This window comes from Excalfactoria chinensis, chromosome 3, assembly GCF_039878825.1.
Source record: "Excalfactoria chinensis isolate bCotChi1 chromosome 3, bCotChi1.hap2, whole genome shotgun sequence".
In the NCBI taxonomy this organism is placed as follows: Eukaryota; Metazoa; Chordata; class Aves; order Galliformes; family Phasianidae; genus Excalfactoria; species Excalfactoria chinensis.
The window spans coordinates 14961613-15105791 of record NC_092827.1 but is presented as its reverse complement, the minus strand read 5'-3'; the positions used below and the strand labels follow the sequence as shown (position 1 = coordinate 15105791).

The window sequence follows — 144179 nt, the reverse complement described above, 5'->3', positions numbered from 1 at the left end:
AACAATGTTATAGTCATCTTGACAAACAGATACGCTTTGAAAGGCATTCAATAAATTCAAATTAAATAAGCAGAAGGTCAAAGTGTTTTCTTGGGAGAGAGAAATGTCAAATGACGAAGTAGACAAGAGACCGGACAAAATTCTTCACACTTTGAATTTAGAACCAAGCTAATCAACTAGTACTGTTAGGATAATTAAGTTATTCTTAGATGTACTGACTGGCATGTAGTATTTAAGAAACAGGAGCAAAACTCTTTTGTGCATCGTTTGTGGAGCCATGTCTAGGGAATTGTGTCATCATCTGAGCTTCCCACATTATGAAAGCCATAAAAAGTCAAAGATTATCTGGAAAACAAAAGAGAAGGAAGAAAAATCCAGTTAGTCCAGAAAATAAAATATCTGCCAATTTTCTACATGTTTTTTAGTGACAGAAGTGTTATCCCAAGTAAAATCCTTTGTTAACTCTCACCTGTACCTTCCTACCTTCCCACTGATTTTATCCTCTAATTTTTTATTTTTTATTTATTTATTTATTTTAGTTCTATCAACTTCTAGCCTGATTCTCAGTGCAGTCATATAAATAATGTTGAGCACTGAGCAGACAGGTAGGAGCAGCTAGTCACATTAGGAACACTGAAAGTAGACATTTTGCTGAAGCAAAACAGTACTATAAGGCTGCACAGAATAGCAGCCTTCCAAAACACATAAGGCTGCTGTAAAGATGACTGGCTGCACAAAGTCCCACCAGAAATGGCTATGATCAAAGTCAGTTAATATTTAATAAATAAGATACAGGATGATAGGCATACTTCTGACCATAATGACAGATTAGCACTGGAAGAAGGCATACAGAGTGGATGTGTAATCTTTATTCTCTGAAGGCTGGTTAGCCTATGTGCATTTGTACTACATGTGTAGTTTAATCACATGCAGTCCATATAGCTGACTGACGTATGTCTGAATCACCTTCAGGGCAGCATGTAATGTGGATGACACATGAGGGAAGTGTTACTAATCCCTGTCACAAGGTAGTACTGCACAAGGCTCAGTGCCTCTCAGAGAAAGGCACGGTACAGAACTCCATGTGGTTTTTGTTGTTGTTTTGTTTTGTTTTGTTGGTTTTTTTGGCTGAGTAAAACCATTATGAGCAGCAGCAAATTGTTGTGCTCCCAACAGGAGCCACATCACTTTCCAGCAGTCTGGGCAACCTTAACTTGAAAAGGCTCATAAATCACTAATGGTTCAGATAAAGTAACACCCTGTAATCTGGTCAGACAGAGCTGAGGTAACTGTCTGAGTCTCAAAAGGTGGTCAGAAACATTTAGAAACAAAAGGAACTGCTGATAAAGTATCTGGTATTGCTCCTTCAGGCAGCACACAGTCAATCACTTGTGGAAGATAACTGGAGCTTTGTGCTGCAGACAATATTGTCTTTTGGGTAAAGTATAAAAGTGAAGTCCTGTTCATTTGTCTGTCCTGGAAGAACTCTGAAGACAATGCACAAAATGGGAATAGAAAGTAACCCATCATTATATATTCTTCCTGTAAGAATAACTGCTTTTTAAAAGTTTCCAGTGGAGCATTTTTTAAACGATTTTTAAATGGGAAATGGTTTAATAGACAGTTAAACTTCTAAATTAAACTACTCTTGAGGTACTTAAGGAGTTCCACAATGTCATTATCACTGTATCATTGATGTTTAAAATTAGCTAATCTCTGAGAATCTGAGGGTCCTTCAAGTCTGTCCTGAAAAGAAATCTAGGAAGTTTTTAGATGTCTTGATGCCATTTTTCCAAATTAAGAGATGGTTTCAGTGGTGCAAACACTGTCTGGAGAAAGACTGTCTTGTTCATCAGCCTTACACACCTGCAAATGTAAAAATCGCTAAATCATAGAATCATAGAATTACCCAGGTTGGAAAAGACCTTGAAGATCATCAAGTCCAACCGCAGCCTAACCAGTACCCCATCTCTAAAAAACCTCTGCTAAATCATATCCCTGAGTACCACATCCAAATGGCTCTTAAACACATCCAGGGATGGAGATTCAACCACCTCCCTGGGGAGCCTATTCCAGTACCTAACCACCCTTTCTGTAAAGAAGTTCTTCCTAATATCCAACCTGAACTTGCCCTGGCGCAACTTAAGGCCATTTCCCCTTGTCCTGTCACTTGTCACTAGTGAGAAGAGACCTCTCTCGCTCACAAATGTAACTGGCTGAATCAGCTAAAGGAGCTGTGATTCTTCTGCATATAGAATGTACAAACAGTCATGCACTTTGGATAGCCTGAGTCCTAAGCACCGTCATTTTCAAGATTATCATTTGATGTTTCATCCGTTAGAAACTTAACACTTTTTGAAGCAATCTTCTGTTTCAGTTTTCAGTAGCTGCTTTGTTGGAAGGCTGACAACAGTAAACCCAGGGTTGCTGTAATTTTAGTATTTTATTTTAAGAGAGCAAAAAATTATTTCAGCTGTGACATATTTGTTGGCACAGGATCCTATATTGCTACATCCAACTTGTCTGCACTGGAATAAGTACCGTCTGCATTCACACAGGTACCTAAATAGATTACAAACAAAAAAGTTTTCTTTAGAACTCTGCAACCTCAGGCCATACTTTGGCAATCATTCTAAGAAAGCCTCCACATGTTGGGAGTATTCTTGGTCAGTTTTCCAACTGATAAAAGCACCAGCTTGGGTGACAAATGACTTTTCTATACTCTGTTATTTGACTCATTAATCTCAGATAAGTACTGATTGAATAAACCATATCATATCAGAGCTAGCTGTAGCGATGTACCTTCTTTGTGTATTAACTGTGATCAAATATGAATTTGATCTTTCAGACTACACAGTTTACTGATAAGTTTGTGTTTTAAGTTAAGACTGCAAATGGAACTTCTATAAATATAATCATGACAAAATACAGGTCACTGCTTGAACTACCAGAAGTGAATACATACACAAAAAGGTTCATTTACTTGCTTTAATCTCCCAGACACAGCAGGTGTCCAAAACACAGAAAAAAAAAAAATTAGCCCAAGGGGACTCCTTAGTGCCATAGTCAGACTTCTTCCTTTGTCTGAGCCAGCTGGTTTAATACAAGCTCAGCTCTTTCTACATTTTACTTTTAATCTACAGTTCTGTCAAGAAGTAAGCTGTCTTGAGGTGCAGAAAAATTAGTTACATAGAAGAGATGAAGATAAAATGATTTAGTCTGTTTTCCTCTTATTTCTTTCTCATGTTCTCCATTGCAGTTATTTCTAGATGATGGACTGGAGTATCCAGGAGATGACAGTGGAGTTGTGAGCAGTTACAGGGACCATAAGTAAGCACGGCACCCTGCATTTCAGCAGAGCAGCAGAAGAACAGGTTGTGTAAGAGGGGCATCAGAATAAGAGAAGATAGGAGAAAATGACTGCTATTTCCAGAGTGAATATGATGAAACTAGACAGCTCATAGGAGAAGAGCCATAATCTATAATCTGTAGCGTTGTCTGAGAAAAGAGTTTTTGTCTGTCTGCTTAAGAAATTATTGGGTAAGATCCCCAGGGAAATTGTTCTTAAGGACATATGTATGAAACAGATCTGGCAGTTCTTAAAGGACAACTTTCTGAGAGCATAAGAGCTCTCCATCACACAGAATAAGAAATCAAGCAGAGGAAACAGGAAACCAGAATGCCTGGACAAGGATCTGCTGGTCAAACTGAGGGGAAAAGGGCATGTACAGGCAGTGGAAGTAGAAATCAGCGGCCTGGGAAGAATACAAGGATGCTGCCCAGACATGCAGAGATGGGATCAGGAAATCTAAGGCTCAAATGGAACTGAACTTGACAAGGAATTTGGAAAATAGCAAGAACGGATTCAACATGTGTATCAGTCAGAAGAAACAGGTCTAGGAGAGCACAGCCCCTCTGAAGGGAGAACTAGCTGCAACAGACATGGAGAAAGCTGATGTACTCAATGGATTCTTTGCCTCAGTCTTTATTGGCAGTCAGGCTTCCCACGTCATTTTCACATCCCTATACCTCTTGGCAGGGGTTGGAGGAGTGAAATCCCTCCCACTCAGCAGGAGAGCAAGTAAGCAGAGCAAGTCCAAGACCACTTCAAGAGGCTGAATGTGTACCAGCCTATGAGTCCAATGACAGGCATTCCGGGGTAATGAATGAATGGATTGCCAAGTCATGCCCCACCATTTTTGAAAAGTCATGGCTGTCAGGTAAAGTCCTCAGTGACTGGGAAAAGGGAAGCATCACTCCCATTTTTAAGGAAGATCCAGGGAACTACAGTCCAGGGAGAACCACCTTTGCCTGGGAAGATCATGGAGCAGGTCCTCTTGGAAGAGATGGTAAAGTATATGAGAGATGAGCAGGTGATATGAGACAGCCAACACAGCTTCAGTGAGGTCAGATAATGCCTGGCCAATCCAGTAGCCTTCTGTGACAGAATGATGGCATCAGTGAACAACGAGAAGGCAGCTAATTTAGTCTCTTTGGACTTGTGCATGGTCTTACTTTATATCCTTATTTCTAAATTGGAGAGATATGGATTTGAAGAGTGCACCATCCAGCAGATAATGAGTCAGATATTTGCAGCTAGTGCTACAATTAACAGATCTGCATCCAAGCGGAGGTGGGTGATGAGCTGTATCTTAAGGAAGTACCTGAGAAACTGTGAGCCATTTCCTAATGAACTTGTTATCTAAAATATAATAATAATAATAATAATAATAATAATAATAATAATAATAATAATAATAATATAACAATCTGTCATGATGGAAATGTTTATCTAGATATTTTGGAAGTTTGCCGCTCTCTGTCTCACTGTTGGTGAATGGACACAAACACAAATCATACTCAGTGAAACTTCGTTCAATTTACATACATTCTATTGCTCCTTGAAGTCACGTTTGCCATATTTTGTAAAACACGGGTTTATACAAAAACTCTAAGATTGTGTGATAGTCAGCTGGTTTTTGCAGCCATCTTAACACCAAATTAGCAGGTATTTTAAGGAAGAACACTTCTTTAAGATGAAGTAAAGGAGAGAATCTGTTTCCTGTCAAGGTCAACTACTGACCTGTCAGTAGTAAAAAGATCATTATGAAAGTCCCATTAGACCCCAGAACTTGCCTTCCTTACATTGCTTTCCTTCACACATCCCAGGTATTATCAGTGTAACACTGAGGCTCTTCCAACCTCAAGATTTATTGTTGATCTCTGATCACAATTTAATTTGGGATCTCTGAGCAGCAAAGAGGATAAAATTGCACTGTCTACAACTGTAGACTGGAAGCTCAAAGATAGTCCTTTGCTTTGAAACATGCCTTCTCCTACCTCATATGGCTGCCATGAAGCAATCAAATGTCTCAACATGTGTAGATTCCTCTACTCCAAATCACTGCAGTTGCCTTGAATATTGGGTACTTATTTTTGTTCTGAACTTGAGGTCTCTCCTAGCAAATTGACTCCTGTGGCAAAAGAAACACTTTTTCCTCTCTCCATCATATTTATAAGGTGATGTGATCACAAGTAACAAAAAGTGATAGCATTGTAAATTCATCACTAGTTATTCTCAAAAATGTCATATGTTTAACTGCTCTCTATATCTTTATGATAGACTCATAATGGAATTTATTGATATGGCAAGTTTCCAGACCCTGCCCCTCACAGGTATTCTCTTTAAGATTCTGCTTGATATCTGCCTTGCTGAAAGCCCTTCAAAATATAGAAGCTGTCTACCTGCAGGCAAATATCTCTATCTTTCAAATAATGGATGATTTATATTGAAAATTAATGTAGATTTCAGCAAAAACTTACCTCAACTTAAATGTGGAGCAGTATTTGTCCTACAGTAATACAGATCTCTCAGTCTACAACTTCGTATACAATATCATTTTGATTTCCTAATATTGATCACTGAAATGAAACCATTTTATAAACACTTTGGCTTACAACTTATCACAATGCACTGCCAGGATCTTCTTGGTCCTGTGTCTGTATTTTCTAATAATCCTTTCCTCAATGTTCTCTCTTGAGATGGAAGAAGGATTGTTAGTTTTCAGGTACTTACCATGTGGTTTCAAAGGGTATCTAAAAATAGGTCACACTGGGAAGAGTCTTTGACAAATGTCAGGCTCTTCTAATACTTTCCTTTGTGAAAGAAAGGGCAAGGCAACATTTTCATGGCTGTCAAATAACACTCTGCACTGAAACGCAGAAGAGCAAAATCTGACAGTGAGCCATTTCTGCATCTAAGTCCTGTTACATAAGGTAGTATAGGAAAATGAATGTTTTTCATACTAGTTTTAATGTCAAGACTTGTAGTATGAATGTAATTATGGCTGATATTTTTCTGCTGCACTATGACAGATAGTTAGCAATAGACTCATCACTTTGTGCAGAAAATGAGCAGACTTTCAATAAAGGGAAAGGGAGAGTGCCAAGTACTTGCACGACTTTCATGAAGTTGATTTCTCTTGATTTTTATTATCCCCTTCAAAATGCTCCAGATCATTATTTAGATTCTCAACTTCATCTCTCCTTTCAGATCTTTACAGGAAGATTCTTTTGGCGTCTGTCTTTCAGCTGAGAAAGTGAGACGTAATCTTCAGGACAAAAAGAATTAATGAATCATGAAAAAGGAGGTGAGACTGAAGTGGTGTGTCTACTACCCACACTGCTAAACAGCAAAGTCAGCTGGGCCTCTTCAAAGAATTGGCACAAATAATTAATCTCCTAAGGCAAAGTACAGGATATGGATACCAGTTGAGCAAACTGGAGGTTAAAGACAGGAGTGAATGTCAGTAACCCAGACCACAGGATGAGAATCACTCCCCCCTTTTGTTGTCTCCTCACCAAAGGAGCAAAAGTCATGCTGATAGAGGGGAAGTACACAAGGCTGTAAATTCTAACCAATTGCCGGCATTTTTGCAGCATTCTATATAATCTCATACAATCTCTCTAAAAACTACAGAAAGACTCTTTCCCCCATAATTATCCATCTTTGTCTTTCCATCAAGCACAGGTTGGAACTTTTCAGCTTCACGAGTAAACTGACTGCAATTGTTTGGAGGAAATAATAATAATAATAATAAAAAGCATTACGAGTAACAAAACAAGAGAATCCAATACCACCACAGCCTTCCCAGCCTTTGGACTGTGCACATTTATGTATGTACCTCTTCCAGGAGGTGAATTTATATTTTAACTGCTACTCTTCGATCAGTACTCAGTTCAAAGATGTTTTTCATCAAGTGGCCAACAACAACAACAATAAAGCATGACTTAAGTCTTAAATAAAAAAGAATCTGCTTTCATTCTCTGGTTCAATAGCAATCTGTACTAGATTAATATTTATCAATAACATTGCTGGATGCTAGCAGCCAGTAATTCCACCAAAAAAAAATTATTGGTCATTATTTTCTGGAAAATATCATCCAGTTAGAAGATATTATAGTCACCTTCCAAGAGATGTGGACAGTCAAAAATATCAGTGTATATTGTAATTTTATAAAATCTATTTATTTAGATGAGCTACTGCCTTCTAGATACTTCTAAGTGTTCAGGTTTCAACAAGAAGTAACAACTATCATGTAACATGTTCACCAAGTTTCAGAACTGCTGACAATACACTTCAGGGCTTCATATTTAAAAAACACAGAATAGTGGTTCTCACTTCTGCATGAACAGAGGCATAGAAATGAGGAATAATAAAATAATATTGTGGTATTATATTGCTGGTGATTACTATAAAATAGGAGAAATAAAACATTTTAAGGATCTAGTCTGCAGTGCCATCTTCTGAGCTTTAATGCAACACAGCTTTTGATTTGCATTTCCCTCCTTTAATAAATTATTACTACCTGGAATAAGTCACATTCTCTGAGTGTTAACACTGGTTTGGGGTCTTTGTTTCAGATTTTGTCTTTCAATCTTTCTGTTGCAAGTAGCAACAAGTATGTTGCAAGCAGACTACAACTCTAAAATTATTTGCATTACATAATGTATTTTAAGAAAGTCATCTGATTTCATCTGTTAAGAAAGTTTCTACTCATTTCAGAGTAAAGAGTACAGCAACCTACTCTGCACCTGCAGTTCATCCTATCAGAGTTCCTGTATAAAGATTTAGATGTTGAACTTAATTTCCATTCTAAAATGCAGAACTTAGATGTGCAATGTTTCATAGCAGTATTCATCAACAAAATGAGTCAGAAACTATACAAACTAGAATTATGATAGTGCATTCTATATCTGCCTGCGTGGGCCTAATTTTGTTTCTTAGCCACTCCTATGAAAGTGAAAATACACTGGAAACATACACACACACAGGGAAAATATGGAGCATGTGATATAGATCTTGTTTTGGAGGCAAATTCTTAAGTTCTGAAGAAGCAAAAGATATAGAAATTTCTTTAATCTTGGCTCCAAATACAATTTAAAATATAGGTGATGGGGAAACTCCACCTGGTTTTGGAAGTTTCTGGCACTGAGACAAGGATGATCATAATGGAGAACAGAGGATATGACACAAATGCTTAATTATCAGCACTGTGCAGCATGAAAATAAGTATGTATATGACAGCTCTGTTTGGAAGTCATTAGGATAGATTGTATTTACAAAATCATACATATAAAGGGAAAAGAGCAAAGTGTGCAGGATTGTAGAATCACAATCATAGAAACACCAAGGTTGGAAAAAATCTCCAAGATCATCCAGTCCAGTTGACCTACCACCAGTATTTCCCAACTAAACCATGTCCCTTAGTACATCTTTCCACCTGACATTTTTGACTTATTATTGAATTCCTGGTGAATCAGTTGCAAAGTATATCTCTATGTAAGAAAGAAACCAAAAGCAGTAGCTAGTGGCTCTTTCTGGACTATGGCAAAGGAGACACCAAAAAGGGTCAAAAGAGAAAACAAGTTCATTATCAGTGAACTATAGACAAAAAATTCCATAATTTGAAAATGATCACATATGGCAGACTTTAGAACTGTGGAACTAGGTGACATTTCCAGAGCTTCACACAGCTAAGGAATGTGCTGAAGGTTAGATGGTAGGTACCCTTCTGGCTTTGGATAGTATCCAGTCAGCTCTAGTGGAAGAGAGAGTTGTAACATTAATTCAGAAATGAAATAGAAAATGCAAGAACTGGTCACCACAAAAAAAAAAAAAAAAAAAAAAAAAAAAAAAAAAGAATTGTTATATGAATTACACAATTAGTATGTGAAGATCAGTTTTTACAATGTGTTTTGTAATGGCAGAACAGGGAGGGAGGGAGGGAGGGAGGGAGGGAGGGAGGGAGGGAGGGAGGAAGGAAGGAAGGAAGGAAGGAAGGAAGGAAGGAAGGAAGGAAGGAAGGAAGGAAGGAAGGAAGGAAGGAAGGAAGGAAGGAAGGAAGGAAGGAAGGAAGGAAGGAAGGAAGGAAGGAAGGAAGGAAGGAAGGAAGGAAGGAAGGAAGGAAGGAAGGAAGGAAGGAAGGAAGGAAGGAAGGAAGGAAGGAAGGAAGGAAGGAAGGAAGGAAGGAAGGAAGGAAGGAAGGAAGGAAGGAAGGAAGGAAGGAAGGAAGGAAATCAGAGATCCTAATTAAAGTACTGTTATCTCTTCAATCTTTATTGGTAATTGAGAACCTAAGGATCGTGCAAGTATGTAGATCAATGTGCTAGTTAACATAGCTCAGTAGACAGAACCAGTCATTACCTGTAACAGTTTTCTAAATTATGAGAATGATTTTCTTCCTGAGTTTCTGTTGATTGTGTGCAAGAAGTGAAATCATGCTTTTAAAGAGATTTGAATTTGAGCAATGCATATTGGCAGTCTTAACCACCTAGTAATGAAACTTCTTCAGAATCCCTAGAATTATAGATTTTATAAAGTAAAAGGAATTATAGAAAAAAGAGGTAGCTCCATTTTGGACATCATTGTGCTAGATAAAGCTAAATAACCATGGTACTGGAAGTCAGTGGTTGCCTAGAAACAGGGGATCTTGACCTTATATTCATTAAGAACAGACACAGCCACAAACACTAAAGTAGAAAAGAACATGCATAATACTTCAAACCAATTTATAGTACAAATTTGAAGAAATGAAGGAAGAATAATCTTAGGAAAAATGCTGACAAGTAAAAAAAAAACCAAAAACACACACACACAAAAAAAAACCAAAAAACACAAAAAAACAACAACTCAAGAAGAATTTAAGTGTCCAGCTAGTCCAGTTGCACACAATTATTATTCACACAACTCCAGTCTAAAAATTTGTTTTGGTTCAGTGGTAAAGGAAAGAATAAAAAGTTGTAAGTGAAGTGAAACTGGCAAAGAAAAAATAAAAGAGTGAAGAGTTAACTGTAAAAAAGAGCTATGTATTACCAAAAGTAGCACAGGACTACTATGGAATATTCAGGCTAGCAAAGCTAAAAACATTTTAAATACTTTTTGAAAGTGGATAAAGAACTAAATAAATTCTAAAAAGGCCCATTCCCAAATGAAGATTGTGAAATTGTCAGTGATGATGCAAGAAGAACAGAAGTTTTTAATAAATATTGTGTCTCTATATATGGGAAGAAACAAAGTATTGCATTCATACCATATGAGGGCAGGGAAGCAATTTGTAAGCTATTAATAAGCTTTAGGAATAAATTAGACAACATCTACTTAGGATGAACATTTTAAAATCATGAGACTTAAAAATAACTTATAGGAATTTATAATAAAGATTGCATGTAAATGTAAATGTACATACATTCATAAAATGCTAGGAGATTGAAAAAAAGACTTGAGAAAGTTTCCTTTGAGGACTGCAGTTATGAATGCTATTGGATTCTTCAGTGAGAGAGAAGGAGTCATAAAAGATCAGTGTTACAAAGTTAAAGCTAGGCAAATTTAAATTTGAAGCGTAGATGTTAAAACTGGAGATGGTTCCCTATAGGAACAAGCTGACTGTTGTGATGGGCTTTCTAATATTTTTTTCCTAATAATGTTTTCAAAATAATATCAGATGCCATTCTAAAAGAATATGTTATTTGGGGAAAATTATCAATAGCAGCTCAAAATACTCTATCAATCTGACTTTAAATATATGAAAGCATATCAAACTATTAACTGTTGCTTAGAACTTATATAACATCAACATCCAATGAAGTTTTCTTTCCAGATAGCTAAATGACTGTTTCCTGGAAGGCAATTACCTGGCTTCAGTTATTCATCAGTTATTCATGCATCTGTCATTTCTAATTCAGACTGCAGTGATTCATCATTCAGTTTGAATTGTCACAGTGTTTCGGTGCTTACAGAAATTCATTTACTAATGAATGTTATATCTCATTTCAACAGTGCAGACACTGGCATATATCAGATACATTCCCCAGACTTTTACTTACCATTCCATGGACTACCTAAAGAAGTTCAAGGTCTTGATTCCTTTCTTTAGAGTAGACCACAGCTGAGGGTCAGGAATAAAATAACCTGCAGGTTTCATGTTGAAAAACAAATTCTATAACTTGTTAGCAGTTTGCTCTGATATAATTGACTCCATACTCCTTGCTCATAATTATATGTCAGTGACATTTTATGGGCTGGATAAAGCTGGTTCCACACATGCTCCAGTTCTGAAAAGACTTCAGCAATTACATTTGGACACTTCTGTATTTAGAATCATAGAATGGTTTAAACTGGAGGGGACCTCAGGAAGTGATCTAGCCCAACAGCAAGTCAAAGATGATCCATTTCTGATGTTAGGTCTGTTGTTCAGCTCTTCTCTAGTTGAGTTTTCCACATCTCTAAAAGATTTAAAAACCTTCCTGAGAGACACAAATGATTGTTTGACCACCTTCACTGTTTTGGTTTTTTGTTTGTTTGTTTATTTTGGTTTGTTGTTTGTTTGTTTGTTTTTTCCTTAATGAAAGATATTTTCCTTGATTTTTTATTTTATTTTTTTTCTTTTTACCACTGAGTCTCTTTCTCTCTGTAACAATATCTTTAACTGCTTACTTGATTTCTAAACACAGCAATTAAGTTAGCACAGCAATAAAGTTCTCCCCATTGTGTTGCCTTCTCTGGGTGAGTCAAACACAGCTTCCTCAGCCTTTTTCTTCTTCAGTGTCTTTGTAACAACAGGTAGTCCCAGACTACCTCTGATTTAGTGTTTACAAGTGATACATAGAGAACCTAGAATAATAAACATCTGGACTGGCTTGCTCTGCACTTTCTAATACACTCCCATTCACATTTAGCTTTCAGATCCACAAGGGTACACTGCTGACTCATGTTCAGTTTCTTGTTCATAGGTTCTTTATAGCAAAGTTTTTTGATCGAATATGTCCCACCTGTCCTTGTGTTTCCTTCTCATCATGCCTGGTTACAATTTATTGTACAGGCAATCTTGATGCAGAGTCTAATTTTCTTGGAAAGGGAGTAATCCAAGATGGTGGAATTTACACCTCAAAACTAATCTTTTATAAATGCAGTTCTTCTCTTTAGCAAATGCAACATAAGCCTCAGATTAAGCAAACTGAATGCTAAAACAGAATTAAAAAGATCTATCTAACTGGAAAACATGCAAATGCATTAGCGGTGATTCTAATGTAATTAAAAACAAGAGAAAGGCAATAAATTTATTGCTGTTTATCATTTTGTTTGTTTAGCAACTGGAATTACATCATCATGAAACTATAGAAGTATGACAATCTTTATGTCAAATGGTCTAAATATGACTAAAGTTATCCAGATTATGGAAATTTTTTATTCCCAGAGTGCAAAAAGCACAACAGAATCTGCCATTCATATAAAATCCCATAAATAAATCTTTCAGTAATTTCCATGTCCAGTGCCAGTTATTTGCAGCTTGAATTAACATGCATGTTTGGACATGCTCCATTTTACTTGACAACAAAAAGGAAGAAAAAAAATCTACATGTCCATCACCAGTGTGCCCTGATGGTTAAACACATTTTTATTTTAAAATATGCACATTATTTTCATTCAAAAGTGTTCTACCTCTCATCTATTGAGAGCGAATTTATGGACAGTTTCTGCAAAGTCTAAGAGTTTTCTAATAACAGTTACCCTGTCTTTGTGCAAGCATTTACTATTTGTGATTAAGTTACCTCTAAACAAGATAAACATATGGAGCTTTTTTTAAAGACTAGCAGTGTAAGATACATTTTCCTGATACTCAAACCATTTTTGCTAATCAGTATTTTTCTTTTCCAAATAATTCTCTTTTCAGCAACAAAAGGAATGCAGAATATGGTAGCAAGATACAAGACTCATCAATACTTCACACAGCTCCTGACACTTTACCATGTCTTGAAACTTAGTAAAACTTTCCTCTTAATATATCCAAGAACAATAGTATTCTTACAATGAAAAACAGACCAGCTGTTAGAAGCTGTCACTTTCTCCAAGCCCACAGAAAAGCATTAACAAACACCACCCCTTTGGGAACCTACAGAGTACTTTCACTCACAAGCTGAAGCTGAACTTCATGATGATTTAGTAGTGGCCAAGACTAATGTCCTGTCTGTAGCCTTTTTATTTTTGAGTCAATTGGGAAATTGAGATATTCTTCAGAACTTTATTATGTTGTCTGTATCACTTGGACTAAGATCCTTTCTGACACTGATGAAAAATTTCAACATATTTTTCATTTTGCTTAAGCTTCAATATCAACAAATAAGGTAAGTCTGTGGATGGTGCCATAGACCATGTCACATATCAGCTACTAAAGACATCATGAAGTTAAGCAGTAACCCAGCAGACATAAAAACTATGGAGCCACATTTAGCTGGATCAGATAGATATAGTATCTCTTGATATTACTGGGACCCTTTCCATTGGCTTCACTGAATGCAGAATTGCCAAAAAAACAATAGATTTTTGTGGTTGTTCTTGCATTTCAAGAAACTGGATTTAAACTCATTAACATTCCAAATGAGATCAATAATGAATAGTTCAGTAATAATTACCAGGACTCTACAGAAAACTCTATAAATTATGTCATGAGCTATAGAATGTATGTGCCAATTTTCCATAAACAAGAGATTCATTCACTCTCTGTTTTCTAACAATGAGCACGTTTGCTAATTGTGACTAGAGCTACACATTCATTCTAATTTTAAACTGTTCTTTTTTATTTCTTTGCTAAATTTGTCCTTCCATTACAATGACAGGTCTGTATGCAACAGATTCAACTTTCCTCCTGGGCAAAGAGGTCTCTTGAATCTCGTGACCTAAATCTGAATTTGAGCTGAAAATTCATCTGTTCTAAGAAAATTACCAAGGCTAAATGTGATCAACCAATAGCTAATTCAGATGACTTTGTGACAACAGTGCTGCCTGCCATAACAATTTTATTGCACATCTCATAGTTGTAGCATTTATTCTAAGGTTCAAGTTCTTAGACAAATGAGAGTAAAACTTTATTAATTTAAGCATAAATAAATAACTGTATTTCCTGGTCATGGAAAGCATTTTAAAACCTGAGGGTAGAGAATGCTATAGGAAAGACTTCTAATTTCAAACTTACTTTTAATTCAAATTCATTGACTTCCTCCATGCAGAAGAAATTCCACTCACTAGCATTCATCAACACCTGCTGAACATTCATGCAGACCAAACTGTGGATGTGAGCACCGTGAGGTGGTGGATGGTGCATTTCAGCAGTGCCAACAGCAATTGTACATCAGCTTCATTGGTGCAAATTTTAATGATTGACGCATGAATGTTCTTGTTCATTTGCAAAAAATGTTTACTTGATGTAGGTGGCTGTGTTGAAAAATATTGTTTTGTAGATGAGAATTTGCTTTATCAAAGTAGTGTTATTGTGCTCTATGTATCTGTTGTATTTTCCATGATAATAAGTTGGAGGCATTACCTTCAGAACCTACGTATTTTTAGTCAAACTTTCTGTGAATTTAGGCAAGCCAGAGTCTTCTAATTACTTTGAAAATTAATTCTCAAATTTTGTGGTTATCATAGTATTTTTCTTTTTTTCCTGTGGGTTTCCTCAGTACCTATTTCCTGACTGTTGATGACTGGAAACAATGAAAATTAATGAATTAATTTCATTGAGATGGCCACACAAGTATTGGTAAATACATTATATGCAAAGGAGGTCTGTTGACCTGGAAGAACACACCCACACACAGGTGAAAGCACTTATTCCCCTGCTTTATAGCACTTTTTTTTGCTAATGGTTCCCAGCCCACCTTAGGCCATAAACTATACCCAGGCACTACCTGGGAAAGTGTTTATTGGCCAGAGCCTGAACCCAGCAATTTAAAGTACAGATGACCACACATTAGTGACTTGTCTATGTTTTAATGTGTTTATTTCATTCACATCATTCACATTAATTTATTTACATGTAGCCCATGATGAATTTTACAGTGCTATAAGTACTCCTTAGCTTCCTCTTGAAATACATTTCACAGTGTATCCTAGATTTGAATTTTCCTCCTCTTTCCCGCATTGTGTTCATAGCTTGTAGCTATCTTGGAGTCAGATGCTGCACTTCATCTTTCTCCACCCATCTGCCATAATCTTCCATCTATTTATTTATTTATTTATTTATTTACTGAGACAAGCCATTTTGGGTGCTGTTACTGTGACATTTAGAATCTTGTTCAGTTCTTCAAGAACTGAGTTTTCAAGATCAAAATAATTACATCTCTACACTGCAAGCTATTAAAACTGACCTGCAAAACATAATGTATTCATGTTCTATATGGAGAATATAAAGAAATGGGTAATAACACAATTGTCAAAGAGTTTTATATATACAGAAATGATCATGTAGACTACCACATTTATTTGCTACTAGAGTTACCAGATTTCACATGAAAATTGTTCTTCTTTTCAAGTACTGATTCACCCCTACTCACAGACCAGTAACTTTGTCCATTTCCTTAATTTCATTCAAGGTTACATCTGTAAATAGAACGCTCTGCAAAACTTCATGTGAATCTGTTAAAATAATACTCAGAGAAATTTCATGTGCATTAAAATCTCAGTCTATGTGTGTTTGTCAAGCTTTCATTCAGATACCACATGTGAACCTTCATATTTTTAATCACCAGGAAATACATAGCCAAATCAGCTTTAGTGCTCCATTCACTTCAATCTTTGATTAAAAACCCCAAAGCATTCTGGTCAAATTTGAATGCAAAATAAATAAAAGCATCTGTGATGTTGACTCTTTATTCCTTAAATATCTTATCTCATAGCCACCAGAGTAAGCTTACTGAGGCTGACTAGTTGGAATAAGTGATTGATAATGAAGAGGCAGAAAAAGTTAATTAAAGATTTCAAATGAGGATTTTGATATCCTATGTGTTCAAACAAAATGCCTTTCTTAGATCGTACAAAGCCTTACACATATGCTAATTTCATGGAAATAAGGTTTATTATACCCTCTGTTTTTTCATTAAACAAACAAAGATATAACCATATAAAATCTTCTCTCGCTACCCTGAGCTCTCACACATCCTGTGAAAGGTGTGATAGCCACTTGCTTTTTACCCAGTTTCATTCCTTTTTAACTGATCTTTCTTGAATCAGTACAAAAGAGAGTATGCTGTACTAGGCAGATCACCAGTCCAAGTGAACTCAGCATTTCTTATCTATCCCAGCACTGTCCTATCTGTTAGTCTCTCAAATGCAAACACTCTAGATGCAAATGATTTAATGGTAATGGTCACTGGTTCACCCTAACTACCAAACCATACCAGGGATGGACTAATATATTTACATAGTACTCAGAATTCAGTCCCATTTCTTGGAAATATTCCCTGCTACTTTAAAATTTGTTATTTTGCCAACATCTTCATCCTGCCAGCTTTTTGGACAGTTTTCCTCGAATGATTACCTCCTCATCCCACTCTCAGAGGGTTACACCTGGCTCAAAGTACAGTTGCCAGGACAGGAATATGCAGGCTTTTTGTGCTCCTGGCCACAATTCTTAATGGAGTATACCATATGTATTTATACATATAATCCTTTTACTAAGGAGAAAAATGAGCCTGCTCAGTTTTTAGAGTTCAGCAACAAATGCTACCTTAAATCTATTGAGAGAAGTAAGAAAATCAGACCAAATTCCACAGAAAATTCTTTCACATTTTATGGTGAAGCAACTATTTAGAGAGTACCTACTTACTATTTTCTGTAGCAGCCTTCTGTTCATAGTTTTTCATATTATCATCTTTCTGCACGCACTTCACAACTAAGTGGAAGCAAAAGTCACTTGAATTCTTTAGTCTTCTTAAGCCACTGCATCTGTTCTCTCTGCTCTTTGCCTAAAAGATTCAGAGCTGAGTTGTCTTTACTTTCTTGGTCATCCAACATACAACAATCATATCACAGAGAAAGCTGAATGCTGAATATCAAGCCTCAATCTTAACATACAAGAGGAAGAGAAAGAGAAAGAGAAAGGGAAAGGGAAAGAGGAAGGGGAGGGGGAAGGGAAAGGGAAAGGGAAAGGGAAAGGGAAAGGGAAAGGGAAAGGGAAAAGGAAAGGGAAGGGGAAGGGGAAGGAGAAGGGGAAAGGGAAAGGGAATAGTGTCTATTAAGAGCTGTTTAAGGTATCTCACATAACATCTAACTGCCGGTTCAGAAAGGTTTCCTCGAGTTTTCTAGTATGTTTACAGTATCCATAGAAAATCCTGAGGTTTCTCAAGAAGCCTAGGCATTTATTTTTAGGAATCTTTGTCAAGGCTGAAGTGTTGTAATATGTGAATAAAATACTTCTGGATAATGTTTGTCTAAAAATAATCATTAAACAACAGCATGCCTATTTTTTATGTTTTGGTGTTTGTTTGTTTGTTTCCATCAACTTCAGATTCTCCATAAAAATGGGTTGAAGGTTGTAAAATTCAGGAATTATCCTTTTTTTCTCCTTTTTTTTTTTCTCCTTTTTTTTTTTTTTTTTTTTTTTTTTTTTTTTTTTTTTTTTTTTTCCTCAAGTGCATTACAGTTATTTTGATCTTTCCATTTAGGTAATAAGAGTTCTGTAGTCTCAACATCTCTTAAACATCCTGTTCAACTGTTCCCAGTGGATGTCTTGATTTTTCTAACCAAGATATTTTGTATGCTACTATACATGTGCACTTGGTGAAGTATGTGGCTCTTTCCAGGGCTATTCTTGTCATACAGATTTTGTTCTTCCACTAAAAAAATCTCTGCTAGCTTTTTTCTTTTCATAAGAATCAAAGATATAAAAACCAATGTTGTTTAGTTTTGATTGCTTTAAAGCTTAAAAGATTGTCCCTGCATTCATCTTGAGGTATGGAAGCTGTAAGCTGTACCACTGCAAGCAAAGATGAAATGTCAACAGTAAGAATTAAACCTGGGACCTCTGGATCCAAACACATATTTCTACTGACAGAGCAAAGGGGCCCTACTGCACAGCAAGGGGCTTTGGCAAGGTCATCAGCTTTGCTCTGCACAAAAGAGGGATACAATACTGCCTTCAAAGGGTGAAAAAAGAGGTTCACTGTTTTCTGCTAAGTGCACTTATTTTGATCTCATTTCATAGAAATGAACAAATTATGTGACTATTTTAAGAGTGTTACAGTGAATGCTTTATGTGACTGAACAGTGAAGTTGTACTGAGTTCAGGAATTTTCTTTGTAAGTGTATTGATTTAAATTACAGTGGGATGCATAGAAAACTAATTAGGAAGCAATACTTGGCTTCCCAGAACAAATACGTAGGCAAACTCTTCACAGATAATGGGCAAAATTATTAACCTCAAGGACATGGCATCCTGTCTGCTAGTAAGATGTATGTTTATTTTTCCAAGCCCATAACTTGGAAATGTAAAGGCTAATGAGTAGTTAAAAGTCTCCTGAGAAGAAAGGATAGGATGCTTCTCAGAAAATGGCTAGGGAAACAGATTGAATGGCTAAGAGGGGGAGACAGAAAGAAACAGATTCTGCAGAAAGCCAGAGATACTGCTGCCTTTCCAGAACAAGCCATAGGGAAAACGCTTAATATGAATATATGCTGCTTTTATTTAAAACATGCTCTCTTTGATTATTTCTTTCTAAGTAATACATACTTTTAAAAGTCTGTCAATCATATATTACCTTGGCATGGCTGCAGGGAAGTGGTCCAGCCCTATTTCAGACACAGCCTTCAAGTGAGAGAACTGAACATCAGGGGGCAGCCAAAGACTCCAAAGGATCTGCATTCATTTGGACTACAGGAGCCACAGGACACTGGGGTCATATTTTGATAAATCATCACACTTTATCAAAATAGAGGGAAAAGAGCAAAGAGGTCAATTTCATCATAGTTTATACATACTAAGATCCCACGCCCATATTTTTCCTCATCCCACTGAGCTACCAAGAGAGGATATTTTTCATTTCAGTGAGAAAACTCTTCCTTTTTGTAGGACCTACCAGCTACTCCTCCTCTTGTGAACCATCTTAAACCTGTGCTTTGACTTATATTTGTCTGAGTAGAAACTGTGTTACATGTGGTAAGTCAGGATGTGACAGCTTTGTAACTTGGGTGATAGTACAGCAAACATGCACATTGCAAAAGGGCAATTACTGTAGGTTTTGTGATGTTATTTACAGTACTTACTTTGCTAACATGAACAGCACTGTAAAAATGCTAGTTGTTAGTACTGCTAAAACATAATGCCAGCGTTTTCTACAAAACAAGTGGCTGGTGTTCTGATAAATAGCATTGCATGAAATGGTGGCCATGAAAAGCAAATTCACAGTGAATCACCCTCTACACCAGATTGGAATAAGAGTACCACAAAGCTGATTTGTAGGCTGATATTGCCATTTAATGTGGTTTCCATCAAACTGTTCATAAGATTCATAGCTACAGCTAACCTCCATTACTGTGTCCTTGTACATTCTTCTTGAAAATAACTTGCTTATGAAGCTTCAGCAGCATAGGATTCTGTATGATCTAAAGGAAATGGAAGAGCTTCATGTAAATATCACCTCCAAGCAGTGACCAAAAGTCACAATCCCTCTACAGGCTTTAATTACTTGCATGTTGTGATTACGTGCAACAGTCTTTGTAATCATCTCTGCCCTACGTTCAGAGACTTGCCTACAGATATGTTCATGTTCATAGATATTGATGCAGATATCCAAAACAGCTGTTTGGAAGGGTGGATAGTGGATAGTGATAGGACAATGGTCTTAAACTGAGGCAAGGGAGGTTTAGATTAGATACTGGGAGGAAGTTTTTTCACTCAGAGGACTGATGGCACACTGGAACAGGTTGCCCATGGAGGTTGTGGATGCCCCATCCCTGGAGACATTCAAAGCTAGGCTGGATGTGGCTCTGAGCAGCCTGGTCTATGGTTGATGACCCTACACATAGCTGGGGGTTGAAACTGGATGATCATTGTGGTCATTTTCAACCCAGGCCTTTCTATGATTTGATGATTCTATGATCCAGTTCAGGAATATTAATCTGGATTGAACTCCTTGTGATCACTCAGTTATGTCTCCAGTATCCTTGAAGACTAATGGTGTGATCCTCAGGAGACACGAACAACCTTCCATGGAGGGGCCTGGCAGATTTTAGCCTTCAGCTTCTTGAAGAATACCTGATTTTGACACCAGTACCGATTTACTCCATAGCAGAGTGAACAGTAAAAACATTCTGATGAAGCAGTATTTATTTTCAAAGTGATCATTTCATGTAAAGTTTATCATTCTCATTGCCAACATCATGTAATTAAAATGTTTCACATCTCCAGCCCTTTTACATGGCTTAAATTCATGACAAGAGAATATCAATGTCATATCTATAGAAAGTATGACAATAAAACAGAAAAACATAGTAAGTTCTGAGAGGGAATTTTTACCTTGTTTCTTTACAGTAATTCCTTTCTTCTTTCCTAAAGTTCTTTAACTTCATCTTCTCTGTCTCACTTTTATTTTTTGCTTTGGAACATATATAATTTATATAGAAAAAAAAACAAAACAAAACAGTTTTTTCTTACATTGAGGGGGGAAAAAAGAAGATCCACATTTATTTTTAAAATATTACTAGAGAGAAGTTAAGGCACATGTTCATGAATGCCAGAGTCAGAAAAATATTTGTAAAAGAGCATATTGCTGAGGTGTGTGTTTCACAAAGTTTTTAACTCATGCTCCAAGTACACATTTAAGGCATAAGTTTAGTCTATGAGAAAACGTTTTTTAACTGTCCAGTAATATCTTAACTCTTCCTCTATTTTTTCATAGAAAAAGGACTCCAAAACTTTTTCAGATCAGACTGCATGAGTTGTCTAAAACAGAATGAGCTGAAAAGTTTAATTACCTCTAAGGTGAGTATGATTTTAATGAAGCAAGAAGTCCTTAAAAAATAGTGTGTCCACCGTATCTTTGACCATACATTATGGAGTCAGTAGAGGCATCCTTGAAATACTGTAGGATGAAGCAAATTTCACTTTGAGCTCCATAAAAGGTGAAATCTGATAATTTCAGTCTTTTTTCCAGATTAGGTAAAAGCAAAAATTAAATACTATCATTTGGAAATGTATTGTTCAATACCAAAAATATATCATAATACTGGAACTAACAGATATATTTATAAATATTCCAGACTCAATAGGAAAGGAAAGTAATTGAAATGCTTTAATGAGATCCAAGCTTGCATTTCCCTGGATAAGCTGCTCAGTCTACTAGCTTGAAAAGGGAAAATACAAAGGGCAAGATTTTCACAACTGATTATGGAACTGAGAGACTTGCTTTGCATTTCCTTACAAGGGGCCTGATTTTCATGAAATACAGGGAAGCCTTGAACTGTTGCATGCTGAGCACACCAAGCTAAAGTGACTCAATTTATAAGCTTTTTTTTTTCTGTTGGTTTCCCCCCTCCCCTCTTTCCCCCTGACTCTGTGGTAGATTTAAATTCAGTTCCATAAAAAAGAAAATAAAAATCAAAGAGACAAATCCAATTTAATTGTGAAAATCAGGTTCTACCACCTTTAATTATTGATAAAATAGATCAAACCCATGAGGGATGCAACTGCTGCTGACATTTTTTCTTTCATTCCTTGTTTGGGCTACCAAGGAAACAGTCTGAACTAGCTTGCAGCATCATGTTGCTTCTGCAGTTCAAAACAAACAACAGCCTCTGCTCTGCTAAGTCCTCACCCACAGTCAGAATGACAATAGTTAATTGGATTAAGAAATGGATTATGACACCCAGCATAGTCTGAATCAGTTAATTGGATTAAAATAGATTGAACTGGCCATTTGGATTAAGGCATAATCAAACTTCTCAGCAGACAAAAGATCTGAATAGCATGTTAAAAAATTAAAATAAAAAAAAGGGGTTGGGTGGGGGGTGGGGGGAGGAGTGGGGGCAGAGGGAGGGAAAGTAGAAAAAGAAAGCTAAGAGACCAGAGATGTTTGTTAAGGGTAGGATAGGGAGGGCTATGTTACTCTCCTTTTCCTAACCATTTTTAATGAAGGTTACATTATCTCTTTGCCTAGCAGCTGAAATAACATTGTGTAATGGAAATGATCTCCGCAAAAGGGATGTAATCATTATACAAGATAAAAATCCCTAGAAATCTGTTTAAATGTTAATAAATAAATAAATAAATAAATGAACATAAAAGACGAAAACAAGCATTGCTCTACAATGTTACCCACTACAGAAAACTTCCCAGCCTGCATTCCCTCCCCTCCACATTATTGATTTTTAAATTACATTGTCTTTTTATTACTTTTCTCTAAATCTGTCACTGTAAGAACTGACACAAAATCTAATCAAACCATAAGGAAACCATCAATTTTATCTAGTTATTCAAATGGTTGGTGAATAACATCACAGCCCCTGGTCCTGTTCATGGTAATGAAATCAAGCCCTGGCCTGTGCTTTCTGATTTTAAAGGTTTTCCTTTGGAAGAGCTGCACATCTAAAGATAACACCAGTTTGAGACACTGAGGAGGAGATAAGAATACAGACTGTCACAAACTGTTGACCAAAACCGATCAATATTTTTCATCGAAAGATCTACACAGAGAACTGCTTTTGAATACTCCTTTTCTTCCAGAAAACAGCCTTGCAAGTGTGTTACCTTTCAGAGGTTTATTGAGCAGTAGATGCCACTCCTATCAGTGTCACTTCACTGAGCATCCTAGAGCATCCACACTGAGCATGCATAAGATATTTATCCTTAGGCCCTTGTCATTAATATGGTCCTAAATCCAAGTGCTGCTATCGATTCCCACTCAGAGACTGCAGAAAGCCAACAGTGCAGGGACCTTCTGTGGAACTTCTGGGCTCTCTAGGAGGGTCGGGGACTCACAGCAGCTCCTGCAGTGGTTGAAAATCTATTTTATCAACCAACTTCCTGTTACAGAGAAGGTGGTGGATTGGGCTGGTGGGGTGAGGAGCTAGAGAAAGATGTAGAGGAGATGAACAAAGAAGGCCTTCATGTTGGCCACAATGGTAGTTAGTCTCCTTGTAGTTCCTGTGGCCCATGTTAACTGGCCAAGCTTGAGAGAGCAGTTGTTCAGTCACTCTGGATTTGCCCAGGAACACTGAATACAACACTCTATAAACAAAAGTAGTGACAGTCTTGAAAACAGATGACACAAGGTCAAAGATATATTAAGTGTCACAGAAGCTCAGGACTACTTAAGCAATATACTCAGTAGCATAATTTGCCAAAAAAAAAAAGTCTGTACTTAATAGTGATGTGATGTGTTTTTATTTAGTGTTAAAATTCTACTTCCAACCACAACCTTCACAGAAGATCCATCATAACCCAGGTGACAATGCTAATTCATATCTGATCTAAATTAACGGATTAATGAAGACAAGATATAATCACAGACTATAGCCAGAAGTCATTGCCTACTGTGCTTTCCAACTGTGATGTCTAAATCAGCTTTGTTCTGTCTAAATATTCTTTTTTTATAAATGAATAAATGGGGCTGTTCAACAGGAAATTATAAAATCCCACTTAGTTATTAACATAAGAATAAAAGTTAAGGAAGGGATGATATACACTCATACTCTCATTTCCTTCTGCAGTTCAGAAATTACACTTGTTGTGTTTGGTTTCCTTTGGTTTGATTTCAATCAGAGACTATGCTATGGATATTTGCAAAATTACTAAAAGAATCCCACTTTAATTTTAAATAGAAGACACCTGCACTAACCTTTAAAGGATATAGGAATATATCTTTTTCTAGTGTTACAAAATTATAAACAAAGCAATGCTACATTCTGCACACTGGAGGAGCTCAGAGGTTGCCTTTTAATGCTATTTTTGTATGCAACTGTCTTCCTCGTATTTGTTTGACCATCCGGTCTTGTTCTTCCCTAATAACACAGGCATCATGTAGAGGAACACAGACCCTTTTCAGAGAGCAGTGAAAGCTCTGTTTTTCATAACAAGGCAAAACCAAGAAGTTTCAGGGCTTTAGGATCATCCATTAGTCTCATCTGCTGCTTAGCATCACCTACAGGATTCTCTGTTTCCAGATAGAAATCCCAGTGATTCATCTACACTAAGGCTTGTAGTATGCTTAAGTGTCCAGCTGTTTTGCTGCCACATTTTGGGACTTACCAAAGACCAATGGAATCTAAACTTCTCCCCTAGCTTTGTTGGTGCAGCTGAAAACAGACAGCACAGCAGGCATACTGGGAAACAAAGGATTCTGATTCAGAATTCTGAAACTGGGAAACGGAATCCATTCTGTGATTCCACGATTCATCTAGCATGATTACCAGGCCAGCACTGTCAGAAGTAATTCATAAAGCAATATTGGCTTTGACCCACCCTCTCCTCCCTTCTCTCCCCCTGAGTGAACCTGCCTGTCAATCTGTAGCTTCAAGGTGTCAGAAATAAACTTCTCCATGCTGAAGTAACCAATTAAGTTTTATTACTTTATTGATGCTGCAGATATAAAATGACTATGTAGAGCATCTGTCATAAAATGCTTGCTCAAGAATCCGTTGTTGGAGACATCAGTACTCCAGTAGAAAGATGAAAGGAAGATTTAAAACGCATGATGTGGATATGTGTTAGAAGCTAATTACATGCAGTGGGAACAGACACAAGGATGGCTTGCCATCAGCTGTGGATTGAATGTAAGATGTGGTTATCAGTGCTAAAATGTTTTCATAAAACAATCTTATGTGCTGTCAAGCTAGTCATTTTTCTATCATGAATTGTTCCTTCTAGTGATTTTTTTTTTATTTTTTATTTTTTTAAAGAAAACTCTGTATTGGTTTGAGCTCATATATTGTATAGAGTGGAGTTACTTTATGGGGAATTCACCAGTACGCACAAAACATTAAATGCTGCTTCTGAACAGGGAAGCCTATTGTCAGGAACCATCTCTGATAGGAACAGCATTAATTTACAGAAATACAAAGAATAAATTCAGCAAGAAGTATCTATGACCATATAAATCTCTCATGGATCGGTTCAAATACACAGTGTTGAAAGGAACTGGACTGACAGTATATTCATGTAACTGCCCGTGACAGAGAAAGTTTACAAAGGAAAAAAAAAGTGCTAGCAATAAAAATGGAAAGGTGCCTTTTTTCGACCAGACCCTTTCATCTTGATATATGCCCTGCTTCTGCATTTTTCATATGAAAGCTTAAGAGAGTATTGAAATGCTTTAAAAAAAAAAAAGAGAGAGCCAAAGGAGAGAAAGTGTGCACTGCCTATCAGATACAGTCACAGAGGCAGTAGGCTCAGATATAGAGATTAGGAAATCTTTTATGCTTGGACTATATCACGCCTTGCATTGTTCTGCATAGACCAGAGCGGTATTATCTTCTTAATTTGTAATTGTATAAACACTTTGAGCTCTGAAAGCCCTAAGAAAGCCCTGGAATAAAATAAAGAAGCTAAACAGCACCACTGTTATTGGTTTTAAAATAACAAACTTGGATTCCTAGCAGGTTCTTTGGAAAAAAAAAAAAAAAAAAAAAAAAAAAAAAAGAAAAAAATTGTGTATGAGGATCATGTGCATAGGGACACGTTATCAATTCTGAATGATTTTCAGGATGTAGTCTGGCTGGCTGCAAACACATTATACAGTGCTGCAAATCGGATGTACCCTTAAGAAAGGTCAGAAGAAAGATATTTTAAATATCATGGGATTCTTCTTCTTTTCATACAAAAGGCCATGCTTTATTGAAGAGGTTAGGAAATCCAGTATTGTAAAATCTTCAGTGCAGAACAATTTTATGGCACTGAAATAGGAGGTCGGTTATTTACTACATGTGTAAATATTAAAGAACTGAAAACCTGCTCCAACTTAACATTAAAACACATTTTTCAGAGACCCAGCCATGTACCTAATAAATTCACCCTTTTATTCAGGAAAACAAGGAGCTAGAACTAAGTATTAAAAACCTCTACCAGACCTGCCGAGAGAAATATATACCGATGTTTTTCATTTCTTACTCCTTTTTCTTTCCTCATTTCCTTTCTGCCCCCTCTCACTTCTTGTATCTCTATAAAATATGTTCAGGGTCAGGAAGGATGTTTAGTGACAAGAAGAGGAAAGACTCCTCTCTTTTGTTTCATTATTTTACCATTTGTTTTGTTCACATACCAAGGCAAAAAGAATTAGTTTAAAAATACTCTCCAAGTACTGAAATTCTGGAGGATTAGAAAATTGCAACCATTTTGCCCTGATTTATTATGATGTGATCAGGATTCACTTCAGCCTTTCTAAAGCATTCAGTACTTCATCCTATCAAGATCATAGCTAGAAAATTGATGAGAAAATATTATTTTGCTTCTTGTTATTTTAATAATAAAATCTTCTTTTTTATTGTTATGTTTGATCATGACCTACAATACATTGTGAGATTAATAATTATTGGATCTGACACAAAACCTGCCTTTACTGACACAGTGATCTTTGTTATAATCCCTCACCTTCTAAAATGAGAAGGAAACAAGAGGAGCTGCTACTTTACAGAATTAACTCAATTTATCAATAGTTTCAAGATAGTCAACTGCAGATGCTAATGTTCTGAAGTTTATGTGGCTCTCTCCTATCTACTCATTGTGGAAATGAATGTAGTTAAAATCAACTGGTGACTGGTCACGAGTACTGTTCCCCTGGGGTAGGTACTGGGGCTTGCCCTGTGTAATATCTTCACTGATGATCTGAACAAGGGGATTTAGTGCACCCTCAGTAAGTTTGCAGGTGACAGCAAGCTGGGAGGAAGTGTCAATCCACCTGATAGTTGGAAGGCTCTACACAGGGATCTGCACAGGCAGGAAAGCTGGGCTGAAGCCAGTGGGATGAAATTCAACAAGACCAAGCACTGTGTCCTACACTTTCACCACAGTAACCCCAGGCAATGCTACAGACTTGGGGCAGAGTGGCTGGAAGACTTTGTAGAAGAAATGAACTTGGGATTGTTGAAACTAGAGCATAGGAAGTTCCACATGAATGTGCACAAGAGCTTCTTCATGGTGAGAGTGACGGAACAGGTTGCCCAGGGGGGTTGTGGAGTCTCCTTCTCTGGAGATACTCAAGACCCACCTGGACGCCTATCTGTGCGACCTGGTGTAGGGAACCTGCTTTGGCAGGGGGGTTGGACTCGATAATCTCTGGAGGTCTCTTCTAACCCCTATGATTCTGTGACTCTGTGATTGTTGATCAACACTCAGCTAAATGAGGCAGCAGTGTGTCCAAGTAGCCAAGAAGGTCAATGGCATCCTGGCTTGTATCAGAAAGAGCATTGCTAGTAGGAGCAGGGAGGTAATCGTCCTCCTGTACAAAACACTGCTGAGGCCACACCTCAAGTATCGTTTTCAGTTTTGGGCCTTTCACTACAAGAAAGACATCAAGACCCTAGAGTGTTTCTAGAGAAGGGCAACAAAGCTGGTGAGGGATCTGGAGCACAAGCCTTAAGAGAAGTGGATGAGAAAATCAGGAGAAGAAAGGGCTCAGGGTAGACCTTATCACTCTCTACAGTTACCTGAATGGAGGTTGTAGCATGATGGGGGGTCAGCCTCTTCACCCACATAATTAGTGATAAGACTAGAGAGAATGACCTTAAGTTGAACCAGGAGAGGGTCAGGTTGGATAGTTAGAAAAAATTCTTCTCCAAAAGAGCAGTCAGCACTGGAATAGGCTGCCCAGGGAGGCGGTGGTGTAACCATCCATGGAGGTGTTAAGGGAATGTTTGTATGTTGTACTGAAGGGGCATTGTTTAGCGAGGGAATACTGGTGGTGGGTGGGTTTTTTCCAACCTGGGTGATTCAATGAATCTATGATTCAGATAAGATCAAAAAGAATCTGAAGATTTTAATGTCCCAGGACCAGTCTTGCAGCAACACTGAGAGAAAAATAACTTTTTTGAAAGTATACACAAAGGCTACAATGCAACTCTTCCCACCGGGATATCTCCAGTCACAACTGAGAGACTAGAATCTGTGTTTACTCTCTCCCTGATTTAATTTATTTGGTGAGCAAAATCTAATTATATATGCTTCTGCTTGAAAACTCCTCTGTATTGAAATATCCAATTGTCTTGAAAGTTATTAAACAAACTGCAATTATGAACTCATGAATAGTTGCAGCTATAGCAGTGTGTCTGTAAAATGGATATTATTTGAATTAAAATGATTCATACAAATACAGAGTCTTCAAATACAGAGTCTTCTTTCAATAGAGCTTTACACTCTATAAATCATAAAATTAGATTCACAACAAAGCACTACAGTGCATAATATAAACACTACCACAACAAAATCTCAATTCCTGCAATAACTTCTGTCCAGACGGGACCAAATAGGGACTTATTTCGCCATTAAAGCACTATGGGCACGTTACATGTAGGTAGGCTGAATTTGAGACTCAGTCAAAGAAGTCACTAGAAATATAAATTATTACACCTGGTGCCATAGTTCCTTATCTTGAAAACATGACAAATTATTGCCTCTTTAAAAAGGGTATTGGGAATGGAAATATATTAATGGTTGTGGAAACTTTGATAGTACAGAATTGAGGTACATAGCAAGAGCTCTTTGTATCTTCGTATTTTCTCAATATCCTTCCGTGATTTCTTAAAGTAATTCTTAGTGCCAGCACACTCTTGGAATTCCTACAAATACTGTTACACCTCATCTTGCCTCTTTGCCTGCATGAGTACATCAGTTAATTGTACGTTCCTGGGCAGAGGTATATTCAGCCACTGCATATTCTGGGGCCAGGCTGTAAAACTGCAAAACTAGGAGCATGATCAAATAGCTTTAATGAAGATCAACCTCCCCAACACTTCCTGTAATGGCAGTTCATCTTAAGATATGCATTAGTGTGGAAAATCTTTCAAATTACAAACACATCATGAACTACTGCTCAACAGCCCAGTCAGGGTTCCTGACTATGTTTACCATGATTCAAAAATAAGCCATAAAGGATAACACTGAAGAGTAGGTTTTGCTGAAACTCAGACTTCTCCACTGGGCAAACTGGAAGTCACAAACTACAGCTGATAGCCTTTGGTATCTCCCTTCAGTAGTTAAGATTTAACCTTCTCCTTCTGTTCTTTCTCTCCTTAAACTACATGCCTTAAACTACACTTGAGTAGGAAAACCTTTGAAGAATATTTTAAGAAAGGAAGCAAATCATTGAAGCATGGTTAGTTAAGCATAAAGGCTCAGGCAAATGTTCATTTAATTGCAGTTAAGCTACATAGCATCATTCTCAAATCATGAAAAACTGGCTTTGCACTGGTTTCAAGTCTTTGCTTTCAGTTTGAACACTCTTTTTAACACTAAGGTGTCCAGTGCGTCTAAGGCCTCAAGTACTAAGAATCCTGTGATCATGCAGTTGCCAGTAGCTCATATTACAAAGTCAGCAGTAAGTGTCTTGCATGGCTCTGCACAGGAAATGGCCATAAATGGCCTGGACTAAATTTCCCCATTTCCCTCAGAAGGAGTTGCAAGGTCTGAGTTGAGGTCATTAACAGGACAGTGTGGGGAAACTCACACTGCAGCTATCTCTCATGTTTGCAGCTCGCGAGTAAACATTAGACTTCACTCTAAAATGTTTCAGTTCATTAATCTTCATAAACACAAATATTTATAGTGCAGAAAGAATGTATTAACCCTGCACACACTGACTCCTTGATTTGCTTCTCTGCAGTTCATTAACTGTTTTAATACAAGCTCAAGTTACAAGGTGCATCGTGCCTACTCTTCACCCATCTCTTCCTGTAAATCTACACACAATATCTGAGAATGCAGAAGTCATCTTCCTGTCTGTGGATTTTGCCATGGCATTCAGGAGGACTTAATGCTTCCAACTGTATCCTCTCCGTCAGAGGATGATAAGGCCATGAAACAGAAGGCACTTTCTCCAATTGCTATGCAAATCCTGGGAACATCTCCACAGAGTACAAAAAAAGCAATCAAATTGTGCCAAGAGCTCTTCAAAACCAGATGCTGGTCCAGGAGAACTGTATTTTCAGAATGGGCTTTCCTCTGGTTATTTTCACTTGAATAATAATTTTAAAAGTGTTTAATTATGCTCTACCAATACAAATGTATGCCAACATAACACTCTACTCACCACTCCCTGAGATACACATTTCATCCACTGTGCTTACCTTTCATGTATAGATTAAGCACTCACAGCTGCAAGGAATGATTTTTCATAACACAGAGCAGTAATAACGATGCTGTTTTCCTTGTAGAGCTACTATAACCGACATAATATCATATCTAATGGGCCACTGTCAACGATGAACCATCCATGAAAGAGCACATTCAGCGCTGTCACTTTCTAGGCAATTAGTTTCACCATTTAAATTAATACATTTCCAGTAACATTACGGCAGTGACATATGCACATCAAGGAAAAACTCCATTCTAGCAATTCTTCACCCATGCTAATTGCTTGCAGAGCTGTGGCAAAGGTGAAAGAAGGAAAAAGAAAAGAGATGGGGAGAAGGCAAAACAACCCTGTCAAGTTATGAGTCCCTGGTGGAAGTGACTTAACATTAGCAGTGCATTATTTGTTCAGTAGTTTGTAGATATATCAATGTTGCTTTTTTTATTTCTTCAAATATTTCCTTAGATTACTGTTTTCATATCATTAACAAATGGATCAAAATAATCTATTACACCTTTTCTTCTTTTGAAAGACATAGAAAAATTGTCCTATTTCCTTGTTCAACTAGCCTCTCCTCTATTCATAATTAAGCTTTTGCCTTTCACTGTGTACAGTCAGCAGTGCAGATCAGCAGCACCACACAGTTTACCCTTTAGTGCAGGATTTTCTAATAAAAGGCAAGGTTTTTGATCTAACCACATGTGAACTGGGTGAATCAGAAGTGTACTCTGGCACCATCTAGTAAAACTACAGAGCAATGCTTCTTCCTCTTGTATCAGGGGAATGAGACTATCACGAGGACATGGAAAAACCAAGATGAGGGAGAATTCAAAATATTGGCATATATTTGAACACATTGGGCCTATTTATTTTTATTTATTTATTTTTACACAGGTGAAAAAGTATTTCAAGATTTATTTACATGCTCACTGCTCAGGCACAGTTTTGTACTGTAGTGGCAGAAACTGACTGTTTCTATTTCAGCACCAGCAGAAGAGAATATAAAATGTACAACAATGATTTATGCCTTGCAAAATGTAATTCTCTAACTGTAGGCTTCTGCTTTCATCCTACATGAAGCCACCAAGCAAGGCAAACACAGACTGTCTCCTGTGAACAGTGGTTCACTCACTGGCCATGGGAGAATCACCTGACTCAGCTTTGCAGTGTCTCCACTACATACAGTGGAAAAATAAGATTTATTTTACATGACTGCAGTGGAAATAAATTCTTGTACTTTTGCTAGTTGTTCTGAAAGCATAAATGGCATTACCAGATTTCAAGCAACTCTTTTCCTTTCTATTAATGCTCATATCAAACAGCTTTCACTCAGAAGCTTAAACATTTAAAAGGGAAATGTGTAGCCACAGCCTACAGATGAGAAAACAAAACAAAACAAAACAACAACAACAAAACATGTTGCTGTATTGGAAAAAGCAGCACTGCTGTTCTTTGCATCAGACACAGAGAGTGAGGTCCTCAGCTGGTATAGATTGCACTCCTCCAGCTGGCCTAAAATGATACCAGTTTACATCCAATGAAGGTCTGGTCAGTGTTTTCTAGCAACTCTGACCTTAGAAATCCCTTTGTTTGAAGACATTTTATGGAAACTTGCTTTAAAAGCATTTCTTTTTGAAAGGCAAAGACAGTCAGAGAAGGCTTTTTTCATCAAATAACAAATAATTGCTAACTTTCCTAAATAGGGCTTTGTAAATTTAAACACAATCAGTTTGGTTTCATAAACCCTATTGTTCAGGCTTATGTTTTAATTTCTTCTCACCAGATGCCTTGTTCCATAAATATTTCCTTTTCTTTCATCTCAGTACCGCCACTTTTTCTTGCCATGTTGAATAGGTTTTGGGGACAGTTTGTACAGAGCTGGAGTTTCTTAGCACTGACAACTTATCAAGACATGTTCAAATATCTGTAATATTTTGTGAAAATTGGGGAAAAGTTGCTTTGCTATAGGTTTGAATTTGAATGTGGTAAACAGTGTAAGTCATTTTGGATGTTAGTCAGTGAAATGCATAGGTATTTATAAGCATGAAGTTTATTTTACATGGATTTATTCTTGTTACATTAGAGACTAATTAAAACTTTCTCATCCCATTCTATTTTTTTCACCTATTGTTTTATTCCATCAAATCCTCTATGAAAAAAGAAAATAATCCAACACTTAGATCTACTCTGAAACTTGCATGCATTCAAATTTGTGAGAAATAAATAAATAAATAATCGTTCATTTATACATTATTATATAAAATATAAGAAAAATGGACAAGAAAAGGAACATTTCTGATTTTCCTGCTTTTCTAAAGGGATGCAAGTAGTTCCCAGGTCTGAGGGATTTTCTCTTCCTGGCTTCACTTAGTCCCTGTGGTGCACATTCAGGCTACAAAGAGCTAACTGCTTCCATCTGTGGGGTATAACCTCAAGATATGTTATATACCTCTCAGCTGTTTTCTGGGCCAACGCAGAGCTTGATAGAGACATATGCGAGCATGCTGGGTTATCAGAGAGGAATACACATCGGTACACTGGCTCCCACAGAACCTGTATTGGCCCCTGACAAACAGGCTCAGCAGGGCTCCTTTCAACATGAGTCTGTTATCATGGATGGTGTGTCCCCATGGTCTCAGAGCCTCTCCCAGGTGCCCTGACTGCTAGTTCTTGGTCACACTGCAGCACTGAAGGTACCATATGAAGACTGATATGATGGCCAATGATCACACTAACAAATTGCAGTGGAAGGGGACCAGAACATCACATAGGCCTGTCTGTACTCCTGTTGCCATTTCATGAACAGATGGGAGGACTTAGCCCAGAATCCGACAGAGAGGCCTAGTCCACAAAATCAGCTGATTATAGGTGCAAAACGTTTACCCAAAGTCATTTTTCAGAACAACATTTGGAAACATTTTTAAATCTGAACATGCATATTATTTAGCCACCTGCATTGGCTATTCTGTATGAAAAGTCAAATTTTGTTGGCTTCTTGACATGAGCTTAAAATCTGTTTGTGAATGTAGCTGTGTGGGAAATGATTTGAAGCTGGACCTTCCTCCTTTCTGCTGGAACTATCCCTATAGCTTCAAGGTAAACCAAATGGAAGGCATTTTATTTAAGTTTTGGCATGTCTCCATGCTCCAATTTTTCACAAAGTCATGACATACATATGGTGAAAAAATTGACATATCTGAAATCTTTATGCAGTACAAATGTCATAGTTATAAAAAAAATAAATGGTCTATGGCTTAGACCTGTTTGTTTTTGTTTTTGTTTGTTTTTGTTTTTTTTAATAATGCCAAATTCCTCTATAGAATGAACATCAAAGAAATTATCTCTGGACAAACAGTTTGATTACACTTACTTCCATTAATAAGCTGTTGGTGTCTCCCTCTAAAACATCCACATATGCAAATAGTGGCCTTCATAGATTTAGATTTTTTTCCATCACCTCAAGACTGTCCTAGATTGCTGCAGCTGTGTCCTCTCCAGTCTGTCAGACTTACATATTAACTGATATTTCATCAATTTGGCCTGAGCTGCATTTGTAACTGAGCCCCAGGGGGAAAAACTAATGCATTAAACACAGAACATTAGCCTCCTGGAAGTCATATTTCCTTCAGAATGAACGAACCTTCCTCAGTTGAGCCATACATACCAGAAGTACCAAGATGGCGCAGAGAAACTCATATCATTCCTCGTTAATTTTTCATGAGTGTTTCTGCCTGTGAATCTTTAACATCCAGATATGCTTTACTGACCTTTTGCTTATCCCCACAGTAAGAATGGGAAAGATAAAAATGATCTGCTTCTCCGCATTTTGGAAGGTATTTTATATATAAGGAGAACAAAGACACTTGTTTTCTCTTTTAGAGGAGCCAAGGATATCACATAGAGGATTTAGAATTGGGAGTGGGAATCAGGATGGATGGATGGACGTTAGTTTGCTAGTCCACAGCCCTATGTCTACAGAATCATGCAGTGCCAGAGGTAGTTAGTTTGTAGTTGCACAGATGGTCATGGATGATAAGATTTGCCTCAGGCAGGAGAGCTGTTCTTGCTTATTCTACTGAAATGCAGACTTAGATATCTGTAGCTAAATTGCTTTGATTTTTTTTTTTATTGTAAACTCTTCAAGTTAAAAGGGTAAAGCTCAATTTAAGAACAAGATGTCACAACGCGAAGTATAAAATGCAAGCATCCCTTAACCTAGCTTAAATACAAATTTCAGAAACAATTTCATTTGAAATACATTTAACTTGCAAGCTTACCAATCGCATCATTTCCCATACAGTTCAAATCAAAACTCGGCAGAACTTTCTCATTAATGCATCAAATAATGCAGATGTCCTTTTTTTGCCCCCTTTGAAGTGACATATGCTTCAATTTATTTTTAATCTTCTAAGTGATGTTGTAAGTAAAGCCGCCCTGTGTGACATATGAAGTTACTATTTTCTTCATTGCTATGAATCTGGAGAACCCAGGCAGTAGTGGCTAAACCCAGATTGGATCAGGCTGTTGAACCTAAACGTCAAGGAATGAAAGCCAGTATTTAATTGTGAGGACATACACAAAGGCAAATGCAACGAATTTGCCCCTTGCACTAAGACACAGAATACACTAAACACTTAAAACCTCACATCTGCACTTCTCTTTTACAAGGCACATTTTCACTGCCAGATGAAGCCTTTCAGCTGTAGCTGTATGGAACAACAGTGTCATCCAGTGGTTAGCTAGCTAACCACATTACTTTTATTCCCTCTAGATTTTCCATTGCACATCCCAAACTTACTGCACTGCTTGAGAGATGACAGCCTTAAAATTAGCTGGCATGAAGAACTAGCCCTCTTCATTACATCTTTAAGCAATATTTCACATCGGAGAATTGTGTTCTGCAGATTCAGCACTGGGAGACTGAGAAAGGATTCCACAGGGACTTTGATTGTTGGCCTTCTGGGGATGATGTGCACCAGGCAACAAGTTTCTTCTGTCTGACACAAACAAGAATTTTCAGCTCTTAAAAATTGTTTCTGAAAGGTTTTGATGCAATTTCAATGGATAGATTCAGGATTTGACTCTGGAAAACCCTTTAAAAAGATTGCATAAAGTGATCCAAAGGTATCCAACACAAACATTGGGCTCTGCTGTCCTTAACTCAGTTTAGGGACCCTATGTCTTCTCCTAGGAGAAGAAAAAGAAAAGGGAAGCTGGGCTGTCTCATAGCAGAAGTCCAGATAGCAAAAGGGAGGTCCAGGAAAGTTAAGATAAAAGGAGCAATACTTTAAGCTGAAAGGAGACTGATTTAGGTTGAATATAGGAAAGAAATCTTTCATGGTGCAGATGGTGAGGCACTGGAACTATTGCCCAAAGAACTTGTGGATAAAGTTTCATTAGGAGTTTTCAAGGCCAGGTTGATGAGGCTTTGGGCAACTGGGTTTAGTGGAAAATGTCCCTGCCTATGGGACCGTGAGTTTGTACTGCTGGATCTTTAAGGTCCTTTCCAACCTAAGGCATTCTGTGATTATATGACAAAACTTTGATCCTTATGCATTCTGCTTCATGGCTTGTATGTGCCTGTTTAGAAAACCAGCTCTTCTCATCTGTTTTTATTCCATCACTGGTCCTTCCTTATCTTGCTAAGAAAGAAAACGAATAATTTGTCCCTATGTACTTCCTACAGTCCATCATGGTGCTAGGTCTGCCCTCATCCACTTCTTCCCAGCCAACACATTTGCTTTTGATCCCAGCAGGCACTCCACACATTTGAGCTCCTTTGACCTTCCCTGGGCTGTCACCAGTTGTACAATATCCTTCTGGAGACAAAGAGACACAAGTACAGATGATATTCAAGATTAAATATGGCATTCTTGGCAAAGCTAGAACTTTCACTTTCAATAAAAGCAAGTCAAAATTAATAATAGAGCATTGTTTCATTTAAATAACATAAAGATGTTTACTAGTATTAAAATAAATTGATTTGGCTCTATAGTTTTCATGCATTTTCCTCTGACCTAAAGATTAAATATTAATGTTACTCTCTATATAATATATCTAGTGTATTTAATATTTTATACTGTGATTTGCCATAGTGTAAAAGAAATTCTTTAATATTACTGAGCAGATACTTTCTGGTATTCTCAAAATGTAATAAATGTTCTGACATTTCCAAATTTAGGGACATAATAAAATAAAGAACCCAGTCTTTCATAAAATCCAAGATTTCCATTTTAACTTGCAATAAGATGGCTTAAGAAAAAAAATCATGGGAAAACACTCCTATCTTCTCAAGAATAGTTACAAGAGTTTTCCAGATGGGAAATGATGCAGCTCCCCCTGGGAATATAATGCTTTCCATATATTTTGTGAAAGGAGTGCTTATGATTACTCTGGAAAAGATGTATTAATCTGAAGATTTATGCTTTGTTTGCAAGAAAAAGATGATGCCAGGGTAAAATAAAACCTAAAGGACAACCTATGGGAAGACAGATCTTTTCCCTGATCTCTCCACCCTGCCCAGGACAATTCAATGACTAATTTTTTTATTTTTTTTTTCTTTTCTTTTTTTTATTTGTGAGAGATGGTAAAATTGTTTTTTCAAAGGTTAATTACTCTTTCCCTCTGAGTCCTTAAAAGAAATTCAACAGTCTCAGGGTCCAGGACTCCATTCTCTCTTGAATTTTACTGCAGGAGAGCATTGGAGATAAGGAATTTTATAAAAGAACATAAGTGATTTAGGCACAATTAGATATGTGCTCTTAAATCCGCTAGGTGCATTTAAAAGTCTCCCCAGACTGGTTATGACCATTTATGTCCTCATTTATACGGCCTGCCAGGACTACTTCTTTAAATTAGCTTGAAGCAGCCCAGATAAAACTATAAGGAAGTCAGTTGTTTTTGTGTTGGCTTTTTTTTTTTTCTTTTTCTTTTTTTCTTTTGGCTTATAGATAACCACTGCTTCTGCTTTCAAGGCTAACAACAAACAAGATGAGGGTAGAGATAAAGAGGACAAAGACTAAGCTATCTCTTTCCTTAAGAGCTCACCATGCAAGCAGCAAAATGTCAAGATGAATTGGATGAAATAGTAGAGTAAACTCCAACAGGAACAATGCATCTTTTGAAAAGAAAGGCTGCCAGATAGCCTGAAAATACTCCTTGGCTAGATTACCTCTTCCCCAGCAAAGCTCATGAAATCATCACACTAAGCAATCACAGATAAAATGATGGGGCTAATTATGAAGATTTGAGCCATAATACATAAATTTGGCAATTAAAAAAAAAAGCAAGATAAAAGTTCTCTGCTAATTGGCATTATTAGGTTTCAGTTGGTGCTGGAAATCTACAGTATTTTAAGTAGCCTGGAAGCATAACTCAGAGTTATTTCTGAAGAAGCATACAGTGACCTAACAGGAGAGTGTGTGAGATAGCATCTCTTGCCAGTCTAACTGGAACTGGGTGCTGGAGGCGGGAGGAGGCCAGAAGAGGTATTAAAATGCTTCTCAGCTTTGACGAGAAAATTTGGGGTAATGTGTGCTGAGAATCTAGAGAAAGAAGGAAGCTTTTATATCACAACGGCCTTCAGAAATACATAGACAGAGTATTCTCAGTGACCTCTGCCTACAGCAGCAAGAGAGAGCCATGATCCTGGGGGAAGAGAGTGGGGTCACAGCTACAGGCCCAGGTGCTGCCCACATGTCTTTGTGTTCTGATTTTAGTGAAACTGTATAACACTGATGTCTTTTTTTTAACAAACTTTTTTTTTGTTTTGTTTTATTTTTTCACCTTGTTAAAGTTTCTTGTTGTGGTTTGGTTTGGTTTGTTACATTTTTGCAGGAGCTTGCACAGGTGCGCACAGCTGCAGCTGTCACCCAGCAGAGCATATGATCACACACATATGTTATGGCTTCATGTGAAATAAGTTTTCCAGTCTCCAAGGGGATAGAAGCAGGAGCAGGGTGACTTCATGTAGTAAAATCTTTAGTCATCTGAACAGTAGTGTGCTGAAAGCTTTATGTTACAAGGGGAGAGGAAAAGAAGGGGAGTTTGAAACAGGCAAAAAGAAGCCTCAGATGCAAGATACCTTTAAATGCATTGGCAATACATGGGTAATATTAATGTAGGCATATATGGGGTTAAACCTAACACTCAGGACAATACAGTAAACACAACCTTTTGTTCCTAAAGCAAAGGGCCTCCAAGCAATCCTCCCTCTGTGGTTTTGGGAATCCAGTCCTTCAAAGCAGAACAGCTTGTAGGCTGGTGGGGTGGGTTTACAAAACCCTAGAAGACATCTCCACTGGTACCCAGGGGTAACAGACACATCTTCCTACTAATCTCTCCACCCTTCTCAGGACAATTCAATAAAACTGTGCCTTAGAGAGGCAGCAGGATGATAATATTCCAGCCCCATACTGCAGCGAGTGAAATACTCCAGACTCTCCCAATTGAGGCTGTAATTCCATTGAGGGTTTCTGGTGACATTAGCCAACTCCTCAAGTCTTTCTCTTGATGGAATTAGAGACCTGCTATGATCTGTGAGATAGACATCAACGATGATGTCATTAGCATCAGCTCTGGTTCTGTCAGAAAAGGCTGAAGCACTGAAAAGCAGCCTTTAAAACTAAAAGATAATTGAAATATTTAATGGAAAGCCAAAAAACTTGCATGGAGTGTCTGAAAGGCAGTTTACAAAGCAGCAGTTGCAAAAAAATACAACAGCATACCAAGAAAATAGTTGTATCATTTATCTTGTATATTACAACCTGCAGCCTCCTTGCTTTTCACCTTGTTTGCACCAATAACTAAAATAACCTCACTGAAGGCTGTGTATCCATGTTGTGTAAAACAATCTGATCAAGATTAAGCTTTACATACAAACATATCACTAATTTCAGAGCAGCTACTGGACAGCGATGGAAGCAACCATTTGCTACAGGGCAGCACTGTGCTGGGAGCTGCACTCACAGAGGCTTCACCCTCCCCAGAAGGCTGCCTGCTTGGTTTCTGCACTTTGTCATCCAAAGTGGCCTAAAAATGTGCTGACAATAAAAGCTTTTTTGTTGTTGCTGCTGTTTTTGACAGTTGTGTAGAGGACTCTAGTGAGAAGATAAACAGAGGGTGGAGGCTGTCCACCCCTCTGCTCCCTCACCCACTGCACACTCCACCCAGGCCAGCAAAGCCAAAAATGTGTCCACTGCAGAAGCTTTCCCTTATTTCTGAAAGTTAATCTCTGCCAGAACTGGATTACCACCAGCTAATCCCTTTAACTACAAGCACATAGTGCTGGAAATGGATAACTTGCTTAGAAACCTACTCTGAGCACACACATTGAAGACCTACCCATGACCTTTTGGCTGCTGGGCATCATGCCTGTTGGAGCCAGTGTTGCCTGCTGGTTTGCTGGCTTCTGCCTCACCTAGCAGACCTCTCACACCCTTCCTAAATGAATTATAGAGGCCTTCTGACTGAGCTGTTGTACTCTACCCTCCACATCATACCAGAGCTGTGCTATTCCACCTTCTACCTCCTTTGAATATGCTTGATATTTTAGTTAGAGGGCTATGGGAAAGGCTTTTAATGTGTGGTTTCTGCTCATTACACAGGCCTGAGCCCTATTAAACAGATAGATGTCGCATTTCTCATTGCATGGGTGTCCTCTGCAGCAGTTTGAGTGCTGCATCCCACATTACACTGCCTTTTATTTACATTTCAAAACACCTGTCTGATGCTGTGAATGCTGCACAGGAATTAGAATTATGGCCCAACACCTGAATATTTCTGCCTCATTGATGTTTCATTGGAGTGAGGGTGAAGGAGAGGGGGGGAAAAATCTTTATTATTTCACTTAGGAAGAAAACAGAGCTTTGTGATTAACACCATGAAGCACAAAGGTGAGTAATGGGACAGCAGTAACAACGCATCTCAGCTGCTGAGTCAGCACCGAGCAGGGTGGCACCTGAAGTGCTTCTTATTCTGAGCATCACTGTTGTTCATTCTACACTCAGACAGTACCTGGGGTACAGATGAAGTATAAGCAGCAATACTAGTCACAGTCTAATCATGGAGCTGGAAGACAGTGTTGGAACATATAATTGCTTACACAGAAAATCATCCAGGGAGTCTAATGAATTATCGGATAAAAAGGAATATTATTAACATTCTGTAACAGCACAGAGGCCAGGGTGATGATGAAATAGTACACCCTCAGCCTCATGCTAAATCGTAATCCCGCACTGAACTGTGATTCAGAGGTTGAAGTCAGAGGCAGTGAAATACAATCCTACCCACCTTATAACCCTGGAAACTGAAATCTGCTTGATGGAGGGGGCCCTTTAATCTTTCAGCATAAGTTAACCTCAAATTTACAGATTCTTCTTTTGGAACAGCTGTTGCACATGTCTGCACAGTACCAGTTTCCCTATGAATATGTATTTTCAGTGTGTAGAATGCCTAGAAAGTCATTCCGAATTATCTACTATGACTATAATGTTTGGAGCTTGTACGCAGAGCTTTACTGTCATAACAGGGAATCAGGCCGTGTCTAAAAATCACTACTAATGAAGAGCAAAGGCATATTTCTTTTTGTTAATTTAATATTGACCAGAGCTAGCTTAATCAATTAGGAAGAGCTGTTATATTCACAGCTTTCTGCAAAGATGGAAATACAGCAGTGACAGTATGCCAGTATGCCATATGTGCATCACTTCTGTCTCGAAGGCATAACAGGGAAACAATTTATCACTGTAGTGCACCCAACATGTCCCCATCTATCAGCCAGCCCCTTTATCATATGTTTGTGCCTCCGTTTCAACAGCAGGTACCAAATGTCACACTTGTATTTATTACTATTATTTATTATTAGTTTTACAGTGAGAGTGATAAGGCGCTGGAACAGAGTTGGTAGGAGCTCTGTGCCTGGAGACACTCAAGGTCAGGCTGGACAGAGCTCTGAGCACACTGATCTAGCTGTAAGTGACCCTATTCATTGCAGGGGAGTTGGACTAGATGGCCTTTAAGGGTCCCTTCCAACTCTTAACAAATTCTACTGCACGGTTCTGCTGAGGCAGTGTCTCAAAAACCTTTGTATTACAAAACCCAATCTTTCACCAGAGAGGACTTAGAGAAAGCACAGAGGCTGAGCCAAAGCTGCTGTTGGCAGGAAGCCAAGCTCTAGGTAAACTGTTTTGGAAGCAGTTCAGGTGCCTGAACAATGTCTAGCCTGCAAACAGCAAGTGAGCTTCACCTGCTGCCACTGGCTTTCCTAGGGGACAGCTGGAGAGGGAGGGAGCCCACAGTCCACAGAGGCTTGGAAGTGTTAGCGCTGCCCCCAGCACCCCCAGGCTGGTTTTCATCTCAGGCCAGCCACCTGCATGTAACAGTAAAGTTGTTTCAGTCCTGTCAGACAGAGAAGTATTCTCCAAGCTGAAGACATGCTGTTTTATTTATGTTACTGTGATGGCTGACTGTCATGAAATGGGTTGCAGTCTTACTGAAGCAGAGAGCAGAAGTTATCTTCATCTATTAACATAAAGGCCTGAAGTATTGATAATTTATTAACAACAGATGTGAAAGAATATACAAGTGCAAGAGCAGCAGGATGCAAACATGTACTTTGTCTATCCCAGGGCTTCCAGAATACTCACACACCTGAGAGTATCAGGGTCTTTGTTACTGTGATCTTAAAACTGCTTCAGTGAGTTTGTAATGAAGGGATGTTTCAGCTTTCAGGCCAGTTCAGTGATTTTTTTTCCTCAGAATATTTGAATTTCCTTCAGTGGTGATACATCTTCTGTATCCACATAAGGGAACATCAGGACTCAGACATCCCATAAAAATGATACCAGTAGCAGCTAGAGCAGGGCATTTGGTGTCTCATGGACAAGCATGAATAAAGTGCAAGTTCAGAATACAGCAACAGGATCTTTACAACTGTAAACAGCCTTTCAAGCTGTTCCCAGGGGGCCACATGGCAAAATTCAGTGTTTCTCCTTGTGGCTGAGCGGTGGCATATCTTGGGTGTAGTTGAGGGAAGAAGAACTGGAAAAGGGGACATGAAGGATGAAGGGGAAAGTCTCAATGGAGCTTAGTTAAGAGAGTACTGAAGGAAAAAGGGTGTAAAAAAAGGAAAGGGAGCAGAAAGCTGGAAGTGGAAATGCTTTCTTTTCCTGATACTGCTGGGATGGGAATAGGGGCAGCAAGTTCAAGAAGCACTTGGACAACGCATTCAGTCACATGGTCTGATTTTTGTGTGGTCCTGTGTGTAGCCAGCAGTTGGACTCCTTGTGGATCCCTTCCAACTCGGGTTATTCTATGATACTATGATTGTATTTGGCTGGAAGCAGCATGTGCCTTGAAGTAATAACTTTCAGATCACACATCCATTGCAAGATCTACATCTTGCTTAACGGCCATACTCACCTCTTCACTGCATTTTCTCCATGCATGAATCTGTGAAGCTGTAAATCATTCCAGCAGGATCAAGGAAGGGTTAACAGCCTGGCTGGGGGTGTGCGCAGCTGCAAGTTCAGATCAGCCCTTGCAGACATTGTATTCCTGTGTTTGCACAGGATTCATTTTCCCCTGCACTTATACCCCACTCACACATGCACAAGCACACATCTACGCACACAAGGACTCCTCTAAGAAGATTACAGTAACCAGCAGTTATAATTTTACTTAAGCCTTTATGACGTTTTTAATTAAAAAGGCTTTAGTGCTTTTCTAGCATGACATTTGATTGCACTCCAGATAATGCACCCTTGCCGATTCTGGCAGGAGAAAGCATTTAGAAAATATATGAAATATTTTTATAAGGAGTTTTACCCAATCTGTCTTCAATGAAAGATATAATGATTTCAAACTACGTGTATTCTTTTGAATAAAACAACAACATATGCCAGAGCAAGATAGCTGAAGAAAATCACCCCATCCAAGCCACTGTCCATTTAAAACTGTTTTTATTCACACTGCCTGGGTTCAGGCTTAGGTTTCCTATGGGAATTTACTCAAATATGTGGCACAATTTTAATGTACAGACTGAAATGAAACCTGCTACAAGCTGCTTCTTGACTGTCTGGATAAACCTGGGTCTGATGTCCTTGTCATCTGTACCATTCTAATTTCTTTGACTTCATCGTGATTTTCACCTCAAGCAGATCCTCACTCCAAAGGAGCTGCCAGAATTATGCTTTATTATTACATTTACCAAAATTAATATGTATATTCCTTTGACTTATTTGCATGTAATCCTTTATCCAGTTTGGTCGACAATAATCATACTTCTCTTAAACATGGTACCTTGGTATTCAGTTACACTGAGTTCGCTTGCTACATTTCTTCCTGAACTTATGCAATTCTGGAAGTAGAAATGCAGTTACTAAAGACCACACACACTTTGATACCATGGATGCATTTTAGCCCCACAAAATGTCAGCCTCACTGAAGTCATTTGGAGATAGCCACTGTCAACAGCATCTCCCACATCATAGTATCATAGTATCATAGTATCGTGCGAGTTGGAAGGGACCTTAGAGATCATCGAGTCCAACTCCCGGGTTTCGAGCCCTCTGTGTAGCGAAGTGGCACTTCTACCCCTGCGCCACAGGGGGGACTCGAACCCGGGCCCTCCAGTGCCGCAGGCAGCAGCTTAAACCACTGCGCCACTGGGGGCACACGCACATCTTCCTCAAAATAATAAATATCTTAGAGAATTACTTGAGTTTTTTCCCAATTAGTCAGTTTCTGACATTTCAAAATGTTTCCACCCCAACCAAAGCTCTTGTTTTCTGGGGGTTGTTTTGTTTTGTTTTTAAGTCTAAGGGAAAATATTACATCAAGCCATACTGCCCCTTTTGAATAAATGAAAACAATTTTTTTCTCTCTGCAGCAAAATAAATGAACAAATGTCTGTATGTTTTGCGCTGAAATGAATTGAGAAATCTTTGCTTTTATTGTCTTTTTCAAAATAAAGCATCAACAGAATAACTCTGCAGAAACTTTCAGTCATGGGAAACAAATCAGTCATTTCATAATGCATTTGTCTGTGGTTCCACCAGGATAGCACACAAATGCTTTCAATATGGATTTGTCCTGATAGTATCCTTATGACATGAATCTTATGACATCTTCAGTCTTCTCCTTCTATGGATGAGGACACAAATATTCATATCAGTGCTTTCTCCTCGTTTCTTAAACCCTGACTTGAAATGACAGGCTTCAGCTTTTAATATACAGTGTTGTTTTATGGCACTTTACTCACCACAGGACACTTTCTTTATTCTGAGCGTAATTCTCATTGACTCCAGTTGCCACCCTGAAAGCCCAGTGCTGCTGCAGACATCAGAAGTCTCCTGGTAGGCTCTACAAGGAGAAGCACACTTGCTTAATTGACACCTGTGAAAAAGAAGTTATTTAATGTAATATAAAATTTAATAATAGTAATAATAATAATAATAATAATGTGTGATTGCCCGGGAATGGAGTTTGACCTGACCCTACAAGAGCCCTGGTGCTCAGCTGGATCTGCCTCCGGCCTTGACCCATCTGTCTGTGTGAAGGAAATGGTGGAGAAGATAATTGAAACGCTGATCTTCGATGGATGCAGAAGAAAGTAAGGATGAAGAATGAAGAAAGTAGATACAGAGGTGCCAGGGAAGAAGTGAGAAGAATCTGGGGAATGGGAGATTTCCCTTTAGTCAGGGAAGAGGTGGTCCGTGAGTGCTTAGGAAACATTAATGTCCATAAATCCATGGGACCTGATGGGGTGCACCCGCGGGTGCTGAGAGAGCTGGCGGAGGTTATTGCTAAGCCGCTCTCTGTAATTTTTCAAAGGTCTTGGAGAACTGGGGAGGTGCCTGAAGACTGGAGGATGGCCAATGTCACCCCAGTCTTCAAAAAGGGCAAGAAGGATGACCCGGGTAATTATAGGCCAGTCAGCCTCACCTCTGTCCCAGGGAAGGTGATGGAACAGCTTGTGCTGGATGCCATCTCCAGACAACTGGGAGAAAAGGAGGTTATCAGGAGTACTCAGCATGGGTTCACCAAGGGGAGGTCGTGCTCGACCAACCTGGTGGCCTTTTATGAAGATATCACTAGCTGGGTGGACGGGGGGAGAGCGGTAGATGTAGTCTACCTTGATTTCAGTAAGGCTTTTGATACGGTCCCCCATGACATCCTTATAACAAAGCTGAGGAAGTATGGGATAGATGAGTGGACGGTGAAGTGGATCGAGAATTGGCTGACTGGCAGAGTGCAGAGGGTTGTCGTTGGCGGTGCGGTGTCTGGCTGGAGGCCTGTGACTAGTGGTGTCCCCCAGGGGTCTGTGCTGGGTCCAGTCTTGTTCAACATCTTCATCAACGACCTTGATGAGGGGATAGTGGCCACCCTCAGCAAGTTTGCTGATGACACGAAGCTGGGAGGATTGGCTGACACGCCTGAAGGCTGTGCGGCCATTCAGAGAGACCTGGACAGGCTGGAGAGCTGGGCACTAAGAAACCGGATGAGGTTTAACATAAGCAAGTGTAGAGTCTTGCATCTCGGTAGAAATAATTGCATACACCAGTACAGGTTGGGGGAAGACCTGCTGGAAAGGAGCTCTGCTGAGAGGGACCTGGGCGTCCTGGTGGACGACAGGTTGGCCATGAGCCAGCAGTGTGCCCTTGTAGCCAAAAAGGCCAATGGCATTCTGGGGTGCATTAAAAAGAGCGTAGCCAGCAGGTCAAGGGAGGTGATCCTCCCCCTCTTCTCTGCCCTGGTGAGGCCTCATCTGGAATACTGTGTCCAGTTCTGGGCTCCCCAGTACAAAAAAGACAGGGATCTCTTGGAAAGAGTCCAGCGGAGGGCCACAAAGATGGTGAAGGGCCTGGACCATCTCCCCTACGAGGAGAGACTTAGGGAACTGGGTCTGTTTAGCCTTGAGAAAAGAAGGCTGAGAGGGGACTTGATCCAGGTTTATAAATACCTGGGGTGTGGGAGCTATAGTGGCGAGGCTGGTCTCTTTTCAGTAGTGCGTGGGGACAGGACTAGGGGCAACGGGCTGAAACTCCAGCATAGGAAGTTCCGCACGAATGTGCGCAAGAACTTCTTTACGGTGAGGGTGACGGAGCACTGGAACAGGCTGCCCAGGGAGGTGGTGGAGTCTCCTTCTCTGGAGATATTCAAGACACGCCTGGACGCCTACCTGTGCGACGTGGTGTAGGCAGCCTGCTTTGGCAGGGGGGTTGGACTCGATGATCTCTAGAGGTCCCTTCCAACCCCTATAATTCTGTGATTCTGTGATTCTGTGAAGTGATATGACACAGGATAGAGGTGGCTCCTCAAGGAGCACCTCTGGGGTCCAAAATAGTCACATGTTGCATCTTTGGAAGAGCTGGGGAGAAAATTTTTACTCCCCATTTAAGATTCATAGCCAGAGGTCAGCACTGCGCATTGTTTTCCCCCTTTAGCAACCCAACCAACATTCCCACGACTGCAAGCCCTTCACAGCTTTAATTTTTATAATGAGACAAGGGTTCTCATTAATGATGTTTCACTAAAACCCCATCTTGGTCCATTTTCTCAATGCCATTATTTTCTGTCATGTGTGAGACAAAGATACAGAGAAATGTCCCCTTGGTCTGAACCTTGTGCGTCATATCTCATTGACCAACAACTTGGGCCTCCAATAATGATGTGCTCTTCCCCTTGGGATACATACAGAGACTAACAGAAGCAGAATGCAGTCCTCCACTGTGAGCATTTGGTTACTTGCTTATGGCCCAAAGCCAATTTTTGATCCTTGCCCTGGTGTCATGGAGCTATATTTCTAAATAGACAGTGACATCGATGCTGAGTTCTGCTCAGCCTCATCAGTCTGCACTTATAATGGGGCCACTAGGTACTCTTAGCCAATGTCCTCTGAGATGCAATGAATGGGAAGACCCTAGAGGTCTGTGCCCTTGCCAGATGTTGATAGGTTTTGTGTGGTAGAAGCTAAAGGCATATTTCTGGCATTCAAGCCAGAAAATCCTGGCAAAGTTATAAGAAACTAAAAAACTGAGACTTAAAAGGACAGATCTGAGGCAAGTTTTGCCACAAGTACTGCTGCTTACACTGTTTAGAAGATGTATGAACTAAAAAAGTACATTCAGCTGTTGAGGTACCACAACAAATTCTTGGACAGAAATTTTTCCCCCTTCTTTAAGACAGAGATTCAATGTGTGGAGCTAACATGTTCTCTACACAATACAATTTTGTAATTTCTTTAACACCATTAATTCCTATGGATCGTTCCATTACTTGTGGCCTGAAAGATATCAGAAGGAGGGGGTTGAATTCCTACTGACTTGAAAGAGATTTTTAGAAGCAGCATATTATGGAGTGCAGTCCCCCTATTCTTAATGGCCCAATTTTGTTCAAAGAATGCTTCAAGGCATTCAAAAACACTTTAAAAGCAGCAGGTTCTCAACTACATACGTCAAGTTGCAGCCAAGAGTGAAATTTTATAGCCCATTGAAAAATAAGATTGTATTATGGAAAAATCTGGCACGCCCTTAATTATTGCGGCCTGAATGAACTTATAACAATAAAGCAAACTGATAAAACTCAGGAAGCACAAAAGACACTTTGGTAATAGGACAAAGGATCGATGTAGTGCACGCATCGCTGCAGAGCTCTGGGAATCCAGAGTTTTTAATCAAAATCACTGTTTTTTAACCCTATGGCACCTCTTCTGTACAGTTGAATGGAAAACCAGAGCAGGATGCACTTGTTAAAGAAACAGTATCATTAAAAAATCCAGTTACTTTATGCTAGTTATGACAATCAAAGACAGTGCAGCCTAGGTGCCTGCAACTTAGAAGCCTTTTACTCTCTTTAGTGGATTAACATCTTTGGTTTCTCAGGCAGGGGAAAAAGTTAGAATGCATTTACTTCAGATTCATAAAGCAAATGAGGCATGAGGGGAATGGGAACATGGTATTATTTAGATACTTCATTTATGCAGTTCTTGTGCATCTTGTCAATTTTAGTTAAATGATTATCTCAGAGGATCTGGTTCGAGAGAGAACAATGATAGAAAAGGAAAACCTTGCTTTAGCAGTGATCTTGTAAGAATAAAGTATTGTTTTTGAATCCTGAGCAACAGAGGACCATATGAATCATCTTATTTAATACACCTTTTCCCCTTTCTCTTAGAGGGACAGCAGAATGGCTTATGTGAAAGCCACATCTTTGTGTCATTTGGTAGCTTAGGCAGTTTAGGCAGCTCTCTCAGAAAGAAATCAAGAACTGGGAAAAAGAAGGAAAAAAAGAGAGAGAAAGAGAGAAAGAAAAAGAGAGAGAGAAATAGAGAAATAGAGAAAGAAAAAGAGAGAGAGAAATAGAGAAAGAGAAAGAGAGAGAAATAGAGAAAGAGAAAGAAAAAGAGAGAGAGAAATAGAGAAAGAGAAAGAAAAAGAAAACGAGAGGAATAGAGAAAGAGAAAGAAAAAGAAAACGAGAGAAATAGAGAAAGAAAAAGAAAAAGAGAGAGAGAAATAGAGAAAGAGAAAAAGAAAGAAATAGAGAAAGAGAAAAAGAAAGAAAGAAAGAAAGAAAGAAAGAAAGAAAGAAAGAAAGAAAGAAAGAAAGAAAGAAAGAAAGAAAGAAAGAAAGAAAGAAAGAAAGAAAGAAAGAAAGAAAGAAAGAAAGAAAGAAAGAGAAAGAGAGAGAAAGAAAGAGAGAAAGAGAGAAAGAGAGAAAGAGAGAGAAAGAAAGAAAGAAAGAAAGAAAGAAAGAAAGAAAGAAAGAAAGAAAGAAAGAAAGAAAGAAAGAAAGAAAGAAAGAAAGAAAGAAAGAAAGAAAGAAAGAAAGAAAGAAAGAAAGCTTATCACATGTATCAAAATGGCTTTAAGCTGACTTTTGCTTTCCTCAATTAGATAAGACCACATACCTTCTGAGCTAAATCTCTCTGTTCTTCCTCTTTATATTTTATGTGTTTATATCACCTGAATGCTGTTGTGTTTATCTGGAAATGTAACTGCTGCTTAAATCCAAAATCGTTTTATTTGGTGCTCTTACTCCCTCTCGTGGCTGCATATCATCTGTACACAGTCTTTAAAGGATGGGCTGTGGGGCAGCGGAAAAAAACGTCAGAAGAGCATTCCTCTAATGCGCTGCAGACTTCCCTGCATACATGAGAGTGTCTGATACACTGGATTAATAAAAACACTGCAAGAAAAGAAACTTGAAAGAAAAAGAGCTGGCATCTTAGCAGCTGCAGGCACGTGAGTGGAGGGAAACTGGTGTGTCAAAGCTAGCTGTCTGTTGTGCAGTGCTTTGATGGAATTTATGGCATGGAGCATTCTGAAATCAGTGTTCACATCCCATGTTCCAGATCCACTCCCTATGAGGAACAGTCTGGGCGAGCATCACAAAGCTCTGTGAGGTTCCCTCCAGGAGGCCTCCAGCCGATTGTTTTGTCAGATGTTGGCCACCCTGTCCCAGGGCCTCCAGACCTCCGAGGGAAGCTTTCAAAAACTGGGGTCACCTCCCCTGAGCTGTGGACCTCTGCTTTGCCTTTCCACTCCTGAGCCACCTCAGGGACAGCTGGCTCCTGCATCTCCCTTTGGGCCCCAAAGGGAGGATTTCATGGTACAGGAGGTAGAATACTTTTTGCAGAGATCAAAATAAGAGGAACTTAACATCTAGAGACAGCAGTCCTTTCTGAACCGGACAGCACAGTGCATCAGGGACATCAGTAGGTCATGTGGGCCAGCAGACAGCCCTTGGTGCAAATAACAAAATAGCATGCAACTGAAGATTCCTGCTTCTGTCTGGGATGAAAAGAAACAAGACATTTATGTCAGAGAAATTCTGCCCCTTTGATGCCCTTTTATGCTCTAAAACAGATTATGAGGACAGAGTAGTCTACTGAGGTTTCATCAAACAATTCACATACATTGTTTCAAATATTTGATTCTTCTTGTTGAAGCACATGAAAATAATTACATCTGGAGGCTGTAAACTTCTGTCTTCTACTTCCTGAGACAGAGTGAGATACTAACAACCTCTAACCAATGTGCAGGACCTGCTGATCTGTGCCTCAGAATGCACATAGCTCCTGTGAAAGACTTGAGGTTCAACATAAAGACTCTTCACACCTGGAGTTTAGATTCCAAATCCATCATGTGGAATCCATCAATCCCATACTGAGAAAAAAAAAATCAGAGCTCAGAGTGATAATATGTAGTGGACCAAAACCAAAAATCCAAACCAAAACTGATCTGAAAGCAGCTAGATGCACCTCCAGGCTTCTGTGGTTTACCCCAGCTCTGGAGACAATGCATTCAGCACCAACAATGTCTGCATCCCAGAGGACAAAAGCAAGCAATAATGATCATAGAATCATAGGGTTGGAAAAGACCACTAAGATCATCTAGTCCAACCACCCACTCATCCCCAGCATACCAACTAGCCACATCTCTCAGTGCCACATCCACAAGTCTTTTGAGCATCTCCCTGTGCAGCCTGTGCCACTGCCTCAACACTCTGAGAAGAAATGTTTCCTAATATCCAACCTGAAACTTCCCTGGTACAATGTAAGCCTATTATTTCTCATCTTATCTGTTGATGCCCCAACCATTCTGGATGTTCTGAGGATGGATTCAGGGCATTCTGTCTCACAGTCAGCCATAGCAATGTCGTGGTTGAATGCAACAATCATTGCTGTTTTCTCTTCTGCTGTGTATGTTTCTGCCCATTTTCTCGCCAGTACTGCAAATCAAAGCAAAGAAAGGTCTGATATTAGTAGGAAACTGTTTCTCTGTAGGGTGTAAACTAAAACTAAGATCTAGATGGCAAAAATCTTTCAATCCTTCCTCTCCACTTTTAGCCATCACTTTAATCCCTTTTGTGTCAGCAGAGATTCCACTCCTTAACCTGGCAGTGGGAAATGCTCGAATCATTCATCTCTTTATTTTCCCTGCAGGATATGAACCAACACCATCTACAATATTCTCTTTTTTTTTTTTTTTTTTTTTCCAGAAAGTGCAGCTGCTGAGGAAAAGAACAAAACAAAAGCAAACCCTCAAATAGAGAGGTGAAACAATGGTGAGAACAATCCTCCCAGCAGGCCCTCAAGCCTGTTGTAGTTTTATTGATACAGACCCCTCTGAGAGTGGGATTTCACATCACTTTACCATTTGTAGTCCTAGGTGAAGGCAGAAAGAAGTATATGAACAGAAGCAAGGTTCAGAAGCTTCCTGGGTAGCTTCTTCTGTGGCTAGAATCATAGAATCATGGAATCACTCAGGTTGGAAAACAACTTAAGATCATCAAGTCCAACCATGACCTAACCATAATACCCTAACAACCCTTCGCTAAATCATGTCTCTGAGCACCACATCCAAATGGTTTATAAACACATCCAGGGATGGTGACTCAACCACCTCCCTGGGGAGCCTATTCCTGTGCTTAACAACCCTTTCCATAAAGAAGGTTTTCCTGATACCCAAACTAAACTTTCCCTGACACAACTTGAGGCCATTTCCCCTCGTCCTGTCACCTGTCACCACTGAGAAGAGATCAACCCCACTCTCTCTGTGAGCACCTTTGCTAGGTATGGTTTGCGTATTTTAATCACGTACAAAACACTTTCCCCATCCCTACTATTGATGGTTCCTGAAAGCTGGTCAACACAGCACATTGTGATATCTGTCTGTCAAAGACAAGAGTCAGAACTCTAAATTTAGAGTTGCTTGCATAGTCTTGACTTTGATCAAGAAACTCAGTGCAGCAATTATGCACTGCTTAAAGGCCTCCAAAAGCATGAAAATAAAAAATCTGAGCAGAAGATCTGTGTTTAAATCCTTTTATGTATCAGTGCAAAGACTGCCAGGGCTCACGCACTGACCTTGAAAGTACAGGGATGGAAAAGCTCTCCCTTTGTACAGGAGATTGACAGAATGCAATCTGGGAAGACATAACCATGGTTCAGAGCTTTACTCTACCTTAAAAAATTGAATCTCTTTCTCTCCAGGTAAGAGTCAGGCTAAAATTGCTTTGGGAATAAGAGTGTTTCTGTTCTTGTAGCCCTGTGGGGAAAAGATTAAGAAATCAGCACATTTCTCTCCCCTGTGTGAGAGAAGTCATGCTCTACTAAGGAATCACAGTGAAGACATATGCAGTTGTTTCAGAAGTGTGCTAAGTGGCATTCAGATCTGGGAAGGAACATACACATGCGGAGTATTACACCCAATGGAATTTCCCTTGCACAGATCAGGTTAGGCGTGTTCATCCATTTTTATTCATCAGGGAGCCACACAGGCATCTTGGGGAGCGTCTGGGATCTGCTGACCCACAGTTGCCATCCCTTAGGGATGCACATGAAATTCCCATGCAGGAGGCATTTGAAAAACATTCCTGTCATTCATCTAAGCTATGGATTCAGAGGCAGATTTAAATCCCTACACCATCTCCCAACAAGTACACACACACATACAGGCACAGACACAAACATCTTTCTCTCAGGATGTTGTGCATCCAGTCCTACTCCCTTGCAGCACTGCATCCTTGTAATCCTACATCTTTGTGACTCTGTAATAGATGATCAGTGTTTGGAACAGGAATATCTCTACTTTTTGCATTTATACATATATACATTTTAATTAAATGCACTATTTACAGTGCTTTTTGTGCCCTTGATGGTATGACCTTCAGGAGAGAAATGCATGTTCATATTTGTATGAATATCCCCTGTTTTTTTCTGTCTTATTCTCTGTTATGGCTCCTGCTGAGCACAGCCTTCACCAATCCCTCTCTGGCTCAAACCTCCCTACTGCCTGGTGGGCTGTAAATCTGTAGCAGCTCCCAGGTTTGTCCGATTGAATTGAAAGACTTCTACTGTTCTCCTCTGCCCTCTCTGAGGGTCTTCCTGCAGATACTGGCATCAAGTTTCTGAGGTATGTGCAGCATCCCAGGGACTAAGTTGGGACGAACATGCAGGACTGCTAGTAAATCTGCAGATATGAGAGGTTGTGTTCTGTTCCCTTTCTCCAGGACAGTGATTCAGCTGCTCTTTTGATCAGATCCAGTTTCTCTGCAGGGTTGTGTGAGCAACAGGTTTTGACCCAACAGGTTCACATTTTTAGGAAAACCTTTGTGAAATGCCAAGTAATTTCTCATTAAGATCAAACACTTTGAGAAAGTGAGTCTATTTGAGGTGGTCACTGGCAATGCAATATAGAGGTGCTTCCTCTGTGTTGCAGCTGCAAATAAATGAGTATCTATTTCCTATGCAGAGCCCACACTCTGATCATTTCCTATCTGCCTGCTCAGTGGAACTCCCACATGTGTAAAGGAGAGGCTATTTACAGCACCTTGAGAGCAGTTTGTTGCCCAGATGATGCATCCTCTGAGGGAGGCAGCTGTGGTTGTAAAGCAGATGAATTCTGGAGCTGCACTCTTCACTGTACTAAAAGCATCATATGGCAGTGCTGGTGATAGCTGCAGAGCTGCACTGCTGTGGGGAAGCTGAGTCACACTCAGCTACAGGCTTCTGATCCCAAACATCACAGTTAAATCCAGTGCCATTTCCAATGCTGAAAACTGAAAGTTAAAGCTAACTGCAATGGCTTTCCCTTCACTAAAATTAACTGTAATTCATTTACCAAGTAAATTAACTGTAGTTAATGTAAAAGTAGAGCAAAACCTCAATTATTTGGAAAATGAATAAATAAATGAATAAACATAACAAAAGACATAAACTGCATTATTTAGGGATGTCTATATTACTCTCAAGAGAAAAACTCCAGTAAAATAATATTGTAGAGTGAGAAAGCTCAGATGACAGTATTTTTCAGCAACTTGTAACAAAAACATTGTACTCTATTTCTTTGTCATGAGGGTGCTCACACTGGCTGCTTAGAGAGCTGTGGATGCCCTATCCCCAGAGGTACTCAGGGCCAAGTTGGGTGGGCCCTGGGCAGCCTGAGCTGGTGGGAGGCAGCCAGCCCATGGCAGGGGTTGGTTGGATGGGCTGTGAGATTCCATCCAACCCAACGATCACATGATTCTGATTATGTGGTTCTGTGGTTCTGTGATTCTATGATTCTAGAGAGAAAATTCTATGATTTTAGAGTGAAAATAAAAAATATCGTTAAGATAGCTGAGATTCATTAGCACAGTATATCATTCATTATCATCACTCCAGCCTAATGAAAGTCTGACCAATACCACTAAAACCAGGCAAGACTTGTATTTGGAACTGCTTGTCTAGGAAATTATTCACATAAATGACAAAAGGTTTAGAATCGTTGGCCCAGAAGACTTCTAGCTGTGGGAGATGGTCTGGAGTCTCTGAAAACTTCTTCCTTTAGTCTTCTTGAGATATGCCTGCTTGCTCACATTATCTTTCATGAAAAAAATCCACCTCCAAGATGAAGCAGCTGTGCAGACTGCACTATTTCTGCACTGCGCATCTGGCATTGACAGGGGTGGGCAGCAGGAGCAGAAAATGACCCTGCTGAAACTCCTCCTGTGCTTGCTGCGGACTTAAATAAGGGTTTTATCTGTCTGCCTCCTTGCATAAGCAATGAATTTGCAGACATAGGTAATTTCATATTTCTCCTGTTTGGGAACATGCACTGTTTCTATGGCTGAATGAAAGGTCATGACTGACCAGCTGGCAACACAGAATGCAGCCTTATACTAATGACAGGGCTTTCAAGTTTTGTTTCATATTACAATGACTGCATATTTACATAAATCCTATAGTTGTTTTTTTGGGTTTTTTTTTTTTTTTTTTGGCTACATTAAGCCAGAGGGTGATGATTTTTGTCTTTACAAAGGAGTTGATTTAATTTTATTGAACACAGTTTTCCATTTAAAACATCAAAGTTGGTGCAGCTCCCTGCAGCAACAATTCCATCTTATGCACTTCTTCAAATATTCAAATTAAGAAAATGGGGGAGCTGGGTCTGAAAAAGCTAATGAATTCTAACAGACAGCTGGCAATGACTCATTGTTCATTTCTTTCTTTCTTTCTTTCTTTCTTTCTTTCTTTCTTTCTTTCTTTCTTTCTTTCTTTCTTTCTTTCTTTCTTTCTTTCTTTCTTTCTCTCTTTCTTTCTTTCTCTCTTTCTTTCTTTCTCTCTTTCTCTCTTTCTCTCTTTCTCTCTTTCTCTCTTTCTTTCTCTTTTTCTTTCTTTCTTTCTTTCTTTAAGAGTATTTGAGGCCTTTGTTCATCCTGCCCTTGGAAAGACATTTTTCCTTCCATCAAAGTCCCCTGGAGTAGGTCCTGACTTTCCTTCCTTCACAGATGTCAGGAGCTGATAGCAGAGGCAGCGTGCACATTTTGGGGCAGATTTCTAGAAGCTGGTAATGATATGGAGAGAGCACAACAAATACAGAACAAAAAAAAACTATAACCCATTCTCCCCTGCTCCCGTCTAATGGGAACCACTACAAGAAACAGAAGAGCATGGACCATGCTGTAGCATGTTCAGGGTTAGCCCCGAGTCTGGAGGCTAAGGGTACAGGACTCAAACTCTATCTAGGTTCCTAGGAAACCTTTCTGCCCCACTTGCAACATGCAAAAGATGCACATTGCATATACATAATGCATCTATGTTAGCAACCTAGCCTGAATCAAGAACATGGATTCAAAGTCTATTCCTGACCACCACTTCTTTGCTTTGCACTGTGTGCAAGTCCTGGTGAACTGAGTTCCATCCAAAGCTCCAAGCAGCAGATCTGGTGCAGGAACATATAACAGTTGCTAATGCAAGACCAGCCCAAGTGACAAGATTAGATGATCTCATCTGAAACGAATCTTCAAAATACTTCTAAGGCACACACTGGGAGCTGCACTAGCTCCTCTCCTCATTCCATGCCACCTGCTAATACAAGCACAGACAAACAGGCTATGTCACTGTTTTCTAACCTCTCACTGCTTAAAAGTGTGAGCAGTGCCATTTTAGGCACCATATGGTATCCCTGCAGGCCTCCAGCTGCCACTCTGCAGATGAACAGCTCACCCAAATGTCTTGTGTCACGGCTGGCAGCTCTGCACAGACATCTCAGCTACCTCAGGGAGATGAACAGGCCCTCAATGTCTGTGTTAAAGAAACTGAATACCACTTTATGTAAACTTTTGATCCTCTCTTAACCATCAAGTAAATAAATAAACACACAAAAAAAGGCAGTACATTGCATGAAAATGGGAAAAAAGTGCTTAAAATAATGTGGTGATGCAAAATAATGCAGTGCAACACAATGTCAAGCAAAAGTCTCTCACGTAAAACTCTGAGATGTTTTTAACAACTAAAATAAACCCACAAAAATTTTAACTTGGGCCAGTGCAAGTATTATTTTATACCTCAGGAAACACTTGAACTTTACAGATACGTTTGCTTTTCAGTAAGAGCTGGATTCACTGACTTTTAGGCAGTGCTAAGAATCTCAAAGATAAGTTTCAGTGTGTGTACTTTCCTGCTCCAACACCCCAAATGCTCTGAGGACTATAGCAGCAGGATCTCTATAATACCACGTCCTAAAGCCAGTTCTACATTAGTAAATCAGTAAATTAACAAATTGCTATATTTACTGGAGTACTAATAAAGCAAGCATTCTTTGGTGTGCCTTTTGCCCTCGGGCTGACAGCCTTCATCTGTGCACAGAAACATCTGGCCTCAAGAACGGGTTGGCTAGCAGTAAATAAATGAAGATGCTGAAGGATTACCATGCTTGGGACTGCCTGGAGAGGGCTCATGGTCATGGGCCAGCATTATGACATGGGCCCATCCCCAGTCTTCCTTGGATCATGTTCCAAAGATGCAAAAAGCCAATCTGATCCACTAAGATTTAGCCTAAATTCCTCAATCTGCATAATATTGTTTGGTGCTTTGCATCAAGTACTGAAACCAAAATCCTGACCTCTTCTGGCCATTAAACTTTCCAGCAAAACAGTTAACAACTCAGTAAGTAGACAAAATTCTTGCTCGGCATGAAATGTTCAGTGTTCTTCAGTCCAGGTGCTCTCTCACCTGGAAAAGCTACTTAGGCCAGGTGTATTATTTATTGGTAACCTATCGATCCATGAGCAGTGATGTCTTCCATATGTGAAATTCCTCTATCTGAGGATAACTGAATACCTGGATGTTTCATAAGTGTATCACCCGCAAGGATGTATTTCCAGACTACATGCATGGCAGATCCCAAGTCTACTTTTATTCAGAATGACACACCAAACAGCAGCATACATTATCAGTATGTATAAATATACTACATTAACTGCATATACTCACAAAGATAAAAGAGTGCATGAATAAAACTTATTTACATTAAAATCATTGGGTTTGGAAGTTATTCCTCCAAGTTTGTAAGTTCCACCTTCAATATAAGATTGGATATAACCAAGCAATATTACTCATTTTAATTTAGAAGATGTATTTGTTCATAATTATACTCATGTAACAGAGGAAAGTAAGCATAGTGTTTTAAATCAAATTGCATTTTACCAGTGTTTATTTTCTGAAACTGCAGTTCACTTATGATACCCCCAAAGGCTTATCCATATATTTTGTTTTAGAGTTATGAGTAATGGTGAAAAAAAAGTACATAAAAATAAGCCTTTGCAGAGCTGAAGCCTTGCTGGTAGCCTTCTTTTGTATTCAACATGAAGGAAAAAACAAACATACAAGTAAAACTGGAGTACCATCATCCTCATTGCTCTAATTCTCTGCATTTTGTCACTTCACATTCTCTCAAAAAGAATAAAAAACTTACTTTGGCGAACCTATAGGGTAAAGAAAATACTTTGTAGAAAGATATTTTAACAATCATTTAACCAGTGTTTTTAATCTCGTGTTCTTCTCAGGTCTCCACTTCTAACATGTCAGTGTTCTCTTTTTTTCCCCCTGAAATGAACTGACATTTCACTTGCATAGGTTAACAGACATGGCCTGTATTCCTTAGAGTCCCAGGTACTTACTAGCCTGTATTTATGAGACATTTCTTACAGGATGCTCATCCCAGCAGCTCATCCTCTATTCCAGAAAGAAACACTTGGCTGTTCCTAAACGTTATGAACATCTCATTGCTTTACTGATGGATTACATTTTATCCTCTCCTTGCACATCTCATGTTCCTGCTGCAATCAGTGAATTCTTGTACATAGTGAAGGCAGGAACAAGTTCTCATCACGATGATGATACAACCTAACAGCATCTTGAAATGTCACAGTGTCAGAGAGCACTCTCATGTACTTTGTGTGAGACTGTGGTAGGCTTGTGGCTTTACCAGTAATGCTGAACAATGAGTACTATCTTGCTTCATACATAAAAGTGCAATAGACATCAGTGAAACTGATAACCTGGCCAGATTGCTGTTGGCAGAAGTAATAAAAGGTTCTTTTAGGAAACAAAACACCTCATAGGGCATTTTGAGCTAGCAGAAATAAAGGGACAATAAACAGTATATGTAAAGTGTTGATAAAAAGAAGTTGCTTTCACAAGGCACAGTGTTTTTTAATTAGTTGCAGGACTGTCTTGAAAACCTCTTCCTTGGAGGGACTGGCATCAACCTCTTGGCACGCGGGATTCACCATTCTTCTGTACGACTCTTCGATTCTATTTTAAAACAAAACAGGAGTAATAAAACAAATTGCAGGGATGTGAAATGGCATTAGTAATCGGTCTCAGAAGAAAGTGCTGGCACTGAAGAAACATTGGAAGAAAACCTAATATGAAGCTGAGTATGAAATATACTGCAAAGGGCAATGAACCTTTAGGAAAACTTCAGAATGCATAGTTTCCTTGACAGTGATTGCCAGACCCATATCAATATTCACATGGCATGACAATGATGTATTTTTTTATTTACGGTTTAGCTCTAGAAAACTATCCAGAACAGCCATACAGTGTGCATCCTGCTTCTAACACCTGAGTTAATTTGTCTGGAGCCCATCAATGTGCCTATGAACTGTATGGCAGGCTAATGGTGTGCTCACTGATAGATATCAGCTTGGAGTCACTGGAGAACTGGAGAAAGATTACAGAGTTCACACATCATTTAACTCTTTCCTCTGATTAACTCTGCTAACTAGATGAATACTGGCATGAAACACAGGGTGAAAACCTCCATGCTTAGGCAGAATAGAAGCCTTCTCATAACTCGGAACTCTTCCTCGTTTATTCTCTGAGGATGTAACTATCATTTTCTCAGTTCCCACAAGAATTAATAATGTCTAACATTTAGGCCGCAAGTCACAAGACAAATCAAATAACTGCAAATGTTCTCAGATCCTGGCTGAAATAATTAGCAAAAAGAATAACCAAAGGCTTTCAAAGAAGCAACAGAATTAAAACATGGAAGACTGAGCAACTGAAGGAACTGGGGCTGTTTAGTCTGGGGAAGAGGAGGCTGAGGGGAGACCTTATTGCTCTCTTCAAATACCTGAAAGGTGAATGCAGTGAGAGTGGGGTTGGTCTCTTCTCACTGGTGACAGGTGACAGGATGAGGTGAAATGGCCTCAAGTTGAGCTAAGGGAAGTTTAGGTTGGTTATCAGGAAAAACTTCTTCACTGAAAGGTTTGTTAAGCACTGGAATAGGCTCCCCAGGGAGGTGGCTGAGTCACCATCCCTGAATGCATTTAAAAACCATTTTAATGTAGTGCTCAGGGACGTGATTTAGTGGAGAGTTGTTAGTTAGGGTAGTATGGTTAGGTCATGGTTGAACTTGATGATTTTGAAGGTGTTTTTCAACGTAAGCAATTCCATGATTCTATGAGTCTGTGATCTTTAAATGGCATAATTTTCTCTCAGTGCACACATCTTTGCACAGGCCCCGCTGTGTGATCTGCGTCTGCACAGAGCTTCTGTCAAAATTAAGCAATGCATTTTTTAAAACGTGCCATTGATATAAACGCTAAAACTCTAGAGGTAAGTTTCAGTTTTGTGATTTGTGTGTATGGACACCTACATCCAGGTGTTGATGTGGATGTATTTACAAGAGCACTAGTTATTCGAGCTTCCACTGCAGAAAATGACAACATCATCAATACCTTTGGTGGTGTCTAGACAACAATCCAGCTCACCCTGAAGTTGGATATCCAGGGTGCAATTCAGATGCCTAAACATGTATATCAAGTGCTGCTTGAGACAACATATTCTAATCTTATTAAGCTTCCAGCTGCTGACCCAGAAAGGGTCCACAAGTTGTATGTCATATCTGTCAGCCTCTTGAAGATGCCCTAAAACACCTCAGATGACTCTAGATACTTATGCTTGGATCACTGATCTCCTAGCATCTGCTCTGCTGAATCACACTGAAGGCCGCACTGACTCTATTGACTATATGGAAGCCTGAAATTATTCACCTGTAGGCTTTCAAACATGTTTAATTAGAAATGGCAGAATTTACTTTTCTCGTGTTTTCCAAAAACAAACGACAACAAAAAAACCTCCACAAAATGTAGAGATATGGGAATCCTTGTCCCAGTAAGATAAGCAGGACATTTTGTTTGTGATTCCACAGGAACCAAGATTGCCTCCAACCTCTTACCCTTCATTAAAGTATACCTTTGGCGAAACAAGCTGTTAGCTTCCAGCTCAGCCTCTTCCTTTGTTCTCTCCAGCCCTCGACCCTCAAGCCTTCGGGCTCTCTCCTCAGGGCTGACAGTTAGGAGAAGAACAAGATCAGGCTTGAGCAGGTCTTCAGGCCACTTATACACAGCATCATCATCTGGTGGAAGATTCTGGATGTTCCCATCTGTTTCAGTGGCTATTGTATAAGCAGCTGTGCTATGCCAATATCTGCCAGGAAAATACAGAATGAACAGAAAGACATTTTAGATTACAAATTTAGATTTACAAATTCTTCTATAACATAGGAGGCAAGTGTCAACATAACAGGTTGCCATGAGAGGTGGTAGATGCCTCATCCAGGTCAGGACGGACAGGGCTCTGAGCAACTTGATCTAGCTATAGGTGTCCCTGTTGATTGCAAGGGAATTGGATGAGATGACCTTTAAGAGTCCCATCCAACTCAAGTGATTTTATTCTGATGATTCTATGACAACCACAAGTAAAAGAATGGCTAGGTAGTTGACACTGGAAGTTTGAAGGCAACTATAAAGAACAATTCTGAGCCATCCATCCATAATAGTCACAATCACTCTGAATTAAGATTTAAAAGGTATGGCAGAAGCTACACATTAGGTAAAATGTTCCAGATGCTATCAAAATAAAGTCTTCTCATATGATGAGAGGTACCAAAAGGAGAGTGTTACGTAATATTTTCAAATCCAATAACCAGTTGTTTTGTGTGTGTGTGTGATTTCTATGCCTCTATATGCAGCAAATTTGGTAGCAAACGTGATCTTCAACCACATGTTAAAGAAGATGATCGTTATAATTGGTTACCCATTTAACTTGTGATTAACATTCCCACCACTATGAGGTAATACACCATACACATTTCCTTGTTTTTAAGGCTGGTTAATAATACTACTCACAGATACACAAACAAATTCTGGGCAATGGGAGGAGGTCATAGTACATCTATTGAAATATGTGTGGGGTTTCAAAGTACATACAGACTTTCTTTATTAAGAGAGGTGGTTGATGCTTCATGCCTGCCAGTGTTCAAAATGCTTTTGGACAATGCTCTCAGTAATGTGCTTTAACATTTAGTAGGCACTGTCTTGAAGTGGCAGCTGCACTCAATGATCCCTTAAGGTCCCTTGCAACTTCTCTTTTCTCTTTTTCCTTTCATTTCCTTCCCTTCCCTTTCCCGCCCTCCCTCGCCTTCCCCTCACTCTTTCTTTTCCTTTCTTTTCTTTCTTTCCGCTGAGCAACTGGATGATGGTACTGATGTAAGAGGACTTCTGAAATATACAAACCTGTCTACAATCACAGGTGCCTGAGTGGATGCTTTCGCTATTTCTGATGCAAGGATGTAGTTGCCCGCAGCATAAAAGGCTCTTCTAATGGGTGTTGGCTCTTCATCAAATATTGTCCTCCACTGGCTGATGCAGGCTGGCGGAGACCTTAAGAGAACGGCACCCAGGGCATCTTTAACTGACTGTGTTACTGTGGTTTTGCCTGCATTTCATTTACAAAAGGAAACATTTGTTATATATCACTTCAGATACATTTGAATTTTAATAACTGAAAAGTGCTTTTATTTTTTTTTACTTTACATGTTCTGACACTGGTGAGTACCTTGTGATAAGGCTTTTGGTGGAAAGTGCTTTTGAACTTAACTCAAAAATCATTAATTACTCCACTTTCAGCTCTCTGGACCTGCTCTGCCCTTCAGCAGTTCTCTAGATTCACTCCTTTAAATGCATTATGAATACCAATTTCTCTGTATATCCACTTACAGTATTTTTCTATGTGCCAATCTGTGTGGATACTATCAACCAATACTTGCTTTTTAGAAGCAATTTTCAGTTCTATTTGACCAAAGAATACAGAAAACAAAGTTATTCAGAAGTAACTTATACTTCTCTCTGTGACAGACCGTTGCCAGTTTCCCAGCCCACCACTACTTTAGCTCAAGTAGTTGAGTTCACTTATCAACAAAAATATGCTTCGTAATCTGCACAAGAAGTGCAATTTCCAGCATGCCACACTTTGTGTTTCTTCATCTACACAGATGTAGAATTCAACCACAGAATGAAAATCAGCAGATGAGAGAAGGTAGAGTAATATTTATGATGGCTATCTATTCATGTCATAAGTCTACAGGACTTTCTGAATTTTTGAGCTTTTGAATTTTTGTGTACAATTTGTTTCTCATTACATTTTAAGCCTTAGGTGTGTCTCAAAACCATAGCGGTGATTTTTCCCAACAGCCCCTACTGCTCTTCACCTACACCACTCTCCTACCTGTGGCATCCAGACCCTCAAACACCACGACGGGAAACTCTCCTTTCCGCTGACTCTCGGGGCACTTCTCCAGGATGTCCAACACCGCTCCGGCCTCTGGGATCCGCGCCGCGCACTGTGGGAGAGAATTAAACCTTCGTAACTACCTGCCAACCCCACGGAACGGAGCGCCCCGCGGTCCCCCGGGCGCTCACCTCCCGCAGGCGGCGGCGGACGACGGGAGCGGCGGCGGGCAGGGCGCGGCGGAGGGAGCCCGGCGGTCCCGCTGTGCAGCTCCGTAGCATCGCCGCCCGCTGCCGCTGCCGCACCGGAGCGGGAGAGGAAAGGGGAGGGCGGTGGCGGAGCCGGCGAGAAACGAAACTAACTCGTGCCCGTGAGGAAAAGACAGAGATGCGTCTCTGGGGGAAGGGTTTTCTGCTCCGCCTCTTCTCGTTTGGTGGATCATAGAGGGAAAGCGCTCCGGTGCAGGATGGGCGTGGCTGGGGTGGAAGTGAAAGTGAAAAGAAGATATAGACAGATGTTTTTTTGTTTACGTTTCTGATCTCCTCTTTCTGATGATCAGTGATAGAACCCGAGGGATAGTACAGAACTGTGTCAGGGGAGGGTCAAGGTAGGGCTTAGGGACAGGCTCTGCACCAGAGGGTGGTGGCCATGGAACAGGCTGTCCAGGGCAGCAGGCACGGCCCCGAGGAGTGCCAGAGTTCAAAGAGGGTTTGGACTCTGCCCTCAGGCATACAGTTGGATTTTGGGTGCTCCGCTGTGGAGCCAGGAGTCAGACTTAATGATCCTTGTGGGTCCCTTCCAACTCAGGGCATTATATGATTATGTGATTCTTGACAGCTGCCCAAACATGGATTTTGTGTTTTGTGAAATATTTGTCTTGTAAAATAGGAGAACCTGGCAGCAGTCCTGCAATTGCCCTTTAAATAGCTGGAAAACTGCACCTTGGAGATATCCAAGTTGACTTCTGAATGCTAGAATCCTAGAATAGAATGATTAAGATTGGAAAAGATGTCTAAGATGATCTAATTCCGCTGTCAACTCAGCTCCATCATGCCCACTAACCATGTCTCTCAGTGCCACATCTCCACATTTCTTCAGCACCTACAGGGACGGTAATAACTCCACTGCTTCCCTGGGCAGCCTGTGCCAGTGCCTCACCACTCTTTCTGAGAAGAAATGTTCCCTAGTATCTAAACTGGACCTTCCCTGATACAACTTGAGGCAATTCTCTCTCATCCCATCACTAGCATGCGGGAGAAGAGGCTGACCCCCACCACACCACAGCCTCCTTTCAGGCAGTTGTGAGAGTGATAAGGCCTCCTCTGAGCCTCCTCTTCTCCATTCTGAACAGCCACTTCAGCCACTCTCCGTAAGACTTGTGCTCCAGACCCCTCACAGTTTTGCTGCCCTTCTCTGGACATGCTTCAGGGCCTCAGTGGCTTGAATATAAAGAGGTTCCTTGGGAACCTGAACTTTAAATCAAACTCATTTCCTACTTCTTTCAGTAAGTGTCCTCCACTTATAAGATAGCTGGCTTTGGCAAATAAACATTCAACACTCAGCTTATTTACCGCCTTCATGATTTTGTTAAGCTGACTCATATTTCCTCTCTCAGGTCTGTCATATAGAAATGAGCCCTGCCTGCTGCTCAGTCCCCTTGATCATTTCGTTCCAAGGTCAGCTTTAATACCATGAGGTCTTGCTAAGCTAACCATGAGGTACAGCTAAGAACTGTATCACTTCTCAAGGTATAGCTCTATGTGCCCAGTTTGCACAGAACAGCGAATTAATGCCATCTCTCTTATTCTCAGTGCTTGGTATTAAGTTTTTTATGTCTTTGTTTGGTTGCTGCCTCCTACAGGGACAATGGTTTCAGGAGGGTAACTGTACTCTGAGGTGTCTTTCCTGAGATTGAAGTGCAACTACTGAGCTCACCACTATACAGATAAGGTTTTTGATTATTTTTTCATATGTGCACCGTGTTACATTTCCCTACACTGAAGCTTATCTGCTACATTTTTTGTTTGTTCATCTCTTTGACTCACAGCCAAGTTTTGCTTGAAAACCTGACTTGGTTCCTCATTGACTTCTCTGGTTCTTTGCTTGTCTGTTTTCCTTGTTTTCCAATGGCACTGCTGCCTTTCCCTGATGACTGAATGTTTACTTTCATTTTCCATTTTCCATTTTCCCCTCCTACCACACTGATCTGAACCTGTTTACAAGCATTCCAGAGCCAAGCAGTCAGCGCTTCTTTTTCTTTTAATAGTATGTTTAAGAGATCACTTTTGTGTGTGACTTTCTATTCTCCTGGCTAACTACTTAAAACTATCTTTGTGCAATATTTCAGGTGCTTCACAACAAATTATAGAGAAATAGCCAGGTAAAAACAGAGGAGAATGGAGCTAACTATTTTTCTCCAAGGCAGATCTTTGTGTCTGGAAAACTGTACATTTATCATTTTGTCTTTTGTACAACAGGAAATGATGCTGAAGAGCAAATGTGCTAACTATGTGAAAAGCACATTATTTTCAAGTTCTGCTTTTCTAGCAAAAATATTAGCACAGCAGTATGAGCCACATACATGCTGCTGGGTTCTTCTACGCCAGTCATGTGTCTGTGTGACATCCAGTTTGGCATTAATAGCAGCATTCAAACATTTCTGAAAAAAAAAATATGTGTATGTTGAAAATATTTTCGATGCATATCTGATGAACTGAAACACACTAAGTTCTGGGTTGCCGTTCTCTCACTGCAAGAGTGCTATCAGGAACAGAGGGAGGGAGCCAGATCTCCTGCCACTTATAGAGACCACCGTGCTTTTCTGAACCTCTTCTTGAAGACTATAGGCCAGAAAATCAGTCATTGTTTGCAACATCTACTGTAGACTGATAGTATTTGTACATCCTCAGAGGGAACATCCAGGTCTGGTTATACACTGCATATTGAAATGGCCCCTGTTGATAAACTCTGAAACAGTCTTGGGCTCCATCAGAAGAGGGGTAGCCAGCAGGAACAGGGAGGTGACTATCCCTCTCTACTCTGCCCTTGTGAGGCCCCATCTGAAGTACTGTGCCCAGGCCTGGGGCCCCAGTATGAGAAAGAGAGAGCTGTTGGGGATGGTCCAGAGTAGGGTGACAAAGATGATCAGAGGGCTGGAGCACCTCTCCTATGAAGACAGGCTGAGGGAACTAGGCTCGTTCAGCCTGGAGAAAAGAAGGTTGTGGGGTGACATCATTGTAGCCTTCCAGTAGCTAAAGGGAGTCTATAAACAGGAGTGGAGTCAACTCTTTACAAGCATAGATAATTGCAGGACAAAGGGAAATGGTTTTAAGTTGAAGGAGGGAAGATTTAATTTGGATATCAGGGGGAAGTTCTTTACTATGAGAGTGGTGAGGTGCTGAAACAGGATGCCCATTAAGGTTGTGGATGCTCCATCCTTGGAGGGGCATCAAGGTTAGGCTGGATGAGGCCCTGGGCAGCCTGGTCTAGTGTTAAATGTGGAAACTGTTGGATCTGCCTGTGGTAGGGGGGTTGGAGCTACATGATCCTTGAGGTTCCTTCCAACCTGGGCCATTCTGTGATTCTGTGATTCTGCAAGTGAATCATAGAATCTTAGACTCATAGAATCATAGAATGGTTTGAGTCAGAAAGGACCTTAAGATCATTTAGTTCCAATCCCTTGCAATGGGCAGAGTTGCCCACCACAAAATGGATGGCCCCATCCAACCTGGCCTCGAACACCTCCAGGGATGGGGTATCCATAGCTGCTCTGTGCCATGGCCTCACCAAGCTTGGTAGAACACAAGCTCAGCTGTCACCTTGCCTCACCCTTTTCCACTGCAAAGAGCCGAAGCCACGGAACCCACACCCAGTAGGAATCCACAGGTGCTGGAAGTGCCTGACCCTGAGGAAGTGACAAGAGCCACACCGCGGCCTCGAGAGGTGCGGGCTCGGTGCCAGATTTCTTCTCATCGAGAAGGGAAAGCGAAACTCGGCGCTTCCCCGTGCCGTGCTGTGCCGCGGCGGGCGGGGCAGGCTGCGCCGCCGCGCTTTTAAAAGCAGAGAGCCGGGCTCCTCGCTGCGGTGTGAGATCCGAGCCGGACGGAGCCGAGCATCATAAAGCTAAGCCGAGCCGAGCCGAGCCGAGCCTGGGCTAGACTAGACTAGACTAGACTAAACTGATCAAGCTGAGTTGAGCCGTGCCAATTCGAACCCAGCAGAGACAAGTCCATCCAAATCGAGCCGGTCCAGCTGAACCTCAGTGCGTCTCTTCGGGTCGAACCTAGGAGAGCCATGCTTCTGGGCGGGCTGAGTCACCTGCCGCTGGCTCTGGCGCGGGCGGTGCTGGCATCGCTGCGCGGGCGGCTGAGTGCGCTGTGCTGGGGGCTGACGCCCCTCGTTCTGCCCCTGCTCTCCTGGAGGCGGCGGTCGGGCTGCAGCCCCGACACCCCCACGGCACCCCGGAAAGACAAGGACGAGACGGTCCCGACGCCCACCAGCGTTAATTACCACTTCACCAGACAGTGCAACTACAAGTGCGGTTTCTGCTTCCACACGGCCAAGACCTCCTTCGTGCTGCCCCTGGAGGAAGCCAAGCGGGGGCTGGCGATGCTAAAGGAGGCAGGTGAGTCTGGAGAGGCAGGGTGAGGGATGCATGGGAGCCACAAGCAGAACCAAATGGAATTGAAGAAGTCAGACTCTTTAGCAGGGTCTGTTCTGATAGGACAAGAAGAAATGGTCTCAAAATAAAAGAGGGGAGATTTAAACTGGATATAAGGAAAAAGTTTTTTTACTATAAGTAGTGTGTGCACTGGGATGGGTTGGCCAGAGACATGGTGGATGCCCATGCCTGGAGACGTTCAAGGTCAGGCTGAATGGGGATCTAAGCAACCTGATCGAGCTGTAGGTGTCCTCATTCGTTGCCGGGGTGTTGGTCGAGGTGGCCTTTGAAGGTCCTTTCCAACTCACATGACTATGATTCTAAGTCATTCTGTAATTACCATGGTCAGGTTCATTGGAGTGGGGTGTTGGGAAGTGGTGGTCAGTAGGCAGACAGGCTCATAACATCATTCTTTGGTCCTTTTCTAGGGATGGAGAAAATAAATTTCTCAGGAGGAGAACCATTTCTTCCGGACAGAGGTGAATTTGTAGGCCAGCTGGTCCGGTTCTGCAAAGAGGAGCTGAAGCTGCCAAGTGTCAGCATTGTGAGCAATGGCAGCCTGATCAGAGAACGGTGGTTCAAGAAGTATGGTAAGAAAAGCTCACTGTACAAAACAAGGGCTGTTGGGGTTTCAGAAACATACTGGGGTAGACTTCTAGGAGGATGCTAGGAAGTGACTTCTTAGTAGTTCATTTTCAGGTTGGATAGTAGGAAAGATTTATTCTCAGACAGAGTGGTGAAGTACTGGAACGGGCTGCCCAGGGAGGTGATGAAATCACTGTTCCTGGAGGTGCTCAAGAAGTGTGAAGATGTGGCACTGAGGGACATGGCTAGTGGGTATGGTGGGAATGGGTTGATGGCTGGACCAAGTGATCTTAATGGTCATTTCCAACCCTAATGATTCTATGATTACAGTACCTGTGAACCAAGAGTAACTTACAGTGAAATACTGTTAATTATACATTCTGAACATATGCAGTCAGTTCTGTTGCTTCTCCTGTACAATAGCACAATAAAAAAATAACACGTCTTCATAATGCTAGAAGGGTGGCGCGCCTTTTGAAGATGGCACTGCTGTGGTTTTTGTGGTTGATGCAATGATTTCACAGAACTGTAGCTGGATGACACTTGGCAATAGATCGTGAGGAAGTGAAACTGAGCTACAACAATTTCCAAATGAAAAAACAAACAAACACATACTGCCTATTAATTTTTGAAACTTGTTTTCAGGTGAATATTTAGACATTCTGGCAATTTCGTGTGATAGTTTTAATGAGGAAGTCAATGTTTTAATTGGCCGCGGGCAAGGAAAGAAGAACCATGTGGAAAATCTGCATAAACTGAGGCAGTGGTGCCGAGATTACGCTGTTGCTTTCAAAATAAACTCCGTGATCAACAGATTTAATGTTGAGGAAGATATGAATGAGCAGATCAAGGCACTCAACCCTGTGCGCTGGAAGGTAAGAAAGTAGTGTGCATTATGGGGCACCCTTTAGAGAAAACTGATGGTGAAATGAAGTTCTATAACTCTCTGAAAGTCTAATGGCCTCAGTCAGCTCCAGCTCCGCCTGGGGTGGATAGTAGGGGAGCGCTACACATTGTTGGGATGGGTTGTCTTTCATTCTGCACCTAATGGAGCTCAATATGTCAGTCTTCTCTGTTGTGTCGTTATTTACAGGAAATTGCTATTTCACCATATGTAGATCTATTTTTGTATGATTTTAAAAATAAGACAGAAGGCTAATATTTGAAAATGCATCATGCTGTAGAGAAAATGAGGAGAAGGTAGTGTACAATGATATATAACTAGCAGCACAGAGCTTTATACATTAATGTTCTGTAACAGAGTATTAGTGGACAGTGTGTATATGATATAACATAGTCTAGGAACACTGTATTAATTGATACATTACATGATCAGTTTAAATATGGGTAGAGATAATGTGACTTAGGAGACAACTTGTCTAATAGTTTCTCATTATTCTGTGATACTGTAATTCTATTTCCTCTTGTGGTCATCTGAAGCTAGCTAAATTTGCTGTTTCCAAACAAGTTAAAATAGTAAAGAATACACATTGACTTGACAGCCTGCATGCCACATAGCACTTACAAGCATTTGTAATATAACTATCATAATCAAGTTTCAATCACAGAGTCACAGAATCACAGAATCGTAGGGGTTGAAAGGGACCTCCAGATATCATCAAGTCCAAACCCGCTGCCTAAGCAGGTTCCCTACACCAGGTCACACAGGAGGGTCTTGAATATCTCCAGAGAAAGAGACTCCACAACCCCCCTGGGCAGCCTGTTCCAGTGCTACATGACTGTAAAGAAGTTCTTGCACACATTTGTGCAGAACTTCCTATGCTCCAGTTTCTGGCTGTTTCCCATTGTCCTGTCTCCACAATTTACTGAAAAGAGCCTGGTCTCACCACTTTGCCCCCTCTCACCTCAGATATTTATAGATCTGGATCAGGTCCCCTCTCAGTCTTCTTTTCTCAAGGCTAAACAGACCCAGTTCACTTAGCATTTCTTCACAGGCTCCAGGCCCTTCACTATCTCTGTGGCCCTCTGCTGGACTCTTTCCAAGAGATCCCTGTCTTTTCTGTGCCGGGGAACCCAGAACTGGACACAGTACCCTAGATGAGGCCTTACCAGGGCAGAGTAGATGGGGAGATTCACCTCCCTTGACCTGCTGGCCACACTCAGCACCCCAGAATGCCTTTTTGGTCATGAGGGCACACTGCTGGCTTGTGGCCAATAAGAAGTTTGTTCTTGACTTTGATTATCAGAGCCGTCATTAAGACTACAGCAGTTAAGATTTATGTGGAAATCTGGTCAAGAACAATGATTATGTAATTGCATATAGAACTATGCAATGTTAATTTGCTAAATCTTCTGTATAGTATTCAGCTAATCACAGTTTCTACCAGAGTAGCTCCACCGACAGAAAAACATTAAAGATATTGCTGCCAAGGCTACTGAAGGTTTTTGTATTGTACTGAAGGTATTTTGAGGCTTGTAAAGTCATAAAATCATACCATGGTGTGTTTTGTTTTCAGGTGTTCCAGTGCCTCATCATTGAAGGGGAGAACAGTGGGGAAGATGCTCTGAGAGAAGCAAGCAAATTTGTTATCGGCGATGAAGAATTTGAGCAATTCCTGGAACGCCACAAAGATGTCCCCTGTTTGGTGCCTGAATCTAATCAGAAGGTAAATCTGAGACTGTCTTTTCATAACTTTATTTTGTGTCTAGCTGGAAAGGTAGTTGATAACTAGTAGGTGCTATGGTAATCAGCACTTTCTCTATTAGTATTGGGTTAGAAGAGCAACAGTGAAACTTAGCAAAAAAACCTGGTTTTGTTATGATGGAAACCAAAGTATTTATTTTCTCTATAGCTTCTTAATAAGGACAAAGTAATTAATTAAAGAGTAAAAACTCATTGATCTCAGTCCTATGGAAGCTGGTGGGATTCCTGTCACAGTGTTGCATGGTACTCTGAAATATGTGGATATAAAAAGTAAGAGCACAAAAAGAGTAGAAACTGAAATTTCCATAGTTGAGTTATGAACACTGAATACCTGTGGAACTAGATATGCTTTCCCTAGGAGTCTGATAATGTTCACTATCAAAGTAAAGACAATTTGTATTCTTGGTTTTCCTTTCGCTTATGAAGGTAATTTTTTTGGGGGGACAGTGGACAGACAAATATGAGATACCCAGGAAATGTCCATTTAGCTCATCATGTGTGCCTTATTTCTACTCTTGGCTTATTTCCTTATGCGGACCTGAGATCTTTTTGATCTGGGAGATTACAACTGACATCTCTGTCTGCTGAGGTGATAATTAAACAGCCCTGCTTAAATAGTCATGTCATTTGTTTGGCAAATGACTTAATCATTCTAGAATGCAAAACTGTTATTTTTGGTGATGTTGAAGTTATCAGCAACCCTGAACATTATTTAGAGCACCTGAATACAGCTGGAAACCCACATTTAAATTTGACGTTTCAGATGTCATATTCAAATGATTTCTAGTTTGTTCATGTGATAAGTCATCATAGTAATCCTGTTACTTACTGTAAATTTGATCCAGATTCACTGAAGTCCATGCGAAGCCATTACTCTCATTCAAAGACTTGAATCAGGCTTTTAAGGAATCATTTATTTGTCTTGTCCTTGACTTTCATGAGAGTCGAATTTTCATTTGTGTACTAATATTTTATTTTGATCTATTATAGATGAGGGATTCATACCTCATTTTGGATGAATACGTAAGTCTTTGTTTTATTAATATTTGCATGCTAATATATGCCTATAACAATGATGCCAATTTAATTCTTTTCTATGCATTCCATAAAATAATTTTTACTGTACAGTACAAGTGTAATTTCTTCCTCTCAATCATGTAGAGAACTTAATATAAGTGTGACCTAAGGAGGAACTGCCATTGGCTTGCATGCATAATCTTGCAAATCTTTAAGTATATGTATATGAAATTGCTGCTTTCCTGTAATTTAAATATATAGAGCTTGTCCTGAAAGCTAAGTTTCAAAGAATACACTTATTTTATGTATAGTTGAAGGAAAACACTAAATCTTCAGAATTTGGGGTATGGCTTTGTTCCTGCTAATGTATGTCATTGTGTCTAACTGTGAGTCCCTGAGCCATCCAAGGACTACAGTGATACTCTTCATATGCTTATGCAGGCTGATGTGGGATTGCACTGCAAGTTCATTCTGCTTAACTCTGTAGAAAAATTAAGCTTTTACAAGTTAGCGTTCTAACTCATTTCATACTGATTTTCCAGATGCGTTTTCTAAACTGCAGAAATGGACGGAAAGAGCCTTCCAAGTCTATCCTGGACATTGGTGTAGAAGCAGCAATAAAATTCAGTGGATTTGATGAAAAGATGTTCCTAAAACGAGGAGGAAAGTATGTGTGGAGTAAAGCAGACATGATTCTGGACTGGTAACTCAGTACACTGAGTTGTGACGTGCATTTTGTAAAGAAAATTGTGTGTATATGTGTACATTTATGTAGGTGTATATATATGTTGAAAGCTGTTAATTACAATATGGTATGCTGTAGAGACTGATGTATGACTCAATACATGAGCGATTCTACGAACATGTTAAATGTTTTTAGGATGCAGATTGTGTTCTTATTCACTGGTTGAATGTTACTGAGCAGCTACAGAACTTTCATAGAAGTATAAAGGACTCAATGGAAAACCATTAGGAGGCCGTAAAACAGTATTTTACACAGTGTTAAGATAATAGATAAATGTGCTTGCAGGAAAACAAACAAACTCAATATATAGAGTTGCAGTGGTTGATAAATGCAAACTCATACAAGGAAGTATTCTTACGGAAAGGTTTTTGCAGTTCCTTACCAGCTCACAAGAGGGCCCACATCTTTGTCAGGACTAATGGAAGGTCAGAATGTTGTTATCATTATATGTACTCAACAGGAGATTGGAATTAAAAAGAAGCAATTTTCATTTTTCAAATGTTAAAAGCATCTGTTGTTTTCCTCCCTCCCCTCCATATTCACATATGGCTTTTGCAAAAATGTTGGGAGATATAATTTTCTCTGAAAATATTGTTTTTAGTCATGTGAGAGTATTGCATTTCTCCTACAACATGAAAATGAATTTTACCCAATGGCAAAGAACTTCTTGGTTCACGTTGGCAATGACCTCATTTCTGACAAAAATTTGCAGTGGAAACAGTCCTTGCATTTTATTCATAACTTTGCCCATTCTCCCTTTATCTGCAAAAAATGATTTATTATTTTTAATAGCCACTTGCACACAGATTTACTGAAGATCCTTTCTGAGAAATGAGTGAATAATATGTAAGGCATTTCACGCGTGTCTTCTCTTGAATTACAGGCAGTGCTTCTTCCCATGCATTTTGCTTTGCTAAGGCATGGATGCGCGAACAACAAGGCTCGCGTATCACGTACCCTTCTTTTAAAGGTTGCTGGTTCTTACCTGCTGGTTGCTAGCTGGCAGATATTGAGTGAAGTTCATGAGGTTTTGTGAAGGCTGTTTGTGATTTGAAGAGCTGGCAGCATCAATATATAATAGAAAATAGACAAACAAAAACACTCAATAATTAAATAAGCTGCCTGCTTGCTTGGTTTTTTGATAACTTTATAGTTTTCTAATTACAGTTTTTCAAAGCTAATGGTCCCATCCTCCTCAGAGCTCTACATGAGGGCCTGGGGTAACCTTTGCACAAGAAGCAGTGAGCAGGCACTGTTTGTTCTCACTGCCCATTGCACTTGCTGCTCAGTCTGCCTCAAATGTCTAAATACTTTTAGACACCCAGCATGCATTAAATGTATTATGTAGAGTACACCTTCCCCTTTTCTGGGTTTGCCCATTTTTTTCAAGACTTCTCAAATAGAGATGTCTTGCATTCACCCACTGCACCCTCAGAACTGAAGCTGCTTCTTCTGACTAACAGAAAGGTGCACTTCTGAAAGCTAAAAATGTTTCAGTTTACAGTTCTTTCTGTTTCTGTTTTTCTTGCCCTAACTGCAAATGCACTGTCTCAATGGTGCTCTTTTGTCTTTTCACATCTTGCCCTCACTTCCGATGCATTTCTGTATTTTTTTCCCTCGTTATTAATACTCAGTGACATTTTAAATGTGGCCCACACGCATTAACCCCACAGTCTTTTGGCAGCTGTTCCGCTGACCTCTGTTGGAGTTTTGCCCGAGTGCCAACTACAGGCAGCGCAAATCCATGTGACTGCAGTGCTTGACTTCCCCTGTGCTCCCATTGCTCAGGCGTGAAGTCTGGCTTCTTCCTCAACACTGACGCTGCATGATAGAAAAGGAGCATTTTTTTCTTTAGCTGCTGGCTCAGCCCCAGCCCGAGGAAAGATTTAGTGCATCACTGTGCCGCTAAATCCACCCGCTTGCTGCTGCTGCAGAAAACGCCAGCTGTATCGCGGCGCGCAGATGTGCAGTGCACAAAACCCCATTCAGAGCCAGGAATCCTGCCATGCTTCCCTGAGTGTTCTGCCCTGTAAATGGCCATTGTTGTGCTGCAAGAGATCAGTGCGCTGCAGGAGGAAGCTGCAAGATAAACAAAAGGGGCTGAGAATGTGAAAATGCTGTGGATAGTTTGAACACTAAGGCATGGAGGATGGTTTTAATCACAGGGTTCTAAGTTATTTCTTAAAATGTTCAGGACTCCGCATTGCCTCTTGCTGCTGTACGTAGCTGAGCAAATGGTTCTGCTCTGTGCAGCTCTCTCCTCCAAAGAAAACGCCATGTTGTTGAGTACATTGTAAATGAGGAATTTGCCTAATGCAGTTTGACAGGCAAACTAGAAAGTTAATAAATAGCTATTGGGGTTTTTAGATGCAAAATTTGGCTTTGGTATGAAATTAATAATAATAATAATAATAATAAAAAGAAGTTGGCTGCTTCTTGATTAACCTAGAATATGATGATGATGATGATGATTATGATTCATGTTGGATCACAGGTGGATTTGTGACTTTAATTCTGAGTTCAGGTCCAGAGGAGTAATACTGAGGTCAACAGGGCCACTCCCAGGCTGCAGGATTGCACATGCGCACCTGAGAGTCAGGGTGTAAATTTGTGTCCTACAAACACAGATAGGCCTAATTGCATTTTCAGGTGTAATCCCATAGCAGCGTAGCCACTGCAACGCTGGGTCAGGCAGCATCTTGCACTGCAGCTTACTGGCACTGTGCAGCTCTCCCTATACTTAAAATTTGTTGAGATGAAAGCTGGGGGGAAATGGTTCATTTTAAATTAGCAGGATTATAACTTGAGTAATGGCTAAGATTGTCATGCATGATGCATTTTAAGATACGCTCTTTTTTAATGTGAAAGAAGCTCAATGCGTTTGAACGCCAAGAAGAATTTGTGAATGATACGGCCACATGATTTGTGCTGAATATTCTACATGAGCATGTTACACATTGCAATAAAATTTTCTACTTTCCTAAGTTTGCCTGTCATTTCTTTTTCTTTATTTATTTTCATTTAATAAATATAACCCAGACCCACAATAGCTGAATAATGACTGCCTACATGGGAGCTGTTAGTGTGGACAAAGGCCTGTGTGTAGCATCGGTCTCTGCCTGCACATTACCAATGGCAGTGTTGGATGGAGAACAATGGTGGGGACCTCTGCAACTCGGTGTTTTTCGTGCTTCCCATTTGCTGCACGGGAAAGCCAACAACAGGAAAGTAGCTGTTGGGATTTGTTGTTGCTGCAGGCTTTTTTTGGTTGTTGTTGATGTTGTTTTTGTTTCGTGGTGATGGTTTTGTCTTTTTTGCTAAACAATTCTTGCGAAAGAGCACCTGCAAAACAGCCTCCTGGTTTCCTTATGTTTCTCCTCTTCCTTTCCTGGCAACAAGGTTGGAACCTTTCTGCATTGCTTTGTAAAACCCCCATTGTTTCTTTCCCTACCGCCGAACAACCTGTTTTGCCGCCGGGCCCGCAGCCACTGCCAAGGCAGGACAAAAGGAAGGAGAGCGGCGCGGCGCGGCACGCCCGGCCGCTGCTTGGAGCAACGCGGTTGCCAAGCGGGAAAGCCCGGCATCCCCGCACTGCGTTCGGCCACAAGGGGGCGCCACAACGCCTGGCGCGGCGCAGCGCGGCGCGGCCGCTTCAAAGCGAGCGGCGGCGGCACCGCGGCGGTTAATGGCGCTCGCGTAGCTGTGGGCGCTCCCGCCTCCGTGCGCCCTCACCCCACCCTCCGCCGCCGGCCCTGGGGAAAAGCCCGCGAGCGGCGCCGGCCGCGCGTACTTCGCTCGGTGGCTGCCGGCGGGGGGAGACCATGCGCAGGGCGGCGGCGCTCGGCCGCGGTTCCACCGGGTAGAGCTGCGCACCTTCGCAACCTTCCCGGCGGGGCTGGAGAGAAACGGTAAGGCGGCGGCGGCGGGAGGGGTGCTGCCGGGAGGTTCTGCTGAGGATCTCGGGGGGGTGACAGTGTGTCTTCTCAGCGGGTGGCCGCGGAGTGCCCGGAATCCTTTACATAAGGGCCCTGCGGCTCCTCCGGTGCCGGTTGACAGCTGCCGGTCTCGGCCTCGCCTGGAGCGCGGTGCTGCGGTCCCGTTGCTGTGTGCCGTTCGGTGGCGAGGGGGGGTGCACCGAACGCTGCGCTGCTGGGGCCGGAGCCGCCGGTGGGGCGGGTGGGAGCGCATCGGTGGAGCCGTTGCCCTCGGTGCAGCCTCCAGCGGGCGTCTCGGAGCGGGGAGGAGAGCGGTTCGTGGGAGTTGTGTGCCCGCTGTCCTGCAGTTTACACCGAGGAGCTCGCCCTCCATCTAACAGACCGTTCTCGGCAACACACGGTGTGTTTTCGGGAGAGAAATGGTTTTGTTCGGGTCACGGGGCGGAGGACTAGGAGATGGAGATGTTTTCTCCCTGATTTTAGCTTCATTCGCTGCAATTAAGAGATGCTGCCATTGTCGATTTTCTTTCTTTCTTCCTTTTGAAGTGTCAAAAGCCACGTGCGTGATAACAAGGTTGCTCTCCCCTTGAAACCAAGGGTATCTTCTTGAAGTAGCAGCTCTGTCACTTTGTTTCTATGGCTTCTAAACAAGGAGCATCGATGGGGCAGGCTGCTGGAGAAAGATGTAAGCTGCCCAAGTTTCTTTCTGTTCTTGGAAATACTGTTATTTCTACCCTGGAACAAGTCATGCTGTGTTCTGCAATAAGTAGAAAGAATGGTTTATAAATGGATCCGTATGTTTATATCGTTCACAGTGCGGTCAAACAACTGTTTATGTTGTGAAATGGGATTGCTTCATTTCACATCAGCTTATCAGTGCTGACCTAGAAGAAGCTACAGCTGAAGAGGCATCGTTCTTGGGCAGAATGCTACTGGAAATGACATCAGTTCCAGTTGCTTGGCATTAAAGCTAGTGGTTGCTGGCCTTGCTCACTGCCTCTGTGTGTTTTGCTTGTGGACCTGAGATCCAGTGGGGTGGGGGTGGGGGTGGTGGTGGAGGAAGGAGGCTGCATGAGGATGTTTGGGGCAGATTGGTGCCTTAAAGTGTTCATACTTAAAGGGATCCTTGTGGTGAAGGAGGATAACTTGTATGACTGTAGGAGATATTGGACCACTGTCTCGTGGTAAGGTAAAATGGTCCAAATTGAAGTTTGTTACTTACCTAAAATAAGATTAAATGAGGAGAATTAGGAGGCTGGGTGGGGGGTGGAATCTTTAGTTTTTGCTTTGTTTTGAGTTGCTTGTAAAAGGTTATTTTTTTTTTATTTATTTATTTCTTTTTTTTCCTTGGAATCAAGTTTTATTCCTTCTCCCCTCCTTTCCCTGGACTTCAAGTTTAATTACGCTCTTGTGCAATTGGAATAGTGCTCGTGACAGGGAGAAGCCATCTGTGCTTGAAATAAAAGCACAGTGTTTCAATGTGATGCAACTCCTTTGATTGAGACATTCTTTGGGTAAAACCAAGGGTTAATTTTTGTCTTTTCCAAATGTTCTTTGTTCCTGTTCTAGGAACTGCTAGACCAAATCATGTGTTTATCATCTACAAGCTGTTATTGTGGAGTTTTGTCCTTGAAGCTTAGCATTGCAAGTTACCTTCAAACAGTATTGAGTTATCTTCACTTACAATCTGGATTCTGCATAGTTTGGTATTTTAAGGCAATAATTTGCAGAAAAATATATCATAATGAACTGTTTTTGTTCCTATTGCTTTTTTCCAGTGCTGCATTCCACGTTTTTGTTCCGTTTTGAGTGTATTTTTTCCCTCTCAAATAACTTGTGACAACTTTTCTTTCAGTTAAGCCAAAGGACAAGGCTGCTATCCTAACCATGAGTTTTGGCTGTGGTGCCATAAGGGGGGTGGGGGGGCATGAATGGCCTTAGTGTATCTGCTGTATTTACAAGAGTGCTCTCATAGGCTGGCAAAGAGCTGTTGTTTGCCCTTCCAGTGCTGACGTAGGGAAAAACAACAGCTTGGATCATCCTGCAGTTTGGTCTGTTTGTGTAGCCCCTCTTTCACTCCTAGAGAATGGGCGTACCGGGAAATCAGAATGTGTTGCATTTCTTCTTGTATTTCCTGTGGAGTAGAACTGATAGGCAGCTGTGTCAATAGGCTGTGGCTTGACTGGGAGATCTGCTTTTAACTGGATGCCTTTTCTTATCTCTTGAGTTGCAAAAAAAAGAAAGGGAAAGCAGTTACACACCAACACACCACTCAGTTGGGTTTGGTAATTCTGCTATGCCCGGCTTAGGATGTGGTCAGCTCTTCTTTTTGCAAGGCAGTTGTTTTCCTCTGCAGAAAGGAGCTCGTAATGTTTGTATTTCACTGACCTTTTGAAGGAGATCAGGCAAAACGATCATAATGATAATTTTTATTTTCCAGTTCTGATGGCTGAGATAAGCTGTTGAAAACACACGCGCTTCTCTGGCTGCATGTTGCAAAGCAATGGAAATAACTTTCTGTTTCATAATCTGTGTGCTTCAAATCAAATAGGAAATACAGGTTTCCTGCTTGTGAAGTCGCTGAATACTGGAGGTGAGAGTGCTTGTACTAAGCTGATTTTCAAATACCTTGACTGCGTGCTGGTGGTGATATTTACAGTGATGACGTGTAAGTGACCTTCCTCAAATTGCTGTGGGAGGAAACAAAAAAAAAAGAAAGAGGAACAGAGACAGTGAATTAATGCCTGGTACTTGTTACTTATGTGAGAAATAAAACCTTCATCAGATGGTTCTAGTTTTGGCAAGACAATGGCATTTCAATGGCATTTTCTTTCTATAGGATTACTTTTGTCATTATATCCAGGGAATGGCAAGTGGGCAGTGGCTTGTTACGTGGAAAATTTGACTGTGTTATCTTCCAGGTACCACTGTGCCAGTTTATTGAAACTGTGCCCTGTTCATAAAAAGTGGAAACAGCTTAGGATGGAATAGGTGGACTAATGCTTATGTAATTCAGCCTTTGATGTGGTGGAAGCCCTGTGTCTGGAGATGCTCAAGGTCAGACTGGATGGGGCTCTGAGCATCTGACTGAGCTGTAGATGTCCCTGTTCATTGCAGGGGAAGTCTCTTCCAACTCAAACAATTCTATGGCTCCAGCCCTGTAAATAGAATGAATTGCTACCTGACAACTGTTGGAAATGTCAGCCTTTGTGAAGGACTCCTGAGTTCAGTTAGTGTGGAACAGAAGTAGGAATTTGGAAAACTGTATTAAAACAACAATCCATTATTGTCCTTCAGCTCTGCCATCTGTTGCATGATCAACAACTTCTTTTGCTTCTGATTTCTGTTGTTGCTGTTTACCAGATAGTCTACTTCATGTCTCATTACTTCATGGTAAAGATCAACACAGAAACTTTTCTTAATCTTCCAGATACTAATGTATTTTTCTGTTGGTACACATATAGCTGTTATATATTGCTTCGCTTTATATTAAGTATTTTTACCCTCTAATTTCTCCAAGCATTATCTCTAAGGGGACTGATCTGGCAGAACTGCTGATGGAGCTGAACGTATGTCTCATCCACAGTAGCTTTCCTGAAGCAGTCCTTGCTCTGATTTCTGCTGCCTTTCTCTTTCTCAGCACCTTGCCCTTGAGGTGCATCCTCTCCTGGATGTGCTGATCACCAAGCTACGAGTCTGCTGACTGGGAGCAGGCTCTGCCCATTGCAGGCTGTTGGGACGTGCCAAATGTTAAGTCTTCATAACTACTCTGCTGCATGTAGAGGGCAGAAAACTGAACCCTACCTGAGCCCAACCTACCTTTGAGCTTGTTTGTGTATATTAGCTTCTAGGAAGCAATGAAACAAACCCAGTACTCTCTGAGCTTGGTTACACTGCTATGAAGTTTGTTCATATCCGTATTGCTTAAAGCAGCTGTGTTTTTATGGGCCTCCAACACTGTTTGCATTTTATGAAAGGAAAGTACAGGTTTTTTTAAATGTTTTGTTCTATTGCTGCTTAACAAAGGAGTTTTCCTTCATTTCTCTATGCCTCTGTTAAGAAAATCATGTATCCAGATGGAATTACAGCAGTGCGCTGCGATCTGGGTGGCCAGGCTTACATCTCTAGTGTGATCTTGTAACAGCAAGTGAAAATTCAAGGCTGAGCTATTTGCAGTCAGTGTGTATATTAGCCTGACTTTCTAAGAAAATAGAGATTACGTGCAGCTCCCTCTGTGAATGTCTGTCTTTCACTCTAGCTCTTAATAACTTTTAAACCTCTTGACTAATTCCAGTTGCATTTACAAGAAGGGTAGAAGCTTATCTCCAATAAACCCAGCAGTGGGCTGACAGCAGGCAGCCTGAGCAGATGGAGAGATCCTCACAGAAGGAGTGGCTGCAGCCTGAACTCTTCCTACCACTTTGACACACACATTCCTAGGAAACTGGATTTTGCTGGCTCAGTTGCTTACGAAACAGCTTACGTTATGGTGCTATTTTTTTTAATATTATTTTTTTTTACTTTATCTCAAATTAAACTATGACTTCCTTTATGAGTATTTTGAATACGGAGCAAGAGCAAATATTTTATTTTATTCTTTAACCACAGCTTACTTTATAACACAGCTGAAAGGGCATAAGGAGAGGGGGGAAAAAAAAAAAAAAAGAAATCCAAGAACTTCCGTTAGTTGTGTTGTTATAAAGTATATAGTATATGGTGCTTTCATGATGTTAATTCTTTCTTGTTAAAATGGTTATTTCAACTTACTTCCTCCATTTGCTAGCTTTGTCGTGCAGCATCAATTCTTTGGAGACCCAGAAGCTTTAGGTTTCTGGTAGCTTTTGTTTATAGGGATCATTCCCTGAATGGAGCATGTTGTATGATAGGACACAAACTGAAACAGTTCCATTTTATTTTTCCTCTGTATTGGTTTTATGTAAACAGTCTGCTTCTCCTGGTCCATTTTGCTCACTGGTATCTATTAAACATACCTTCTTGACTGTTTTCTTCTTCATGGTAGTTTCACTATTGTTGTATCATCATTTTCCCCTCACGTGTAAAGTATTTCTTATGTTTAGAACCTGGAGGAGAAAACACCTACATCTACTTTCTCCCATTATCTCTGTGTTACTTTTACCTTTGCACAATGACTTTCTAGCCTCTGTGGGGAAAAGTGCTGACCAGAAATATGTGTTGAGGAGATGTCTGATTTGTGAGAAGGCAATTTGTATTATATTTTTTGTAGAGAGGGAAGAAAGTATATGCACACGCACAAATGTGTATATATGTATATGTGTGTGTGTGTGTGTGTGTGTGTATGTATATAAAACTCCTCTCTTATTAAAAGTTTTTCATTTTAGCATTTCTTATGCACTTTCAACTTTTTATAGTTGTTGATGCCTTAGATCTTGAGAGCTTTGCAGATGATGTTTTCTCTCTACAGTGAATTAGTAGGTTATGTTTGTGTAAGTCATTGTGTGTGTGGCTTTATAGCAAAGCTGTAGTGGGAAAATGCACTGGGTTTATTCCCTGTGCCTGGGAGCAGTGGGCCAGCTCAAGTATGTTGTTTGTACTCAAAGCATCCCAGAGCCTGGCCTCAGCTGACCCTCAGGGCCTGACTTGCTGGCTGTGTAGGCCAAAGGGTTACAGGGCTGTCCTGATGGATCCCGATGGATTGGGGTGATGCTGAGCAGCTTAGCCATGTGCCAGGTCAGCAGCCTGCGGGACTCCTGAGGCCGCTGCTGGGTCAGGGCCTTCATGCCTTGGGTAACCTGCAGGAAGCAATTCAAGCTGGTTACCCAGAGGTGGAACACAAAGGAAGGTCCTTAAGCACAGTGTCACTGTGACCTTTGAGGTTATTACGCATGTTGACACCAGCCACTTCATGTGCTATCTCGTCTGACGCTCTGATGGTAAACAGTCAGAGGCCCAGAAGGTCATGGCACTTCCTCTGCTTGTGCTCACCTGCAGGGTGCCAGTTTATCTCAGGGCTCTGAGATAGCTTGTTTTTCTTTTTTATCTTCTGAGTTTAGTGACAATCTCTGGTCTTGGGAACTGTTCCGGTGAGCATGTTTGTACTGTGTCTTGCACCAAGCAGTGCTGCTGAGCCTGGCAGCTGTCCATGCTGTTGTTGGCTCCAGTGCAGCTGGTTGGTACTGCCCTGTGCTTTGGAGCTGTGTGACTCTGATGGAGACTGTCTGAACCATCCAATTTCATCCTTTGCTTTGCTGCAGTTTCTTATGCTTCAAAATCCACCTGGCATCAAATGGCTGCCATCTCTGGGCATCTGATTTGGTGGTATTCAGGATGTGTCATGTCCCATATTTATCTCCTTTCTTCTGCAATGTAATATCCTGCTGGAGCAACAGTCTCAGACTTTGACTCTGTGTGGATTTATGTCTTAAAATCCATTCTGTAATACTTAGCCAGTGACTGTTATTTAGGGTGAAGTATATAATTCTTGCTTGTTTTCCTGTCCCTTTTGCATCTGCAAAGAAGCACATTAGTAGGCCGATAACCCACTTTTCTTTCATCTTTTGTTTCAAATTGACAGTTTGGAAAAAATCTAACTTCAGAGGGAGCAGCAATCTAGTTCTAGCTTCAGTTCACGCTGGATATTTAGCTTAAAATCAAGTTATGACAAATCCTTAGATGACATCTAAATCCAAAGAGTGTGATAGTCTTTTTAGCAAACTGTCAGTTAGCGCTAAATATTTTCACCAGTCATTTCACATTTCCATTAGCTCCTTAAACAGCTGAAGTTCACAGATTTGAATGAAATCTTGTGTTTATGGCTGTGTTCCCTGCCTTTCAATTTAGACTATTGCTTTGAAGCTTTTTCTGCACTGAAAGGTGTTAGTGTTTCCAGGAGGTTGGCTGCTTGTTGTTAGGAGGATCACGGATTTGTTTTCTGTTGTGTGAAAGGTTTTCAGGAGGGATCACTGGAAGGGCAGCAGGATCACACAGGATTTCTGCTTCTTCCTCTCACCTTGGGATCTTTCTTCATATAGCTTCAATTATCACACTTTCAGACCGTCCTGTTCTTTTCATTGAAATGACAGGGTATTTTACACTGTGATACCAATTCATTCTTATCTTGAGGTGTGAAAGAAGAACAAGGATTGTGCTTTTTTTTCTTTTCTTTTTTTCTTTTTGAATTACAGCTTTTGTGTTGTTGGAGGCAGAATGTTAACTAAAAAAATTAACTTGGAAAGCGCCAGGATAAAATGAAAAGTGGACTATTGTATCTGGATGTCCTACCAAAGTCACCTTGACTAACATAGAAATCCATGTCTTCTAACTATGAAAGGAACTTTCATATAAGACTTCATTAATATCTGTAATATGGGAATTATCCAGTCCTATTTTGTTAAATTTCTTAAGAATTTGGAGAACTCAGAGTATGATATAAAAGAGAGGAAAGTCTTGTTCTATCTCAAAATTTGTTTGTAGTCAGAGTGACTTTGAGCAAGTAGGCTGATATGACAGACCTGGCAGAAATCTGCCACGTTGCAATAAGGTCTAGATCTTTCCTAGTTTAAAGATTTATGATGAATGTGTTTTAGACTTCTTAAAATGTCTGTCAGTTGTGCTGAGATGTTGGCAAAAGTCTGGGATTGTAGCCCTCTAAAGAAAAGTAATAAAGTAACTTTATTCCCCCCCCCCCCCCCCCCCCCCCCCATGAACACTTTACTGAAAAACATACTGAAGTTCTGGCAATTCAAAATGGTCCATTCCTTCATGTAGCAGGCTGTTCATCTCCCTGTTGAGAAGGGGAGGGGAAAGCCAGTATGTAGGGAATGGTACTGTTGGGTCAGCATTTCTTTGATGGTAAAGAGAACAGCTCAGGATATGCTGGCAACTGCATAAAATTAAAAGAGAGTGACTTGCCTCTAAACAGATATTTGAAGGCGGTGATTGGGGTGACAGGAGATCTCTTTGCACTTGAGGGTTGTTGAGAGGTTGCAGGAGTTTTGTCTTGGCGTTGGCAAGTAGGTCTTCCACAGTATGTGTGGGAAATCCACTTTCTAGATGTTGTACACACAAGTCTAAGTGTTTTGTGTTAGCTGCTCTGAGGTGCTAAAGTCTCTGCTGCCCAAATGTTCCAGTACTTGAGTGGGAGTGTATCAGAAGTTCCTTGGAGAGTTCTCTCCAAACATTCATCATCATAGCACTGATTGTTTCATTTCTATTTTGTGAGGATACAAAGAACCTGTGTGCTTGAAATGGTGAATGCTGTAACATGACAGTAAGAAATAATTTAAAAGACACGTGTTCCTGCCTTGCATTTTGATTGTGTATTGTATTTTGATACACGTACAAGTGCTCAAGAAGGCTTCTTGATAGCTATGTCTTCTATGGTTGTTTTATCATGTATTACAGATACTAAGTGGAAAAATGACTTTTCCTTTGATTAGGAGGCTTCTGCCACTTACAATTAATATAGACCTACACTGCTGGAAGATCTGCAGTGATCAGAAAATGCTTCTGATTTGTCTGAGAACTTTAACATTCTCAAATTTCTCTAAAATCAACTTTTAATATCGGCAGTAATAACAATAAAGACCCTTCAGTTTTCTTACTACTTGTTCACTACATTGAAACAGTCAAATGAGGATATATTTTTTAAAAATTGAGATGGTTTGCAAATTATTTCCAAAAAGTACTTGCTGGTTTTTAACACTGGAATTTCCTCTGGATGCTAGTGGTTAATTATAATGGAACTGTCAAAGAAAACAAGATGTGAGCTTCTCAAAAGGGAATAAAGCAAATACAGTTAAATGAAGTGATTTTCATCTGAAGGCAGTACGCTTTGGCAGATGTAATCTATTCTGGGTATGTACCCACATATGCAAATCGCATAAACACAAAGAGTGGCTTCAGGGCAGTCTGTCACAAAATGAACAAGAGTATTGGGCATCTGGTGGTACACATTAAAAGTCCATCTTCTCCAAGATGTGAAAGCTTATGTGTAACATAACTGAGTGAGCAGTGCTGCATGACTGGAAGGACTGGAGTTATTTTGGAGGCTTCTTAGAGGATCGTCTGGTGTTAGTGGTAGAGGCAGTCAGACTGAATGGGGCCTTTATTGCTGTGGCGTTATGAATTACAGCACTGCATACCATGTTCTACATGAGTAATGGCACGCACAGTGATGGGTTGTGTGCTCTCTTACAGAGCTGTATTTTCCTTACTGACAGTTCTTGTTCAGATCATTGCCATCTCCTTTAACATTCTCTTCCATTCCCTGTGGTCTCCTGTGCTTCTATCTGGGTTAAGGGATTGGTGTTTTTTGTTTTTATCTGTTGGTTTTTGAGGCTAGATGGTAAATGTGAAGCAGAAAATTAATTGCCTATTCCTTATCTAACTCACTTTCTCATCAAAAGACCACAATCCTCCCAGCTGATACAGTGACTCTAGTGAGAAAAGACCACAATCCTCCCAGCTGATACAGTGACTCTAGTGAGAAAAGACCACAATCCTCCCAGCTGATACAGTGACTCTAGTGAGTATACTGGTACAACACAAGATACAGGGGGAAGAGCAATGGCGCTACTTTCTACAGCTGTAGGGAGAGTACCTCCACAGAATACTAAGACCTTAGGGGAGCGAATGTTTCAAGGTAACACTGTGCTACCAGCTTCTCCCTGCCTCCTTTTTAGCACCTCAGTTTGCCATGGAGCACATTGCCTGCCAGCAGCAACCAAACCATTCCAGTTCCATCCCTCTGGCTGTAGACTGCATGGTGTGCAGTTGTACCTGATAACACCTCATGAACTGTGGACAGTTTGTAGTCCAAAAGGAATTACCCCATGTATTTCTTCTCACCTAGTCAATCCCTGTGTGCTTGAGTTTCAAGCAATTTAAATGCTTCTCGACTGCAAAAATACAAACCCATGGCTCTTAAAAATAAACATGTACTTTAGAACAAAACACCACTCTTTTTCCAGAAGAATACTTTCTGCATTTCAGAGTGTCAGAGATAAGCAGTGACTTCTCTGCTCCCTCTGTGACTGACTGTCAAAATGAGGTTAGGTTAAATCTGCGCATAATTGTAGGTCAGCTTGAAGCTGCCCTTAAACGGTAGCTTAATTTTTGTTTAGTGCTTTAAGTGAATAATAATTTCAAGGAGTTCTTGCAAATGGAGGAAGAAAAAAATAACCTGCCTTACATTCTCATACATGTCTGAGGGGTAGTTAGAAATTATCCAGAATTCAGCCTTTTATTACTCCACTTGGCACTTCTATGCAAATCATAGTCACAATATTTTAATATTTCTCCTTAAGAAACTCGACTAGCAAGCCATGTGGAAAAAGCAATTTTTTCCGCATTGTGCAGAAATTGTTCAGAGTGGTGTGATACGCCTGCATCTGCCTTTTCAGAGGAATCCATACCTTATTTCTTCAGCTTCCCTCCAACTGCTCTTGAAATGCAGTCATTACAAAACCTCCTGCAGTAAAATAAATATGCAATGCTGATTTCATTATGTTAGCAGTAGCTTTTGCTTGTTTGTTCTTCACTGGAGGGAAAAATAAATATAGAGAAGACATTTTCCATTCCAGCTTTTTAATGAGCAGGTGTGCAGGGGGAGTCATCTTCTCACAAAGGCTTAATTGTGTGTGGATTTCTGTTGCACTACTATAATAAACCTGGTAGTTAAATCCAAGAGAAGACCACCCCTTGTTACAAATCTGAAATGATGAAGATTCTTTTGCAAGTGCATCCTGGAGTTAGTTGAGCAGTAATAGCTGTCAGCTTCAAAGCAGACCTCGTAATTTAATTGTCTGGCTTGCCGTGTTAGAAATACATTGCCCAATTTTCAACACTCTGTATCTGATGTATTGGTGTGAGTGGATTTTATTAAAGCATCTTCTCTCACTGTATTTTGAGCCTTTCTGCCTTCATGAAATCACATGGCTTCCATAGAGCTTCCCACATGGGATCTAATAAGAATGCATCTTAATGTCACAAATCAGCTAGGTGAATAACTGTTCAGCTGTGGTAGTCTGTACTGTGCTTGCCAAGAGAGAATGATGTGAGTTATATATCTGGTAAAACCAAATGGAAGAACTGGAGCACATGGGTGGTTGGTCTTAGAGGTCCATGGGGATTTCACCATTCTTGACTTGAAGAACAGCAGAGTTAGCTGACACCAAACAGCCCAGAGCTTTACCCAAAGAGGTCTGCATTTTTCCTCTGCTAAATAGTGTGGTTGCATTCAGTTTAAATCTTTCAAGATGTAACCTCGTTAGCTCAGGGATCACAGGACTTGGCGTTGGCGTGGCATGTGAACATCATGCACAGCAGAATTTCTCTTTGCCCCAGGCTCTGTGTCCCTGCCTCCTTTACTGCCCTGGGGAGTGATTGCTGTGGAGGGAATCTCACCATCACCCTGTGATTCTTGCCTTTCTCTGTCATGGTGACAGCGTAGGACTGCACAAATGCCATCTCCTGACAGTGTTGAAGGATGCCAGTGAGGGTTTTATATTTTTGCATAATCACACGTTGTCCCTACAGTAAGCAAAAGTGAGAATCCGAAGCTGAAATTGTGCACATAAGCTGTCAAATTTCATCCTTTTTTTTTTCCCTTCCTGTCCTGAGGCGTTTGTCCTTGGACCCTGTGGCTGCTGGGCCATGAGCTGCATCATCAGTTCTGACAGAATGGAGCTGAGGGAGATGAGTTTCACGGCCATTTGTGCCTCCTGGCTGACACAAAAGCAGATGAACTGCGGGCTGTCACATAAATACAGAGCAGATCCCATAGCCTTTCTTTCCTCATCTGTCACTGGTCCTGTACTGAGCCTGATGCAGGTTTCCTAATTCTGCCTGTCAGCTTGTGGCTTTGTACAATGGAGCTTACTTGTTAGGAGAGGCATTACAACATGTCAGCAAAAACACACTGGGTGAATGGAGCAGCAGAAATATTAACAAGTGGAGGTCTGTGGGAAATAAACCAGCAATGAGAATGCTTCAGAAGGACTGGGCATAGACCAGACACCATCTCTATTTATTTATTAATTTGTTTGTTTGTTAAAAAGCTAATTACACTGATTATTACTCTGTCTTTATCATATTTTATAGATAACTAAGCAGTCACAACAATGACTTATTTTTAATGAGGGAAACCAAGTATAAGTATGTAGTAATTTTCTGGACATCCGTAGCATGGGAAACAGCATCCTGGAATGCAAGAGCTCTGCAAGCATATTGCATGTAGAACTTCATTTAGCATACCAGTGCATAGCTGGAAGGATTGGAGAGGGACAAGAATTAAATTATCGTTGGCTGGGATTTGTAAAAGAAAGATTCTTCTCCTTGCAAAGCATTAATGATAGTTTAATATGTAAATCCTGCATCTGGTTTTATTTTTCCCATCTTTAAAAGGTCTTTTGAAAACTTGTAGGAGGTATCAAAAAAAAAAAAGCCACAAGAATTATTAGTGCTGAAACAATTCTTGGTAGTGATTTAATGTGGAAAGGGTGAGTTATGAGCAGCTTTTATTTATTTACTTGCCCATGCATTGTTTTTATTGCGTCCTTGTTCAGCTAATTTTAGGGCAGACCTACAGTCATCCAAAGACAAATGTTTAGAACGTGTCAGATTGGTTGCTGTGTCATTTCCACCTCTGTGAGATGTACTGTCCTCCATTGCTAGCAGAGCAATGTCATGGGCAGGTCAGAAGCAGGCTTCTGGCTCTTGAAACACTGGGGAAAAATAATCAAGAGAAAACTGACTGAGAAGATGATTTAAATTACAGAGGGCTTTGTTGTTTCTGTTGGAACACATTTTTGTCATTTAATTCACAAGGGCAAGGTGTCATGCAGAGAAGATGATAATTCTGTAGGTCCTCTCAGAATACTTATCAAAGTTTTTGGTTGAAACCTAAGGAGAGGTAGAAGATCTTGAGTACCTGAGTAAGCAATTTGGTCATCTAATGAGGAAAAACTGCATTTTGTGTGGCTTTTGCATGTTCTTTCTGCATGATTTAGATGGCCAGGTTCACCTTGCCTCTAATGATCAGCCTGCAGGCAGGGTGGCTGTCAGGATGCTGCCTAATGAAGGGAGAGCCTCCTGGGAAAGCCTTGTGTGGAAGGGGATATGATATGAGTTTTGTCTCTCTGCAGAGCTTAACCTAGTAGCTATGTGTCTTCAAGAAAATTCTGGAGAGGAGAACTGAAATTTCCATTCCCATTTAGGAGAGACATGCAACTACAGTCACTGACTAAAGCTAAGTAGCCCCACAAACAAAGCTGACTGGTTGTAGTTCTTCAAACCAGTAAATTGCTTTCTCCACCACTGGAGAAAACAGTGGATCTCTTGAGTTGTCCAGATCAAGGCAGACCATGTGCTTGGGCAGTGTTTGTAGCCTGTCTAGCGTTCAGACTAGATGGGACATAGGTAATCTCTGGAATTCAGGCCAACCAGCTAATACACGCAATGCTCCCTCTGACCTTCAGCTCAAGGAAGCTACTTTTTTTTAATTAGCAGATGTACCATAATGAAAATAGATTTTGATTGTCATTTCTTCCCTAAAGCATCAAGAGAATGTGGGAAGAGGGCAATAACCATAGTTGGTCCTATTTCCTAATTTTCAAGCAGAATTTGAGGCAATGAAGCAAGTAGGAGGAAAAGGTTAAAAAGTGAGGAGAATGTGCAAGAAAGGAGGAGGGAACCTCTTTTTGGGGACAACAGTTGGATGAACAGCATGTTGGATAGCTCTAAGATGTTATAGTGCATGTGCATACATGTCTGTGGATAAAAGCTTGTGCAAATAAAAGTTCCCTGAGCTGTCTGGTCACTCTTTTAGTTGCTGAAGCTTGCCATTCTTTCTTTTATTCTTTTCTTTCTTTCTAAGTGGAAATCAGTGAGGAAGCTGAGAATGTTGCAGAAATTAAATACTCGTTTTCAAAACTTCTAAAGGTTAAACCATGCCTTGAAATGTGCAGCTGTTTTAAAATGTTACTTTGATAAAACTCAAGATTATGAAATTAAGGAAGACCAGAATCTTGTCTGTGTGGCTATAAACTAATTCCAAAACTGCGTTAAAGAAAATGAACAAAGTAATAAAAGATTGCTTTCATGTTTAAAATCTACTTGCTCCATTTGAGGACATAGGTTTTCTGAGTATTCACTGTAAAGGAGCTGAGGTGGTGGTTTCTTTCTCAGAAGTAACACTTGGATAAACTGGAAAATGGGAAATGCCTTGGAATGAAAGCAGCACTCCTGCCAACTGCTGTATTCTGAATTCCTCCTCTTCCCTGGCATTTTATCATATTTATTAAAATGCTCTGCCTACAGACTAGCTTTGCTCAAAGTGGTGGGCTTTGCATGTGATTTTGTGTGTACGTTGTCCTGGTACAGTTTCTAGGAGTGCTTTGTTAAGTGTGTGGAAAGCTGCCTTAATTCAGTGTAGTTCTTGCACACAAGAAGTCCCCGAATCTATTGCTGTATGCAGCCTGTGATCCTTCAGAGTATACTTTTGTGAAGCTCTGACCATGAGGACTGCATCTATGTGAGACATTATGAAATATATTTTTCCTCTTCAGGCATAAATATATTGCATTACAAAATCTCTATCATGTCACTTTAGGAAGACTTATCCCATCCCACATGCTCCTTGAGCCAAAAAAAGAGTTGAGAGGTGAATTTTTGTCTTCAGTAAGACCACTTGTGCCACCACACACTTTTCAAAGCTCATTGATGGAACAGAGTGGTGAGTTCCGGTTTCATACAGTCAATCTAAATAAAGTCTGACCCTTATTTTTGTTTTTCAGGCTTGTCTACCTCTGCATCGAGCCAAATTCCTAGACTGGTTGGTGCTGTCTCATGGGATCCCTGTGACTGACAAAGGAGAGCTTGTTGTGGTAGGCGCTTGCATTGACTGTCTTGGCAGCACTTGGCCTGGGCACACGCAGATGCAGTTTCCAATGCAGACACTCTTTCATAGGACTCTTATGCCAACAGGAGCTAGAAAGAAAGCCCCTGAGAGAAGGGCTTTAAGGAGGCTCTGGAACTGTTGCTGTGTTCTCCCATAAAAATCAAAACCACATAGCCCGAACTGCTACAGAGGAGGGAATTTGTTAAAGTTTGTTTTTAATTATGGAGCTCTACGATGAAAAAAGCTGGTTTATTTACCAATTAAATGTAGGAAAAAAGCAAAAATCTGCATTCCAGTTAACTTCCTAGAGAAGCACAGGGCACAGGGAGTTGTTTTGATTTAGTTCTATAACTGTCTTCAAAGCACAGTCTTATTGTACTGTCTTAAATAGGCTGATCAGGTTTTTATTTTCATCAAACTTTATATGAGAGCCTGCTTTGCTTTCAAATACATTCCTTGATTTAGTAGCTTGGTGTTCCACAATACTATGCTTTCAGTTTTAACCAGCAGTAATAATCCAAATAAGGAAATACAGTAACAAAAGAAGTAATTTCTTTCTTGAGTTGGCTATAGATCTATATGTACTCATGTCATAGCAAATGCATTTCCAACAAAGAAAACAAAAATGTAGCACAAGTGCTAATCTTGCCTTCTAGAAGGTAGTAAAAATTCTCTTTAAGTAATGAAACCGTCTCCATTCTTATTCTGCTTGTGGTTTAGAAAAGATCATGTAAATATCACTAGGACTGGAAGTGCTGCATTATGTGTACCCTCATAGGTTGCCATATGTGGAAATTAATGTAAATTTCAGACTTTTCATTTGCCCAAGCTTATAATTAGCTATTCAGTGTTTTCCATTTTTGTGAGCAATGCCACTTTTGCTTGCATGCATCTTTTGTATTGTAAACTCGTATATGTACAGACTAGCAGATTTTTTTTCTCCTTCCCTTTCAAACTGATATTCTTGGCTTAGTGTTCAAACTGTAACAATGTTCTTGCGTGACTTTTTCTAAGCACAAGAAGAACCCAGTGTGAAAAAAAGCATAACCATTTCCTCATTGGCTTGAGTTTATGTATTGAATTTTTATACAAAAAGCTGCATGCTTAACTTGAGTGACATGTCTTAGTGTGAGGAAGTACTGCTTAACTGTAAAGTTTGTTGAAATATTTTTCACATAGCATTTTCTTTCCTGCTCACTTTTTTCATACCAACTGAAAAAAAGTATTTTGTCACACTCTTTTTTTACTAGCAGGAAAACAGAAATGGAAAGAAATAGAAACAATTTATTTTAAACCAGAGCATCTCAGCATCTTCAGTACCTCTTCCTTTAAAAAATGATATTAAACAACTCTTCATTGCTTATTATTATTTTAAGCAGTTGGTTTAAAACTGTAACGTGAAGAACCAGAAATGATTTCTTGTGTCCCTTGCAGTTTGAACTGTGGATTGTGTAACTTCTCCTTTCATAAACTTTCATCTCACAAGTAATCATTATTTATGCTCCCCATACTTATTTTGGGAAGATGCAGTAGAAACTTCTGGTTCATGTCTATTACTCTAGAACATATTTCTTCAAGTTTCTATAATAAATATATAATAACAAGCTTATGCTTGTTTGTCCTGGCAATCAATGGCATCTCTCTAGCTTAGATAACTCATTTCATACTTGTGATGTGTTACCCTGTGTCATCTGCATACAGGGAGTGACTATTTCTCCTCTTGATCCCCATGTGTCAAACAAATAAGCCAGGCATCCCCAGGTTTCTTTACCAGGATCAGATCTCCATCCTTCTTCCAGGAGAGTCCTATCTCTTTATGCATAGTAGTCACCCATTGTGAAGCAACCCTGTACTCTTATCAGTCTCTTCTGGGCTTCTGTGACAAGCCTAAACAGCTCAGCCTCACTGTGCTCTTCCGTAGCTGAAGTGTGACTTGATTTTGAATCTTTTCAGTTCCTGCACACCCTGGAATGGCTATGAAGGATTACTGGAATGGTGCATATTCTGGCAGAAGTCTGTATTGGAAAATATTTGTGGCATACAGATGATCATGAGGTATTTGTGTGACGAACAAGAACATACCATACATAATTCAGGCTATTAATACAAAGCAGAAGAGTTCTGCACTGTGATTATCCTTGTCTATCAGGCAAAAACCTGCTGCTTCCTTAGTATAATAGTAAACACATCGACAGAACTTGCTGAGCTGCTCTAAGTATTGATTTTTCTTCTCTAAGTATCTTGGGAAAAGCTTTTGCATCTCTTCTTTAGAGATGCTTTCATAGATGTAGCTCTATAGCTTATTCCTGCTCATTAGCTGAGAGAAAAGGAACTAATTGTGAAAATCAGAGTGAAAAATCAGAGTTTGCCAGGAAAAGGCAAACTTCCCTAATAATCTAGCATTGGTTTGAGATTGTAGAGATTTCTTATGGAGTTGTTTGTCTTCTTGTTAATAACTTCTAAATAGTTCTGATGTTCCATTTTGTTGTGAAAGTGTCTTGGCTTTGCTTCAGATCACAGTGTCTTGGCTTTGCATCAGATGTCATAGCAAAGTTAATGTATTCTAATTTGCTGTCTGTAAGCCCGGTGGCAGCTGAGATCCCTGTAACTGAGTTGGTGTGCCACAGTTCAGGGATGAGTGTGCAGTGTGGATGATCCAGCTCCAGTGACACATACATCATTTCATTATTATTATTATTCTGTTACATTTTGTAGGCAAGCTCTGTGTTTGACTGCTGCTGAGTTCAGCTTGGAAATTTTGAGAGGTGAAATGAAAGTTAGTGAAGATGTGAATATAAAATGCTTAGGGGTGTTGGGTTTGTTTTTATCAGCATGTGAAAGGAAGAAAGAACTGTGCTGCAGAGGTGACAAACACAGTCTGTGGCAACAGCCACTAGGTAAAGTTTGTTTAATTATAGTTCCTAAAATAAGATGTGAAAGTAAACCTATTGACTTTAGTCCACAGGAAATCTCCTCTCTGATAGCAAAGAAAGATTTGGAAGTGGTGAAAGTGGACAATGATTTTTTTCTTTTTTCTTTTTTTCGTTTTTCTTTTTTTTTCTTTTTGGAAAACAAAATTTTATAAAGTATCTTATATCAGCTCATTTTAGAGCCATCTGTGTTCCTTGTTTGCTCTGTTGTTTATATGTGCACTGCTGTGGTTTGTGCAAAGTGACAAAGAATGGTCCTAACCAGGCCAGGAATTTTCAGTCTTGAATTAAAAATAAAATAAGTTCTTAGTGTGTTGCAATTATTCCAGACAAACTTGGCATTTGATTGAAATCCTCAGCTGTAGGTTACATCTCTGGGCTTTTATTTCAAATATTGGAAGATTTTTCCCCTCTCTGTTGTTGTTGTGATCTTTTGAGATCTTAGTCTTGATTTATAGAAGGTGCAGATTGAATAAGCTGTTTTGGAGGTAGTACCATATGCTGAGAACTAAATGGGACGGGTTTTTTCTCCCCTTTTGTGTTTTGTAGAACTGAAATCTGGCTGCAAACGTTTGCTTTTTGAACAGATGTTGTGTGTATGTGAAATGAGCTCTCTGAATAGATTGTTCCAGGCTATGTGAAACTGGCTGCTTCTCTGTAAAGAATGGATTTGAAGAGTTGGCGAACTGGGGCATAGCCCAGTTTTTTCCCCTGTGCAGTGAGTGAAAAGGGAGTAGGGGACGCTGACCTCTACAGACACAAAATAGAGAATGCAGTAAGATTCCAGCACTTAAATGTGCTGGAATGTACTGGCAATGTGCAAAGTGGACAAATAGGCATAATTTAAGGCATTTGTTTGCTGTTGTATATTTTGACCTTCAAAGAAAGGCATTAAACAATTATTGCAGACCAGTCCTTGTAGAAATGGATGGTTCCATGCAGAAGGGTCTTGTTGTTGCATGTCAAAGTCAGTTCCTGAGCTTTCCCAAACAAAACTTCCACTTTTTTCATCCTGAAGATGTGCTTGAGAAACTTTCTTGCACCTTCCTAGATTCAGGGATTGCTCTGGATCCTCTAATTTTATGTTACCAGTTTTTCATTCTCCTGTATTTTTCCAATGTCCTTCCAAGTAAAATCAGTTCAAAAGTTCTCTCCATGTAAATTCTCAAATTGGTGTTACTGAATCTTCATCCCACCCTGAAAAGCTTGATTCTGAGCTCTTCCTTCTGTGTTCAGCTCTGGTTTGCTTTTTGCATGTCTCCTTTTCAGTTTCATTTCCCTATGAAATTATTACGTTCAGTTGAAACAGCTGTACAGATAAGAACTGCCAGTGGGAACAAAGCTGCTGAAGAGGAAAAGCTGCATCTCAGGGAATTTATGTGAGTTTCATATTGTCCTTTCCTTTGCTACTAAGGTAGAAGGCCAATTTACAGCTTGCCAAATAACTTTCCTGTTATTCAGTAGCTCTTCTTGTGTCTGTCATAATTTTGAAGTGCTGCTACCATAAAGGCTAGAGCTCAGATCTGAGGAAGAGGCAGGTTGGTGGCTGAGTCTGTTGCAGAAGCAAGCTGAGTGCTGCAATAGCAGAAGCTGTCCCAGGGGTTGTGGAACGCACTTCTCCAGGAACTTGGAGCCCTCTCAAACCTCACCACTTGCTGTTCCAAGCACAACACCCACTTTTCGACCACGCTTTCTTGAACCAAAACACAAAGTCAGTCTCTCCAGAATAAAAACATTTAATTTTGAGAGTTAGTGGAGAATGCGGGAGAGAGTACAAACTGTCTGTGACGCAGGATAATTATATTCCTTTATGTGCTACATACAACTTTGCCTGCTTTTTCCATCTGCTAACAACTGCTGGTGTCCCAGTATCCCCGGCCTCTTGGTTACTTCAGGTTGCAAGCAGGTACTAGAGCAGTCTTCATCAACCAAGCTCAGGTAACTTCTGTTCATAGGTTTGAATGATGTCCAGTTGGCCACTTAGTGACAAAGTGCTGTGACCAGTGAGTGGGGGAAGAATTCTCTTCCCCATAGCTTGCATTCTAGCTCTAATGCCATTGTTTACTCTCCTGTTTTTATGAAACACTTTATAAATGGCTAGTTATTTTCATTCATTTGGTAACTACCATTCAGAAGCCACGTGTGGTCAGCTTATGATTTAAGTGTCTTAATATCTTGTATTTGGATGCCTCTTCCTGGTCTGCACGTCCTCTAATCATTACTGTCTTCTGTAGGCCTTTGCTAACAGGGTTTGGGTTTTCTGTTGTTATTTTAAAGCACAGATTAGATTACAAACGTGCCTGGGATTAATCAGTTACTGACCTAGTTGCTTTGTCGGTCATGTTCTCAAACACACGGTTAATGTGAGTACATGACTTCACCTATTAGGCTTCAGGTGTTTAAAGCTTATGTAGCACTGCCTTGGCTTATGGCTGTTGTAGTAACAACAGCTACCTGTTCTTTCATAGTAGCGTTTAGTATGGATGAAAGAATCACTGGATTTCCCATCTTTTCTTGCACTGTGGTATCTTCCTACAATGGTCTGCCCCTGGCCTAAATGAATTGTGAAGCCCTTCAAGCACCTTTCTTTGAGCTGTGATTCTCTTACTCCCGTTTTGCTCATTGCTGTAAGACGTGCTGTCCTTATGTTCCCCCTCTACTTAGAGAAAAGCTTGTTCTGCTTCTTTTGGAGAAGCAACAGCCCTCTGCTCTGTTTCTATCTCCTATGTACTTTTGAAGTAGCATTACTCTGCTGTTGAATCTTTTTAATCGGTTTCCTGATGGAAAGAATCAAAAGGGCAGAGTACCCCAATTGATTGGGGCAAAATACTGTATTAGTTGTTACTGAAGGTTAACCAGGGATTTCAGGAAATAAAGGTGGTACAGATCTGGTGTGGTGGTTATTCCTCAGAGGGGGTTCTTTTCATTAATCTTAAAATAGAAATTCTAAGACATTTCAGTGTTCCGTTCCCTCCCTGTAGCAGTTTTGTTTTGTTTTTTTCCTTCCTGTCTAGTTTTAATATTGACCAACTATTTAATCCTAAAAGCACGTAGAGATTTTAACTCCTAGCCAAGCACTTATTGTCCTCCACAAGGGCGACGGTGATGTGTGTGTGTGGGAAATCTAGAGCCTGTGACAAAGCTTACTCATACAATAGGCTATCTTTAGGAACATTAATAGCTATATTTTAAATGAAATTTCTATTACTGGTCTCCTAGATTGCTAGGTACAATAAAGTCAACCGAGAGAGAGCAGTCAGATTGAATTTGCTACTAGGAATATCTGAAAACAAACCACAAGAGCTAATTTTAAACAGTGGGTTGCCACTCATGTTGTTTGGTTTAGAACCTCTGGACCAATTCCTCTCCATTTCTATTTTAAAACTGGTATGTCAGACCAATGAAGCTGCTCTTTCGCCATCTCCTTAACATAAAACACCATTAAAGTAAAATAGGGAAAAGCAACAATTACGGAACTTACAAAAAAAGATTCATTTTTAATACAGTGGGTTTTCTTAAAATAGGACATTATGTCTTGAGCTGGGTGGGTGGCACATGTCTGTGCAAGTACCATGTAACTTGGTTTGAACTGTAGTAAACGACCTCATCTGTGATCTTCCCAGAAGCTTTAAAAAAAAACAAAAACAAAAAAAAACAACAACAACAAAAAAGGCTTCTGTGGGTTTTTTTCTTGTTTGGTTTGGGAAAGCATGAGCTGAGCATTTTAGATAGTAGGATTCTTTCCAAGTTCAACATGTGGCATCTGGAAAGTGTAGAATGTCTTTACCATTTTTTAATTCAGTCTTCTTAATAATAATTTTTCTTTCCAGTGAAATTTTGTTTTCCTAAGCTTTTTTTTTTGTTGTTGTTTGTTTGTTTGTTTTACTTTATTTTTAGCATTAAAATATTAAATGGTTGATATGATTTATTTTTATTTTTATTTATTTATTTATTTATTTATTTATTTATTTATTTTTAGTGCTGCATACAAAAGGAAAGGTGCCAAAGCAGTCAAAACTGCACATATTCTGTTTCAGACATCTTTTCTGACACTCAAATGGGTCTAGAGAAAATGGTTGAACACTAAATTCAGATACTCATGTTTTTTGAGGCATTAAATTTCATATCAAGGATATTCATTGGTTGAGCATAACTTTATTACTATGACTTAGCTTCTGAAACCTGTGCTCCACTCCAGCACGCACTACGCAGAGCTACTCTCTGACTATCTGCAGAGCTTCTAAACCAGATTTTATCAGATATGACTTAGGTTCAAGGTGTGAGACTTGAGGTGAGTGTTTCATGCCAGGAGGGGAATGCCTCTGAGGAGCTGCTTCATAGATATTTATTACACATGACAAACTCTCATGACCTTTCTGATCATTAATTGCTTTTTTGGATATATAAGAGGAGCTCACTTTATAAAATAGCTTAGGGAATACATTTTTGTGGATATCATTGCTTTAAATATAAATGTTGTTTCTTCATTTTGTTTCTTTCTTTAGGAAGTAAAATGAAAATGTTTTTAATATTAAGTTCCTTTAAAAAACATCAAAACTCATATAAGAAAGCTATTCATCTGACTGGTTGTTCTTAAAGCTTTTCTTTATAAGCCCCTAGAATGATGAGCACAAATGTAAAGTGCACTAGAAATGTTTTTCCCTCCTTGCCAGAATAAATCCTATCAAATTTCCCCTGCTTTATGCTGCATGCTATGTCTCTCTGCTAAGAATAAATACATTTTCTATCCTTGTGCCCAGCGTGTACTCTACAAGTAGGTGAACAAGTACTGCAGTCTATAAGAAAGTCTAGTGAGGGTAGCATTTTGGTACTCTTGTTGCACAGTCAGCAAATCATAGGGGTTGGAAGGCATCTTTGGAGATAGAGTCCAACCCCCTCATAAAGCAGGTTCCCTACAGCAGGTCAGTCACACAGGAAAGCATCCAGGTGAGAAGGAGAGTCTGCAACCTTTCTGGGCAGTTCTGACACACTCAAAGAAGTTGTTTCTCACTTTCAGATGGAACTTCCAGAGTTCCAGTTTGTGCCCATTGTCCTTTGTCCTGTCGATGGGCACAACCAAAAATAGCCTGGCCCATCCACTTGACTTCTGTCTATTAAATATTTATAAGCATTGTGTCATGGCTTGATGATTTTTGGTTACTGGTATTCCACATCATAACATCATGTAGTGCACTGGGAGTTAAAGTGTAAATACTCCAGTTCTGGTCACCTGACCAGAAGAGAAGAACTACATTTCCTAGGGGAGCTTTGCGGTCAGATAGGAGATAGAACTCCTGGCAAGGTCTTCTCATTGGGTTTTTCTCTTCGTCTCTCTTCTCCTTCACCTCTCCTCGCTGCTGCCTGTCCACCACTTCAGTATTACTGTAAGGCCTACAGCTTTCAGATACCCTCTCGTTATATTTGATTTATTTGCTTCAATTCTAATTATATTGCATTATAGTGTGTTATCTTGCATTCCAATACCATATTTAGTAAATTAGTTTGTTTCTCCTCAGATCGTTGCTGCTATTTTTAATTATTTTGGAGTCCCCTGTTTCCTTTTTCTGGAGGTGCAGATTTTGTGAAATCCCACCACCCTGCTCGTCATGGAACCGGACAGAACCAGCCTGTAAACCATTGACACATTGATAAGATTTCCCCCTCAGTCATCTCTTCTCCAGGCTGAACAGTCCCATGGCTCTCGGCCTTTCCTCATACAGGAGATACTCCAAGGCCCAGTTACCGCTGTGGCCCTCTTCTGGACTCTTTCCAGTTCACTGTCTTTCCAGAACTGGAGAACCTGGAGGAATCATAGACGAAGCAGGATGTGTGTACCATGCTCAGAGCCACTGCCCAGTGCTGCTCTTATGAATGTACAGGATGTGATAACATTTAACACATCTGAACTGAGCATGACAGAATGATTTAGGTTGGAAGTACCTTCTACAGTGTGTATGTTAATTTGGGGAAAAGTTTAGTATATTCAGGTCTCCTGCACAAAGAAAGCAAAGTCCTATCAGTTTCTTAACGTCCTTACTAAATTAACTAGTTGGCAGTGAGAGCCATTTAGAAATGTAGATCACCCTGTAGCTTTTGTTGTTAAAGTTTTATTATAGACGAGGAAACAAAAACTATACTTCAAGCTCCAAAGGCATCTTAACCTACTATGATTAACCACTGAGGTAAGAAGAGAAAGCTACATGGGAACTAGAAACGATTAAAGCCCAACACCTATTGATTTTTAAGAGCTGTGCTCAGATTTACAGAGCAGCATGGAGAAAAGTGTAATAGTGTTCCTCTGCACTCACTCTCTAAACCAAAGATTTGTAACTCGTCATTGTTTTTTATTTAGAAAACTTTAGCTTGAGGAGCCTTGAGTACAGCATTTCCAGGGATCTGATCCAGGTCTATAAATATCTAAGGTGTGCGGGCAAAGTGGAGAGACCAGATTCTTTTCAGCAGTGTGTTGAGACAGAACAGGGGGAAACAGCCAGAAATTAGAGCATAGGAAGTTCCACACAAATGTGTGCAAGAACTTCTTTATGGTGAGGGTGACGGAGCACTGGAACAGGCTGCCTGGGGGGCTATGGAGTCTCCGTCTCTGTAGATATTCAAGACCTGGTGTAGGGAACTTGCTTTGGCAGGGGCGTTGGACTCGATGATCTCTGGAGGTCCCTTCCAACCCCTACGATTCTGTGATTCTGTGACTTTTGCTGTGGTGAGCCTGTGCTCTTTCTTTTTTTTTTTTTTTTTGCCCCTTATCTTTTTAATTGTCCCAGTATGCTGCTACTTCATTTAACAGGTTTCTGTCTTTCTGCCTGTGCTATTGCAGTTGCATTATGCATAGTTTCTCTTCCAACCCACTGGCCTATGTGATGCGGTAGGTACCACCAGCGCTCATGTCTGCCAGAGGCATGAGTAAACTGAACTGCTGAGTTATGTTGTAAGCTTGTGGCAGAAGAGACTGTCAGTAGTTTCTTGCTCTCAAGTAAACTCAAGTAATGTTCTAACCTCTGGACCATCCTTGTGTGAATGTAATCATAGTGGTTCAAGTGATTGTAGGAGCTTTATCTTGATTGCATTCCTTGAAGGTCTTTCACATCTTGTGCTATGTGACTTGACCATCATTTAGAAAGTAGGAGCCTAGACCAGTTTTAAAGATCTGCCCTGAATCAGTGTTATAAACAGATCCTTATTTTGTTATAGATTCCCTAGCTGTGCTGCCCAGTGTGGGTGAGAGATCTGTGTCCAGACATGTTCTGTTTGAATGTCACTTTGGGATCTGATTTGGAGAAATGTAATTGAAAGATGTAATTCTGTAATATGCAAAATGAAGCTTGGGAACAAACAATGTATCCACACAACAATTTGTTCTCTGAGATTCTACCATAGACAATTATACTACTAAATTTTGTAACACTGCTTAAAGGCAGACAATAGAAACAGAGAAAATAGAGAATCTTTAATGATCTCAAGATTTTTTAGTTTACTTTTAGTTTTGACTGCTCTAATCTGCAAGTAATAAGCAATAAATTACATTAATCTTCCTATGATGAGTCTGTTCTGCCTATGATGGTAACTGGCAACTGATCTCCCTGACCTTATCTTAACCTTTGAGCCCTTTTTCATCATATTTTCCTCCCACTGTTCCTTTAGGGGATTGGGAGGATGGGAGAGAATGGCTTGGTGAAATTTAGCTGCCCGCCAGGGTGAAACCACCACGCTCAGAGGGTAGGTGTAAGAAGAAATACTTTTACAAGGTGGATTATTCTTATCACTGGAGGCATCAGATGCTATTTAAGGATGAATTATTTGGTGAGAGATACAGGAGTTCTCCATTGTGTTTGACTGTTAACTATTTTTTGGTCTACTGCTATGGAGAGAAATGTTGAGTAGGTAGTACTGTTGATCAGGATAGATCCCATTGACAGGATGTGCTGAGAATTTCTCAGATTTAGAGGGGAAAAATAAAGGAAAAAAAAAACAAACAACCCGTCTTACTGATCTATAATTCAGTTCAGTTGCACAGCTCGTACTGCTAGGTGTCAGGAGGTGGAATTCCTCCAGAAGATTTGGTGTTTTTCCCTGTTGCTTATTATTGGCTGAGGTACCTGATATTAAACAAACATAATCTTCCTTTAAAGACCTCTAAAATTTCCTGTTTAGTCAGTGAAAAGTAAATTATGTAGACAATCTATTTTAGAAGTCCTACCTCCTCTGATAACAACAACTGAGTGAGTGTCTTAGACTGAATTTTCCTAATCATCCCATTGACTCCGTGTGCTCTATTGGGTCTTCTGAATTCTTCACAACATAGGGAAACTTTGTGCTAGTCTCTGAGGGTCAGAGCTGAAAGACAAGACTGGGAACTTGCTGTCAGTGCTGGAAGCTGTGAAAATGCTGTCTCATAAGTATATGTTTGGAACTTGGTTATCAAGTCAGAAGAACAAAGATAGTTGTAGTAAGCTAACCTGACCTCATCCTGCTCTGGAGGCAATTTTCAGCTACAGGCTTACCTGCTTTATGAGACAGTTGCAGCGTGTATGGGGATATCCATCTGTATATCTTAACAGCTGGGGTATGAGCTGTTGATAAAACCCATTTCACTGTTAAAATAGAAGATAATAATAGCTCTTTTGCAGTGGTTCATTTCTTTTGGTAGAAATAAGGGAGTTGCTCAGCCAGTCTCTGAGTGTCTCAGTCAGAGCTAGCGCTCCACTCCCCTTGCTCAGATTCACATTCTCAATAATTTCACACAGCTTTAAATGTGGTTTCTAGCTTTAAGATCCCAAGACTTTTCTCTTCCTTTCCCTTCCATCCCCCCCACCAACAGTGGAAAAAGCCACAGAGCTTGAGCTTGGTATTATTTGGGCTTTGTGTAAACATAGCTGTTACTTTTCTAAGGGAATCAACTGTGGTGAAGAAAATTCTTGTGGTATGTTAAAGTTTCAAACTGCTCCTTGCTGATTTATTGTTATTGTGGAGACAGCTCAAAGGGAGCATTAATTCATCAGTTTCTTGTAAGCAGAGAGGTGGAAAGAATAGGAGGAAGTGAGAAAAAGGGTGGAGAGGAAAAGAGCTGAGGGAGGAGGAAAAATCAAAATGGGAAAATATTAGGGGTGGGAGGGAAGACAAAGAGAAGCAGTTGTTTTTGACTGGGGTGGTTTATGAGTTTCTGGAAAATAATAAAATGATATGTTACCCTAGAGAGCAGTGGAACTGTCTGAAACTTGTTATAACTTCACAAGCTAGGAAATAATTCAGGCATGAGTGACTTTTCACTGCCAGTTAGTGATAAGTGGTATAAGATTTAAGGTATTTGAAATGCAGGTGTCTATGGGCTACTGACAGCTAGTGGAGCTGTAGTCAGGGTAGCCAGCAGCACTGCCAAACTCAGCCAGCACGGCTAGAAGTAGGCACCTTCAGCCTCTAATTGTAATGGGAGCTTAGATAGCCAGAAAGCACTGAATATTTTCACTTTACTATGTTAATACTGATCAGGTCTTAACTGTGTGCTTTGCTGCCTTCCTTGGCTGATGAGTGCTGGCTGTGCATCCTGTTGTGTATTTACAATTTTGAGCTTGAATTATTTTAATAAAGGTGGCAGCTACAAGATGGACAATGCTCTGGAAATCTAAATACTATGTAACCATCTGCTTTCTTTCAGTAGAAACAAAATCTGAAGACGTTCAGTCAGGAAACTAGTCTAATTGTTTCTGATTTCATCTTCTGATAAACAAATCCAAGTCAACAGGATGTAGCTCTTTCACTCTAAATGTCTCCTGGCTGTTGCCAGCATCTGCTGAAATGCTTATTCATATCACAGTTCCTTTTAAGAACAATTATACTGCTTTTGTTTTAGCAAATTGTAAGTGGAGAAGCAAGCCGGTTTTATTTTTTGTTGTTGTTGGTTTATTTTTTTCCCTGAACTATTGTTCTTTTGGTCAGGATGCTGATGAATTGTTTCAGTCTGTTTGATCTCAGACAGGCTACTGTCTCATCTGTGTAATCTTAGTTCTGGTTTGTATAAATTTGGGAAGAACAACAATGTGAAGTGTCGTTCTTCATAAGGGGGAAACCTTTGTTTCCTATTTTCTGTGTGCAGCTGATTTTCCTGTCTCTCAAATACTCAAATAGCTTAAACATTTCAACTGTTAATGGTTTAACCCCTGGTCTTCCCCATTTTGACATGAACTTTGTTGTTGCCACAACAGTTACAGATTTTTAACTTGTTCTTGCCTCTGTTATTCCAAGCCAGTGGCTCAATGCAGTAGAGAGGCATTAGGAGACAGCTGAGAATTCATGGGCTTTCTTAATGAGGGCCGAATGGGTTCATGACTCTTATGGCAAACAGGTGAGGTGGGCAGGCCCATCTTCTCCAGAGCAGAATGTGCTGCATATCTGCCCACTTCAGGTCCAGGTGATGTACCTTTGCTTACATTATCCTGGCTTTTCCTCTTGTAGGAGAGACAGATTTTCCTGCTCAGGGTGGAACAGCAGATCTTTCCCCATACCTTTGAATCTTCCTGCTCTTTTTTTTCACTCACCACAATTTATTTCATACATAATCAAATGATTTTTATTCTTCCTTTAAATTGTTTTATACAGGCCTACGGGGCTTGAATAACTGCCACTCCCAGTTTATTTCAGGTTGCTGCTGCTTGGCAGTGTTTCCGGAAGCCACAGTGGCACTAGAGCTGGCGACAAACACAGGAAGGTCAGAAATTTCTTTGGCTCTGTCACGTTGCACAGAGGCTGCATTTTTTCAGTACAGATGATAGGATCTTGCACTCTGAGGCACTTCCGCATCTCAACTTACAGGTTATCTATTCTTTAGACAGAAGAGGAGTGTCTTTAGCAGTTAAAGCTTTTTAAAAATTGTTTTCTTTGTTTCTGTAATATCTCTTCCTCTACACCTATCCATTCATTTGATAGGCAACACCTTATATGCATGAACAGATCTACAAGTTGTCCATTTTATGTTTCTAATACTTTAAAATTTTTCATGGTCTTTGTTGTAATCAAGCCAAGTTGTTAAAGTTTTTATGCCTTCTAACATGATATCTAATTAGTAAGAAAAGTGTGTGTGAGGGAAGAAATCCTATCAGCCAACCTGTTCAGCAGACTTTTGTAAACTTCCCCTAACTCAATCATGTGTCTTTGAAGCAGTTCAGTACATTTTTGCACTCTTGATGCTATTGTTCAATGGTACTGTTCAGTTTTTCTTGGCCATTGCCCTGTCTGAAACCTGTATTTTATATTTCATGTATACCTTATAGTATGCATGTACATAAAACATAGTTATGTACAAACCTATTTGTCTATGTATGCCAAGAAGATAAGGCAAACAAACACTGGCTATTCATGGGGTGAATCTGGATCACTGAAAAGTTCAATTCCATCTCCACTCAGGAGCCCATTTCTCATATGTGCACGTGGTGCAAGTGGTAGAAGTACTGCTCTGCTACACAGAGGGCTCAAATCCCGGGAGTTGGACTCGATGATCTCTAAGGTTCCTTCCAACTCGCACGATACTGTGATACTGTGATATGCTTTACTAGCCAGAAGAGTGAAGCTGCTGACATAGCTTCCAACTTTTATATTGTCTTTATCTATTCCAGGCCCAAGCCACAGCATCACTTGAAGATGAGAATAGAGATTGTAAGCTTGATGTTGAGGGTCAACTCTTCAATAGAAGAGTGGAGGTCAGGTCAAGATTTCACAGTATATTGTGCATTGGCAAGATTTGCTATGCCCTTATGAGATGAAAAGTTATGTTGTAGTATATCATTTGAAGGACAACTGATATCCACTGGACTTGCTTAGTTGACTGTGGATCAGATTTAAGAGTGAACATTAAGAATTAAGTAAATATTGGGCATGATTTAAGAGGGAAGGTAGGCTACAAACCTCGGGAAGGCAGTTATCTCCAAACGTCTATGTAAGTCCAGTCTTTTGTGTGTTAGTTTGACTGACAACTAGATGAGAGAATGACTCCTGTGCTCATCTCAAGTAGTTCATGAAGGTGAAGGTGCAGAAGCAGTTAATGCAGTTGTAGATGCCTGTAACTAACTGGGATTGATAAGGGAGAGTCATTAAGTCTGTTTGACAGCTCTTACAATCAAAAAAATCCATCTAGTGGGTAAATTTATTCATTAGTTTGTTTAGTGTAGGGGCTTTTAAATGGCCTTATCAGAAAGCCACGGTATGATACATAACCAAAACAGATAGCATTAACAAGAATATTTACTAATTGGCCAATTGTGTCATGTATGCTTTCTCCATGTTTCTCAAGCTGTGTAGTCCTACTGATGATCCATCAGTAAGTCTAGGCACAGAGAAAATTACATCAGGTTCAAACTCTGTCAGGGGAAAAACAAGGCAAGTTGTGAGGCCCTATAGAATACCCTAAGCCATCAACAATCAGTGTTGAAAAAGTCACTGTTCTCTTGGAGAGAATTTGAAGACCTTTAAGTTCAGTGAGCTACATCTCTGGCTGCTTAGGGAATCTCGGAGTAGTTTAGTTTAGTTCTCAAAGCCAAAATATTCACCTTACAGGTATAGCAACCAACGTGCCATGTAATAGCCTTTCTGCATATGACTCCACTTCAGAAACATGCTTTTTTTTTTTTTTTTTTTTCTTCCAATGAAGTAAAATATTTGGAGAAACTGTACTATAGCAGGTGTGTTTGATTCCTTCTAGGAGAAAAATATAGCCTGGGTTATGCTAACTGAAATTACTTTGACAAAGAAGGGCAACAGAAATAAGAACCAATTTTAAATCTTTGAATCTTTTCCTTTGACTTGTAAAATTGCTGGCTTTCATCCTACCAGTAAACACAGTTAGACATTAAGATGAAACTTTGAGGCATGTGACTTTGAAAGTACATGACTAACTGTTTTAGTTTAGAAATTAAACCTATCCCCAATCTAGAGCTGAAACTGAAATCCTGTTGGAAGCTGTATTTTGAGTCATACTTGGTGCAAATGATCCACTAATTAAAGCATGCAGCATATGACCACTTATTCAACTGTATTTTCTCTTTACTTTTTTCTCACCTAGCTGGTTATGTACTCATGAAGCATTAACTTGATGCAATTGCAGCTTAACTCTACAGCGTCATGAAAAACTGACTTAAAAGTGCAATAAAAATTCGTATCGCTTTATAAGTTCTCAAATGACTTGCATCAAAGTAAAAGCTATATGATCTTTGCTTTCACAGGAGTTTTTACATTATTTCTATTTCACTGTTCAGAAGTTCAGAGAGAAGGAATTGTTCAACTCTTAGCTTATCAGAGATCAAATCTTCCTTTTGTTCATACTTAACAACGTAGTCTGTGTAGGTAAGCCAAAATCTGAGGTCAGGAATCCCATTTATCATCATTGTTTTTTTGTGCAGAAATAACAAACTGATCACTTCCCCTCCATGCTTATCTGACAGAATGCATGACAATCATGTTTGAAATGTATTAACAGTATTATTCCAGCAGCAAGATTTCTGTCATTTCCTCGTCTTTCTGCAGTAGTTCCCCTTTTCTGTGGGCCTGCACATGGCTGCAGAATTAAATAGTCATTAATCAGGTTGCTGATTCTTTATGAAAAAGAAATCTCTAAACAAAAAAACTATATCAGCTATTTCTTGTGGTTTCTATTTACATCTTTTTAGGATTCTGTCCTAGAAAATGTGCTGCATTACCATATCTTTACTGATTCAGTTTTACTGTATATGGTTGTATTCTGCAGAAATATGTAGATGAGGGCAAATATGGAGTTTGGAGTCTGAACTGAAGGCTGTCTGCTGTTTTTCTAGGTCTAATAAGTCCAACTTTGTTCATTTGTTGCCAGGATCTCTGAAATACGTGTGTTGAGTTTGGTAATCCAGTCTCGATATGTAGTGACCTAAGCATTAATTGGGGTAAAATTTGTTTAGGAGTTGGACTGAGCTGTAGCTATACCTTTGCTATCTATATTTTCAAGGGCCTACTAGCAGATACTCAAAAATTTCTACTGTCTGGAGATGTAACTGATGTTCTTCACTTCAGGAATGCTCCTGTATTTATTTATCACTGGTTTGTTCCTCTACATTTTATTTTACTTTTCTTCTTGCTGTTGCTTTACACTCTTCTTGAAGCACATCACTAAAAAACTCGTGAGAATACAATCTGAAGAGATAAAGGTCCTGGGTATGGAACATTCTCAAATTTTGACTGAAAGTTGTCATCTCTTCTGTGAATTTGTAGTGCTGTTGGGATCATTATTGGTGCCAGATGATGGTGAAGCAAGACTCAGTCTCTTGCTTTGGAAAGCCTCATTTCTCATGTGTTTCTTAACAGGGATGGCCAGCAGAAGTACTCCACTTGAACGTGGTAGCTTTCCATGTATGATTTCCAGTGTCAAGTGGCAGACTCCATGTTCCTTGCTTTAGTGACATCAGTGACAATAGTTCTTTGTTGTTTTTCTTTTTTTCCCTGTTGCAAATGATTGTAAGTCATAATTAAAAGACTACTGTAACATGGATTTAGCAAATAACTGAGGTTGTAATGAATGTACGTGCATATTAGGCTGCAGTAGGCTTATGTCAAAGGTGAATATTATTATGATGCCATCTTTTGCCTTTTGCACGCTATTATAAAAGTGACATACAAAAAACTAATTAGACTAATTTGGTAGCTTGAAACAGTTTTATTTGTTTGTTTTTTATGACAACATGGAGCAGTTGCTCTTGTAAGTGGCTTGGGGATGAGATAAGCACTTTTTTTTTTGCCCCTATGATCAAAGGGAGGTAATTGGCCTCTGCTTCATGTATTCCTGTTTCAGCAGCAGCTGCTTGACAATAATGGTGAGCAAGAAGCAGACTGTGGTCTACTGCTATTTGGCACTATGGTCAGATTTTGCTTTCTGTTATCACTGTGGTTGAGTTCAAGTCACAGATTAGATGTCAACTCTTATCGAGCAACCCATTTCTGTTGGCCTTCAGGATTCTAGCTTGGAGGAAGTTTTGCTTTACTTCACTCTTTGCCAGAGAAGACAAAAGAAGAGAAATATTTCACATTGAGTTATTGCAATTGTTTTGAAAAAAAAAAAAAAAAAAAAAAAAAAAAAAAAAAAAAAGAATTATCACAGTGATACCAATAAACCTCTGTTAAAAGTCCAAGAGAACGTGGGTAAGACTTGGAGCTGAAAGGTTAATATTTTCCCCTATACATATTGACGGACTTATTTTAGTCTGGATTTCATCGCATTGGTGTATTTGGTGATCTTTTAGTCTGAATTGGGTCAAATTTTACATCTTTGCTCTAAAGAAAGCTTGCTAGAACTTTTGTCTGCCTGACATATGCAAGTACACCCATAACATATTTTTTTCTTCACTTTTAATCTCCTTGTTGCCATAAGCAGCAGATGTGCAATAAACTGGGCAGGATGAGCAAAGGACACTGAAGCTGATAGAAAGCAGATTGAATAGTATTTGATCATTGCTTCTCAAATATTTCATAATTCTAGCTGCAAATGTCAGATACACCAGAGCTGGGAAGAAAATTTTTGCTGCTATTTTGAGCTAAATGCAAAAAGAAGTGGGAGCTGACGGTAGTCTAATAGCCTCTAAAATCTTAGACTCTGATTTGTATGACAGTCTTGGACTTTCATGTTAAAGTCTCAGAAAAGACAGCCCAGCTATTCTTATTTTGTGTCTTGGAGCTATTATCCATGTGCTGTTCTGCAGGGCTTTTTTAACGTTTCCTTTGCGACTGTGGAATTTGTGTAAGGGTCTTCAGAGCAAGTGATCCTGAGCATCCTTGGAACTGGGATTGTTTAATCTTTCCTTCCTGATGGCTGTATTAGAATGAAATATGACAAGGGACAAGGGTCTGTTTGTTTGTTTGTGTTTGCTTTGTTTTGTTTTTTTCCCCTTGATGTACCTTTTAAAGGGCTTCTTCCAGCGGGTTAGTCCGAATGGCAAACTAATGTATAGTCTTCACTTTGTTTCAAAGAGTTTAGAGCCCTTGGTGGAGTCATGTCCACAATGAACTGAGTATCAAAGGTTCAGACTTAACAAACACTGCTTTGAACTCTCCATGTGATTTGTCTGGGGGCAAAATACCATCTTTTGCTTTAATATCTAAATCTCAGCAAAAGGCAGAAAGTTTTTGTTTATCGTGGTCCTGTTTGTCTTAGGAAATTTGTAGATATTAGATTTTAGATACTGAAATTCATGCAAGTGTCAATAGGGGAAAAAGAATAAAATCTGTGATCACAGTTGGGGAATTGTATACTCCTATGTGGGGAAAAGTAAGGAAACAGCTATTTGGGGAAATGGGGTGGTGATATAAAGTGGACTTCTCAGCAGTCCTGAGATGTGAATTTCCCACTTCTGGACGGTCAGTATCACCATGACAAAATAATAGTAGTAAATATGACATTAAGATTGGATATGCTGCATAAGTTACCCTAGCTGATTTGAAGGAGCGTGGTTTTTGTTTGCTTTTTCTTCCCCATATGTGTAACTTGTAAATTATCTTCCCTCTTTGTGATAATGCATTTGGTATGTGTGAGATTGTTTTCTTTCTCCTTAGTCATTTGACAGCTCTCCATCTGGACCCTGAAACCTAGGACAAAGATGCTCTACATAGTCCTATCCTTTCGCTGTCTTGAGGATGATATTTAAGTATTATAGAATCCTTTTATAGCACATTTTTTGTCATCTTATTTGTCCCAGTTGTTTGCTGCTGCAGCAAAGCTATACTTTCAGCATAGAGCAAGGGTTGAGAGAAAAAAGCAGGCTTAGAAATGCTGAGAATGCTCGGAATATCCATTGTTTTTTTCTAAAATTAGCTTAGCAAACTGATCAATCTGTCATGCTCTTAGGAACAAAAATATCTGGTGCTGTGAGCTGCAGTACCATCAGGTTGGAAAAGGGACATAATGGCTGTTTGGCTCATCGAAGAGATACTGCAAATATTGCTTGTGTAGCTTGAGCAGGGAGATGTTAAGAAATGTGTTTTAAGTAATGGATAATCAATGTAGGTCAAAGTAAGCTAATAACTCCTGTGGAAAATGACAAGAATTAGGAATGAGATTGTGTTTAATGTCAGATTCAAGTCCACGTCCTAAGGATGTGCTGTGATTGCTCTTGAGTTTTGTCAGTGCATCCCATGGCTTTTTCCTTTTGCTTGCATGCCTTGTCAGTCAGGGGATACATATTTACTCCAAGTGCTGACACTGCCCAACTCACCATTGCTATTTATATTGTTTCCAAATATGTAGCAGGCAGAAGCTGACAGTGGGATTTGCAATAGCAAAAGACTGCAGTGTATCAGTGTAAGGAAGTGAAGGAGTATCTTGATTTTTGCTCTGTTTTTCAGACTGCTCTGCAATGACTACAGCAAGATATAGGCCTACCTGGGACTTGGTACTTGACCCATTAGTGTCCTGCAAGCTCTGCCTTGGTGAATATCCTGTGGAGCAGATGACAACAATAGCACAATGCCAATGCATCTTCTGTACTCTGGTGAGTTTACATTCTTTTTCATTAGGTATAGAAAACAATCCACAATTCTTAACAGGAGGAGTTATATGTATTTTTACTGAGTGTGCTTCACCTTGAAGTGCTGATGTTGTGCTAGAAATAGAATCACAGAATCAACAAGATTGGAAAAGACCTCCATGATCATGCAGTCCAACCATCCACCTACCACCAATATTTCTTCACTAAACCATGTCCCGTAGTACAACATCTAACATTTCTTCAACATCTCCAGGAATGGTGACTCAACCACCTCCCTGGGCAGCCTGTTCCAGCACCTGACCACTCTTTTGGTGAAGAAATTTTTCTTAAAGTCCAACCTGAGTCTCCCCTGGCACAATGTGAGGCCTTTCCCTCTAGCCCTAATGCTAGTTGGTGGGAGAAGAGGCTGTGCTCCACCTCACCACAACTTCCTGTCAGGTAGTTGAAGAGAGCGCTAAGGTTATGCCTGAGCTAAATTCTTCTCTAGACTAAACAATCCCAGTTCACTCAGCCTCTCCTCATATGACTTGTGCTCCAGACCCCTCACAGCTTCATTGCACATCTGGACATGCTCCATGGCCTTGATGTCTTTCTTGTAGCGAGGGGCCCAAGATTGAACACAGTATTCAGGGTGTCGCCTCACCAGTGCTGAGTACAGAGGGATGATCACTTCCCTGCTCCTGCTGGGAATGCTATTTCTGATACAAGCCAGGTTGCCACTGGCCTTCTTGGTTGTCTGGGCACACTGCTGGCTTGTGTTCAGATGACTGTCAACCAACACCCCCAGGTCCATTTCTTCCACACACTCTCTTCCAGCCACTTTGCCCCAAGCTGTAGCATTGTCTGGGGTTCTTATGACCAAAATTCAGGACCTGGCACTTGGTCTTGTTGAACATCATCTCATTAATGGATGCTCGTGCTGCACACTTGACACAGAAACTAGCAAATAAACATCTCAGTTTTCCTATTAAAAAAGTAACTAAAATTAACTTAGTGCTTTAATATATTGTTGTACACAGCTTCATCCTTAGCCAGATTATTCACTTTTACTTTGCTCTGTCTTCTATCTGTGGCTTGGATTTTTTTTGTTGCTGTTGTTTCATTTTGCTACGAACTCGATAGTAGAAAAGTATCTCATATATTATTGATATTGATTTTATTCTATAATACAAGAGTCAAGTCACAGTTTTTTGTGTTCTTTTAATTGCTGTATTGCACAAATACATTCCTTAAATGGCTTTAAAGCAGAAAACGCAGAGGAACACAAACATAATGTTTAGCAAGCATCATCCTCACAATATATGAGTATTGCTAATTTATAAACAGAGAAATAAAAAGTAATAGTAGATTTTGGTGATTTGGACTAAAATATTAGCTCCTTTAATTTTGTGATGTCTGCAAGTACAACAAAAATCTTCTAATCGTTCAGCAGTGGAAAGATTACAGTAACATAATTTCTAAGATATGTCATAGCCAATATGTTGAGCATCATAAACTCTTGAGAAACTATAGGTTCTCTTTTCAACAGACTTTTTCTGGTTTTGGCATCAGAATTTTTAAGTGATCTTTTCTGGTACTATTTTCATCTAGAAGTATTACCTATTTTTTCATAATGATATATATATATTTTTTTTTTTCTGATGATTACCAAGAATATAGATGGTTACCAACAAAACAGACAGCTGCTTTTTGTTACTGTTTGAAAAAGAAGCCATGTTAACAGCTCATATTCTAAGGCACATAATACTCCAAAAAATTCAAGTTGTCACAAAGAGCTTTCCCTTTGATGTTCCATGGGAAGAGAGATGAATACACAGGCAGGTAAACAGATAAAGTCTGTTGTAAACAATATTTCTGTCCAATTAAAAAATAAGCATTGCTTCATTATGCGCTTCTGAAGGAAGCATATAAAATAACAGGTTTCTCAAAAAAACAGACTGTTGGACTTCACAAAAACTGTTCTTTATTGTACAATGGACAGTTCTGGTATTTACAGCTGAGTTTTCTGGGTCTCTGTTTCCTGGATGTAGAGAATATTTTATTTTCAATAATTTTTCAGTAACTCTTATGAGGCATCTGAATGGCTTCATTACCAAATGCCTCTAACACTCCATCTTTTTCCTTCCAATGTTCGCTGCCATCCCTTATCTTCTATTGCTTCTGTTTACTTGTTCTTGGTGTCGTTTTGGAAGGTATAACCTGTTAAAGATACTGCCATGATAAAAAAGAGTAACCTTCACTAATAGATCAGGTTCTGAGAGCAGGCTAAGTAAACTTACCATGTTAAATTTAGATTCCTGTATTCATCTCTACTCAGCTGTAATAATATTTTTTACCATTCTTATTTGATTGTCTTGAGTAGTTAATTTAGTTTTGACCTTTTCAGGAGAACAAACCTATCTTGTCTACCTCAGGATTTGTACGAGCTGATGTTTGAGTGAACTGAAAAACTTATTTGCCCCCACGTCATCTTGTAATGTAAAATGAAAATAAAGTTACCCTTACTTTCATTGGCTGAGGGTGGGGAAGGAAATGGGAATCAGTTTCACCTGTTTGAAGGGGCAGACCACTGAACTGTGGCAGTGCAGGAATTCAGAGTGATGGGAACCCAAGGCCTTCTTCTCTACCATGTGGACAGCCTAAAGTTTAATAAATTTCCTATGAAAATATTTTCATAATTAGTCAAGGTAAAGTCTGTATAACTCACAGTGAAGGAAGAATTTGACAGCTGTGGTGTTCTTTCACGTTTCTGGACACTTGATATTTCTGGAAATCATCAGGGTAGTCCTTAATATGAATGGTGTTTTGTAAACAAGACAGATAAAAGTTATTTAAAAAGGAAAAAACAAAAAACAAAATACAAGCACACAATAAATCCTTTTGACTTACTTTTCAGAGCAGCGCTAATGTTAATGTCTACTACTTTACAGGGGCTGCTATGAGAGCAGTGCCTTCTATTTTATGACACTGGCCCCAGATATCAGAGGCATATGTTGGTGGTATGCCAGTAGAGACTGAACCTTCCCACCAGTATTCTTTCTCATTTTGTTGCCATGTAACAAATGGCAGCAGAGAAACAGTCTAACAAGATGGTATCCAACATGGAAGTGTGTATGAAACAAAGGTGTGTAATTAAATTCCTCCATGCAAGAAAAAGAAATTACTCTCACTAACATCAATTGGTGCTCACTGAACATTTCTGGAGAACAAACAGTAGATATGAGCACAGTGAGGCAGTAGGTGGTGTGTTTCAGCAATGGCACTGTCATAGCAGCTGTGAAACAGTGGGTTACTTTTGCTGGTGCAGACAATTTGCTCTATCAAATAGTGTTACTGTTCTCTTGTAGCTGTTGTAGCTCCCATGGAAATAAAATAGGAGGCATTACTTTCAGAGCAACCTACATAATACAAAATAAATTCACCAAAAATGAAGTGATTCTGTTTGCTTTATTCTCAGTTTCTATCTATAAGGAGATGAATGCTATCATGAAATCTTTCTGAGCAAAACATGCAAAATTAATTACTTCTCCTGGGAAAAGCGACTGCTGCAAGACACCCTATCTTGAAATTTAAAGCTACCTCCTCTGTGCTAATTTATAGTAGGAAAAAGTGACCTTAAAAGGCTTTAATGCCTTACTTTTTTTATTCAGATTTAAAAAGCATGCTTAAGATTTCCCCTGTTGAACCGATTCCAGGAAGACAAAGATGTTGACAGTACTCAGAAAATGAAGAAACAAAAAGCTAACAGCTGGCAGCTTATTTTCCTTTCTGTTCTCTAGGCTTTTGTCTCTCTGGTACATCAAGCAGGTATATTCCTAATGGATACAAATGTACAAAAAACTGAGAGAGCTCAGTAGCACTGTGTGTGCATTGCATTAACAATCATAACAATAAAAAAAACTATGATGATGTATTGTACTAGTAGCCACAACTAGCAAAACAGTACAATGGGAAATTGTAGCTTCTCTATCTCATCAACTCAGGAATGGCAGTCTGTTCTATTAAACCCATGCACAGCTCCACCAGAGAGGGAGGGTGCCCCCATTCTATCTTTCTGAATAGCAATTTTTGTGTTATTGTATAAATGTTGGCAAGAGACAATCCTTCATGAGATCTTAACGGTAGCACTTCTATGGTTATAAGGGAGTAAAGGCTTGCAGGCAGAAATATTAGGATTGAGGAATTTGCATGGTGATCTGAATTCTGCCTACATGCCAGTAACACTGCACTTGAAAGGTCTCTTTGTAATATTCTGTCTCAGCCTGCAAGATTTAGACTGAAGGGTCAGAGCCAGGAGGAAGAGCTGTGGCAAAAACAGTTTTCATACTTCTATTTGATACCTCTTTTTCTTTCTCTCCTCCTTCTTGTCAATGCAGAGGTCACTGCTTATCTTCAGTCTTTGACATAAAAGCAAGAAACCAGAACAAAATTGTGTATATGTGTACACAAATGTATATATGTAATACATACACAGATATATATGTAAAATCTCTCTGTTTATATTTATCTATATAGAGGTATATCAAGATCGAAACCTTTCAGGCCAAATACTTCTCCAGGTGTATTTCTACTTGTCTTAGTACGGTCTACTGAATCTTTTATACATAGAGTCTGTCCAAAGTATGCAGATACTGCTCCAAAATCCTTTAGTTATTATCTAGCCTTTGCCTACTTTCTTTTATGGGAGGTAGAAGAGGAGCAAATTTAGCCCATTTGCTGCTTTCAGTTCCCACCACTTTATGAACTATGTTGAAATTCTCTTAAGTTTTAAGGGACAGGATGTTCCCTTGGTGCCTTATCAATTGTATATGTACTTAAGTTACAGCTGGTTTTGTTCCAGTTAATAAGTTAGCTGCTGAGCTAACACAGGTTGTGTGCATTTTTTAGATACTATATAAAGCATACAGATAATCTGTAATAAATCTGAATAGTGTGCTGAAGAGATGGCAGCAGTCTTTCTCAAGCCAAGCTAAGATCCTCTTGACTTAAGTCCGTTCAATTCTATTTAAGTTTTTATGTAGTACTGATCGTTCTGGTACCAATAGACTCATTACTTTCTTTTCTCAATTAAAAAGCAAAATAAAAATTAAGTGGGGAGCTTAGGGGAGCAAATTTCTACAAGAAATAAAAAGCCTGAGAGAGAACTTGTCTTTGTTGAGAGAGAAATCTGTTTTAATCACTCATCTGCAATCTATCTTACTACCAGCAGAAAGGATGAGCGCTACTCAGATGCAAAATAGAAGTTCTGAATTAGCAAACAACATCTATGATAAGCCTTACTCTCTGCTGCCATAACTGCCTGTGACTGTATTATAAAACTGGTATAGCAATGTTAGCTTCTCTGCTAGTATATACTCGTTCTCTGAGATGGTTCATCTTCTCTGGTGCTTTAGGCATCGCTCTGAGTTTGTCTTAACTGATATGAATATAAATAAGCATATTCTATCTTAAATAGCATGACAGTAGGTATAGTGATAGACTATCCTGCTATCAGTACTTCTCTTTAAGCAGGATTACTCTATCTGCCTAATCATGGCTGTCTGTGCACACCTGTTTAATTCCAGTCATTTCCCTAACTGAGCTCCTTGGTAGGATGAAGACCTGAATGGAAGACCTATGAGTAGAAAGGCAAACATTATTATCCTGCCTGTAAGTGGCAGCAAGCATTATTTTTTAATTGCAATTGACTGGAAGCACATAGAGCATTACTGCATTACAGTAAAATGCAAAGGTTACTTAGTACTCTCTCTCACTTCAAAATAGGCAGCTTCCACTTTCCCCGGGCCATGGGGATACCAGGAGCAGAGTGCATGTGAGCCTGTCTGCCTCCCCTGTACAGCCAAAGGAAGCTGCCCTACTTGCTTTGTAACAGGAGGGAGGGGAAAACCAAATGGTTTGTGCCATTTTATAAAGCTCTGGGTAGTTTTCTGACAGCTGTAATGTTTTCTTGTTTCCCACCAGCTTCTGGCAATGCTTAGAGCTTGTTGCTTGTTCTCACTTCCCCCAGAAATTAACAGAGAACTGATACCAATCTTGACACGTGGTGTGTCAGTAAAGGCTTTGTGATCACAGGTCACTGTGTTTACACAGCAGTTCACATGGCAGTTCAGGCTCTGGCTCCCAGGTGCTATGATGACAAAGCTCCCTGCTTTGATAATGAACTGGCCTGTTTGCAGAGTAAGGTGCAGTTGGGAACTGCAGAACCCTATGTGAAAGCTGGGCTTGATTAAGAGCCTTCATCTCTCCCCTCTCTGGCGTGATTTTACTGGGCACGATAAACATTAGTTGTTTTTATCAAGATGTTCTGAAAACTAGTTCCTTATTGACTGGTGAAAATTGCATGTGAAAGTGAAAGGTTCTTTGCTTCAGGTGTATTAGTCTCCAACTCAAAAGTACTCATTCTGTTCTGAAATTATAAAAAGTAAAAATAAAATGCAACTTCTCTCGTACAACTGTATAAGAGAAGACTGTTTTGTGATACATTTATATGGCCATGTAAAAAAAATAGTTAAAAGTGTAGGCAGCTGTAAGTCTTCCTTGCTTTCCCTTTCTCAATTGAGATGTTCAGCTGAAAACACACACATGTTTTTCAGTTTTATGTAATTTCTGCTTCTTGGTCCTGCTAATGATCTTTCCCAGGCATCACTTGCTGTGCCTCAAAGAATATTAGCCTTATTCTAATGACATTTGTTCTGCAGAAGAAGTCAACAGGATTCCTCTTTCAGAGATATTTCTTTCTGAAAATAGCTGCATCTTGATGATCCTACGTTCCTTCTTGCTTCACCTAGTCATTTGTTGACTGATCACATTATAGATAAACTTCCCTGTCTTTATACTGACACAGCTGAATACTGATGCAGAGAAATGCTTCACCCTTCATTAGCATATATAATCTTTGCAAGTTGCTTGCATCAACTAAGCAGTGTATGCCAGTGAGTGCTGTGATATTTGGGTGTACTGTCGGACAGTATTTGGAAAGAAGCAGAGCTAAGGCAGCCAAGCCTGCCCTGATGTCCTTAGGATGAATCAAGAACTGAGCCTTTGCACTAAGCACGGTGACACTTGTACTGGTTGAATCTCTTCTCTGGGCTGGCAGCTGGCTTGTTTCCTAGCCTGAGGTTCTCTCAGATCACGAGAGCATGAAGACATTTGGGCAACACCTTATTTTATATCTGAGGGAAGGATGCCCAGGGAGTTTGTCCTGAGGCACGGAAGAACAGGTTGCAGGTATGTTCTCCAGCCAAGCTATCATTTGGCCATTATCCATGGGCAAGAAGATGTGTCTGGATTTAAGCTGAGAATATGGGCTACAGCAGGATGATATACTTTGGTACTAAAGTTATCACCTGTCATGATTCCCACCTCTTGTCTTGGCCGAGGTCCATTTCTCAGTGCTTGCCTTTCTACTGGAAAAGCAACCAAATTTGGCACTAAATATTTCTCTGCTGCAGAACCATGTAGATTCTTGTACTAGAGTGAAATTTTGCATGCTTGTGTAGCATGACTTTTGCTTCAGCAAAAGGTAGGATATAGAAAAGGGTAACTGGGTAAGAATATTCCCTTATTGCTTTCAGATATTCGATTTGAAGTACTATGTATCAAGTGGCTGTTTTCTCATGTGATTTATTAAGGATGATGAATAAATTAGAAGTTTAATAACAAATGCAATTTTGGTAGTCTGGATTTCTTTGAGAGTGAATTCTTACCTCTGACACAATATCTAGGTAAGTGGAAATGGTCTGTTAAAATTTGAAATAGAATCACAGACATTAAACATCTGTCTCACATACATCTGTCTCAGATCTAGGAGGTTTCTGATGTTGCATATAGATTGTGTTCTTAGATTTTGTCCATAATAGGTGACAGTATATCTAATAAAGAGAAAAAAAATCACTGCTGTGCTTGTGTGTATGCCTTAGGGATATCTGTGATTTAGTGTACATAAATATTTCCTAGTAAATCAGTTGTCATTTGAATAGGATTAAGGTGATACTAAAAAGCCAGACTGTAGATCTGCAATTGAGAATTGTGCACAAGGGAGCAGGAGTGCAAGAGCATTTTGAAGCTGAGCCTGTGATTAAAAATGAATAGGTTTGAGCAGGATTATAACTATTGCTTAACACACACACATACATACACACACACACACACACACACAGAGAAGAAACAAGATACCCACAGAAAAACCCAGTAAGTTTGAAAGAAGCTTAAAAGCTCTCCAAGAAAACTACCATGTTTTTCTTCTCACATGTTTATGTTTCTAAATATACCACTGAAATCTGGCAAAGTATTTTCCTCTTTCCACAAAATGCTGACATTAAGAGCACGTTTTTTTTTCAGCACCAGATTGCCAGTCTTGTTGCTTTCAGAAGATGTACAGAAATATTGAGAAATGTAATGTATAGCTGTAATATATGGCTATAGGAATTCCTACTCTTCAAGAATTAAGGAAGCCTCAGGCTCAAACCAAATGCAGTCGTGATTCAGTCCTCTCCAGACAATACCCAGCTGTATGCTGTTGTTTATTTTAGAGGAGTTTTTCCTTTTGGAACTGTTCAGCTTTACTTTCCTTTAGACAATGATTTCTTCAAGGAAAATCTCTCCAGTTCTGAGTGAATTTTCTGTTTTGACTAAAGGGAAGGAAAGCATTATTCCAAAGGTAATAGCCACTATTTGAGCCGTTGGCACCCAAGTTCATCTTTCTGCTTTTTACTTCTAGCAGTGGACAGTCATTCATTCTCTCATACACTAGGTTTCTTTCCCAGTTCCCTTCTGCTTCCTATTTACTATTCTATCTAATCCAAAGCTAAAAGCTAGTATTACATCACCTACCCCAAAGACTTACACAGTGTCTACCAGTATAAATACCTATGTACCAGACAGATTGTGGAATTGGCTTACGGAATTAGCACAGAGCAGTGGAATAACCTTGGTGTCATGATCTCTTCTGACAAGAAAAGGTACCACCTTCCCAGTATTCACTTCTGAGAAACATAAAGAAAAAATCCTTGGGATGCAGAATGTAAAAATGTTACAGAACAATTGAAAGTAGCTGTTGAAGTGTATTTTTAATATATCTTACTTATCATTGTACCTTTATCACATGGATTTAAATTTTGGTTCAGAATATTTTTAGCACAAAAAGATGTGTAGTTACAAAACAGTGCTAAATACTTCTCACTTCTTGTCCTTTCATATTTATTTTCTTCACAGATTGTTAGGCCAAAAAGAATGATTATATTCACCTAGACTGCTGTCATTTGTAATGTAAAGCTTAAAATACCAATCAGCATTTCCTATCTCTTCTGTTGTTAAATGCAGGTTTAAATAAATATGTGGGTGAGTGCATACGTTTATTTTATGTATGCATATTTACAGAAATTAATCTAATCCTATTTTACAGATGATAGAGAATTTGCTGGACTTTCATTAATTTAGACTAGCTAATAATAGTCTTGCTTGGAAATGTTTTATTGCTCACTATGAACTTTATTTTCAGTGTTTTTTTTCCATTTCCCCTCTTTGAATTGGAAGTCATGAGTTCTAATTTTAGAATCAGAATTTCTGTTCAAAAAGTAAAACAAGAATCTTCCATGTTGAAGAAAGCACATCAACCCTTACTTGTGTCTCTGAAGTGGAATGCAGAACAGAGCGATTGTCTGCCCAAGGTGAAGGGTTGTTCTCCTGGCTGTTTCACCAATGCCATCATGCAGTGATTTTTGAGTGCACATTTTGTTTTGGAATGGGCTGTGGCTTACTGCCAGCACTAAAATAAATTTAAAGCTTTAAGAAATAAATGTTATGGTGATGATGTATTTGGCTCTGCAATCCTGTCACTCTTTTCGGCCTTTCTAAATCCATGGACTTATTTATGAAATTTCCCAGATGACTTGATACTTATATGTGCAGCATTAGTCTAGTTGGAAGTCTGCATTATGAGAAAATCCACGTAGCAACAGTTAAGGAATTAATACAGGATAATCTTCTTGCCTGACCAACTTTCAAATGAAAAATGACATCTCAGAAAGTCATTTTTATCTCCCGTGATACTAGAATAGAGTGTTCTTAATAGTAATCTTGCAGTAATTTCTTCAGAAGGTGTGCTCTTCGGTTTCAAAAAATGAAGTCATTCACCAAAGGTATTTCCAAATGTTTTTCATTCGGTGCATTTGTATTGCAAACGTACCTTAGAGACTGAGTGAACACTTTTTTTTCCCCCTCAAAGTAAATGGTAGATGTTGCTGCATATGGGAAAAAACAAGTTTTCTTCTTATGTGTTTTGATAGTTCTATCTTGGTTTTGAATGTCAGAAGAAACAGGTCAAGGCAACTTCCTTAGAAATAGGCATAATTGTTGCAGGAATCCTAAAAGCAAATAAATAAATAAATAAATATCCAGACATTTGAATTGTTTATGCTGAGATTTTGTTGTGTCTTTTGCAGGTTAGTTAGAGTTAAGTGTAGCACAGTGAAATTATACATTTTAGTCTGGAAGTTAGGGGAAAAAAAAACAGTTTAGATCCTTATAGGATGTTTTGGTCTTTATAGCATTAGGCATAAAGATGTTCAGCTCTAAGGCAACAGCACCTCCAAGGTCATTGTGATGGTACCTTTCTGAGCATCATGGTCCTTGATGTACAAAGGTTAGAAGTGCAATTCTTTGTGCAGAGCCTTAAATATCTGTCTGTGCTTTTGGCAGCTTCAGAAGGGAAGTTGTTCCTTCGAGTCCTCTATTGCTGAAGCAAATTAAAATCTAAGATGAAGACGTATACCATGCTCATAGTAAACCTGAACTGGGATCTCAGTAGGTCCTTGTGGGAAAATGGGTTTAAGCCTAAACTCCTCCAATGGATGCATTCCTGCCCTTTGTCAGGAAAGCAGCAATGACAGGAGGATTCTTAGATTACCAGTCATCAAGACAATAGCTGGTAGGAAAGGACAACACTGATGTACAGAAAAAGGACAAGCAGGAACACACAAAGAGTATGCAATCATAGGGGAAAGCACAAGTGTATTGCTCAGGGGAACTAATCAGTCTGCTCTGACTGATCTTATGCTGTTTGACAGCAACTGGAGCATGTGATGAGTCTTGACCTGCTGTCTGAAACATATTGTGCAATGGTTTGTTTACTTGTGTCTGAGGGAAGTTGAAATAGTTATATGGTAGTGTTTTCATTGGGTTCCTTGTCTAACATTTATATATGATGGTATATTACAAGCTTGTTTTAATTTAAAAAGCCCATCCAGAGGGACCTGGACAGGCTGGAGAAGTGGGCCCATGTGAGCCTAATATGGTTCAACAAGGCCCAGTGCAAGGTGTTGCACTTGGGCTGCAGTAATACTGTTCTGGGTGGCCAGCAGGGAGAGGGAGGTGATTGTCCCGCTCCACTCAGCTCTTGTGAGGCCCCATCTGGAGTACTGTATCCAGGCATGGGGGCCCCAGCACAGGAAAGACGCAGAGCTCTTGGAATGGGACTGGAGGACCATTAAGATGATCAGAGGGCTGAAGCACCTCTCCAATGGAGAAAGGTTGAAGGAAGGGGCTTGTTTAGCTTGGAGAAGGGAAGGCTCCAGGGAGATCTCATTGTGGCCTTCCAATACTTGAAGGGAGCATAAAAACAGGAAGGGGAATGCCTATTTATAGGGATGGGAAGTGATAGGACAAGAGGGAATAGTTGTAAACTGAGATGGGGGTATCTGTGTTAGATATTAGGAGAAGGTTTTTCATTCAGAGGGTGGTGACACACTGGGACAGGTTGCCCAAGGAGGTTGTGGATGCTCCATCCATGGAGGTATAGAGTATCTTTGAGTATGACTCAATTAAATATTTAGATATTTAATTACTGACAAAGTATTTTTAAAGAAGAAAACAATTAGAATCCAGTAAAAGTATTGTTTCAAATATGAATAACTCTCCCTTGACATGTGTCAATTAAAAAAAAAATAAAGACACATTAGTTTCATAAGGGCCGCTGTAGAAAAGGAAGGATATCTTGCTCCTTTTCTGTGCTTCTGTCGTTACGTTACTTGCTCCAGCTCCCATTTTCTCTGAAGAATTTTATGTAATGCAGTTCATTTGGAATGTTATTTTGGGTGATTTATATATTTTTCGATCATCCTATAATGGTACCTTATTGCCTTAGTTGGAAGGCTGTTAGGATATTTTCTCTCAATGTGAGACCCCTTAAACCATCACAGAAAATGAGCAGCCATTTGTTGACTTTTTATAAAAGTTATTTGTATTTTAATGAATTTTCCATTATAATTTGGTACCCAGTTACACACTACTGTTTTAATTGTGCATTTCCAGTACTGCACCAATTTTTTTTGCTGCAAGTAGCACATTTTGTGTCTGCTTTCACTCCACAACTAGCCTTTGCTTCAAACTGCATTGCCACCTCTCTGGCTTACCCCTTTTCTACCTGAGAAATCTCTAGACTGGAGAAGTCTTGACTGACTGAATAAAATGTTTAATCCTCTACCTAGTTGACTAGTGATACTTCATGGACTGAAGACAGCATCTCTATTCTCAGAAAGCACAGCATCAGAAGTGCACTTTAGTTGGGTTCATTTTGAGTATGTAGTGCCAGTGCCACATCAGTGGAAAGGGAAAGCCTTGGACACTGTCTGTGGCAGGGATGAGCTATATCCTTCCTTGGAAGATGTGAAGAAAGAGAAACAAATCAAATGGGTTTTGGCGATGCTCCCAAACAGGCTGAGGGAATTAACCACATAAATGATTAATGATAGCAAAGCTCATTCAGCTCGAAAAGTACTTTCTATAAGTGCTAAGTGCTGGCATTAAAAATGTATGCGGTTTTACTTTAATCTACACTTGGCATCTGCAAATGGAGGGGAAGGGGAAGAGCCAACAGTGTCATTATGGCATGCTAATACCTCGTTCCAGCTGAAATCACAGCCTGCCAAGGCACGCAACCTAGGACCTGGTTCTTGTAGAGCTCATTCTGCCATCATTGCTGCTAGCAGTCATCTTAAAGCAGTACACCTCTCTGAAGGGATAAAAGTAAAATGCTGGGAACCTTCTGCAAGTCAAACATCTGCTAAATGAACTCTTATCTCCAATAAATCCTTGCTTATAAAGAAGATGAAGGCCCTGATTCATCACAAAGGGTTTTTCTAATGCGTATAAAACTTTTAAAGATATCAATTATCTAGTCTGTTTTCCTATTCCAAAAATAAATAAATAAGTAGATAAATAATAGACCTGTTTTCTCTATTGAGTAGGAGTGGCAGGAAAGGAGAATCAGACAGAAATTATTTGGAAGCTATCAAAGCAGTGGTAGGCTGTCACCAGCAGTGCTGTGTACCATAGCAGCAGAATTTATGTGGATAGAAAGTGAAGTTTTTGCTGTAATCAGGCTGTGAGAGGTAAAATCCGAAACAAACCACTAAGTTACATGATAGGTTCACTGCAAGAAGCAGCAAAGACACATTATGAAAGAGAACTGAAGATGGGTTGGCTGAGTGAATAGACTCAAAGCCTGGACCACAGCAGCCACAAGCCACATGTGCAGGGCTGGGCCAAACTCATGCCTTGTGACCTGGCTGCAGGGCAGAGGCTGCTTTGTGCAGTGAATTCCAGTGGGGAATGCTGGGCTCAGCAGGGCTGACTAAGCCTTTCCAAGCTGGTGCTGGGTTTGTGGCTGTATACTGGTACTAGTTGAGCCCATGACGTGACCACCATGGTGTGACCCATGCACTGGCAAACAGACCCTCATTTGCTCTTGCTGTAGCATCAGGCTGTCTGAAGCTGAGGAATCTGCAGAGAAAAGGGTTTATCTCCCTTAGTCTTTCCCCTCACCTCCCTAGCAGGCATCTGTGTACTCACCTTGACAGGAGACGTATGGAGGTGGAGGGATGGTTATTCTTCAAGACTTAATGAGGGTTGGGCTTGACTTGCCCTTTTTCTAAAGTAATCCCCTGACCTCTCTCTTCTTGACAGTCATGCTGTGTGCCAGTATGTCAGATGCAACGTTTTCAGTTATGACTTAGGTAAGGTGCTACGGTTGCTAGGAGAGAAAAAGTATTAGTACTACTAATATTTATTATTCGGTACCCATGGAAACTGAATTTCTGCTGGGAGTCCTAATTCTCACATTTTTGCTTCCTATGAAGGAGATACATCTTTAAGCATGAAGTTTTCATAGTTATTTTCTAGAAACAGAAGGCAAGATACATTCCTTGTTCTCTGGTGTGTTTGACAGACAGCTATCCCATGGTAGTTACTGCCTACTAAGCCGTGTTGTGATCTCTAGTCACACAAAGATTTTTGAAGTCAGGTTTTTACTTTTTTTTTTTTTTTCCCCCTCTAGCACCCTGTTTGATTTGTCCCTTCCCCATTATTTCTTTCCTCTCCTCTCCTCTCCTCTCCTCTCCTCTCCTCTCCTCTCCTCTCCTCTCCTCTCCTCTCCTCTCCTCTCCTCTCCTCTCCTCTCCTCTCCTCTCCTCTCCTCTCCTCTCCTCTCCTCTCCTCTCCTCTCCTCTCCTCTCCTCTCCTCTCCTCTCCTCTCCTCTCCTCTCCTCTCCTTTTCCTGTTTGCTTTCCTTTCTTTTCTCTGCATATTTTAAATAGAGGAAGAATTATTTGATGAGGAAGTGAACTTCCTATTTTCTACCTGAGAGTGTAACCATAGTACATGCTGGGAGTACAGACCACAGTAGTAAAATGGACACATCAATATTTTTTTTTTTTTCAAAGAAGTTTATGTTCTTTAGAGTTCCAGAGGAAAAGTGTTAAAATATTGAGTGGCTTCTTCTTGCAGAATAGTTAACTCAGTCTTTGACTCTCTTACAGTGCCTAAAACAGTACGTGGAACTTTTGATCAAAGAAGGTCTAGAAACAGCAATCAGCTGCCCTGATGCTGCCTGCCCAAAGCGAGGTCATTTGCAAGAAAATGAGGTATGTTTTTACTGCAAATTGTGTTTGTTTTTTTTTTCTTTCCATAATGTCTGAATGTATCTTGCTCTTTATGTTACAGCTGTCATTGTTGCCAGCATACATTTTTAATAATTCTCGAAAGGTCAAGCATTTTCTCTCCATTTGGTGAAAATGTCCTTACTGTTCTCAACTGGGAATTTATCTTTTTCTTCCCTCGACAGATTGAGTGCATGGTTGCATCAGAAATCATGCAGAGGTATAAGAAACTGCAGTTTGAAAGAGGTAATGTATGTAACACTATTCATTGCAAAGTTTTGGGAATGGTATCACCTCTCAGCAGTCCCAGAATCCGGTTCTGCACAAGATCATGTGTGTTAATTGTGTGATCATCAGAAAGAAAAAACACATATATAGTTTCTGCTTTTGTTGGCATAATGCCCATTGCAATGTTCTAGGAATAAACTAAGAAAATTACTATGTATTGTGTTGTTGTATAACTGTGGGAGGGAGTGACTTCTATTTATAGTGATGCTGTAAAGGTAGCCTGATTCTTTTTAAGGAGCCACGGATATCCCTTATGCTAAAATCTGGTACAGAAATATTAGGCAGTTAGGTATATAATCATAATATAACTCTTGTTAGTTTTTATGAAGATATAAGCTGACAAGTTCCTTTCAGTGATGTGGAACTGGGTGAAGTCTTGTATTTGACCACAGAGAACTTAGAATAAGGCTTTTGCTAAGGGAAGAACCCAGCCTAGAGACCACTAAAGACAGTGGTGAGTTTTTATTGACTCTAGTGGGCTTTGCAATATGAAATAACTTACCAGTAAACAGCCTCCAAGAGAGGGGTGAAACTGGATAACTGTTGTTATTCTTGTGGTTATGTTAGTGCAGAGACCAACTGAAAGTACTATCCTACTGGGCAAGGCACGGTAAAAGCACTTTTTGGTACATAATACCTGTATAGATGTATGGTTATACAGGTATATAACTATAGCTGTTTGTTAAGTACAACTGAGGAAAAATACCATATCTCATTCTCAGAACAAATATAGTTCAGTGAATGAAAATGAATAATTAATTCTGATGCTGGAAATCCACTTTGGTGGCTGTTTGCAAAGCAGACCAGGTTTATATCTGAGTGAGTAGAATAAATTAAAAAGCTTCCTTTGAAAATGTGTGGCATTGAATGCCCTGCCAGTCAACCTCAGCTGAAACATATTGTTGTGGATGGCTCGTCCTTTGAAATTTGTTCTTTTATGTCCCTGTCCAGAAGTGCTATTGGATCCATGTCGGACTTGGTGTCCATCCTCTACTTGCCAGGCAGTTTGTCAGCTCCAGGAATCAAGCCCACAGAACCCCCAGCTGGTCCAGTGCAAAGCCTGTGACATTGAGTTCTGCTCTGTTTGCAAATCTAATTGGCATCCAGGTCAAGGCTGTCAGGAGAACATGCCAATCTCTTTTCTTCCAGGAGAAACAAGGTAAAGTATTATGAAGGATCAACAAAATACTGAATCTTTGAACAAATATAAGTATGAATAGTAAAGATGCAATTTCCAGATATTTAGTTTAAAGGTGTTTGCCTTCACCTAGTCATTTAGGTTTTTCTAAACGTGTATTCCAAAACTGGATAGAGCTCTCAGCTGCCTCACCCCTTGTCATCATTCCCAGCAAAGCACAAAGGAACTCATTCAGCCTCTATCAGCAGCCCTTTTGCCCCAGTGGGAAAAATATGGCTGTCATAATGAGTTCCTGTTCAACAGTTGTAATTTTCACATGTGCTCTTTGTGTGTGTGTGATCAAAGTAGAATCTCAGTTAACTTCATGGAAAGCTAGAACGCTTGATCTATTTTCCTTAGGTTTTTTCCATTGCTTTTACTTTTTACTTCATTCTTTACCCCAGGTAAAAACTAAGGTGAATTTTCCTTAGTGTTTTCAAGCTTTATGTGCCAGCAGCAGTTTGTGCTACCTGCATCTGGAGTTTCATATACACTTCATGTATTCAAAGTATTTTCCTGTGACATGGTTGCCCATAGTATGACTGAAGATCTTATGTCCTTTTATCCAGCCACTGATTAAAGGGCAATCAATTGATTCCCCATCAGTTAGTCTATCTCCCACTGGCAGTGGCTACAGGAAGTAACATTTTTCAAGGCACATTTCAGTGTTTGGCATGCATAAAGGCTCTGCAGGGTATAAAGCTACTCAGTGGAATTAAATGTTCTTCCACTGTTTCCTCTTTGTTGTGCTCACTGCACGAGGCAGTGTCCTACAGCTTTACATAGTGGTATAAGAGAAGAAGAAGAGGTGCTGATGTAACTTATGATCCATGTTTCATTAGGACAGTGTTAGAGATGAAGAGATCGAATTTGAAATAACAGCATTACTCAAAAATGGTTCTTATTCTGGAGGGCAATTTCTAGAGAAGATCCTTATGGAAAGCAGTAATATGCAATCTCAATAGTTTTTAAACATAACTTAAAAATTCTTAAAAATTTCTTTTCTGAACTCTGCATATCGTATAAGTTTCTTACTGTCTCCGACAGTTCTGTTTTTAAAGTGGAAGAAGACGATGCTCCAATCAAGCGCTGTCCAAAGTGTAAAGTTTACATTGAACGAGATGAGGGTTGTGCCCAAATGATGTGTAAGAACTGCAAACACGCCTTTTGCTGGTACTGTCTGGAATCTCTCGATGTGAGTAGATGCGGTACGCTCTGATTCTCAGGAGATTAGAAGTTCATTGTTTTGCTATCCAGCTGTCTCATTTATTAATTAATACTAGATCATTGTCTTCTGCATAACTTCGTGCACTGGGGCCCAGCAGAGCTGATGCTGGTAATGTAGTGGAATTTGTATATTCCATTTTATTTGTCTGACCTGTGTGATCTTAGCATTTTGTCCATGCGAGGTAGGAAAAAATTATCATGAAGTACAATTTTGTGGAAATATTCTGTTTTCAATCTTTACAAAGCACTTATCGTGGGAGTTTTTGGCCTGTTTTTTAATACTGCTTTATTTAGCACTGACTTTTCAATGTTCCCTTTCTTGAAGAAGTTACAGGATAAGTATAGCAGTGTTCTCAGTTCATGGAAATGTAACAGACAAACACTAGATTTAGTGCATCACCATGCAGGGGGCTAGCACTTGGGTTTGTTTACTGCTTATTGTTTCCATGGGACAAGCAGTAGATCTCATATATAAAAAATAACTCAGTGTTATTCTAATACCAGTAATTTGTCAGTCTATAAACTGTTGCTGTGTTTACTTTCTTTAAATCAGCCTGTTATTGTGCCCAAAGATCAGAGTATATGCAGTATACAACATCTGTTTCCATGTCATCCGTTTTATTTTATAGCATTGTTAACAATAGCAAAGGAAATGTTTTAGGCTCCCAAGAGCTATTCAGAGTAAGGAGATCCTATGGTTGTCCCATTCTAATGTTTTACCAACAGACCTACAATTGCAAACGTGTTACATGGTCAGTTAAAAAGGAGTGTTCCCCAGGTACTTGGCCTGCTGTCTTGGTTTGGTTGTGAAAGGATGGTAGGACAGATAGCAGAATCATTTCTCAAAAATCTGCATTGGCTTTACTTTTATTTTTCAATTAATAAAATAAATCAAGCTTGGTAAGCCTGTGGTACAAGTATTTATTCTCCTTTGTTCCTTACATGTGTGTATGTGTCTTGGGCAGCTTTTCTTCTTGGATCCTCTTTCTAAACTTAGCACTAAATATTTGAGAGTCTTTGAGAGAACAGATTCCTTATGTACACTTGAGAATTCCTATACAAACCCATTTGTGAAGACACTTAACTGTAAACAAAGGCACTTCACAAAGGTTGAACATGGTCATGTCCTCCAAACTTTTACCTTCTTGTACAATTCCTGGTTTTGAGTTCTCAGGAAGTAGTATTCAATAATTTGAAGAACAGTTTGTACTTCTGTATATTGCTTACCTTTCTGTTTAATATTTTGTTGGGTTTATTGCCTACTTTTCTATTGAATATTTTGTAGGATGACTTTCTCCTCATACATTATGACAAAGGACCTTGTCGAAATAAGCTGGGACACTCCAGGGCATCTGTTATCTGGCACAGAACACAGGTAAAACTCAGATCTTTAAAAGCACTGTATGGATCTATGGAGAAACAATACTATAACAGTGCCTTCCTTTGCCTTACTTATTTTAACATCTCAGAGTAAAATTCTGTTCTGAGTGGTAGCAGATGTCCATAGCAGATTTAAAGAGAGCAGCAGCTTGAAGAAAAACAGTTTGCTCTCCCAAAAAGGACACCCTGTGGCAGAAAGCTACGGGAAGCTATAAAAGATTATGTTTGCTGAAATAAGTTAAGTCCCAGTCCAAATATGTTCTCAGTAAATGTGGTGGAAATCTGCTTTGCAAGCACCCCTATAGTCAAATGGGAAACTTATCCTCCAAGAGATTTTTTTGCTACCAGTATAGAAATGGAAAGGAATAAGCCTGAGTATGCTGGATGTGGCTCAGGGCAGTCTGGTTGGTGACCCTGCACATGGCAGGGAGTTTGAAACTAGGTGATTATTGTGGTCTTTTTTAACCCAGGCCATTCTATGCTCACTATCTTGCTAAGACTTCAAGTTGACTCACTCACAGAAGTTAGACAGAGCATGGTTGTCTAGCTCGTAACCCAGTGATCTTATTAGTAGTTTCAAACGTGGATTCATATTGACAGTTACAAAGAGTCTGAGGATACCTCTTGTACTCTAGAATCAGTCTGGCAGGACCCAGTGTGAATGCTTGTAATAAAAGCATGATCTGCACTACTTTCATTCATATAATATAAATGCCAGTGTGACTTAGTCTGATCTGCTGCTGTAGAATAGACGGTCATTTCAGAGATAACAAAATACCTGCATATCTAATTCATCTCTTCCTAAATTAACTGTCTGCCAGTTAATATCTACCTTATCTTGGGATGAATAAAGCTTCCTGAAGTACAGTTTTCTTTCTGTTTGAGAATAAACATGAATTCTGGACAAACAAATGAAATGAGAAGGATCGCAGCCTTCTCCCTCCATAGCACCACAGTTTATGTACATAAGCTTTCTCTGTATATCTGTAATAGAGGGGACTCACTTGATGTTTGGAATCTGTCCTTCACAACAGTAGTTAGTACAAGTGTGACTGATTGACAGCATGTTTGACATTCTGGTCATTGTCGAGAAAAAAGACTTTTCTTCCAATGAGGATATATTTCTGCTAAGCCTACTAATGGCAAGTCAATGTTGAATTCATTTTCATATGTTAAGTTTCTTTGAGTATTTATCCAAGGAAAATTGAAGTGAGACTTTATTTTATTGTTTGTGGATTTAAAAAAAATGATATATTTCTTTTGGCTAGAAGGAATGGTTTGATGCTGCATAGGGCAGTGACTTCTTTAGAGTAACTGAAACCAGTAGAAAATAAGTAACTCTCAGTCAGCAACCTATAGTTAAAAAGAAATAAAGCCCAAACAAACGAAAACACCACAAAACAAACAGAAAATTAAAGTGAAACCTAGTTATGTCTTTAATAATGCCACGATGAGGCTGAAAAGAAGTTGTAAATAGGATCTCATAAATATAGGTACTTTTCAGTCCAGTCAAATGACTTGGTACCTACCAGCTTGGTTCTGTCTCACCTCTAGTGTACTTTATTGCATGAACTGCAGAGGTAGTCAAAGCCAGTTACAGCTTGTGGTTTATGAAGATGAGAAGTTAGCTTTATTTTATGTCAGTAGCAAACGAATGCAGAGATTAGTAAATGGAAGTTGCATCAGATTGTCGGCACTTCCAAAAAAAGCATGAGTAATGAAATGTGCACACCACTTGAGCTGAAAAAGAAAGAGATAGAACTATTAGAACAAGGAGGCTTGATCTCCTTATCCCTAGACCGCCAAAGGCGGAAGGAAGAAGCCGGGGCAAGTTGAAGAGACTGACCAGGAGCTGCTCGTCGCTGTGCTGTTTATCCCACAGCGCCATCTCCTGCCGCTGCCGCTCCAAAATGCATCGCTCACAGAACTGCACGAGAGAAGTGCCTAGCAATCAGAAAGAGAAATGGTCCATGGCGGGCAAAAGCACTCGTAAATCATCCCTTCTCTTCCAAGGCAAATTAAATATTTGCCAGCTAGTTGAAGCGGCATATATAGCCCTGGCTAGGAGAATTCTTAATGAGTACTGAACTGTAATTTCATTTTGCCTTCTGTTTCAAGGAGTTGCTGGCAGATTAGCATTCCCCTCCTGCCTCCATTATTCAAAATTATTCGCAGTCACTCTCGTGCGAATAAATCTAAGTGATTTGCTTCAATAATTTGCAGGCATACGGTTGCAGCTGTCTGTGACAAATGGGAAACTTCCTCAAGCAGTGACCCTCTGCCTGAATTAAAATAAATAAATAAATAAAATCCAAATTAAACTCTGTAGAAACTGATAGTTGGGCACACTGAGAGGATGGATGATTTGATGTCCTCTGCCCCTTCTGTGAAGGGAGTGATCAGTAATGTCAATGAATAAAACAAGTGCTTTTAGGTGGAGTTAGGTCATGTCCCCTGAAACAGCAGAATTAGCTCGATTCTGAGTACAAAAAAACCATTAGACATGCAATAGTTGGCCTTCAGCCCATAGTGTTTGTAGTCTGTGACTGGGATTTCCAGGCTTGTGTTTCTACTGGTAGGAAGATTCTTCATGAACAATACCAGAACCTTGACTGCTTCTTTTCAGATCTTTCTCCAGGAAAAGAGGGGAGCTTCTCAAGTGGGAACCTGTTTTGTAGTCTTGATTCTGGTACTTAATGTTGAGGCTTGATCAAGAAAAAGGCGCCTAGTTGGTTGTTTCATTAGCTGTTCCAAATGCAACAAAAATAAAATAGGCAAATAGCTGCCTCACATTGCATGATGGAGCTGAATCATGTAGCATGGTTCTGACTGTAGCAACAAAACATGAACATTTGCTCTCTCATGTTTGCTGATGTGGGGAGTTGACTATAGCATGCACACAGGAAAAAGCTGCAGCTCTGGTGAGGCCAGTGGCAGTTGCTAAGATCCTTCCAAAGCATACTGATGATGTGCTGATGTCATCAGAATCTAGACAGTTATCATCCCTAACAGTGTTATTCCTTTGTTTTGCAGGTTGTTGGAATCTTTGCAGGATTTGGTCTTCTACTTTTGGTGGCCTCCCCTTTCCTTTTACTTGCTACTCCATTTGTTCTGTGCTGCAAGTGCAAATGTAATAAAGGAGATGATGACCCTCTACCTACCTAGACCAAGGGAAGATTGGACTCATCGCAACATGTGTTTTGATTTTATTATTGCTGTTGATGTTTCTCTCTTGCACTTACATTGCTGTAGCCTTACTTGCCCTGTTCTGCTTTTCATTGACTCACAGTCTTGGTTCCAGGAACTGTTGCATAGATCAGGTGGTAATAGACAAGGACAGTAATGAAAGGCAAGTTTGGTGCTTAAGGGAGACCACAGACCCAGGTAGCTATCTGAAAGAAAGAGGTGATATTGCTAAAACATAATGCAAAAGGTTTCTCTGGCCCTGCTGGAGGACTGGGAACGGTGCTGAATGACTTCAGCAACACAAGCTAACGATGCATATAAATCAAAACTCTCTGCATATTTGTTTGCTTCAAAATTTGATGTCTTATTCCTGTATATGTGTAAGTTGTCTATCATTTGAATTGGATAGTCAACTTTTTTGTGACTTTACCATCTTTATGATGTGTTTTTGTTAATGCTATCACAACATCCTTTTTAATGCATATTTTTCCAAGTATAACAAAGTCAAAAAGGTGCATATAGGCCATCCTATGCCTTTCTTGAAGTATAGGGAGGGACAGAGGGACAAAGTTGGTCCTGTTGCCTTCCTGGAATATTTTGAAGTCTTATTAGAAGTTTGTTTGACTGAAAGCTACATTTTTTAAATGAATTGATGGAGCTTTATGGTTGAGTGTTGACACAAACCTGCAATCTAATCAAGGTTCTTTTAAAGATGCATTGATGGTATTGTTACCTCTGGACCACTAGTGTTTTTCTGAACTGTTATTTTTTGCTGTTTGGAGTTCTGCTACAGTTACAGGGCTATGTAACTTCTAATCCAGGTATCTTAATCTTTTTATATAGATAGATAGATAATCTTATTTAAACCAAATGTGTAAATAGCTGTGCTATTGAAATATTTTGGGAGTTCAGAATATCTTGCTTCTGTCTTTAGGGCGGGTATTAAAAATACAGGTCTAGTTATATTATTTAGCAGACTCTTGGATTATCAGCAAATCTTTCCTTCTAAGTATAAAAATACATCAAGATTATCCCTGTAGTTAATAATGAAGAATGCCTGGGATATTTGTGGAAGTTAACATTTAAACTACTTAGCCCATTGTCATAGTTAATATCTATGGTTTGTGCTATTTAATAACAATACAGCGATGAAACAAGCTTTCATTTGACAAATAATCACTAACTCAATGTAATAATTTTGCAGAATTCAGTGCTGTGTGTTTCCAGGGTAATAAAGTGTGCTAGTCAACCTACTGTTAATCACTGTAGTTTCTCTTCAGGAATATTTTGGTTGGAAACCATTTTGCTTTCATTCGAAAGCTGGCAGAAATTTGATTGATAACTTGTCTCCATGAAATATGAAGCACCTGAATTGATGAGCATATCTGTGTGTAACACCAGAGGAAAACCTTCTGAATGATGTGTAGACTGAAGTTTGACTACATTTCTTTCATCGTTTATTTCTGCGCTTTGTCAGTGTGTTGAGATTGATGAATACATTGAAGCCAGGATAACTTTGCACTGAAAATGTATTAAGCCTCTTAAATGCAACAGCTTCTGGCTGCTCTCACAGGCTGGGAATTTGGTTTCATAGCTCAAGCATAAGGAAATGACTCCTACTTTTCATTACCTTTTATTTTGTAATGTTCATCTGCTAGACAAGAAGACTGCAGTGTACAGTTTTGTAGCGGGCCACTGTTTTTTGGTAAAACATCTCTTGGATTTTTTCTCCTCCCTCACCTTCCTAGTTTAATGGTATCCAAATTCAAAATGTGTCTAAACACAGGTTTCAGTTCTGGGAAATAGAAGTTATCTGCAATTTATCTATTCTACTTGATTTTAATGAATTCATTCATTATAATATGAAGAAAATGGACAGCGGCTTTCCAACCAGTCTGAACTCTTTTTGATGTGTTCAGCTTGTTTGTGGCAAGGTACAGCTCAGATCTTTATCTGATTTTTGTTATCATAGTTTTTCATATATCTTCATTATTAAAAATTGTTTAGCCGTTCCAATATATCTGTAAGGAAGACTGAATAGTGCATATCCCATCCCTGGTGGAAGAGCACTGTGTAAGCCCATGTGCCCTGAGTTACAGCTTCCAGGTGCAGAAGCAATGGAAACCCTTCTACAAAGGATGGCTTCCTGCAGGTAAGCTCATAAGGCAGGGTGGTGGAGCTCAACTGCAACCTTGCAATTCTGTTTAACTGCAGAAAAAGAAATGGATGAAAGGACATCAAGATTTCCTGGGTCATTGATTTCCCCTAATTAGAAGCGATAAGGGTTTTCCCTGCATGTGGCAGTGGCTGATGATAGGAAATAGCCAAGGTGTGGCCACCTGCTAACAACACCTGGAGTGTCCTTGTCTGAGATTTGATTTCTACTGTGCCTTTCTTAGAGACAGCCTTTCTGTGGCAATACGGTAAGGCTGAAGATTCCCACAATACTGTAGCCAGTTAATAATCAGTGTCAAAATTAATGTGTTTCCAAATTTTAAAAAGGGAAAATAAAGAATTCCTTCAAAAATACGGACATTTAAAGTGTATATAATCCATACTTGCAGATAACATTAGATATGATCAGAAAACTTTGTACTTCTGTCAGCATATCTGATCTCAACATACTTGAATTGCTATGGGAGATTTTTGTTACATATCTCCTGATTCATATCATGGTGGGGTAGACTATATACCTGCATATATTTCCCAAATACCCAGTCCTTTCAGGTATGCTAAATATCATTCCGTGTATGTTGTCGGGGATTTGGTTTTGTTCTGTTTCTTGTTTAATATTTTTTTAAACGTTGTTGTTGGTTGTTTTTTTTTCCAACATAGCATAATTCTGTCAGTGATACATTGAATTTGGGACATTCTTATGTTATAGCTTCTGTTGATAGTGTGAGATTTGATACCCTTACATGGAATTGTAAATACCTTATTATAAACTCTGACACTTAAGCCCCGTGACATGGAGAGGTGAATGTCTCTGCTGCTTTTCCGCTGAAACTCTGTTAAAACAGCTTTTTAGATTTTCACCTGAAAAATAAGATTTACTGCATGATTTCTGTTGCATTTTTATAGCTATGCTATTATTTAGTTTGTTAACATTGTCTTACATGCCGTTTTTATCGTTGTTTGTAGCAGTACATTATTTGCACGTTCTGTTGAGGTGAAATAGTTTCTTGTCCTGTGAGCATGGGACTGAGTGTGGAGTGCAGGCTCCAGAGACTTTGAATCTCCCTAGACTTACCATTGGACTGAAGTCAGCCCTGTGTGAGATCATCAGCACAGCTCTCACCAACTTCAGTGGCAGTAGAACTGGGTCTTTTCTATGTGACATTGGACAAGTCACTTATCTCCTTTTCTCTCAATTTAACCATCCTTTACGCGGATGGACCAACGTTCGCCTACCTCACAGGAGGGTTGTGAGGACAAATCCTTTTGTTTTAAGGCCTTTCAAGATTCTCTGATGAAAGGTTATATATAAATCCTTGCAGTGGATTTATGTTAATCCTTCAATGTAATTCAGATTGTCTTTCAATCTAAAACCTCCTACTATTGATCTTAGCATGTCAAGAATTTGGGGTACTTTCTCCCATGTATCAAGCAGCATGATCTTCCCTCAAATATTCAGGCAAAATAAGAGCTGAATGGTGAAACTCTTAGCTTACAGTTGATGTCCTGACATGCAGGAAACACAATCAAAGTTAGAGAAAAGCTCTCTTGTTTATAGAGCTGACAATGAAAGATTCATGGATCAGAAAAAGATGAAGTGCTTTTCATTTAAAATTCGAATGGGCAGGAAAATAAAAATGAAGTTTCACGCATTTCATCTGTAGTTCTTTTACTGCATAGGAATAAATATGCTTAATATATACAGTTTTCATCCCAGTATGGTGCAGCATGCATAAAGCTTTGTGCAGGTTAGCTCTTTAAAACCAAAGCTTGTACGTTTCACACATATTATCTACAATCCAGAGGAAAACAGGTAGAAAGGTGGTTGTCGATGACAGTGATATTAAGGACATAGAAAAAACAAACCTGCATCAGTGCTTAATTGCTAGTGCACTTATACTAAGTAAGGCATGCTGTTTGTGTTTAGAGCCCTATGGTCTTCATTATTGCTTTGATTTGTGTATCTCTCATCAGAATTCCAGAAGCATTAGGTACAGGAACGTGGTACATAACGGAACCTTTCTTGATCATTTTATCATGGATGTATTTTAAACTTGCATAGGGATAAGCATGAAGGAGTCATGCGTATGTATAAATAATGTATTTGACCAAGTGTAAAAACAGTTCTGTTGATGTATTTGAAATGTAAGTACATTTTGTGCCACTAACACTGTGATGTATAAAAGAGCTGTTGAATGCCTTTTAATGTTGTGTTTTGTACTTTGAATCATACTGAAGAGTTTAATTTGTAATTTCAATAGATATTTTAAACGAATGTGTCTCCTGTGATTCTTCCAAGCCATTTTTCAGGGTTATGTGTCCACTAAAGAAAAGTACTTCTGTTATGGTAGGACTGCTTATGCTTATCTGCCTCTCCTCCCTTCAGAGCACACACAGTCTTGAGGACTTCCTACCTCGCTTCTGGGCACAGCTGAGGTTTCTGCCTCCTGGTCTCCCACATGAGCCAAGAGAGTGAATTTGGGCATTTCTGGAGACAGACCCAACCCACAGCAAAGTCCTATTGCACGCATGTCTTGTAGGTGATTCCTGGATGAATTTTGCTCCTCCATGGATCACTCTGAGCCGTGGTTATGTGCTTGCACCACAGGCTTGGGTCTGATGGAGGTGACTGCAGCAGATCTCTCCAGACTTGGTAGCTTGTATTCACATCAGCTTGGTGGTACTGAGGTTGAGATTTTGAAGGGAAAACCCAACCTCTTGAACAACAGGATGTCCTTAGCTGTGTAACAGTGGGAATTTGCTCTCATGTTCTTGATTCTATTAGCAAGCAGTTTACATTTTGCCTGAACTGCAGTTTTGGATGCAGTCATTTCGTTGGTCCCCATAGCTTCTTTCTCACTTGTTTCATAACAAATAGTTTATCCTATTAAAAAAAAAAAAAAAAATCTATTCAAAAAGAATAAGGTGTTCATAGCTGATATACACGCATGTGCCCCTTTATGATCTAAGAAAAAGCAGTTATTAGCTGCTACTCTTTTTTAGCTGCTTACACCTTTAATTGAACATAATGATTTTTCTCTGTAAGGGGAAGAGCAGTTGAGGCATTTTGTTCAATTAATTTGGCAGAAAGCGGTGTATAAATGTCGGTGGGTTAGGGGTGGGGTGGGATGGGGTTTGAACAATTATAGGAGCAGGTATTATTAACAAAGCAGTCTTTCTTCCTCTGCTCCCAAGGTCTTTAGCTTCCAATTAGGCTTCTTTTTTGCTTTGCAGTTTTCTTTTAAAGAGGAGAGTTAGTTTTCAATCACTTGCAATTTTCCCGCAGTTTGGTAACATTTGATCTCTTGGGCATTTCCTCAGCCTTTATTTGAGATTCAGCTTACCTTGCCACACAAGGGTTTTCTTACTAATGCCTTCAAGTATGTGATTAGGTTTCTATACAAAAAGTGCATAATCAGGGAATCAAGAAATTGTAGAAAGAGGATGTGAAGTCACAGATTTCAATGTCTCACCTGTCTAAAATCAAAGCATTTAAACAAACTAGTGCGACGTGGTGTAGGGAGCCTGCTTTGGCAGGGGGGTTGGACTCGATGATCTCTAGAGGTCCCTTCCAACCCCTACAATTCTGTGATTCTGTGATTCTGTGGTTCTGTGATAGTAGTGACCCCAGTCCCATAGTAACTCCAAAGTTGTACCTGGGCATTGGGTGGGAGATTGGCTCAAAAGCAGTCCAGTAATTGTCCTCTAGGCTATGAATGATTTAGACAACCAAATGCTACAGCACAAAAAGGTAGCATTGTTAAATGGTATGTATAGACATAACTGTAGGGGTTGAATTACGCTATGGAGTAGTGCTAAATGTTGCCACTGCCAACACAGAAGAACAGAGTTTCCAAATTACATCATTTTGGCTTTCAGTTTTAGTTTTATTCTGGGACTATAGATAATGTTTCTTATAAGAGATTTTGTGCTTACACAACTGCAGTACACCTAGACTTAAACTCTGATTTTATGCAGGGTATGTAGAAGCTAATTTGTTGATTTTGAAATTAAGAAGAGAAAAAAAGACCGTCTTGTACTAGCGAGCCTTTTCTACCCACACTCTGCTTTTTTTGGGAATGAAGACTGAGCCTTGAATCTGACACCACCTAAGTATGAAGTTTGTCTTAGCTTTCAGCCTTCCCTTAAGTGCTGTCAGTCAGTGCGAAGGCTCAGCCATTTCCTGGAAGGTGATATGTCCCTTGCCATCCTATGCTGTTTGCTAAGGTAGTTGTCTGTGCAGCCTAGTCAGCTCCTTTTTTAGCCACTTACTTAAGATACTTATTTTCTTCCCACCCACTTTGACCACAGAAGCCTGGGCCACAGGCTTTGTCCAGGCACATAAAATTTCTACTGAACAAAGCATCTCTTACTCCTAGAGTCCTTAGCACAAGCGCTGCTTTCAGATACCAGGTGCAAATGAGAACCAGGTCACTCTGCTCCCATATGGAATTTCCAGATGAATGTGTCTGATAATGGCTGTGATTCACATAGGCAAAATATTTCTATGGTGTAGATGATGCAAACCAACTCATACATACAAACAACAGAAATTCATTTTTTCCCCCCTATTTTTAGATTTTTCCTAGCTTAAAATGAAATGAATACTACGGTAAGTACATAAATGCTAAATTTAAACCTCAAACCCAAGGAAGAGAGCCCTTGGGAGTAAGATGTAAGTATCCTAACTCAGTGTTGCTTTTTAGAATCTGATTGTAAATGTGCGTCTAGCCAATGTGTGGTACTTTATTTTTATGCACAGCATGTTCTTAAATGTCAAATATGTCTTCTAGTTAGTGTAGCATATCTGTGTCTTCAGGAAGTAGAAATTCTACTGCATAAATTTGTAGAACAAGAAATCTGATCCCGGAGCAATGCAAGTTGCCCATACTGAATAGACTGATAAAGTCTCTGGAATATTTTCAGCAACTTAACATGAAAAAAAGTGTGTTGGGAATAGAATTTAATTATTTCTTCTTTCAAAACACTGTCTTCCCTCCCCCACCACCCCTCAAGTAGCTGGAAAACTAAAAAGAAAGTTAATTTGTGTTTTAATTTTAGGTGAGCAACAGGCTACTCTTAGTCTTGCTCACCTTGCTCAAGTAGCCTCAGGTTGCACCAGGGCAAGTTTAGGTTGGATATTAGGAAGAACTTCTTAACAGAAAGAGTAGTTAGGTACTGGAATAGGCTTCCCAGGGATGTGGTTGAATCGCCATCCCTGGATGTGTTTAAGAGCCGTTTGGATGTGGTGCTCAGGGATATGATTTAGCGAAGGGTTTTTAGAGTTAGGGTACTATGGTTGGGCTGCGGTTGGACTTGATGATCTTCAAGGTCTTTTCCAACCTGGGTAATTCTATGATTCTATGATTCTATGCTGTGTGAGTGTGCATGTGCAAAAGGGAGCTGTGTTTGTGGAATGGGATTTTCTCTGCCAGCGACTCGTTTCATTTGTCACAACTTGTTTGCAGGCTTGGGCACACCTGAGATCTGCACTGCCATGTTCATTGAGAATGATTTAAATCAAGTACATGCACTGTTTTTCCTCTTTGGCCCCTTGAAATGGTGTTTTGGTGGCAGCACAAATGCTGCCTCGAAGGCCCAGAGTCTCACGTTTTGACAGCAGCACTGACATTTTGTGGGATCACCTGCAGAAGAAATGTATATGTACTGTGCAAAAAATAATCTGAACATTGCCTTGGCAGAAGAGAATGATGCAGCATTTATTTCTTCATTTTCAGATGTACTCATTTTGCTTGTCTGTCATGAGGCTTCCATGATGGATATAGGTCTAATGAGTGACACTTGAGCTGGAGTATGGATAGGTTTTTCTTTATTGCATTTTAAAAAGCACTCCAGAAAGGGTACTTTAAGCCCTTATGCTGTCATGAGCCAGCAGGGTGCAGTCTCTGAACACCATTACAAGCAAAAAGGAATAGCTGCTTTTGTGAGTGCTGCACAGAAATCCATATGAACAAGATTTCCATCTCAAGCTTTTAAAGTGTATGTTTCAAAACTTGCACAGAATTAATTGTAATGATATCTTGGCTAAAAATAGTGATGTTATGATGAGCCTGAACACTATGCTGAGGCTGTGGATATTAACATATGTTACTGCTCCTCTCAGAGTACATAAACCTTTTCTGAAAGTCAAAAAGTCTCTGTGTTTGAACTTTCTGGAAGCTGATTTAAGCACAGACATGTTTCAGTCCATAAATCTAAAATGAGAGAAAGGTTTGTTTCAAAATGGCACATTCAGAGAGCACTGATTAGTCACACCAAGAAAAGGAGGGGGAACACTAAAAATCAGTTAGTTCCAAACAGATAATGTATTGGCTAATAAAATTGCATCTTCCCTGTATTTTATAATTGACGGATGTTGTTGCTGAGCCAGATTATTCTCTTCTCCCTTCCTACCCACGCCTGCTGTCGTATCTGTGTTCGTCAATACAGATGTTCAGCAGAAACAATGCAACTGTCCAAACAATAACTCCAACCATCCGTTTAGAAGTCAACATGTTTGGCTGAGGAGGCACACTACAATGAGTGTTTGCTGTGAGCCCTTCTGCTTCTCTATTGCTCTATTTATAAGCAGCCAAATGTTTGTGTCTCCTCCCCCCATCCCACATCTGTGTAAGGCACAGTGTAAAGTTAGTTTCTAGAATCTGTTGTAACATGGAGATGTGTTTCAGGATCCTGCTGGCACTAACACAAGCCATGACTGCAGATGATTATATAAATGCGGTGTCCCAACTGCTGCCATCTTCCTGCCAAACTTCCAGGGACTCCTGGGAATCTTCTGGGTCATGCCAGTTCCAGCCTGTTTGGGATGTGTTTGGAGCATGTTTTTCAGCTGGCTTCAGTTGTTCTTTGCAAGACTCCACAAATATCTAATCATAGAATCACAGAATGGCCTCGGTTAAAAAGGACCACAATGACCATCCAGTTTCAGCACCCCTGCTATGTGCAGTGTTGCCAACCACCAGACCAGGCTGCCCAGGGCCACATCCAGCCTGGCCTTGAATGCCTCCAGGGATGGGGCATCCACAACCTCCTTGGGCAACCTGTTCCAGTGCATCACCACCCTCTGGGTGAAGAACTTCTTCCTACTATCTAACCTAAACCTCCCCTGTCTCAGTTTAAAGCCATTCCCCCTTGTCCTTTCATTATCAACCCATGTAAAGAGTCGTTTAACGTAAAAAGATAATTGGTGTAGCTTAGTGTGTCTTACCCAACTGATAGCACTTTGTTCCCATTATTACCACACATTTGACAGATTTCCAGTTTTCAGCACTGATCAAATAAGTACAGAATGAGAAACTTCTAAAATGCAGGACACCTCTGGCCTTTTGGTGCTGCTTGTGGCTGTCACATCTTCTTGGCAGTGAAAAAGGTGCAGAGCAGCATTGTACTTGTATGTCAAGAGCAACCTTGGGAGATG

The 144179-nt window shown here is 39.8% G+C and overlaps 3 protein-coding genes across 7 annotated transcripts; 2 read left to right on the top strand and 1 right to left on the bottom strand.

Moving 5' to 3' along the window:
• Positions 1-57770: 57770 nt before the first annotated feature.
• Positions 57771-65057, bottom strand: CMPK2 (cytidine/uridine monophosphate kinase 2). The gene is made up of 6 exons (XM_072331107.1): positions 64953-65057; positions 63648-63932; positions 63454-63568; positions 62463-62664; positions 61141-61374; positions 57771-59190 (listed from the first exon to the last, which is right to left on the bottom strand). The coding sequence occupies exons 1-6, from the start codon at positions 65055-65057 to the stop codon at positions 59070-59072; spliced, it is 1062 nt and encodes a 353-aa protein (XP_072187208.1). The 3' UTR covers positions 57771-59069.
• Positions 65058-67558: 2501 nt separating this feature from the next.
• On the top strand, positions 67559-73090 carry RSAD2 (radical S-adenosyl methionine domain containing 2). The gene is made up of 6 exons (XM_072333144.1): positions 67559-68080; positions 68545-68706; positions 69347-69576; positions 71179-71328; positions 72357-72389; positions 72926-73090. The coding sequence occupies exons 1-6, from the start codon at positions 67750-67752 to the stop codon at positions 73088-73090; spliced, it is 1071 nt and encodes a 356-aa protein (XP_072189245.1). The 5' UTR covers positions 67559-67749.
• Positions 73091-76843: 3753 nt separating this feature from the next.
• Positions 76844-139010, top strand: RNF144A (ring finger protein 144A). Of its 5 annotated transcripts, none has more exons than XM_072332658.1 (10): positions 76845-77036; positions 89145-89194; positions 91838-91927; positions 112233-112378; positions 127189-127293; positions 127494-127554; positions 128548-128755; positions 129821-129968; positions 131286-131375; positions 134414-139010. In XM_072332658.1, exons 4-10 carry the CDS (start codon positions 112244-112246, stop codon positions 134543-134545), a joined length of 879 nt encoding a protein of 292 aa, XP_072188759.1. In that variant the 5' UTR covers positions 76845-77036; positions 89145-89194; positions 91838-91927; positions 112233-112243; the 3' UTR covers positions 134546-139010. The 5 variants fall into 5 exon arrangements, with proteins under 5 accessions (XP_072188761.1, XP_072188759.1, XP_072188758.1 ...); XM_072332657.1 differs by lacking the exon at positions 89145-89194 and adding an exon at positions 77610-77748; XM_072332656.1 differs by lacking the exon at positions 89145-89194.
• The last annotated feature ends 5169 nt before the right edge of the window (positions 139011-144179 follow it).

Coding starts and splice junctions, on each gene's coding strand:
- RNF144A (XM_072332660.1), top strand. CDS start 112,244: ATGACTACAGCAAGATATAGGCCTACCTGGGACTTGGTACTTGACCCA. Junction 128,756..129,820: donor TTTCTTCCAGGAGAAACAAG/GTAAAGTATTAT, acceptor TGTCTCCGACAG/TTCTGTTTTTAAAGTGGAAG. Junction 129,969..131,285: donor ACTGTCTGGAATCTCTCGAT/GTGAGTAGATGC, acceptor AATATTTTGTAG/GATGACTTTCTCCTCATACA.
- CMPK2 (XM_072331107.1), bottom strand. CDS start 65,057: ATGAGTCAGCTTAACAAAATCATGAAGGCGGTAAATAAGCTGAGTGTT. Junction 63,933..64,952: donor GAGGACACTTACTGAAAGAA/GTAGGAAATGAG, acceptor CTTCCACCCCAG/CCACGCCCATCCTGCACCGG. Junction 61,375..62,462: donor GCACCTGTGATTGTAGACAG/GTTTGTATATTT, acceptor TTTTCCTGGCAG/ATATTGGCATAGCACAGCTG.
- RSAD2 (XM_072333144.1), top strand. CDS start 67,750: ATGCTTCTGGGCGGGCTGAGTCACCTGCCGCTGGCTCTGGCGCGGGCG. Junction 69,577..71,178: donor TCAACCCTGTGCGCTGGAAG/GTAAGAAAGTAG, acceptor TTTTGTTTTCAG/GTGTTCCAGTGCCTCATCAT. Junction 72,390..72,925: donor ACCTCATTTTGGATGAATAC/GTAAGTCTTTGT, acceptor CTGATTTTCCAG/ATGCGTTTTCTAAACTGCAG.